Source organism: Chiroxiphia lanceolata, chromosome 6 (assembly GCF_009829145.1).
Source record: "Chiroxiphia lanceolata isolate bChiLan1 chromosome 6, bChiLan1.pri, whole genome shotgun sequence".
NCBI classification, from domain to species: Eukaryota; Metazoa; Chordata; class Aves; order Passeriformes; family Pipridae; genus Chiroxiphia; species Chiroxiphia lanceolata.
Window position 1 is genome coordinate 17,753,580 of NC_045642.1, and position 104,441 is coordinate 17,858,020.

Sequence of the window (104,441 nt, forward strand, 5' to 3'; positions counted from 1 at the left end):
GCTTTGTTCTGGCAGACAGAATCAACTTCTCTCCCACCTTAAACATTGAAATTTCAGTTTTTAGGGAGCCAGAAATAGACCCCCCCAAAAAATTTAGGATATATATCACTCAACCTCCATTAACTTGAAAAAGAACTTTTCTTCTCTTTTAAAACTCAGACTAATGAAAACAGTACGTAAATAACTACAGAAGCCATGTGTTTTTGAAATGTGCCTTTAATCATTCAGAGAAAATAAGCAGATTGCAAAAGGATCCAAAAGGCTGTGCACTTGGAAGAATACAAATTTGTGTTCTTATTTTGTCACAAATAAATAGAGCCCTGTTCAAATTAATCAGAGAACAAATAGGATACATTTACTGGGAAGAGCAATGTTCAAAAGTAGTCAAGAAAGCTAAGAATGGTACACAGGCCTTTCAGTCAAATGCTGCTAGTTTTTTTCTGTCTTCATTTTGATGTTAAGCTGATGGCCCTTGTCATTTTCTTGTCTGCAACTCACTGGATTGTGGGTTCTGGCATTGAGTGTCTTGACAGCTGCAGCTTTCCACATAGATGTACTTATGTGACATTGAGTGCCCACCAGGACACTTCAGTACCACATACTTCTCAGTAGTCTTTGATTCTCTGCAGCAGGAACAGCTGTGATCCATAGAATTGGCCTCAGCAGAGTATCTAATAAAATAGAAAATGGCAACGTTACTCAGTGCCAGAAGCCAACATACAGAAGGAAAGGGTGAAATCACATACAGAACTCCTGTGAGACGCTACAGTTGTGGCTAATGGAAGCGCTAAGCTCATCTAACAGAACAGTGATTATAATAATATGCTTTTAAAGTTCATTGCACTTGCTGAGATTTCTTTTTTTTTGGTAAAACCATTCATATCAAAGTCCTATAAAAAACCCTCAGCGAGTACAAGATCATCAGCTTCCTTAGATCCTTCTCATAATCCTAGCACTGATGGATGTTAAATACACCAGATCAACAGTTTAGGGGGAGAAAAAGCCTTAACCTGAATATGAAAACTGCATAGGCAAAGGGCTACAACGCCATATAGAATGGCATCACATCAATCGTCTACAAAAGCTACAATTGCATCATGGGAATAAAATGCATATCCCAGTCAGGGTGGTATTAACAGGAAAGGGAAGCAGCAGCTCTTTCTGTTTCTATCTCAAAGTATTTTTTGCAGTCTTTTGTTCATCAGCTTCCCAAGCACCATTCCTAACCTGCAGAATATGTCTATATCAGGCTATGAACTGCGTCAAGATCCACCTTTTTTTTTTGTATTTGTGTGCAGAAGCAACCACAGAAAGACCCTAGGATGATAAGGTATTTCAAAATACTAATAAACTCCCCAGCCAATCATAGTTTCATGTGATACTAAAAATCAGTTTTCTCCCATGTAAGGTACCCTGTGGCATACTCAGTGACAGGCAGCAAGTGACAGTTTCTTTGGGGAGTTAGAATTGCGTTTTTCCAGTGCTCACTACCAGGTGTCCTACTAGCCACTCCCTTATAGCCACTTTTTTGTATATTCTCTCATTTCAGAGAAAAATGTACAGTCAAAATACTCTACTAATACCATCCCTAAAGCAATAGTTTTCTAATTTATTTACTGTATAAAAATTGTAGGTTTGAATCTTCCTTTAAAAGATGTATGTGTATTTCATTTTAGATGTTAACTATTGAGAAGCAGCTTTTGAGCTTAAGAGTATCAAGTCTGGCTGCTCCCTGGGCTCATTCCTATTACAGGAAATTAACCATGTTCTTTCATGATGATTTTTAGCAAAGGTGGTCTGACACAAATGACAGACAAGGCAGCTGTTACTGGATGAATAGACCTTATCATATCTGTTTGAATCCCAAGGAAATTTAATACATTCTTCTGCTTTGCATTAAGACAAATCAACTGTTCAGTCACAGATTTCATGATTTTGTGTCTATGATTTGGGGAGCAGATAGTCCCAAGTCTTCTACCATTCTGTAGTCTGCCTATTTATTGTTCCTTTTATATAAACAAGCTCAGTGCCAGCAGAATTTCAATCTCATTGTCTGATAAGTTTACTTACAGCGAGACGGTTCCACATGTTCCTTCACACTCAGTCATGACAACTCTGTCCACGGAACGGCAGCCATTATAGACAATAAAGTCTTCTCTTTCACGGACAGAGCACGGTGTACTGCTATCCAGAGGTGCACCTATAGGCAAAGATCAGAAAATATGCACAGTGAAATACCTCCAGAAATTCCTTGCAGTTCAGCATTCCCTCGGCTTCACTAGTGCACTCAAAGAACTGTCTTAAGTGGTTTTTCTGCTTCAGCTTACACTTTTCCAGAGAGATTGGACAGTGAATGCTTGGAATAACAAACATAAATATAAAAATATCTATTTAAATAGAAATATATCAGCCTCTATTGCTGGAAAATGGTTCGATTAAAGAAGACAATTCAGTCTCTGTATTGTTGATTCAGATACACTGGGATACTTACAGGTTTTGCAACAACCATTAGGTAAGAATGAAATAGTTCCCTAAAAGAACAAAGAAAGAAAAAAAAATTATATTGTTTTATTTCTCAGTATTGAAAGAGGCTTTTAGGTCAATAACTAAAGAGAACAATTCGTCAGTCAATGGTTGGAAATGACCAGTGAACACTGCAGCATCAATCTGAATAGGTAAAGATAATGGTCTCTTCCAGACTTGATATCTATCAATTTAAAAAGGATTGTGAAAATAAAAATAACTCTTTGAAGGAAGTCTACAGTTAACATAATGTCATTTTTCCTCAGAAACTATTCCAATAAATGCTTTCTTTAAGTTTTCTGTATTTGAATGAGGAGTATGCACAGTGTTACTGAACAACTTCTGTTTCTGTAACATTCAAGAAAACATGGTTCCTGTTCAGACAGGACCCCAAAAAAAGGAATCAGCAAAGACTTAGTATCTCAGTGTTGACCAATATTTTGGCTACTGAGAGACAGTTACCAGTTATAAGCCTCAAATTCTCACCCAGATATTTTATACACTGTATAGGGCTGTGCATGGATGCATTAGAAACTTTTGCCCTTGTGACTGAGAAGCTATGGTGAAGGGTCATCAGAGCTTAATTTTACTTTTGTTCTTAGTTAGATGGCTGAACTAAACTGAAGTAATCTATATATGGAGTAGAGGGTAAATTTTCCATTTTTACTTACAGGTTTGCAGCTGTCCTCATTAAATGCTGGACAGGTAATCTCAGATGTGGAAGAAATAAGCTGGTTGTGGATCTCTACACAGCTATAAATGGTGCAGTTGTTGTTAGGATCATTTTTAAACTCTCCAGGCTGCAAGCAAAATGCAAAATGTAATAAGAAAAGCTGAAGGGAGCTCAGAGAGAAATTTTCTTGTCCTCTGACAATGACTTTCCTCTTGTTTCCCAGTAAATTATTTTTAACAGCCATTTCAGATACAGATTGTTACATGTACTGCAATGTGCCATACATGGAAAGAATCTTCAGTTTTACATGGGATTTTCCTTGAGAAAGAAAAATGCCTCTAAACTATGTAGAGTACCTTAACAAAATCATCCACACACAGCTAGACCATTACATGCTAATTAAGAACAACCCTAAACTTCCACCCTACAGGGGCAATACAATTGTTCCATATACAGACTTTACTAGTGTTCATACAGAAATCAAACAACATAGATAAGCCCAAGCTTCCAGACAACTGAAAGAAAATCCCTTCCGATGGTATTGGATTTGTCATTCCAAGAAGAGCCTTGCAGAAAATTTGATTTCATGAGACCTACCTTTGGGTCAAAATACTGTAGATAGGTTTTGCTTTAGATGAGTCTTTGATCTTTCAGGTGCAAACTTACACTAAGCCTTGTCTCTGGCAAGGAGATGTTCCCCTTCTGAAACAGGGAACTTTACATATTTGGCAGAGACACAGAACGTAGAGCATACTTACACTCAAGATGAGTTCATCATTGTTTGCATGTATAATACACTTGGTCTGCACACATCTTCCACAACATTCACCTTTCACTGGTTGAAGTTCATATCCCTAGATATTAAAATTAATTAAAAACAATAGCACTATAATAGATGAATTTTTGAGAAATAAATGAAAACATACCAATCCATTGATTGATTATACTTTGAAGTGCACTCTAGATTTGTGACTTTCTGTGTTCCAATCCAATAGAAGACAAATAATAAAAGCAGATTATAGATGGAATAAATTAAAGCACTGCAATGCAATAAATATGCCTAATAATTGAATATCCCTCCATTAAGTGCTCTACAGAAATTTCCCCGCTAATCTGGCCAATATGAACTGAATACTGTCAGTTATGAAGTCAAGCTGCATGCAGCAGATTCCTCAAAGGACAGTTGGCATCCACACTGAAGTTGGTCTCTGAATTTCAGCTCCCTGTTCTTTGCTTAATACCACTCATTGATCAGTGATATGGTATTTTGGTATTTTGTTTAAGTTTGTCACTTACCGGTTCACAATATGTATTGCATGGAACAGGTTCACATGAGATGATATTCAGTTGAGTGCTGACGTTAACTTCATTTGTGCAGAAACAATTCTGACACTTATCAACAAAGACTGAGGAGTTAGGCTAAAAATTTTAAGAAAAAAAAAGCATATGTAAATGGTATATGACATGTTTGACAGACATTTATTAATTTCAAAAAATCTGTAAATCAAGCAATGGAAAAGGAAAAAATCTTAAAGACAATTGGATAGCTATCTGGCTAGCCATTTATAAAGACAACATTTTAAACACTGAATATAATTTAATGTGTGTCTTTACTGAAGTCCTACATAGCAATGATAAACTCTGATATTAAAAGGACAGGTACAATTACTAGGCCCAAGAGAATTTATTAGAAGTCTAGGTTTGTTTAGAATAGCACTTATTCACATATCTTTTAATTTTTGAAAGCAGAGTCTTAAAACTGCAACAATGTACTGACAATAAATGGGGACTGACTTTTTAAAATGCAAGCACATTTAACCCAAATCTCTCTCCTGATACTGACATACAAGCAACTCTTCCATTTCTTTCATACACAACAACCTTTTCAGGAGAGATTTAGGTTTTGTGAAATTGATGACCTCCCGACAGAAATTGGAAAATTTCTAAAATACTGATTGTAATGGATAAACCTCTTCACAGTATTTGTGATCAAGTATACTAACTGGTCTTTTAGGCATTTTTAGAACTTACCAAGAACTCAGCACTCTCGTGAACACAGACCCCCTTGGGAACTGTTAATAAGCAAGAAGTTAGATGTTAACATAGGAAAAAAGAATAAAAAATGTCTTCACACCACTCTAGTCAAACTCATTTCTTCCACAATGAATTCAAATTCATTGGTTATTCCTCCATTCTGGTAGCAGACATGACATGTATAAAGTATAAGAACTAATACTGCATGTGCAAAAAGGGAAGATTTGTCCTAATATAAGCAGTCCAGTTCATAGCCAAGAATGTCCAGTTAATAGGTACCAAGTACTTCCTTCTTTCAATTACCAAGAACAAAGTAGTCTTTGTAAAGCTGTCTTCTACTGGGGATGCTTATAGGGACTTTTTGCTAGATTAAGCTGAGACCACAGTCACAGTTAATTCTATAGCTGATCTTACATGTATTTACAATCAGGAGAATTGAACTTGAGTCACCTGAGGTGTTTCTGATTTCCTAGTTGTCATAACTATAGCAGTAGTAACCAATGTTAATAGTAACTAATTTCTAGAATCTGACTGTGTTGAATATTTCCTTCAATAGGCTATTGCATACAGTCTTACTAAGTGTAATGATAAATTCTGTAATATATAATGCTAATCATTGTAATATATTTCCAAGGAACTTACCACATTGGTACACAGGACAGCACTGACCACTGGGAATATAAGAATGAATTTCAAATCCCAGTGTGCACTTGGGAGCTTTAGCTGTGCAGAGGCTTGTATTGCATTCTGAGGGAAAAAAAAAAAAAAAGAATAAGCCAAAAAGTACACTAAATCACAACTACTAGAAATAAGCATCTATCAAAGCATTTAGGATGAACTTTCCATAGGAAACAGATCAGATTCTCTTCAGATAAACAAACTGCAGAAAGGGAACATATTTCTCCTAGTAAATCTAGGCACTGATTTGGGGGTACTGCATTAGTTTATGAAACTTTTTCTACTAGGTAATTATCCTGTATTAATAAAGTATCCCAATTCTATGCAGAGAAGTAATGAACAGCTGTTACTCTCTCCAGTATTATAGGCAACTGCTACAAAATGAAAATCCACAGAGAGTTCTTGCTTGAATAAAACTCAAGAACTAGAAATTGAGTTGTGTTGAGTCTCATAACTGTAGATTCAGTTATCCTGAATCATTTCAATATTAAAATGCATTTTAATTGCTGATTTTAAAAGGCATGAGGAAAAATACTGTTTTGGGACTAACTGCTGCAGGTCTCTGGTGCTAAAGTAGTTCAGTCTCTTTCTGTTTCTAAGCAGTATAGAAAAACTAGAAACATAGTATAAACTCACTGCAGGTGACAAGAGGGCAGCAGGAGTCTTCAGGATTGACTTCAGTGACCTGATAGAAGCCTTCTCCATTACAAGTGACATGTTGTTCAGCACACTGATGAGGCTGGCATACAATGCCATATTCCCCTTCCAGGCAAACACAGTCCTGACAGTCTACTATAAACTTTTCCCCAAACTGTCATTAAAGAAAATAAAATCAGTGATTGCACAGTTACCAATTAAAAAGAACAGAAGTAAAATCAGGAATAAGAAGTTGGGAAACCACAAAACAAGCCTGCACCAGTGGAGACCGCTCTCTTCTCCCAACCCCCAACTTCTACTTTTAATCCAAAAGCATATGGCGTTGTACCTCTCTTGGGATCATATCCACTCCAACACAGCCTGTGAAAATATCAAAATAAATCTCCATTACCAGTTACATACCAGTAGGCATCTCTACTATATGTTGACTGCATACAGTCAGACCTGTGTTGCATACATAAGAAGGAAACAACAAAGAGGAAGCAAATATGCATCCAAGTGAAGTGGTAAAACTCACCACAGGTTTTCACGCAGACATCCACGCCAGAGTCATACAGCATTGTTCCATTGGGACAGAAACAGCCTTCCACTTGTTTAGTTGAAGTTTCATTTTGGTGACTATGAAACAAAATGTTCAGAGGAACACCATTACTGTCATAGGCACATAGAGGAGGATTATGCCAAATAACCTTTCACTGAAGATACAGTGCCAAATGATCTGCAGATTTGTGATTAGGGATTATCAGTGTTTGTGTTTGGTCTAGCTGAACAACATAAACAGTAGAGGCACCCAGACATAGGATCAACAGAACAGTGGTAACAAATTTGTCAGTTTAAGATATGAAAGGAGGTTGATTTTCCTCATTCACCTGTGCATTAGATATGAGTGAATAGTTGTGGAAGGTATAACTAACTAATTATTTACCTTGATTTGCAGGTTGGCTCTTTAATAGGACCACATGCTCTGAACTCTTTTCCTGAGGGGCATTCATGAGCTGGAATGGAAGAATAAAAAGGAGGAAGAGCTCAGTAACTGTCATATAAAAGCCTCATGACCTTATGCCAAGAACTTAAACAGTGTTTACTCATTTTCCTATGTATCTGTGACAACCCTGAGAAGCAAGGATAAAAAATCTCAGATATCAGACTCATGTCTCCGAATGAAATTATTTTATGCAATTTAGCCAGAGATAGGGAACCATCTTTACATTAATGTGATAAAGCCAAGAGTCTACATCTCGATTACAATTCTTTTTCATCATTTCAGTCTCTTTTGCACAAATTCTCAGAAGGGAGTGTATTCCTACTCTTTGTCGTCCTCTTACTACAACTGAAAAGTAATGCATATATCACTAAATAGAGTGATCTGCTGATGCTTACAAAACACAAAACTTTCTGTGTACATAAAAGGTGCACTGATACAGATGTTTCTGGCACAGTCAACAGATGTTTATTTTTGCAGGCTCATTTAAATTTCCATTGTTAAAAATGTTAACTGCAAAATTACTTAAGGAAAGCAGCTGGTGTGATTTATTGTTGTCTTCATTGCTCGGAAAGCAGTATGACATTACTATTGAAATGTTTCCATACAATCTTCCTTAATAATTCAAGATAAATGGCCAAATACTTACAGCATACACCATTGGTGTGACTTCTCCAGTCAAGGCATACACCTTGATCAGCACAGGTGGCAGCATAGATCTGCAGACTTGAGCATTCCAGGTCTAGGTTGGGAAGTACACAGCTATCAAAAATGCAGGCTGCATAGTATTTTTCAGGCCGCACAAACTCATGGCATGGCTTGAACACACTAGAAACAGAAATATTTATCATTATTAGTTATTGAATGATCCATAAATTTTTCAATGTGCTTAACCTGGTATGATGTGGCAACAGAAGATGTGGACATGGACTTTGGATGAGAGATTTTTACTGAGAGCACTTATCCAGATTGTAACCTTTCAACATATCTTAAAGTATTCTCCACTCACCTACAAAGCTCTCAGACACAAGTATTTTCAGGCCAGGAGCTACATGAATATTACTGAGTGCAACCATGTGCTCCCTCTTTAAAGACATTTTGTTTGGGTTTGGGGGTTTTTTAATTCTGACACGGTGTTTTCAAAATTAAGATCTTTGTTTTCAGTTGGACTCTGTTTTCTGCTAAGTGAATGTGGGAAAAGGCATAGGACAGAGGAGGGCAAAGACTGTAGAAGCACATGAGAACATCAATGAAGGTTAACATAGCAGTCAGCGGGTTGAAAGAAAACTGTCAGCAAAGAATAACAACTAGAAAAAGTAAAAGGAGTGGAAGCAACCCACAAAGCTACAAGAAATAAAAGGTAGAAACACTTTTCATTGACAAATTAATCCTAAAATTGCCAATTCAATTGAAGATACCAGGCTTGTAAACCCAAGAGGAATGTCTACCTTCCCAAAAGAAGCTCGCAGATGGAAGATTCTTTGCAAGGCTCTGCTGGAGTTGTGCTAGGTGAACTTGTAGGATTTAGGCCTGGAGAGCACTGTGGTTTGGAGGGATCAACAACCTGCCAGTGATCTGCCATGGTTTCACAGTTTTCTGCAATGTTTCCATTCGGCAACATGCAGTCATCTGCAGTGTTGTTATTGCAAGTACCTAAGATTGGTAAGGGGAGAAAGAATTCACTCACAGATTTGTTATCAAATTCTATTCATCTTTGTAGCAGGGCTGTCATTGTGGTTTTCTGAGAGTACAAATATTGCAAGAGCAAGCCTTACCGCACTGTCCCTGAGTGTTGTTGCCAAACAGGCTGTAGGGCATTCTGATAGAAAAGGACAAGCCATTGTAGGTCACATTCATTTTTAGCTCAGGAATTTCCACAACACGATTTATGCCTGACTCATAGATGCTCACGCCAAACTTTTTATAAGGCAAAGCCACTAACTGATTGTTTACTGTCACCTAATAAACAAAGGAAAATAGAAAAGAGGCATATATTTAGTTTGACTTTAGAAAACAATTGACTGTTCATTTGCATTGCAGAGAGAATGTAAAGGTAAATAATATCCTTTTCATTTGTATCAAGTGTCCCTGTGTTTCCTTTTATATTACTGGAAAGCCAAACTTTTCTTCTCTGAGCCAAAAAAAGCCTATCAACCTCTGTTAAATTAAGATAAAATTCAGGTTTTAAACTAGCTAAATCCTAACTTAACAGACTCATTAGAGAGACTATGGCATTGAGGACACCTTGTGAATGTGGAATATAAAATTCTCCTAAATTTATACTGTATAAAGTTTTAACTTTCTTGGAATAAAGGGAATATGCTTGTTGGAAAACTGAATGAAAGAAATAAGACTAAATCTGTATTATTTTTTTAAATACTGTAGCCAGGATATGATTCTGTGATTCTATGAACTAACACTACTACTTTTACTCAGCAATGGCAGATTTCTTTGCTTCAGAGAAAAAAAGAAGGTCTAAATGTTGCGAATTTTCAACAATATGCTGCAATCTGACATAATATTCTCACACAGTAATGTACAAAAATAAATGTACAAAAATAAACCAAATAAACAGCGTAAAGCTACAAACACTTCTCATCCAATTTTGAAGGTCCAAAGCCAGGACGTCATATTTATCAATGAAATAAACATGTAAGTGCTCTTATTCCAAAAGTTAAAAAGGTGAAACAAATCAAAGCTAGTAATGTAACTTTTTAAAAAGGCTTAAGGCTAGTACTCTATTGTTATGTCTACTTTACATTACCTCCTCCCATTCAACATTTATTGTTTCCTTTGTTACATTAACATTAATTATAAATCAACTTATTTTATATCCTTAACTCTTAGTAATTTGTCCACACTTGTGCATTTAGGAGAGACAGGGCACTGAAAATATTTGAGATTAAAAAGATAAGAATAATTTTTTCTCTCATGTTTAGTGTCAAAAAAGCAGTCCTTCAAATCAGTCCCATTTTATAATCTAAACTGTTATTGAATCTAAACCACAGACTACTTTTAATTTTTTTTCCAAACATTGTGAATATACTTATCATTTTGATGTGATATCAAAATCAATGGTAACATTCTCTCATACCTCTACTTCTACAGTATTTGGTTTCACCGTTGCTATCCTCACTTCCTGAGTTTCATGTCTCACAATGAGCGTTCGAGGACAGGAGACCACATCCCGTGAATCACAATGGTAGTTATCAATGTAGACACCAAAGTTGTCAACTTTCTTATTAATCTCTTCCACAAGCACATATGTACAATTCCCTTGGTAGCTGTAGTACAGTCCATCAAAAGTCATGTAATGTGGGTCTCCCCAGCCAGTGCAGTAGCCTAAAAAAGCATACAGCTAAGTCAGACTCTTATGGCAACATACAGAATCAGATCAGACTACAAACAAAATCTATAGATGTGAGAATCATCTCATCGAACTTTAAGCATTTAAGTTTTTTAAGTGTGTTTGTCAATGCAGGAGCTTGTTATGTAGGAGTCATCAATAAAAAAACAGGCTCTTTCAAGGCACAGTTCATCTGACATTACTGACAGACAACTGAGAATAGGATTAACTGTACCACAGATATATCTTTACCAATAGTCTGAACGAGCAATATATAGGCTTCTACCCTATAGTCTGCATCTGAACATTTAAATCTTGCTTTGGGAGACCATTTTATTCTACTAACCCAACAGTTATGTAGATATGATGGCAACTTAAGCAAACACTTCAGTTAGCAAAAAAGAATCAATGAAGCACTCCAAACAGACCCACATTAGAAGACTGAGGGTCACAGTCTTGTGCAATCTTGTCCCCTAATAAATATTGTTAGTCATGACAGTAGTATTGTTCCCACAGGAGATTAAATACTCAACAAAATATATACTTACAATCACACTCCCAATGCCAACAGCATCCATCCTCATCAATGACTGGCACAGGAGAAAGCCCATTGGCACAGGTAGGTTTAGGAGGTGGATTACAGATTATGGGAATCACCTGGACGATATTGTCTTCTATACATATTGCCTTAGTGCAGTTACAGAGCCACCATGACTCACCTTCCTGTGTTTGAAAAGAGGGGAAGGGGGAAGACAGAGAGAAACCTTATGAAGCAGTGAGTCTGATTATCTTTTGCAGATTTTTAAAACACCATATGTTTAATGACAACTTTTTCCCCAGCAGAAATCTGAAAAGCTGCTAAGTTAAAAGCGTTACTTGCAAAAGTCAAGGCACTAAACTGAAATGGGAATCACCTTTTCTAGTCTCAGCTATCTAAAAGTTACATGTTTGATCTAATCTCATCACCTGGACAGCTTCTCTAAGCAACAGTGAAAGACACTGACCAATATCAATGTTCCATATATGATCAATTCCCTTCCATGAATGTTTAGAACAGATTACCAGCTAAAGCTACAGTGAATGCCAGCTGTTCGAGAAGAAACGTCCAAGGTGATTATGTGCATGCATTGTGACTGTATGCATTTTTTCTATCTTCCACTGTTTTGTCAAACCATGTATAATTTTCATTCCTGCATATCTACTGAGCAAGTTGATAGGCATCTAAGCTGTGAGGAGGCTTTAGAATTGTACAAGACATTAATTTGTCTGTCAGAGGTGGAGGGTTCAAAAAAAAATCAGAACTCTCAGTCAAATTTGACGAGCATTTGAATCTGGTGATCTGTTTCATAGTCCTCTCCTGAAACCAGAATATGAACAAGTATGACTCTTTCAAAACTCAGACAAATTCAATGCTCTGGTTTCTTATTGGGCTGCACTGTAAACACACAATATTTTCCCACTTTGGACCTAGTCAAAAGCAGAAACAGAAAAGATAGTTTAGCACCACTTAGCTCTTGGTTACCTCTTCATTAAAGTTATCCTGCAATAAAGAGAAACACTGAACGGGGATCTAGCTCCTTGAAGAAAGCTTTTTAAAAACTATCCTTGAAGAATTAATAGCAATATATATCATCTGAATATCATTAGAAGTCTTGCTGATACCCAAGAAAACAGAAAGAAATAGAACAGGCTGAATCTTCCTTTTCTATCCAGTTCAATGCCTACTCTGTATGTTACTAACATTGAAGTTATGTGTCTAGTCTCCATCCAAATCAGAATGCTAAAAAAACCATGAGATCTACTCACCTCATAAGATTCATCAGGTAAAATAGAACATATTTTTTTAGGCGTAGTTGGTGTTAGACCTGTAGTTGAACTTGAGCCACTAACTGGAGTAACGGTAGTGTATGTAGAACTTCCTGTAGTGGTGACTGCAGTTGATGTTGCAGTTGGCCCAGATGTACTAGTTGAGCCAGGTGAAAGAGTTTCTAAGGTGGTGGAGGTGGTGGTTGCAGTGCTTATGGTAAAACTGCTAGAGGTGGTTCCTGAAGTGGTGGTAAAGGTTTTGGTTGGAGTAGTACCAGAGGTGGTGACTGGCACAGAGCTGGTTGATGCTGAAGACAGAGATACAGTACTGCTAGGAGTAGACCCCAGAGAGGATGGTCCTGAAGTTGTGGTGCTGACAGGGGCAGTATGTGATCCTGTTGGGGGGCTCGCGGTCCTGGTGGTAGTGGTCTCATGGCTAGGTGTTTCTGTTACTGGTGTGGTGCTGGTAGATCTTGAGGGTGTGGGACCTGAAGGGGTAGTTTTGGGGGTCGATCCTGTTTCAGGGACTTTAGAGGTGGTGACGGTCACTGGGCTTGTTGACACCGAGGATGTTGACTGCTGAATAGTGGTGCTTCTGGTAAACACTGTACTTCCTGTTTCTGTTGTTCTAGTTGTTGGCAGTGGAGTTGCTGAAGGAGTAACTGGAGTACTTGTCTTTGTCGGTGTCTCTGGTCCAGGTGTTGTACCCTCTTTATGACAGGGAGAAAACACAGTATTTTAGGTAGGGAAATTGCATTTTCTTCATAATTTCATCTCATTTTCTAATAAGCAAATGTAATTCAACAAATATAAGCATAGGGTTTTTAGATAAGAATAAAACAGAAACTGTTTTATTAATGGTTTTTGCATCACAGAGGGATTATTAATAAAATCTCCTACATCTTCTATAGGAGACATTGATATAAAAGCTTGATCAACAATCAGTCTCAGGTGGAAGAGCTTCTGTAATGTTAAAACTTGATACTGCAGAGAAGAGTTCAGCTGTCCTAAATCCAGGGGAATCCACTGAGCGATCAATACTCAGTGAACTCTTTGATTAATTCTGTATTGCCATCTTACTATATTCTATGGACAGACCATTACTCCCTGTGCTACTTCATGTGGCACGTTCATACCACCATTGATTATGCTCAGTCATTTGATTCTAACGAAACTGAGCAGTTGCTGGAGCCAGTATATGTTCTATATCTAACTCCCAGACCTTTAAGATTACTCACTCGTAAGATATTTTGGGATGTTAGGAACCCCAATTCACTTTCCTGGTTTTCCGTTTTCACATGGCCAGTTTTCATTACGGGTCATGCAGACTCCTTTAGAATAGTATTTAATCAGCATTTTAGAAAGTGTCCAGGGAACTCAGAGGCCAGTCTCAGAGCCATCTGTTTGTGCTTTTATAGCATCATGTGATACATGGTAGATAGAGCAGTACTGTGTACATAATAAGAGTGCAGTAATGATGCTGGAGGAAGTAAGGTACACTGTTTCTGCCCACACAGTCCACAGAGAGAGTCCTTCAACAAAAATTAATTTACATCTGGGTGAGAACAGGCAAACCCCTTCATGTACTTCATGTATTCTTACAGAGGAAGATTCCCAGGGATGGCAGAGGATATTGACATTGCTGCCAAAATGTTAGCTTTGTATGATTTTTTGGAAATATATATCAACCACACTCCTGCAGAGTATAAAAACTAAGACACATGGTAAGCGGCTAATAAATCCAAATTTCTCAAACCCACAAAGGAAAAGAAAGCCACAGAATTACCTAATGGTAATGTAGTTGGAGGTTGAGGGGTCCTGGTGACAATACTTATAGGAGGTGAGGTGGTTGTTGATGATCCAGGAACAGTTGTGGTTGTCCCTGGGGGGCTGCTGCTGGTGGTGCTGATGGGGGGCACCGTGGTGCTGGCAATGCTGGTGGAAGTCTCCCCTGGTCTTGCAGTGGGAGTGGTTGTTGATCCTGTTGAAGGGGATGCCGTGCTCGGTGTCGATGAACCTGGGCCTGTTAGGAACAGCAGGCACAGAGAAAACAAAAAGCACAAGATGCATGAGTGGGACCCAATACACACTGAACAGAAATAGCATATTATGCAGCTGACACAGACCTACAGCACTCAGGACAGTCTCAGCACAGGAAAGACCTCTATAACTAGCCCCAAGAAAGTAGACTCCTTGCAAATCATGGCTTTCCTTTCCCAGCAAAGAGATTACGGATGGTGCTGGAAGTTGCCTCTCACAAAACCAGAAAGAACTACCAGGAGGAGTAGTAATAATTTCGAGCTGCCTTGGGGTTTTCTATCTCTGCCTCATTAACTAAACACCTCACTAACTCATGGAGTAAGAGGTGAGAGTGCAAGCTGTGATCGGGGAAGGGACTATGCCCAGGAGTATGTTCCCACCTGACTGTCGTAGGATTTCCCTGCAGTGTAATGTCAGCCCAATTAAGGGCTTCCCAGAGCACTACTGGACGTCATCAGCCAAAGACCACAGTTCACACCAAGTGGCAGTCTGCAGAGTGAAACTATTCCCTAAAGCCTGCCAAGAGAATCCTTCCTTCCTGCTTCTATAACCACTGCCAACCTTTAGCACTGACTGGGAAAATAAAGAGGAGAAATGGAGGAAAGTCCACACAGCTGAGCTCACACAGTCCTAAAATACCAGTACCAAAAAACAAACCCCGCACCCCAACTATATACCATAGGTCCGTTGACTACATTCTGGACAGATGAAGGATGAGGTCCTACAGCAGCAAAAGTGAGGTTTCCCATCAGTTCAGCATCTCTCTAAGCTGGACATCAGGATGAAATACATCCCCGCAGCCCTGTCGAGCCAGGGAAGCCAAGATCTTCTCCCCAGAAACCCTCAATTGTTGTTCCTTCGAAATAAGCAGCCCAAGGGCCAGCTTTGGGCACAGGTCACTTTCAGAGGATAGCCAGCAGTTACATCTACATTATAGCCCATAGAGAGGCAAGAATAGCCCCCGAGATTAGCTCAGTTGCCTACAGCATGCTGCAAATAACACCAAGATTGTGGGTTTGATCCCTGTAAGAGCCATTCCATCTCAGAATATTCTTTCAAATCCTTCTGTGAAATAGAGGTGCTCATGAACTTCCATTACCCCCAAAGCAAGGGAACATATGAAAGCAAAAAATGCAGAAGTACCTGGAGGTGGTACGGTGGTGGTGTATGTTGGTGTGGGCGTGGATGTGCTTGAAGTAGTTGGGGTGGGTGTTGGTGATTCAATAGGAATTGTGGTTGTCCCCGGGGTGCTGCTGCTGGTGGTGCTGATGGGGGGCACTGTGGTGCTGGCAGTGCTGGTGGAAGTCTCCCCTGGTCTTGCAGTGGGAGTGGTTGTTGATCCTGTTGAAGGGGATGCCGTGCTTGGTGTCGATGAACCTGGGCCTGTTAGAAACAGCAGGCACAGAGAAAACAGACAGAGGCACAAGATGCGTGAGTGGGACTCCATATGCCCTAAACAGAAATTGCATGTTAGGCAGCTGCCACAGATGGAAAGAGGTCAGCCCACTCTTGGCACAGGAAAGGCCTCTATCATTAGCCCTTCATTTCTGCCCTTAGAAAGAAGATTCCTCGCAAATCCATTGGGTCATGGCCATCCTATCCTGGCAAAGAGACTAGGGATGGTGCTTCAGGGTGTCTCTCACAAAAAGAGAAAGACGTACAATAGGCAAGAGATGATGAGGAGTAACGCTTTTGATCTGGCTGAGGCTTTCTGTATCTGCCTCATTATCTAGAATATCTTTGTACCTCATGGAGTAAGGGCTGAGAGGAGAAGGTGTGATCAGGGAAAGAAGCACGCACAGGGATATGTTCCTGCCTGATTGTCATGTACTTGTCCTAATGTCACCCTCATGAATGGCTTCGCAGAGTACTAGAGGATGTTATCAGCCAAAGACAACAGTTCACACCAAGTGGTAGTCTGCAGAGTGAAACTGTTCCCAAAAGCCAGCTAGGGGAATCCTTCCTTCCTACATCTATAACCACTGCCAGCTGTTAGCACTGACAGAGCAAAGCAGGAGGAGAAAGTAAGGAAAGTTTGTACAGCTGTGCCCAAAGACTGCCCAAAATGGCAGTGTCAAAAAATCCAAGCACCACTTCAATTGCACAACATGGGTCCAAGAATAACATTCCCAAGAGCTGAAGGATGAGGTGCAACAGCAGCAAAAGCAAGATTTCCCGTCACTTCAATATCTGTGTAATATATGGCTACACTATGACATACCTCCCAGAAACCTGTTGAGTAAGGGAAGCCAAGACTTCCTCCCAAGGACCCCTAAATCCTCAACACATCTGAAATATCCAGACCAATGGCCGGCTTTGGGCACCGGTTATTTCAGGGAATGCCCAGCAGCTTACACCCATTCCCAATCACATACAGAGGTACAAATGGAGGTGCTCATTGAGTTCAATTGCTCTCAAAGAACAGGAACATATGAGAGCCCAGATCAGAGAAGTACCTGGAGGTGGTACCGTGGTGGTGTATGTTGGTGTGGGCGTGGATGTGCTTGAAGTAGTTGGGGTGGGTGTTGGTGATTCAATAGGAATTGTGGTTGTCCCCAGGGTGCTGCTGCTGGTGGTGCTGATGGGGGGCACCGTGGTGCTGGCAGTGCTGGTGGAAGTCTCCCCTGGTCTTGCAGTGGGAGTGGTTGTTGATCCTGTTGAAGGGGATGCCGTGCTTGGTGTCGATGAACCTGGGCCTGTTAGAAACAGCAGGCACAGAGAAAACAGACAAAGGCACAAGATGCATGAGTGGGACTCCATATGCCCTAAACAGAAATTGCATGTTACGCAGCTGCCACAGATGGAAAGGGGTCAGCCAACTCTTGGCACACGAAAGGCCTCTATCAGTAGCCCCTCCTTTCAAGCCCTGGGAAACAGACTCCTTGAAATCTTTGCACAGAAAGGGTCATGGCCCTCCTCTCCTAGCAAGAGATAAGGGATGGTGCTGGAAGGTACTTTTCAGAAAATCAGAAATATCTACCAAATGGTAAGAGATGGAGTGGAGTAATGCTTTTGATGTGGCTGGGGTTTTCTATCTCTGCCTCATTAACTAAACACCTCACTAACTCATGGAGTAAGAGGTGAGAGTGCAAGCTGTGATCGGGGAAGGGACTATGCCCAGGAGTATGTTCCCACCTGACTGTCGTAGGATTTCCCTGCAGTGTAATGTCAGCCCAATTAAGGGCTTCCCAGAGCACTACTGGACGTCATCAGCCAAAGACCACAGTTCACACCAAGTGGCAGTCTGCAGAGTGAAACTATTCCCTAAAGCCTGCTAGGGGAATCCTTCCTTTCTGCATCCATAACCACTGCCAACCTTTAGCACTGACTGGGAAAATAAAGAGGAGAAATGGAGGAAAGTCCGCACAGCTGAGCTCAAACAGTGCCTAAATTACCAGTACCAACAAACAAACCCCGCACTCCAACTATATACCATAGGTCCATTGACTACATTCTGGACAGATGAAGGATGAGGTCCTACAGCAGCAAAAGTGAGGTTTCCCATCAGTTCAGCATCTCTCTAAGCTGGACATCAGGATGAAATACATCCCCGCAGCCCTGTTGAGTCAGGGAAGCCAAGACCTTCTCCCCAGAAACCCTCAATTGTTGTTCCTTCGAAATAAGCAGCCCAAGGGCCAGCTTTGGGCACAGGCTGCCTCAGTGTGATGTCAGCCTGATGAAGGGCTTCCCAGAGCTCTAGTGGATGTCATTAGCCAAAGACCACAGTTCACATAGAGTGGCAGTCTGCAGAGTGAAACTGTTCCCAAAAGCCTGTGAGGGGAATCCTTCCTTTCTGCATCCATAAACAATGCCAACCCTTATCACTAACAGGGAAAGGGAGGAAGAGAAATTAAGGAAAGTCCCTACAGCTGTTGCCCAACAGCCCCTGAATTGGAAGTGTCAAAAAACTGAAGGCCTGATCCAACTGCACACTATGGGCACAATGACTACATTCTTGACAGCGGAAGGACAAGGTGCAAAAGCAAATTGTCCCATCAGCTGAGCATTTGTCTAAGCTGGTCACCAGGATGAAATACATCTGTGGAGCCCTGTTGAGACAGGGAATGCAAGACTTTCTATCCAGGATCCCTGAATTCCTGTTCCAGATGAAACAGCCAGCCCAAGAGCCAGCTTTCAACAGATGCCCAGCAGTTACACCCATCCCTGATCCCATACAGATGCACAAATGCAGGTGCTCTTAGGCCTTCATTACTCCCATAGCAATACAAAAAATGACAAAAGAGCCACAATCATTTGTTGGTTCTGCAGTTGGAGGCAGAGGGGTTCTGGTGGGAATTATTGGTATTGGGAACATACCTTCAGGAGTTGGAGAGGATGTCGATAATCCAGGAACAGTTGTGGTTGTCCCCAGGGTGCTGCTGCTGGTGGTGCTGAAGGGGGGCACCGTGGTGCTGGCAGTGCTGGTGGAAGTCTCCCCTGGTCTTGCAGTGGGAGTGGTTGTTGATTTTGTTGAAGGGGATGCCGTGCTCGGTGTCGATGAGCCTGGGCCTGTTAGAAACAGCAGGCACAGAGAAAAGAGACAAAGGCACAAGATGCGTGAGCGGGACTCCATATGCTCTGAACAGAAATAGCATGTTAGGCAGCTGCCACAAATGGAAAGAAATCAGCCCACTCTTGGCACATCAAAGGCCTCTATCAGTAGCCCTTCCTTTCTGGCCCCAGAAAGAAGACTCCTTCCAAATCTGTGCACAGACAGGGTCATGGCCCTTCTCTCCTAGCAAAGAGACTACAGATGATGCTGGAAGGTGTTTCTCACAAAATCAGAAAGACCAGCCAATATTCAAGAGATTGGCTAGAGTAGTGCTTTGGATCTTGATGGGGCTTTCTGTATCTGCCTCATTACATAAACATCTCGCTAAGTCACGGAGTAAGCACTGAGGAGAAGGTCTGGTCAGCAAAGGAACTATGCACAGGGATACGTTCCTGTCTGATTTTCATGGGATTTCCCTGTAGTCTGATGTCAGCCTGATGAAGGGCTTCCCAGAGCTCTGCTGGATGTCATCAGCCAAAGACCACAGTTCACGTCAAGCAGCAGTCTGCAGGGTGAAACTGTTCCCAAACGCCTGCCAGGAGAATCCTTCCTTTCTACATCTACAACCACTGCCAACCATTACTAGGGACAGGGAATGCATGAAGAGAAAGGAAAGAAATTCTGCACAGCTCTGTGAAAACACCAAAAATGCCAGTGCCAAAAAATGAAGCCCCGCTCCAATTGCACACCATGGGTCCACTGACTTAATCTTCTCCCCAGAAGCCCTGAATCCATGTTCCAAATGAAATAGCCAGCTGAAAGGCCAGCTTAAGGCACCAGTTATTTCACCAGATGCCCAACAATTACACCCATCCCTGATTCCACAGAGACACGCGAATGGAGATGCATCCACAGCTCCATTTCTCTCACAATAAGGAAACACACAAGAGCCCCGATCAGAGAAGTACCTGGAGGTGGCACGGTGGTGGTGTATGTTGGTGTTGGCACAGATGTGCTTGAAGTAGTTGAGATGGGTGTTGTTGATGAGCCAGGAACAGTTGTTGTCCGTGGGGTGCTGCTGCTGGTGGTGCTGATGGGGGGCACCGTGGTGCTGGCAGTGCTGGTGGAAGTCTCCCCTGGTCTTGCAGTGGGAGTGGTTGTTGATCCTGTTGAAGGGGATGCCGTGCTTGGTGTCGATGAACCTGGGCCTGTTAGAAACAGCAGGCACAGAGAAAACAGACAAAGGCACAAGATGCATGAGTGGGACTCCACACACACTGAACAGAAATTGCATGTTAGGCAGCTGCCACAAATGGAAAGAGGTCAGCCCACTCTTGGCACGTGAAAGGCCTCTATCAGTAGCCCTTCCATTCTGGCCCCAGGAAGCAGATTCCTTGCAAATCCATACACAGACAGGGTCATGGCCCTCCTCTCCTACCAAAGAGACTACAGATGATGCTGGAAGGCGCTTCTCACAAAAGCACAAAGACCTCTTGCCAATAGGCAAGAGATGAGGAGGAGTAACGCTTTGGATCTGGCTTGATCATTCTCTCTCGGCCACATCACCTACAACATCTCACTAACTCTAGGAGTAAGAGCAGAGAGGGGAAGGTGTGGTCAGAGAACCAAATATGCACAGGAATATGTTCCTGCCTAATTATCATGTGATATTCTTCTGGCTCATTGCCCCCCTGATGTAAGGCCTCCGAGAATTCTAATGGATCTCATCAGCCAAAGACTGCAGTTCACATCAAGTGGCAGTGTGCAGTGAAATTGTTCCCAAAAGCCTGCCAGGAGAATCCTTCCTTCCTACATCTAGAACCACTGCCAACCATTAGCAGTGACAGGACAAAGAGGGGGTAGGAAAGAAGGTCTGCAGAGTTGTTCCCCAAAAGCATCTGAAATGACAGTGCCACAAGAAAAAGTTCCACTCCAATTGCACACCACAGCTCCAGTGACTACATTCTCACCACTGAGGGATGACGTCTAACAGCAGGAAAAGCAAGATTTCCTTTGGGCATGGGCTGTTTCAGTGCATGCCCACCATCTATACCTATCCACAATCCCATACAGTGGCAAAATGGACGTGATTATGGACTTCCACTTTTCCAAAATCAATGGAATATTCAAGAGCACAGAATGCAGAAGTACCTGGAGTTGGTAGGGTGGTGGTGTATGGTGGTGTTGGCAGAGATGTGCTTGAAGTAGTTGAGATGGGTGTTGTTGATGAGCCAGGAACAGTTGTTGTCCGTGGGGTGCTGCTGCTGGTGGTGCTGATGGGGGGCACCGTGGTGCTGGCAGTGCTGGTGGAAGTCTCCCCTGGTCTTGCAGTGGGAGTGGTTGTTGATCCTGTTGAAGGGGATGCTGTGCTTGGTGTCGATGAACCTGGGCCTGTTAGAAACAGCAGGCACAGAGAAAACAGACAGAGGTACAAGATGCATGAGTGAGATTCAATATGCACTGAACAGAAATTGCATGTTAGACAGCTGCCACAGGTGGAATGAGGTCAGCTCACTCTTGTCACATGAAAGGCCTCTATCGGTAGCCCTTCCTTTCTAGCCCCAGAAAGAAGACTCCTTGAAAATCTGCACACAGACAAGGTCATGACCCTCCTTTCCTGGCAAAGAGGCTAGGGATGGTGCTGGAAGGTGCTTCTCACAAAATCAGAAAGATCTACCAATAGGTAGGAGATGGATGGAGTAATGCTTTTGATCTGGCTGAGGTTTTCTATCTCTTCGTCATTACCTAAACACCCCATTAAATCCTGCAGTAAGAGCTGAGAGTGGAAGCTGTGGCCAGGGAAGGAAATATGTTCCTGCCTGATTTTCATGGGATTTCTCTTAGAGTGATGTCACTCTGATGAAGGACCAGAGTACTAGTGGATCATATCAGCTAAAGACCACAGTTCACATCAAGTGGCAGTCTACAGAGTGAAACTATTCCCAGGGCAAACAATGAGGAGAAAGGAAGAAAATCTACACAGCTGTGCCCAAACAGTGTTGAAATTAGAGTGCCAAAATACCAAGCTCTGCTCCAATCTCACATCACGGGTACAATGACTATATTCTTGACAGCAGAAGGACAGGGTCCAACAGCAGCAAAAGCAAGATTTCCCACCAGTTCAGCATTTGTCTAAACGAGGCACCAGGATGAAATATCTCCTAGGAGCCCTGTACAATCAGGGAAGCCAAGACCTTCTATCCAGGACCCCTGAATCTTTGTACCTTCTCAAGCAGCCAGCCCAAGAGCCAGCTTTGGGCACAGGCTGTTTCAGCAGATGCCCAGTAATTACTTCCATCTCTGATACCATACAGGTTCACAAATGCAGGTGCTCTTAGGCCTTCATTACTCCCACAGCAATACAAAAAATGACAACAGAGCCACAGAATCATTTGTTGGTTCTGCAGTTGGAGGCAGAGGGGTTCTGGTGGGAATTATTGGCATTGGGAACATACCTTCAGGAGTTGGAAAGGATATTGTTGATCCAGGAACAGTTGTGGTTGTCCCTGGAGGGCTGCTGCTGGTGGTGCTGATGGGGGGCACCGTGGTGCTGGCAGTGCTGGTGGAAGTCTCCCCTGGTCTTGCAGTGGGAGTGGTTGTTGATTTTGTTGAAGGGGATGCCGTGCTTGGTGTCGATGAACCTGGGCCTGTTAGAAACAGCAGGCACAGAGAAAAGAGACAAAGGCACAGGATGCGTGAGTGGGACTCCACACACACTGAACAGAAATTGCATATGAGGCAGCTGCCACAGATGGAAAGCGGTCAGTCCACTCTTGGTACATGAAAGGCCTCTATCAGTAGCCCTTCCTTTCTGGCCCCAGAAAGAAGACTCCTTCCAAATCTGTGTACAAACAGAGTCATGGCCCTCCTCTCCTAGCAAAGAAACTACAGATGATGCTGGAAGGTGTTTCTCACAAAATCAGAAAGACCAGCCAATATTCAAGAGATTGGCTAGAGCAGTGCTTTGGATCTTGATGGGGCTTTCTGTATCTGCCTCATTACATAAACATCTCGCTAAGTCACGGAGTAAGCACTGAGGAGAAGGTCTGGTCAGCAAAGGAAGTATGCACAGGGATATGTTTCTGTCTGATTTTCATGGGATTTCCCTGTAGTCTGATGTCAGCCTGATGAAGGGCTTCCCAGAGCTCTGCTGGATGTCATCAGCCAAAGACCACAGTTCACGTCAAGCAGCAGTCTGCAGGGTGAAACTGTTCCCAAACGCCTGCCAGGAGAATCCTTCCTTTCTACATCTACAACCACTGCCAACCATTACTAGGGACAGGGAATGCATGAAGAGAAAGGAAAGAAATTCTGCACAGCTCTGTGAAAACACCAAAAATGCCAGTGCTAAAAAATGAAGCCCCGCTCCAATGGCACACCATGGGTCCACTGACTTAATTTTCTCCCCAGAAGCCCTGAATCCATGTTCCAAATGAAATAGCCAGCTGAAAGGCCAGCTTAAGGCACCAGTTATTTCACCAGATGCCCAACAGTTACACCCATCCCTGATCCCACGGAGAGGCACAAATGGAGATGCATCCACAGCTCCATTTCTCTCACAACAAGGAAACACACAAGAGCCCCGATCAGAGAAGTACCTGGAGGTGGTACGGTGGTGGTGAATGTTGGTGTGGGTGTGGACGTGCTTGAAGTAGTTGGGGTGGGTGTTGGTGATTCAATAGGAATTGTGGTTGTCCCCAGGGTGCTGCTGCTGGTGGTGCTGATGGGGGGCACCGTGGTGCTGGCAGTGCTGGTGGAAGTCTCCCCTGGTCTTGCAGTGGGAGTGGTTGTTGATCCTGTTGAAGGGGATGCCGTGCTTGGTGTCGATGAACCTGGGCCTGTTAGAAACAGCAGGCACAGAGAAAACAGACAAAGGCACAAGATGCATGAGTGGGACTCCACACACACTGAACAGAAATTGCATGTTAGGCAGCTGCCACAAATGGAAAGAGGTCAGCCCACTCTCGGCACGTGAAAGGCCTCTATCAGTAGCCCTTCCATTCTGGCCCCAGGAAGCAGATTCCTTGCAAATCCATACACAGACAGGGTCATGGCCCTCCTCTCCTACCAAAGAGACTACAGATGATGCTGGAAGGCGCTTCTCACAAAAGCACAAAGACCTCTTGCCAATAGGCAAGAGATGAGGAGGAGTAACGCTTTGGATCTGGCTTGATCATTCTCTCTCGGCCACATCACCTACAACATCTCACTAACTCTAGGAGTAAGAGCAGAGAGGGGAAGGTGTGGTCAGAGAACCAAATATGCACAGGAATATGTTCCTGCCTAATTATCATGTGATATTCTTCTGGCTCATTGCCCCCCTGATGTAAGGCCTCCGAGAATTCTAATGGATCTCATCAGCCAAAGACTGCAGTTCACATCAAGTGGCAGTGTGCAGTGAAATTGTTCCCAAAAGCCTGCCAGGAGAATCCTTCCTTCCTACATCTAGAACCACTGCCAACCATTAGCAGTGACAGGACAAAGAGGGGGTAGGAAAGAAGGTCTGCAGAGTTGTTCCCCAAAAGCATCTGAAATGACAGTGCCACAAGAAAAAGTTCCACTCCAATTGCACACCACAGCTCCAGTGACTACATTCTCACCACTGAGGGATGACGTCTAACAGCAGGAAAAGCAAGATTTCCTTTGGGCATGGGCTGTTTCAGTGCATGCCCACCATCTATACCTATCCACAATCCCATACAGTGGCAAAATGGACGTGATTATGGACTTCCACTTTTCCAAAATCAATGGAATATTCAAGAGCACAGAATGCAGAAGTACCTGGAGTTGGTAGGGTGGTGGTGTATGGTGGTGTTGGCAGAGATGTGCTTGAAGTAGTTGAGATGGGTGTTGTTGATGAGCCAGGAACAGTTGTTGTCCGTGGGGTGCTGCTGCTGGTGGTGCTGATGGGGGGCACCGTGGTGCTGGCAGTGCTGGTGGAAGTCTCCCCTGGTCTTGCAGTGGGAGTGGTTGTTGATCCTGTTGAAGGGGATGCCGTGCTTGGTGTCGATGAACCTGGGCCTGTTAGAAACAGCAGGCACAGAGAAAACAGACAGAGGTACAAGATGCATGAGTGAGATTCAATATGCACTGAACAGAAATTGCATGTTAGACAGCTGCCACAGGTGGAATGAGGTCAGCTCACTCTTGTCACATGAAAGGCCTCTATCGGTAGCCCTTCCTTTCTAGCCCCAGAAAGAAGACTCCTTGAAAATCTGCACACAGACAAGGTCATGACCCTCCTTTCCTGGCAAAGAGGCTAGGGATGGTGCTGGAAGGTGCTTCTCACAAAATCAGAAAGATCTACCAATAGGTAGGAGATGGATGGAGTAATGCTTTTGATCTGGCTGAGGTTTTCTATCTCTTCGTCATTACCTAAACACCCCATTAAATCCTGCAGTAAGAGCTGAGAGTGGAAGCTGTGGCCAGGGAAGGAAATATGTTCCTGCCTGATTTTCATGGGATTTCCCTGTAGAGTGATGTCACTCTGATGAAGGACCAGAGTACTAGTGGATCATATCAGCTAAAGACCACAGTTCACATCAAGTGGCAGCCTGCAGAGTGAAACTATTCCCAGGGCAAACAATGAGGAGAAAGGCAGAAAATCTACACAGCTGTGCCCAAACAGTGTTGAAATTAGAGTGCCACAATACCAAGCTCTGCTCCAATTGCACACTACGGGCACAATGACTATATTCTTGACAGCGGAAGCACAGGGTCCAACAGCAGCAAAAGGAAGTTTTCCCACCCGTTCAGCATTTGTCTAAGCTGGGCACCAGGATGAAATATCTCCTTGGAGCCCTGTACAATCAGGGAAGCCAAGACCTTCTATCCAGGACCCCTGAATCTTTGTACCTTCTCAAGCAGCCAGCCCAAGAGCCAGCTTTGGGTACAGGCTGTTCCAGCAGATGCCCAGCAATTACACCCATCCTTGATCCCATACAGATGCACAAATGCAGGTGCTCACTCAACACCATTTCTCCCATAAAAAGAAAAAAATGACAACAGAGCCACAGAATCATTTGTTGGTTCTGCAGTTGGAGGCAGAGGGATTTTGGTGGGAATTATTGGTATAGGGAACATACCTTCAGGAGTTGGAGAGGATGTCGATGATCCAGGAACAGTTGTGGTTGTCCCCAGGGTGCTGCTGCTGGTGGTGCTGATGGGGGGCACCGTGGTGCTGGCAGTGCTGGTGGAAGTCTCCCCTGGTCTTGCAGTGGGAGTGGTAGTTGATCCTGTTGAAGGGGATGCCGTACTTGGTGTCGATGAGCCTGGGCCTGTTAGAAACAGCAGGCACAGAGAAAACAGACAGAGGCACAAGATGCATGAGTGGGACTCCAAACACACTGAACAGAAATTGCATGTTAGGCAGCTGCCACAAATGGAAAGAGGTCAGCCCACTCTTGGCACATCAAAGGCCTCTATCAGTAGCCCTTCCTTTCTGGCCCCAGAAAGAAGACTCCTTCCAAATCTGTGCACAGACAGGGTCATGGCCCTTCTCTCCTAGCAAAGAGACTACAGATGATGCTGGAAGGTGTTTCTCACAAAATCAGAAAGACCAGCCAATATTCAAGAGATTGGCTAGAGCAGTGCTTTGGATCTTGATGGGGCTTTCTGTATCTGCCTCATTACATAAACATCTCGCTAAGTCACGGAGTAAGCACTGAGGAGAAGGTCTGGTCAGCAAAGGAAGTATGCACAGGGATACGTTCCTGTCTGATTTTCATGGGATTTCCCTGTAGTCTGATGTCAGCCTGATGAAGGGCTTCCCAGAGCTCTGCTGGATGTCATCAGCCAAAGACCACAGTTCACGTCAAGCAGCAGTCTGCAGGGTGAAACTGTTCCCAAACGCCTGCCAGGAGAATCCTTCCTTTCTACATCTACAACCACTGCCAACCATTACTAGGGACAGGGAATGCATGAAGAGAAAGGAAAGAAATTCTGCACAGCTCTGTGAAAACACCAAAAATGCCAGTGCCAAAAAATGAAGCCCCGCTCCAATGGCACACCATGGGTCCACTGACTTAATCTTCTCCCCAGAAGCCCTGAATCCATGTTCCAAATGAAATAGCCAGCTGAAAGGCCAGCTTAAGGCACCAGTTATTTCACCAGATGCCCAACAATTACACCCATCCCTGATCCCACGGAGAGGCACAAATGGAGATGCATCCACAGCTCCATTTCTCTCACAACAAGGAAACACACAAGAGCCCCGATCAGAGAAGTACCTGGAGGTGGTACGGTGGTGGTGAATGTTGGTGTGGGTGTGGACGTGCTTGAAGTAGTTGGGGTGGGTGTTGGTGATTCAATAGGAATTGTGGTTGTCCCCAGGGTGCTGCTGCTGGTGGTGCTGATGGGGGGCACCGTGGTGCTGGCAGTGCTGGTGGAAGTCTCCCCTGGTCTTGCAGTGGGAGTGGTTGTTGATCCTGTTGAAGGGGATGCCGTGCTTGGTGTCGATGAACCTGGGCCTGTTAGAAACAGCAGGCACAGAGAAAACAGACAAAGGCACAAGATGCATGAGTGGGACTCCACACACACTGAACAGAAATTGCATGTTAGGCAGCTGCCACAGATGGAAAGAGGTCAGCCCACTCTCGGCACGTGAAAGGCCTCTATCAGTAGCTCTTCCATTCTGGCCCCAGGAAGCAGACTCCTTGCAAATCCATACACTGACAGGGTCATGGCCCTCCTCTCCTACCAAAGAGACTACAGATGATGCTGGAAGGTGCTTCTCACAAAAGCACAAAGACCTCTTGCCAATAGGCAAGAGATGAGGAGGAGTAATGCTTTCAGTTTGGCTTGGGCATTCTACGTCTGCCTCATTACCTACGACATCTCACTAACTCATGAAATGAGAGCTAAGAGAGGAAGGTGTGGCCAAGGAAGGAACTCTGTACAGGAACGAGATGACAAATGTCCTGACAGGACGAGAGGACATAGTCTCAAGCTGAGCCACGGAAAGTTTAGGTTGAACATTAGTAGGTATTACTTCACAGAATGGGTGATTAGACATTGCAATGGTGACCCAAGGAAAGTGGTGGAGTCACCATCCCTGGTAGTGTTATGGAAAGACTGGATGTGGCACTTAGCGCCATGGCCAAATTGACACAGTGGTGTTGGGTCATAGGTTGGACTCAATGATCTCAGAGATCTTTTCCAACCTAACTGATTCTGTGAATATGTTCCTGCCTGATTGCCATGGGATTTCCCTGTCATTTAATGTCAGTCTGATGAAGGGCTTCCCAGAATTCTAGTGGATCTCTTCAGCCAAAGCATCAACCAAAAACCACAGTTCACAGCAAGTGGTAGTTTGCAGAGTGAAACAGTTCCTAAAAGCCTGCCAGGGGAATCCTTCCTTCCTATATCTATAACCACAGCCAGTCACTAGCACTGACACTGCAGAGCAGGAGGACAAAGGGAAGAAAGTCTGCGCAGCTCTGCACAAACAGCACGTGAAATGCCAGTGCCACAAAACGCAGCCATGCTCCAGTTGCACACTGTGGGTCCACTGACGTGTTCTCGCCAGCTGAACAACAATGTCCAACAGCAGCAACAGCAAGATTTCCCATCAGCTCAGCATTTCTCTAAGCTGAGCACCAGGATGAAACCCCTCCTCAGAGCCCTGGAAGCCAAGACCTTCTCCCCAGGACCCCTGAATCCTCAACACTTCTGAAGCAGCCAACCCGAGAGCCAGCTTTGGGCACAGGCTATTTCAAGGGGATGCACAGCAATTAATCCCATCTCCAATCCCACCCAGAAGCAAAAGTGGAGGTGCCCAGGGACCTTCATTTCTCCCATAGCATGGAAACACATGAGAGCCCCGATCAGAGAAGTACCTGGAGGTGGTACGGTGGTGGTGAATGTTGGTGTGGGCGTGGATGTGCTTGAAGTAGTTGGGGTGGGTGTTGAGGAGACAGGAACTGTTGTAGTTGTCCCTGGGGTGCTGCTGCTGGTGGTGCTGCTGGGGGGCACCGTGGTGCTGGTGATCGTGCTGGGAGTCTCTGTTGGCACTGATGTTGAAGCAGTTGTGGATATTGTTGAAGAGATTACGCTGCTCGTTGTAGATGTTGTCGTGCTTGGGGTATGAGGTGGAAGACACTCTGGTTTGTCGGGGGTGCAGCACACACTAATCTCGTAATTCAGGCAGACTGGCTGAGGTATTATACCTCCTATGTGCTGATCTCTATTGTTACAGATGAGTCCTGTGTTAACACTGCATTCCACGATCTGCCCTAAATCTGCAATGGGAACGTTGGGGAATTTCTCTGCTCTGCATGAAATATTCTCAACTTTTGCACAGACCCAGGAAGGGTTGACCTTGTGAATATTCTCCAGTGTTTCGTAGTCACCACTGTTTCTGTCAGAACTATCCGGGTAACTCACATCAATCCAGTCCGTCCAGATGCACTCACAGCCTGGGAGGCAACAACAAGATGAACAATTAGAAACAGACAGAACAGAGACAACAAGCTGGGAGCACCTGCTCACCCGTGGGTGGGGCTCTGGGCATCCACTGCACACAGCAGCACCCATCAGACACTGCCACAGCAGTCAGCCAGTCCTGGTCACAACAAAGCTCACTTGTGTGGGGAGGCCTACCCTTATGTGCCCTACAAACCACTCTGGGCACAAATCAGGACACAGGCACTGCCGAGCTATGGGTCTACCCCTCGCAGCTCGGTCAACATTGCTTCGTTTGGCCTCTCATGTGCAGGAGCCACTCACATAAGAGCCACTCATGAGGCAGAGCAGGACTAAGCAGGGACTAACACCACTCTCTCAGCTTCTTGTACCACGTGCACCACCTCCCTGTCTCAGGGAGAAAACAGACACTGGAATGGGTGTGAACTCAGGGAAAGGAGACGCAGGGCAGATGTTGCTGCTAAAACATCAGCTGCTGCCCAGCAGTGCACAGACAGCCAGAGACAAGCACTAATGGCACCACTGGGAGAACCCAGCGGCACAGAGCTTGTGTACATAGAAAGGGGCTACCTCCATACTGAAATCGTTTCCCCAGACCCTGAGGGGGAAAACCTTCAAAGTTTCCTATAGCCAGAACTGCAGGTAAGTGGGAGCAACGGCTACAGAGACAACATGGGCCAAAAACTGGAAGAAAGTCTACACGGCCTGTGCCCAAAGAGGGATGGAAATGACAGTGCCACACAGCCAAGCCCTGTTCCAATTACACACCATGGGTATAATGACTATTCTTGGCAGCAGAAGGACAGGGTCCAACAGCAGCAAAAGTAAGACTGCCCACCAGTTCAGCATCTGTCTAAACGAGGCACCAGGATGAAATATCTCCTAGGAGCCCTGTACAATCAGGGAAGCCAAGACCTTCTATCCAGGACCCCTGAATCTTTGTACCTTCTCAAGTAGCCAGCCCAAGAGCCAACTTTGGGCACAGGCTGTTTCAGCAGATGCCCAGCAATTACCTCCATCTCTGATACCATACAGATGCACAAATGCAGGTGCTCTTAGGCCTTCATTACTCCCACAGCAATACAAAAAATGACAACAGAGCCACAGAATCATTTGTTGGTTCTGCAGTTGGAGGCAGAAGGGTTTTGCTGGGAATTATTGGTATTGGGAACATACCTTCAGGAGTTGGAGAGGATGTTGTTGATCCAGGAACAGTTGTGGTTGTCCCTGGGGGGCTGCTGCTGGTGGTGCTGATGGGGGGCACCGTGGTGCTGGCAGTGCTGGTGGAAGTCTCCACTGGTCTTGCAGTGGGAGTGGTTGTTGATCCTGTTGAAGGGGATGCCGTGCTTGGTGTCGATGAGCCTGGGCCTGTTAGAAACAGCAGGCACAGAGAAAACAGACAAAGGCACAAGATGCATGAGTGGGACTCCATATGCTCTGAACAGAAATAGCATGTTAGGCAGCTGCCACAAATGGAAAGAAATCAGCCCACTCTTGGCACATCAAAGGCCTCTATCAGTAGCCCTTCCTTTCTGGCCCCAGAAAGAAGACTCCTTCCAAATCTGTGCACAGACAGGGTCATGGCCCTTCTCTCCTAGCAGAGATACTAGGGACGGTACTGGAAGGTGCTTCTCACAAAAGCAGAAAGACCAGCCAATATTCAAGAGCAGGGCTTTGGATCATGATGGGGCTTTCTGTATCTGCCTCATTACATAAACATCTCGCTAAGTCACGGAGTAAGCACTGAGGAGAAGGTCTGGTCAGCAAAGGAAGTATGCACAGGGATACGTTCCTGTCTGATTTTCATGGGATTTCCCTGTAGTCTGATGTCAGCCTGATGAAGGGCTTCCCAGAGCTCTGCGGGATGTCATCAGCCAAAGACCACAGTTCACGTCAAGCAGCAGTCTGCAGGGTGAAACTGTTCCCAAACGCCTGCCAGGAGAATCCTTCCTTTCTACATCTACAACCACTGCCAACCATTACTAGGGACAGGGAATGCATGAAGAGAAAGGAAAGAAATTCTGCACAGCTCTGTGAAAACACCAAAAATGCCAGTGCCAAAAAATGAAGCCCCGCTCCAATGGCACACCATGGGTCCACTGACTTAATCTTCTCCCCAGAAGCCCTGAATCCATGTTCCAAATGAAATAGCCAGCTGAAAGGCCAGCTTAAGGCACCAGTTATTTCACCAGATGCCCAACAGTTACACCCATCCCTGATCGCACGGAGAGGCACAAATGGAGATGCATCCACACCTCCATTTCTCTCACAACAAGGAAACACAAAAGAGCCCCGATCAGAGAAGTACCTGGAGGTGGCACGGTGGTGGTGTATGTTGGTGTTGGCACAGATGTGCTTGAAGTAGTTGGGGTGGGTGTTGGTGATTCAATAGGAATTGTGGTTGTCCCCAGGGTGCTGCTGCTGGTGGTGCTGATGGGGGGCACCGTGGTGCTGGCAGTGCTGGTGGAAGTCTCCCCTGGTCTTGCAGTGGGAGTGGTTGTTGATCCTGTTGAAGGGGATGCTGTGCTTGGTGTCGATGAACCTGGGCCTGTTAGAAACAGCAGGCACAGAGAAAACAGACAAAGGCACAAGATGCATGAGTGGGACTCCACACACACTGAACAGAAATTGCATATGAGGCAGCTGCCACAAATGGAAAGAGGTCAGCCCACTCTTGGCACGTGAAAGGCCTCTATCAGTAGCCCTTCCATTCTGGCCCCAGGAAGCAGATTCCTTGCAAATCCATACACAGACAGGGTCATGGCCCTCCTCTCCTACCAGAGAGACTACAGATGATACTGGAAGGCGCTTCTCACAAAAGCACAAAGACCTCTTGCCAATAGGCAAGAGATGAGGAGGAGTAACGCTTTGGATCTGGCTTGATCATTCTCTCTCGGCCACATCACCTACAACATCTCACTAACTCTAGGAGTAAGAGCAGAGAGGGGAAGGTGTGGCCAGAGAACCAAATATGCACAGGAATATGTTCCTGCCTAATTATCATGCGATATTCTTCTGGCTCATTGCCCCCCTGATGTAAGGCCTCCGAGAATTCTAATGGATCTCATCAGCCAAAGACTGCAGTTCACATCTAGTGGCAGTGTGCAGTGAAATTGTTCCCAAAAGCCTGCCAGGAGAATCCTTCCTTCCTACATCTAGAACCACTGCCAACCATTAGCAGTGACAGGACAAAGAGGGGGTAGGGAAGAAGGTCTGCAGAGTTGTTCCCCAAAAGCACCTGAAATGACAGTGCCACAAGAAAAAGTTCCACTCCAATTGCACACCACAGCTCCAGTGACTACATTCTCACCACTGAGGGATGACGTCTAACAGCAGGAAAAGCAAGATTTCCTTTGGGCATGGGCTGTTTCAGTGCATGCCCACCATCTATACCTATCCACAATCCCATACAGTGGCAAAATGGACGTGATTATGGACTTCCACTTTTCCAAAATCAATGGAATATTCAAGAGCACAGAATGCAGAAGTACCTGGAGTTGGTAGGGTGGTGGTGTATGGTGGTGTTGGCAGAGATGTGCTTGAAGTAGTTGAGATGGGTGTTGTTGATGAGCCAGGAACAGTTGTTGTCCGTGGGGTGCTGCTGCTGGTGGTGCTGGTGGGGGGCACCGTGGTGCTGGCAGTGCTGGTGGAAGTCTCCACTGGTCTTGCAGTGGGAGTGGTTGTTGATTTTGTTGAAGGGGATGCTGTGCTTGGTGTCGATGAGCCTGGGCCTGTTAGAAACAGCAGGCACAGAGAAAAGAGACAAAGGCACAAGATGCGTGAGCAGGACTCCATATGCTCTGAACAGAAATAGCATGTTAGGCAGCTGCCACAAATGGAAAGAGGTCAGCTCACTCTTGGCACATCAAAGGTCTCTATCAGTAGCCCTTCCTTTCTGGCCCCAGAAAGAAGACTCCTTCCAAATCTGTGCACAGACAGGGTCATGGCCCTCCTCTCCTAGCAGAGATACTAGGGACGGTACTGGAAGGTGCTTCTCACAAAAGCAGAAAGACCAGCCAATATTCAAGAGCAGGGCTTTGGATCTTGATGGGGCTTTCTGTATCTGCCTCATTACATAAACATCTCGCTAAGTCACGGAGTAAGCACTGAGGAGAAGGTCTGGTCAGCAAAGGAACTATGCACAGGGATATGTTCCTGTCTGATTTTCATGGGATTTCCCTGTAGTCTGATATCAGCCTGATGAAGGGCTTCCCAGAGCTCTGCTGGATGTCATCAGCCAAAGACCACAGTTCACGTCAAGCAGCAGTCTGCAGGGTGAAACTGTTCCCAAACGCCTGCCAGGAGAATCCTTCCTTTCTACATCTACAACCACTGCCAACCATTACTAGGGACAGGGAATGCATGAAGAGAAAGGAAAGAAATTCTGCACAGCTCTGTGAAAACACCAAAAATGCCAGTGCCAAAAAATGAAGCCCCGCTCCAATGGCACACCATGGGTCCACTGACTTAATTTTCTCCCCAGAAGCCCTGAATCCATGTTCCAAATGAAATAGCCAGCTGAAAGGCCAGCTTAAGGCACCAGTTATTTCACCAGATGCCCAACAGTTACACCCATCCCTGATCCCACGGAGAGGCACAAATGGAGATGCATCCACACCTCCATTTCTCTCACAACAAGGAAACACACAAGAGCCCCGATCAGAGAAGTACCTGGAGGTGGTACGGTGGTGGTGAATGTTGGTGTGGGTGTGGACGTGCTTGAAGTAGTTGGGGTGGGTGTTGGTGATTCAATAGGAATTGCAGTTGTCCCCAGGGTGCTGCTGCTGGTGGTGCTGATGGGGGGCACCGTGGTGCTGGCAGTGCTGGTGGAAGTCTCCCCTGGTCTTGCAGTGGGAGTGGTTGTTGATCCTGTTGAAGGGGATGCCGTGCTTGGTGTCGATGAACCTGGGCCTGTTAGAAACAGCAGGCACAGAGAAAACAGACAAAGGAACAAGATGCATGAGTGGGACTCCACACACACTGAACAGAAATTGCATATGAGGCAGCTGCCACAAATGGAAAGAGGTCAGCCCACTCTTGGCACGTGAAAGGCCTCTATCAGTAGCCCTTCCATTCTGGCCCCAGGAAGCAGATTCCTTGCAAATCCATACACAGACAGGGTCATGGCCCTCCTCTCCTACCAAAGAGACTACAGATGATGCTGGAAGGCGCTTCTCACAAAAGCACAAAGACCTCTTGCCAATAGGCAAGAGATGAGGAGGAGTAACGCTTTGGATCTGGCTTGATCATTCTCTCTCGGCCACATCACCTACAACATCTCACTAACTCTAGGAGTAAGAGCAGAGAGGGGAAGGTGTGGTCAGAGAACCAAATATGCACAGGAATATGTTCCTGCCTAATTATCATGTGATATTCTTCTGGCTCATTGCCCCCCTGATGTAAGGCCTCCAAGAATTCTAATGGATCTCATCAGCCAAAGACTGCAGTTCACATCAAGTGGCAGTGTGCAGTGAAATTGTTCCCAAAAGCCTGCCAGGAGAATCCTTCCTTCCTACATCTAGAACCACTGCCAACCATTAGCAGTGACAGGACAAAGAGGGGGTAGGAAAGAAGGTCTGCAGAGTTGTTCCCCAAAAGCATCTGAAATGACAGTGCCACAAGAAAAAGTTCCACTCCAATTGCACACCACAGCTCCAGTGACTACATTCTCACCACTGAGGGATGACGTCTAACAGCAGGAAAAGCAAGATTTCCTTTGGGCATGGGCTGTTTCAGTGCATGCCCACCATCTATACCTATCCACAATCCCATACAGTGGCAAAATGGACGTGATTATGGACTTCCACTTTTCCAAAATCAATGGAATATTCAAGAGCACAGAATGCAGAAGTACCTGGAGTTGGTAGGGTGGTGGTGTATGGTGGTGTTGGCAGAGATGTGCTTGAAGTAGTTGAGATGGGTGTTGTTGATGAGCCAGGAACAGTTGTTGTCCGTGGGGTCCTGCTGCTGGTGGTGCTGGTGGGGGGCACCGTGGTGCTGGCAGTGCTGGTGGAAGTCTCCACTGGTCTTGCAGTGGGAGTGGTTGTTGATTTTGTTGAAGGGGATGCTGTGCTTGGTGTCGATGAGCCTGGGCCTGTTAGAAACAGCAGGCACAGAGAAAAGAGACAAAGGCACAAGATGCGTGAGCAGGACTCCATATGCTCTGAACAGAAATAGCATGTTAGGCAGCTGCCACAAATGGAAAGAGGTCAGCTCACTCTTGGCACATCAAAGGTCTCTATCAGTAGCCCTTCCTTTCTGGCCCCAGAAAGAAGACTCCTTCCAAATCTGTGCACAGACAGGGTCATGGCCCTCCTCTCCTAGCAGAGATACTAGGGACGGTACTGGAAGGTGCTTCTCACAAAAGCAGAAAGACCAGCCAATATTCAAGAGCAGGGCTTTGGATCTTGATGGGGCTTTCTGTATCTGCCTCATTACATAAACATCTCGCTAAGTCACGGAGTAAGCACTGAGGAGAAGGTCTGGTCAGCAAAGGAACTATGCACAGGGATATGTTCCTGTCTGATTTTCATGGGATTTCCCTGTAGTCTGATATCAGCCTGATGAAGGGCTTCCCAGAGCTCTGCTGGATGTCATCAGCCAAAGACCACAGTTCACGTCAAGCAGCAGTCTGCAGGGTGAAACTGTTCCCAAACGCCTGCCAGGAGAATCCTTCCTTTCTACATCTACAACCACTGCCAACCATTACTAGGGACAGGGAATGCATGAAGAGAAAGGAAAGAAATTCTGCACAGCTCTGTGAAAACACCAAAAATGCCAGTGCCAAAAAATGAAGCCCCGCTCCAATGGCACACCATGGGTCCACTGACTTAATTTTCTCCCCAGAAGCCCTGAATCCATGTTCCAAATGAAATAGCCAGCTGAAAGGCCAGCTTAAGGCACCAGTTATTTCACCAGATGCCCAACAGTTACACCCATCCCTGATCCCACGGAGAGGCACAAATGGAGATGCATCCACACCTCCATTTCTCTCACAACAAGGAAACACACAAGAGCCCCGATCAGAGAAGTACCTGGAGGTGGTACGGTGGTGGTGAATGTTGGTGTGGGTGTGGACGTGCTTGAAGTAGTTGGGGTGGGTGTTGGTGATTCAATAGGAATTGCAGTTGTCCCCAGGGTGCTGCTGCTGGTGGTGCTGATGGGGGGCACCGTGGTGCTGGCAGTGCTGGTGGAAGTCTCCCCTGGTCTTGCAGTGGGAGTGGTTGTTGATCCTGTTGAAGGGGATGCTGTGCTTGGTGTCGATGAACCTGGGCCTGTTAGAAACAGCAGGCACAGAGAAAACAGACAGAGGTACAAGATGCATGAGTGAGATTCAATATGCACTGAACAGAAATTGCATGTTAGACAGCTGCCACAGGTGGAATGAGGTCAGCTCACTCTTGTCACATGAAAGGCCTCTATCGGTAGCCCTTCCTTTCTAGCCCCAGAAAGAAGACTCCTTGAAAATCTGCACACAGACAAGGTCATGACCCTCCTTTCCTGGCAAAGAGGCTAGGGATGGTGTTGGAAGGTGCTTCTCACAAAATCAGAAAGATCTACCAATAGGTAGGAGATGGATGGAGTAATGCTTTTGATCTGGCTGAGGTTTTCTATCTCTTCGTCATTACCTAAACACCCCATTAATCCTGCAGTAAGAGCTGAGAGTGGAAGCTGTGGCCAGGGAAGGAAATATGTTCCTGCCTGATTTTCATGGGATTTCCCTGTAGAGTGATGTCACTCTGATGAAGGACCAGAGTACTAGTGGATCATATCAGCTAAAGACCACAGTTCACATCAAGTGGCAGCCTGCAGAGTGAAACTATTCCCAGGGCAAACAATGAGGAGAAAGGCAGAAAATCTACACAGCTGTGCCCAAACAGTGTTGAAATTAGAGTGCCACAATACCAAGCTCTGCTCCAATTGCACACCACGGGCACAATGACTATATTCTTGACAGCGGAAGCACAGGGTCCAACAGCAGCAAAAGGAAGTTTTCCCACCCGTTCAGCATTTGTCTAAGCTGGGCACCAGGATGAAATATCTCCTTGGAGCCCTGTACAATCAGGGAAGCCAAGACCTTCTATCCAGGACCCCTGAATCTTTGTACCTTCTCAAGCAGCCAGCCCAAGAGCCAGCTTTGGGTACAGGCTGTTCCAGCAGATGCCCAGCAATTACACCCATCCTTGATCCCATACAGATGCACAAATGCAGGTGCTCACTCAACACCATTTCTCCCATAAAAAGAAAAAAATGACAACAGAGCCACAGAATCATTTGTTGGCTCTGCAGTTGGAGGCAGAGGTATTGTGGTGGGAATTATTGGTATAGGGAACATACCTTCAGGAGTTGGAGAGGATGTCGATGATCCAGGAACAGTTGTGGTTGTCCCCAGGGTGCTGCTGCTGGTGGTGCTGATGGGGGGCACCGTGGTGCTGGCAGTGCTGGTGGAAGTCTCCCCTGGTCTTGCAGTGGGAGTGGTTGTTGATCCTGTTGAAGGGGATGCCGTACTTGGTGTCGATGAGCCTGGGCCTGTTAGAAACAGCAGGCACAGAGAAAACAGACAGAGGTACAAGATGCATGAGTGGGACTCCAAACACACTGAACAGAAATTGCATGTTAGGCAGCTGCCACAAATGGAAAGAGGTCAGCCCACTCTTGGCACATCAAAGGCCTCTATCAGTAGCCCTTCCTTTCTGGCCCCAGAAAGAAGACTCCTTCCAAATCTGTGCACAGACAGGGTCATGGTCCTTCTCTCCTAGCAAAGAGACTACAGATGATGCTGGAAGGTGTTTCTCACAAAATCAGAAAGACCAGCCAATATTCAAGAGATTGGCTAGAGCAGTGCTTTGGATCTTGATGGGGCTTTCTGTATCTGCCTCATTACATAAACATCTCGCTAAGTCACGGAGTAAGCACTGAGGAGAAGGTCTGGTCAGCAAAGGAAGTATGCACAGGGATACGTTCCTGTCTGATTTTCATGGGATTTCCCTGTAGTCTGATGTCAGCCTGATGAAGGGCTTCCCAGAGCTCTGCTGGATGTCATCAGCCAAAGACCACAGTTCACGTCAAGCAGCAGTCTGCAGGGTGAAACTGTTCCCAAACGCCTGCCAGGAGAATCCTTCCTTTCTACATCTACAACCACTGCCAACCATTACTAGGGACAGGGAATGCATGAAGAGAAAGGAAAGAAATTCTGCACAGCTCTGTGAAAACACCAAAAATGCCAGTGCCAAAAAATGAAGCCCCGCTCCAATTGCACACCATGGGTCCACTGACTTAATCTTCTCCCCAGAAGCCCTGAATCCATGTTCCAAATGAAATAGCCAGCTGAAAGGCCAGCTTAAGGCACCAGTTATTTCACCAGATGCCCAACAATTACACCCATCCCTGATCCCACGGAGAGGCACAAATGGAGATGCATCCACAGCTCCATTTCTCTCACAACAAGGAAACACACAAGAGCCCCGATCAGAGAAGTACCTGGAGGTGGTACGGTGGTGGTGAATGTTGGTGTGGGTGTGGACGTGCTTGAAGTAGTTGGGGTGGGTGTTGGTGATTCAATAGGAATTGTGGTTGTCCCCAGGGTGCTGCTGCTGGTGGTGCTGATGGGGGGCACCGTGGTGCTGGCAGTGCTGGTGGAAGTCTCCCCTGGTCTTGCAGTGGGAGTGGTTGTTGATCCTGTTGAAGGGGATGCCGTGCTTGGTGTCGATGAACCTGGGCCTGTTAGAAACAGCAGGCACAGAGAAAACAGACAAAGGCACAAGATGCATGAGTGGGACTCCACACACACTGAACAGAAATTGCATGTTAGGCAGCTGCCACAGATGGAAAGAGGTCAGCCCACTCTCGGCACATGAAAGGCCTCTATCAGTAGCTCTTCCATTCTGGCCCCAGGAAGCAGACTCCTTGCAAATCCATACACTGACAGGGTCATGGCCCTCCTCTCCTACCAAAGAGACTACAGATGATGCTGGAAGGTGCTTCTCACAAAAGCACAAAGACCTCTTGCCAATAGGCAAGAGATGAGGAGGAGTAATGCTTTCAGTTTGGCTTGGGCATTCTACGTCTGCCTCATTACCTACGACATCTCACTAACTCATGAAATGAGAGCTAAGAGAGGAAGGTGTGGCCAAGGAAGGAACTCTGTACAGGAACGAGATGACAAATGTCCTGACAGGACGAGAGGACATAGTCTCAAGCTGAGCCACGGAAAGCTTAGATTGAACATTAGTAGGTATTACTTCACAGAATGGGTGATTAGACATTGCAATGGCGACCCAAGGAAAGTGGTGGAGTCACCATCCCTGGTAGTGTTATGGAAAGACTGGATGTGGCACTTAGCGCCATGGCCAAATTGACACAGTGGTGTTGGGTCATAGGTTGGACTCAATGATCTCAGAGATCTTTTCCAACCTAACTGATTCTGTGAATATGTTCCTGCCTGATTGCCATGGGATTTCCCTGTCATTTAATGTCAGTCTGATGAAGGGCTTCCCAGAATTCTAGTGGATCTCTTCAGCCAAAGCATCAACCAAAAACCACAGTTCACAGCAAGTGGTAGTTTGCAGAGTGAAACAGTTCCTAAAAGCCTGCCAGGGGAATCCTTCCTTCCTATATCTATAACCACAGCCAGTCACTAGCACTGACACTGCAGAGCAGGAGGACAAAGGGAAGAAAGTCTGCGCAGCTCTGCACAAACAGCACGTGAAATGCCAGTGCCACAAAACGCAGCCATGCTCCAGTTGCACACTGTGGGTCCACTGACGTGTTCTCGCCAGCTGAACAACAATGTCCAACAGCAGCAACAGCAAGATTTCCCATCAGCTCAGCATTTCTCTAAGCTGAGCACCAGGATGAAACCCCTCCTCAGAGCCCTGGAAGCCAAGACCTTCTCCCCAGGACCCCTGAATCCTCAACACTTCTGAAGCAGCCAACCCGAGAGCCAGCTTTGGGCACAGGCTATTTCAAGGGGATGCACAGCAATTAATCCCATCTCCAATCCCACCCAGAAGCAAAAGTGGAGGTGCCCAGGGACCTTCATTTCTCCCATAGCATGGAAACACATGAGAGCCCCGATCAGAGAAGTACCTGGAGGTGGTACGGTGGTGGTGAATGTTGGTGTGGGCGTGGATGTGCTTGAAGTAGTTGGGGTGGGTGTTGAGGAGACAGGAACTGTTGTAGTTGTCCCTGGGGTGCTGCTGCTGGTGGTGCTGCTGGGGGGCACCGTGGTGCTGGTGATCGTGCTGGGAGTCTCTGTTGGCACTGATGTTGAAGCAGTTGTGGATATTGTTGAAGAGATTACGCTGCTCGTTGTAGATGTTGTCGTGCTTGGGGTATGAGGTGGAAGACACTCTGGTTTGTCGGGGGTGCAGCACACACTAATCTCGTAATTCAGGCAGACTGGCTGAGGTATTATACCTCCTATGTGCTGATCTCTATTGTTACAGATGAGTCCTGTGTTAACACTGCATTCCACGATCTGCCCTAAATCTGCAATGGGAACGTTGGGGAATTTCTCTGCTCTGCATGAAATATTCTCAACTTTTGCACAGACCCAGGAAGGGTTGACCTTGTGAATATTCTCCAGTGTTTCGTAGTCACCACTGTTTCTGTCAGAACTATCCGGGTAACTCACATCAATCCAGTCCGTCCAGATGCACTCACAGCCTGGGAGGCAACAACAAGATGAACAATTAGAAACAGACAGAACAGAGACAACAAGCTGGGAGCACCTGCTCACCCATGGGTGGGGCTCTGGGCATCCACTGCACACAGCAGCACCCATCAGACACTGCCACAGCAGTCAGCCAGTCCTGGTCACAACAAAGCTCACTTGTGTGGGGAGGCCTACCCTTATGTGCCCTACAAACCACTCTGGGCACAAATCAGGACACAGGCACTGCCGAGCTATGGGTCTACCCCTCGCAGCTCGGTCAACATTGCTTCGTTTGGCCTCTCATGTGCAGGAGCCACTCACATAAGAGCCACTCATGAGGCAGAGCAGGACTAAGCAGGGACTAACACCACTCTCTCAGCTTCTTGTACCACGTGCACCACCTCCCTGTCTCAGGGAGAAAACAGACACTGGAATGGGTGTGAACTCAGGGAAAGGAGACGCAGGGCAGATGTTGCTGCTAAAACATCAGCTGCTGCCCAGCAGTGCACAGACAGCCAGAGACAAGCACTAATGGCACCACTGGGAGAACCCAGCGGCACAGAGCTTGTGTACATAGAAAGGGGCTACCTCCATACTGAAATCGTTTCCCCAGACCCTGAGGGGGAAAACCTTCAAAGTTTCCTATAGCCAGAACTGCAGGTAAGTGGGAGCAACGGCTACAGAGACAACATGGGCCAAAAACTGGAAGAAAGTCTACACGGCCTGTGCCCAAAGAGGGATGGAAATGACAGTGCCACACAGCCAAGCCCTGTTCCAATTACACACCATGGGTATAATGACTATTCTTGGCAGCAGAAGGACAGGGTCCAACAGCAGCAAAAGTAAGACTGCCCACCAGTTCAGCATCTGTCTAAACGAGGCACCAGGATGAAATATCTCCTAGGAGCCCTGTACAATCAGGGAAGCCAAGACCTTCTATCCAGGACCCCTGAATCTTTGTACCTTCTCAAGTAGCCAGCCCAAGAGCCAACTTTGGGCACAGGCTGTTTCAGCAGATGCCCAGCAATTACCTCCATCTCTGATACCATACAGATGCACAAATGCAGGTGCTCTTAGGCCTTCATTACTCCCACAGCAATACAAAAAATGACAACAGAGCCACAGAATCATTTGTTGGTTCTGCAGTTGGAGGCAGAAGGGTTTTGCTGGGAATTATTGGTATTGGGAACATACCTTCAGGAGTTGGAGAGGATGTTGTTGATCCAGGAACAGTTGTGGTTGTCCCTGGGGGGCTGCTGCTGGTGGTGCTGAAGGGGGGCACCGTGGTGCTGGCAGTGCTGGTGGAAGTCTCCACTGGTCTTGCAGTGGGAGTGGTTGTTGATCCTGTTGAAGGGGATGCCGTGCTTGGTGTCGATGAGCCTGGGCCTGTTAGAAACAGCAGGCACAGAGAAAACAGACAAAGGCACAAGATGCATGAGTGGGACTCCATATGCTCTGAACAGAAATAGCATGTTAGGCAGCTGCCACAAATGGAAAGAAATCAGCCCACTCTTGGCACATCAAAGGCCTCTATCAGTAGCCCTTCCTTTCTGGCCCCAGAAAGAAGACTCCTTCCAAATCTGTGCACAGACAGGGTCATGGCCCTTCTCTCCTAGCAGAGATACTAGGGACGGTACTGGAAGGTGCTTCTCACAAAAGCAGAAAGACCAGCCAATATTCAAGAGCAGGGCTTTGGATCATGATGGGGCTTTCTGTATCTGCCTCATTACATAAACATCTCGCTAAGTCACGGAGTAAGCACTGAGGAGAAGGTCTGGTCAGCAAAGGAACTATGCACAGGGATACGTTCCTGTCTGATTTTCATGGGATTTCCCTGTAGTCTGATGTCAGCCTGATGAAGGGCTTCCCAGAGCTCTGCTGGATGTCATCAGCCAAAGACCACAGTTCACGTCAAGCAGCAGTCTGCAGGGTGAAACTGTTCCCAAACGCCTGCCAGGAGAATCCTTCCTTTCTACATCTACAACCACTGCCAACCATTACTAGGGACAGGGAATGCATGAAGAGAAAGGAAAGAAATTCTGCACAGCTCTGTGAAAACACCAAAAATGCCAGTGCCAAAAAATGAAGCCCCGCTCCAATTGCACACCATGGGTCCACTGACTTAATCTTCTCCCCAGAAGCCCTGAATCCATGTTCCAAATGAAATAGCCAGCTGAAAGGCCAGCTTAAGGCACCAGTTATTTCACCAGATGCCCAACAGTTACACACATCCCTGATCCCACGGAGAGGCACAAATGGAGATGCATCCACACCTCCATTTCTCTCACAACAAGGAAACACACAAGAGCCCCGATCAGAGAAGTACCTGGAGGTGGCACGGTGGTGGTGTATGTTGGTGTTGGCACAGATGTGCTTGAAGTAGTTGAGATGGGTGTTGTTGATGAGCCAGGAACAGTTGTTGTCCTTGGGGTCCTGCTGCTGGTGGTGCTGATGGGGGGCACCGTGGTGCTGGCAGTGCTGGTGGAAGTCTCCCCTGGTCTTGCAGTGGGAGTGGTTGTTGATCCTGTTGAAGGGGATGCCGTGCTTGGTGTCGATGAACCTGGGCCTGTTAGAAACAGCAGGCACAGAGAAAACAGACAAAGGCACAAGATGCATGAGTGGGACTCCACACACACTGAACAGAAATTGCATATGAGGCAGCTGCCACAAATGGAAAGAGGTCAGCCCACTCTTGGCACGTGAAAGGCCTCTATCAGTAGCCCTTCCATTCTGGCCCCAGGAAGCAGACTCCTTGCAAATCCATACACAGACAGGGTCATGGCCCTCCTCTCCTACCAGAGAGACTACAGATGATACTGGAAGGCGCTTCTCACAAAAGCACAAAGACCTCTTGCCAATAGGCAAGAGATGAGGAGGAGTAACGCTTTGGATCTGGCTTGATCATTCTCTCTCGGCCACATCACCTACAACATCTCACTAACTCTAGGAGTAAGAGCAGAGAGGGGAAGGTGTGGCCAGAGAACCAAATATGCACAGGAATATGTTCCTGCCTAATTATCATGCGATATTCTTCTGGCTCATTGCCCCCCTGATGTAAGGCCTCCGAGAATTCTAATGGATCTCATCAGCCAAAGACTGCAGTTCACATCTAGTGGCAGTGTGCAGTGAAATTGTTCCCAAAAGCCTGCCAGGAGAATCCTTCCTTCCTACATCTAGAACCACTGCCAACCATTAGCAGTGACAGGACAAAGAGGGGGTAGGGAAGAAGGTCTGCAGAGTTGTTCCCCAAAAGCACCTGAAATGACAGTGCCACAAGAAAAAGTTCCACTCCAATTGCACACCACAGCTCCAGTGACTACATTCTCACCACTGAGGGATGACGTCTAACAGCAGGAAAAGCAAGATTTCCTTTGGGCATGGGCTGTTTCAGTGCATGCCCACCATCTATACCTATCCACAATCCCATACAGTGGCAAAATGGACGTGATTATGGACTTCCACTTTTCCAAAATCAATGGAATATTCAAGAGCACAGAATGCAGAAGTACCTGGAGTTGGTAGGGTGGTGGTGTATGGTGGTGTTGGCAGAGATGTGCTTGAAGTAGTTGAGATGGGTGTTGTTGATGAGCCAGGAACAGTTGTTGTCCGTGGGGTGCTGCTGCTGGTGGTGCTGGTGGGGGGCACCGTGGTGCTGGCAGTGCTGGTGGAAGTCTCCACTGGTCTTGCAGTGGGAGTGGTTGTTGATTTTGTTGAAGGGGATGCTGTGCTTGGTGTCGATGAGCCTGGGCCTGTTAGAAACAGCAGGCACAGAGAAAAGAGACAAAGGCACAAGATGCGTGAGCAGGACTCCATATGCTCTGAACAGAAATAGCATGTTAGGCAGCTGCCACAAATGGAAAGAGGTCAGCTCACTCTTGGCACATCAAAGGTCTCTATCAGTAGCCCTTCCTTTCTGGCCCCAGAAAGAAGACTCCTTCCAAATCTGTGCACAGACAGGGTCATGGCCCTCCTCTCCTAGCAGAGATACTAGGGACGGTACTGGAAGGTGCTTCTCACAAAAGCAGAAAGACCAGCCAATATTCAAGAGCAGGGCTTTGGATCATGATGGGGCTTTCTGTATCTGCCTCATTACATAAACATCTCGCTAAGTCACGGAGTAAGCACTGAGGAGAAGGTCTGGTCAGCAAAGGAACTATGCACAGGGATATGTTCCTGTCTGATTTTCATGGGATTTCCCTGTAGTCTGATGTCAGCCTGATGAAGGGCTTCCCAGAGCTCTGCTGGATGTCATCAGCCAAAGACCACAGTTCACGTCAAGCAGCAGTCTGCAGGGTGAAACTGTTCCCAAACGCCTGCCAGGAGAATCCTTCCTTTCTACATCTACAACCACTGCCAACCATTACTAGGGACAGGGAATGCATGAAGAGAAAGGAAAGAAATTCTGCACAGCTCTGTGAAAACACCAAAAATGCCAGTGCCAAAAAATGAAGCCCCGCTCCAATTGCACACCATGGGTCCACTGACTTAATTTTCTCCCCAGAAGCCCTGAATCCATGTTCCAAATGAAATAGCCAGCTGAAAGGCCAGCTTAAGGCACCAGTTATTTCACCAGATGCCCAACAGTTACACCCATCCCTGATCCCACGGAGAGGCACAAATGGAGATGCATCCACACCTCCATTTCTCTCACAACAAGGAAACACACAAGAGCCCCGATCAGAGAAGTACCTGGAGGTGGTACGGTGGTGGTGAATGTTGGTGTGGGTGTGGACGTGCTTGAAGTAGTTGGGGTGGGTGTTGGTGATTCAATAGGAATTGCAGTTGTCCCCAGGGTGCTGCTGCTGGTGGTGCTGATGGGGGGCACCGTGGTGCTGGCAGTGCTGGTGGAAGTCTCCCCTGGTCTTGCAGTGGGAGTGGTTGTTGATCCTGTTGAAGGGGATGCCGTGCTCGGTGTCGATGAGCCTGGGCCTGTTAGAAACAGCAGGCACAGAGAAAACAGACAGAGGTACAAGATGCATGAGTGAGATTCAATATGCACTGAACAGAAATTGCATGTTAGACAGCTGCCACAGGTGGAATGAGGTCAGCTCACTCTTGTCACATGAAAGGCCTCTATCGGTAGCCCTTCCTTTCTAGCCCCAGAAAGAAGACTCCTTGAAAATCTGCACACAGACAAGGTCATGACCCTCCTTTCCTGGCAAAGAGGCTAGGGATGGTGCTGGAAGGTGCTTCTCACAAAATCAGAAAGATCTACCAATAGGTAGGAGATGGATGGAGTAATGCTTTTGATCTGGCTGAGGTTTTCTATCTCTTCGTCATTACCTAAACACCCCATTAAATCCTGCAGTAAGAGCTGAGAGTGGAAGCTTTGGCCAGGGAAGGAAATATGTTCCTGCCTGATTTTCATGGGATTTCCCTGTAGAGTGATGTCACTCTGATGAAGGACCAGAGTACTAGTGGATCATATCAGCTAAAGACCACAGTTCACATCAAGTGGCAGCCTGCAGAGTGAAACTATTCCCAGGGCAAACAATGAGGAGAAAGGCAGAAAATCTACACAGCTGTGCCCAAACAGTGTTGAAATTAGAGTGCCACAATACCAAGCTCTGCTCCAATTGCACACCACGGGCACAATGACTATATTCTTGACAGCGGAAGCACAGGGTCCAACAGCAGCAAAAGGAAGTTTTCCCACCCGTTCAGCATTTGTCTAAGCTGGGCACCAGGATGAAATATCTCCTTGGAGCCCTGTACAATCAGGGAAGCCAAGACCTTCTATCCAGGACCCCTGAATCTTTGTACCTTCTCAAGCAGCCAGCCCAAGAGCCAGCTTTGGGTACAGGCTGTTCCAGCAGATGCCCAGCAATTACACCCATCCTTGATCCCATACAGATGCACAAATGCAGGTGCTCACTCAACACCATTTCTCCCATAAAAAGAAAAAAATGACAACAGAGCCACAGAATCATTTGTTGGTTCTGCAGTTGGAGGCAGAGGGATTTTGGTGGGAATTATTGGTATAGGGAACATACCTTCAGGAGTTGGAGAGGATGTCGATGATCCAGGAACAGTTGTGGTTGTCCCCAGGGTGCTGCTGCTGGTGGTGCTGATGGGGGGCACCGTGGTGCTGGCAGTGCTGGTGGAAGTCTCCCCTGGTCTTGCAGTGGGAGTGGTTGTTGATCCTGTTGAAGGGGATGCCGTACTTGGTGTCGATGAGCCTGGGCCTGTTAGAAACAGCAGGCACAGAGAAAACAGACAGAGGCACAAGATGTGTGAGCAGGACTCCATATACTCTGAACAGAAATTACATATGAGGCAGCTGCCACAAATGGAAAGAGGTCAGCCCACTCTTGGCACATCAAAGGCCTCTATCAGTAGCCCTTCCTTTCTGGCCCCAGGAAGCAGATTCCTTGAAATCTGTGCACAGACAGGGTCATGGCCCTTCTCTCCTAGCAAAGAGACTACAGATGATGCTGGAAGGTGTTTCTCACAAAATCAGAAAGACCAGCCAATATTCAAGAGATTGGCTAGAGCAGTGCTTTGGATCTTGATGGGGCTTTCTGTATCTGCCTCATTACATAAACATCTCGCTAAGTCACGGAGTAAGCACTGAGGAGAAGGTCTGGTCAGCAAAGGAAGTATGCACAGGGATACGTTCCTGTCTGATTTTCATGGGATTTCCCTGTAGTCTGATGTCAGCCTGATGAAGGGCTTCCCAGAGCTCTGCTGGATGTCATCAGCCAAAGACCACAGTTCACGTCAAGCAGCAGTCTGCAGGGTGAAACTGTTCCCAAACGCCTGCCAGGAGAATCCTTCCTTTCTACATCTACAACCACTGCCAACCATTACTAGGGACAGGGAATGCATGAAGAGAAAGGAAAGAAATTCTGCACAGCTCTGTGAAAACACCAAAAATGCCAGTGCCAAAAAATGAAGCCCCGCTCCAATTGCACACCATGGGTCCACTGACTTAATCTTCTCCCCAGAAGCCCTGAATCCATGTTCCAAATGAAATAGCCAGCTGAAAGGCCAGCTTAAGGCACCAGTTATTTCACCAGATGCCCAACAGTTACACCCATCCCTGATCCCACGGAGAGGCACAAATGGAGATGCATCCACACCTCCATTTCTCTCACAACAAGGAAACACACAAGAGCCCCGATCAGAGAAGTACCTGGAGGTGGTACGGTGGTGGTGAATGTTGGTGTGGGTGTGGACGTGCTTGAAGTAGTTGGGGTGGGTGTTGGTGATTCAATAGGAATTGTGGTTGTCCTTGGGGTCCTGCTGCTGGTGGTGCTGATGGGGGGCACCGTGGTGCTGGCAGTGCTGGTGGAAGTCTCCCCTGGTCTTGCAGTGGGAGTGGTTGTTGATCCTGTTGAAGGGGATGCCGTGCTTGGTGTCGATGAACCTGGGCCTGTTAGAAACAGCAGGCACAGAGAAAACAGACAAAGGCACAAGATGCATGAGTGGGACTCCACACACACTGAACAGAAATTGCATGTTAGGCAGCTGCCACAGATGGAAAGAGGTCAGCCCACTCTCGGCACATGAAAGGCCTCTATCAGTAGCTCTTCCATTCTGGCCCCAGGAAGTAGACTCCTTGCAAATCCATACACTGACAGGGTCATGGCCCTCCTCTCCTACCAAAGAGACTACAGATGATGCTGGAAGGTGCTTCTCACAAAAGCACAAAGACCTCTTGCCAATAGGCAAGAGATGAGGAGGAGTAATGCTTTCAGTTTGGCTTGGGCATTCTACGTCTGCCTCATTACCTACGACATCTCACTAACTCATGAAATGAGAGCTAAGAGAGGAAGGTGTGGCCAAGGAAGGAACTCTGTACAGGAACGAGATGACAAATGTCCTGACAGGACGAGAGGACATAGTCTCAAGCTGAGCCACGGAAAGCTTAGATTGAACATTAGTAGGTATTACTTCACAGAATGGGTGATTAGACATTGCAATGGCGACCCAAGGAAAGTGGTGGAGTCACCATCCCTGGTAGTGTTATGGAAAGACTGGATGTGGCACTTAGCGCCATGGCCAAATTGACACAGTGGTGTTGGGTCATAGGTTGGACTCAATGATCTCAGAGATCTTTTCCAATCTAACTGATTCTGTGAATATGTTCCTGCCTGATTGCCATGGGATTTCCCTGTCATTTAATGTCAGTCTGATGAAGGGCTTCCCAGAATTCTAGTGGATCTCTTCAGCCAAAGCATCAACCAAAAACCACAGTTCACAGCAAGTGGTAGTTTGCAGAGTGAAACAGTTCCTAAAAGCCTGCCAGGGGAATCCTTCCTTCCTATATCTATAACCACAGCCAGTCACTAGCACTGACACTGCAGAGCAGGAGGACAAAGGGAAGAAAGTCTGCGCAGCTCTGCACAAACAGCACGTGAAATGCCAGTGCCACAAAACGCAGCCATGCTCCAGTTGCACACTGTGGGTCCACTGACGTGTTCTCGCCAGCTGAACAACAATGTCCAACAGCAGCAACAGCAAGATTTCCCATCAGCTCAGCATTTCTCTAAGCTGAGCACCAGGATGAAACCCCTCCTCAGAGCCCTGGAAGCCAAGACCTTCTCCCCAGGACCCCTGAATCCTCAACACTTCTGAAGCAGCCAACCCGAGAGCCAGCTTTGGGCACAGGCTATTTCAAGGGGATGCACAGCAATTAATCCCATCTCCAATCCCACCCAGAAGCAAAAGTGGAGGTGCCCAGGGACCTTCATTTCTCCCATAGCATGGAAACACATGAGAGCCCCGATCAGAGAAGTACCTGGAGGTGGTACGGTGGTGGTGAATGTTGGTGTGGGCGTGGATGTGCTTGAAGTAGTTGGGGTGGGTGTTGAGGAGACAGGAACTGTTGTAGTTGTCCCTGGGGTGCTGCTGCTGGTGGTGCTGCTGGGGGGCACCGTGGTGCTGGTGATCGTGCTGGGAGTCTCTGTTGGCACTGATGTTGAAGCAGTTGTGGATATTGTTGAAGAGATTACGCTGCTCGTTGTAGATGTTGTCGTGCTTGGGGTATGAGGTGGAAGACACTCTGGTTTGTCGGGGGTGCAGCACACACTAATCTCATAATTCAGGCAGACTGGCTGAGGTATTATGCCTCCTATGTGCTGATCTCTATTGTTACAGATGAGTCCTGTGTTAACACTGCATTCCACGATCTGCCCTAAATCTGCAATGGGAACGTTGGGGAATTTCTCTGCTCTGCATGAAATATTCTCAACTTTTGCACAGACCCAGGAAGGGTTGACCTTGTGAATATTCTCCAGTGTTTCGTAGTCACCACTGTTTCTGTCAGAACTATCCGGGTAACTCACATCAATCCAGTCCGTCCAGATGCACTCACAGCCTGGGAGGCAACAACAAGATGAACAATTAGAAACAGACAGAACAGAGACAACAAGCTGGGAGCACCTGCTCACCCGTGGGTGGGGCTCTGGGCATCCACTGCACACAGCAGCACCCATCAGACACTGCCACAGCAGTCAGCCAGTCCTGGTCACAACAAAGCTCACTTGTGTGGGGAGGCCTACCCTTATGTGCCCTACAAACCACTCTGGGCACAAATCAGGACACAGGCACTGCCGAGCTATGGGTCTACCCCTCGCAGCTCGGTCAACATTGCTTCGTTTGGCCTCTCATGTGCAGGAGCCACTCACATAAGAGCCACTCATGAGGCAGAGCAGGACTAAGCAGGGACTAACACCACTCTCTCAGCTTCTTGTACCACGTGCACCACCTCCCTGTCTCAGGGAGAAAACAGACACTGGAATGGGTGTGAACTCAGGGAAAGGAGACGCAGGGCAGATGTTGCTGCTAAAACATCAGCTGCTGCCCAGCAGTGCACAGACAGCCAGAGACAAGCACTAATGGCACCACTGGGAGAACCCAGCGGCACAGAGCTTGTGTACATAGAAAGGGGCTACCTCCATACTGAAATCGTTTCCCCAGACCCTGAGGGGGAAAACCTTCAAAGTTTCCTATAGCCAGAACTGCAGGTAAGTGGGAGCAACGGCTACAGAGACAACATGGGCCAAAAACTGGAAGAAAGTCTACACGGCCTGTGCCCAAAGAGGGACGGAAATGACAGTGCCACACAGCCAAGCCCTGTACCATGGGTACAACGACTATATTCTTGACAGAGGAAGCACAGGGTCCAACAGCAGTAAAAGCAAGATTTCCCACCTGTTCAGCATTTGTCTAAGCTGGGCACCAGGATGAAATGCATCTGTGTAGCCCTGTACAATGAGGGAAGCCAAGACCTTCTATCCAGGACCCCTGAATTCTTGTACCTTCTCAAGCAGCCAGCCCAAGAGCCAGCTTTGGGTACAGGCTGTTCCAGCAGATGCCCAGCAATTACACTCATCCCTGATCCCATACAGATGCACAAATGCAGGTGCTCACTCAACACCATTTCTCCCATAAAAAGAAAAAAATGACAACAGGGTTACAGAATCATTTGTTGGTTCTGTAGTTGAAGGCAGAGGGGTTTTGGTGGGAATTACTGGTATTGGGAACATACCTTCAGGAGTTGGAGAGGATGTTGTTGATCCAGGAACAGTTGTGGTTGTCCCTGGGGGGCTGCTGCTGGTGGTGCTGAAGGGGGGCACCGTGGTGCTGGCAGTGCTGGTGGAAGTCTCCCCTGGTCTTGCAGTGGGAGTGGTTGTTGATCCTGTTGAAGGGGATGCCGTGCTTGGTGTCGATGAGCCTGGGCCTGTTAGAAACAGCAGGCACAGAGAAAAGAGACAAAGGTACAAGATGCATGAGTGGGACTCCATATGCTCTGAACAGAAATAGCATGTTAGGCAGCTGCCACAGACCTATAGCAGTCAGCCTACACTTGGCACATGAAAGGCCTCTATCACCTGCCTTTCCTTTCTGGCCCCAGAAAGTAGATTCCTTGCAAATTCATGCATGGATAGGGTCATGGTTGTGCTTTATTAGCAAAGAGATTAGAATCGTGCTGGAAGGTGTTTCTCAGAAAATCAGAAAGACCAGCCAATAAGTGACGAGGAGCTATAATGATTTCAGTCTGCCTTGGGAATTTTATCTCTGCCTCATTGCCTAGAACACCTTCCCATCAGATGGAGTAAGAGTTGAGAGTAGAAGCTGTGGTCAAGGAAGGAAATATGCACAGGAATATCTTCGTGCCTGAATGTCATTTGATTTTCCTGTGGTGTGATGTCAAACTGATGAATGACTTCCCAGACTAATAGTGGATCTCATCAACCAAAGACTGCAGTTCACATCAAGTGACAGTGTTCAGAGTGAAACGTTCCCAAAAGCCTGCCAGGAGAATCCTTCCTTCCTACCTCTATAACTATTTCCAAGCCTTAGCACTTACAGGGAAAAGGAGTAGGAGAATGAGTAGAAAGTCCGCACAGCGGTTGCCAAAACAATGCCTGAATTTACACTGCCACAAAACGAAGCCCCACTCCACTTGCACAACACAAGTATAAGGACTAAATTCTTAGCAGCCTCCAGAATGAGGTCTAACAGCAGCAAAAGCAAGATTTCCCACCAGTTCAGCATTTGTCTAAGCTGGGCACCAGGATGAAATACCTCCTCAAAACCCTGTACAATCAGGGAAGCCAAGACCTTCTATCTCAAGGACCCCTGAATCCTCAATACTTCTGAAGCAGCCGGTCCAAGGGTCAGCTTTGGGCACAGGATGTTTCAGGAGATACCCAGCAGTTACACCCATCTCTGATCCCATATGGATGCACAAATGCAAGGATCTCCATTATTCCCAAGCTAAAGGAACATACAAGAGCCCCGATCAGAGAAGTACCTGGAGGTGGTACAGTGGTGGTGAATGTTGGTGTAGGCGTGGATGTGCTTGAAGTAGTAGAGATGGGTGTTGTTGATCCAGGAGCAGTTGTGGTTGTCCCCGGGGTGCTGCTGCTGGTGGTGCTGATGGGGGGCACCGTGGTGCTGGCAGTGCTGGTGGAAGTCTCCCCTGGTCTTGCAGTGGGAGTGGTTGTTGATCCTGTTGAAGGGGATGCCGTGCTTGGCGTTGATGAACCTGGGCCTGTTAGAAACAGCAGGCACAGAGAAAACAGACAGAGGCACAAGATGCGTGAGTGGGACTCCACACACACTGAACAGAAATTACACATTAGAGAGCTGCTATAGCAATCAGCCCACTCTTGGCACGTGAAAGGCCTCTATCAGTAGCCCTTCCTTTCTGGCCCCAGGAAGCAGATTCCTTGAAATCTATGCACAGACAGAGTCATGGCCCTTCTCCTCCTAGCAAAGAGACTAGGGATGGTCCTGGAAGATAATTCTCACAAAATCAGAAAGACCAGCCAATATTCAAGAGATTGGGTAGAGCAGTGCTTTTGATCTTGATAGGGCTTTCTGTATCTGCCTCATTTCATAAAGACCTTACTAACTCATGGAGTAAGAGGTGAGAAGGGCAGCTGTGGTTAGGGAAGGAAGTATACCCAGGAATATGTTCCTGCCTGGTTATCATGGCATTTCCCTGTGGTGTGATGTCAGCCTGATGAAGCAATTCTACACAGCCCTACACAGATAATGCCTCTAGTGATGGCAGTCTGAAGCATGGCCTCCTCTTATCTCACACCGGTCATTCCAGGAATGTTGTCTCCAGCAGAAATATAGAACCCCCAAACCTGCATAAGACTTCCTTGCAGTACAACATGTGCTATAAAGGTTACATGCCTTTAGTAGTCAACAGGCCTTTATTTCTCCAATGGCAAGGTAAAATCAGAGAGTATTTTTCTGTTAAATACCTGGAGATGTTGAAGTTACTGGAGTGGAGACTGATGGTATTAGTTCACTTGTGGTTGAAGCGATGTGTGTGGGCGAGGTGGTAATTTCTGTGGGAATCCTGGATGTAGTGGTGAGAGGTACTGTTGTCTTGGTGGTGGTTGAAGTTGCAGTTTGTGGTGTACTAGGTGTAGGTGTAATCTCACAGGGAATTTCTTGCCACTCACAACAGTTTACCCTGATTTCATAATTGTAGCAAAGTTGCCACATAGTTACATCTTGCTCCTCATTTTTACATATTAGTCCATACGAAACATTACACTGCACTTTCTGACCAAGTTCCTCTAAGCTCACATCAGGTTTATCCTCTGCCCTGCATTCAATTTTTTCAGGAGCTTCACATATTTTGTATCCATGTTTTCTTATTTCATCATATGTTTCATAGTCACCACCATCTTTTTCAGGATTACTAACATCAAACCACTCAGTCCAATCACAGATTAATCCAAAACATGGAGCTGCAAGAGAAGACAGAGATTTCACATCTGAGTTTACAGAGACTATTCTGAGAAGATCAATTTTTTATTTTTTTCCATTAAGGACTAGAGGAATGCATTGCAATTTGTTATCTTTCCAAAGAAAAGAGTTTTAAAATTGGTTCTATATTACCAGGGTTTTAAACTGGAAGTTTTGCATCAAAATAAAATCACCAAACTGACACATTTAAAGGTTCTTCTTCTGTCTATACAATAACACTTTTGGAATTATAAAAAATTATTTATTTTTGTTTTAAATATATTTTTCTGTAGTGATTGTCTTTATTGTACTCTTCCTTTAAATATTTCTTTGACATTTTTTAACTTTGATATTTTAAAACTTACTTGTAGTCACTGGATGGCTTGTAGTGGTAACTGAAACAGAACAAAAAGAGATTATCCATAAGTTTCAAGCTTTCAAAAAATACAATAGTATGTTTAAATATCCTAATTATAATTCTTTGCTGACACTACTGAGAAAATTTCTACTACCCCATTAGGATATTGAGATGCTAACATTTTTGTCAGAATTAGGAAGGCACCCTGTACATTTATAGTTACAATTTCTTCTATAAGAAATAAATAAACTCAAAATGTTAAAATCTTTCTTACCGTAGTGTGATAAAATTGTGTTGCTCTGTCTGTGTCATAAGCATTGCTCTGTGTCATCTATAATCCCATATACTTATACATTCAATATTTAAAACACTTTTCTTTAAGAAAACAATTTTTAAATCACATCTCTGTTGAAGATTTACCTGTGGTGGTAAGAGTACTGGTAGGAAATGAGGTTGAAAGGACTGTAGGTGAAGAAGATGTTGGACAAGGGTAGATTTTATCTGGAACCACAGAACCATTTTCTGCACAAATGTATGTTATACATATGTCACCATCCTGTACTTGTGCCACAGTCTGACCCACTTGATAACTCGTTCCATTGATGACACAAGGACACCCTGCAAGAAAGAGCTTTACTGTGTAATTTTTCTACTACCGGGTAAGAGGTAAAGGCAAAATACTTATGGAAAAGAGACCATTTACATGAGTTATGCATGTTTTTTCAGAGCTGCACCTGGAGCTTAGATCTAATATATTGTGCTAATTTATCTTTACATTTAAAGCAACATGAGAACATATTTAATCAAGTCCTGCATAAAACATTTGGAGGAACCAACTTAGAAACTAAGTTTCAAGGTGTTCTGAGAAAAATAATAATTGTAATTTACTATCTGACAGTTTTCCATAATAAGTAGTGAAATCCATTAGTTTAAATACAGGACATGGGGAGAAAAAATGAAGGAACATGAGATAAAGGTTGAACAAGAAGTACTAGCAGCAAGATTCAACAAAAGTGTTACCCGATTTTCTTTGTTCAGAACTTTCACTGGCACTGGAGAGAATTATTCTAAATCAATACTAACTCTTTTGCGGAGTTAGACCTAGCAGTTCTCTGCATTTTTAAATTATTGTTTGTAGAAAACCCCAAACATTATTTACCTGGAACTGGTTTACATTGTATGGATCCTGAGGGGCCACAGACACTAAAAGAAAAATTTTAAAAAATTAAAATGTTGCTGATGTTTTATGACAGCTGTTAGCAGAGCCAAGAGCACGGAAATGCAGAAATTTGTTGCTTTATCTTCATTCACACTACTGTGTATTTTTCCGGATACAATATTCTCTAGTATTGTCTATCATTGTTTCATTCAAACTACATCATCACTTTCATTCTTTAAGTACAACACATTGTGTTGCAAGTTGCAACAGTACAATAACAACTGTTTTTCAGAGCAGTGAACTTACAGCCAGATAAGGGTCACCATGTAGAGCCAGCGGTACAAGTGCTATCATTAGCAAGGCTCTATGACTGAGCTGTTAGGACTCAAGTATCTCTTTCAGGGCTAGTATAGAGTATTTCAGATTATAGTGATTTCAGAAGTCCAGTTTTAAGTGAGAATGAAAAGCAGAGTAGTCCCTCTCTTCCCAGAGCCAGGAAGAATCAAAAGGTTGTTCTAGAGACTCAGCCAGGTTTCATGCCATTATGACATTTATATCACTTCAAAGAGTATAAATAATGAATTTGGTAACACACTTATTATAGCAAGGCTACCAACCAGAAATCTGAATGGTTATGGAAAATTATGAAATGCAAGAATATACCAGCTCTTCAGCTGAAGTTTCATCTCTATTTGCTTGAAGCCCAGTAAAGTGAATGAGGGGCTTAGCATACATAAATTATTTCCTGAATTACTGCAAGAGGTTTTGTAATTTTTATATACCATATTGTGCAGTTTTCTTCTGTGGGTATTTCATGCCCAGGGGGAACTTGAATTCCATCGATGTAACACCAGCACTGATCTTCAGGCACACATTCTTTTGTCTCTTCATTATAAATAGGCTTGTCCTTAGGACATCTGGGGTAGCAGCCTGTTGATGACAAGTAAAACAGTATACAAGAAGAAGAAAAAGTGTAAGTTAACTCAGTGATAGGCTACCTTTTGAAGGTAAATGATTCTCACTGAATCAAGCATAGTGAAAGAAATCAAAAACGATTCAAATCAATACTTCAACAATTAGTCTTTCCAAAAGACTTAAACAGTTTTCATTGAAAATACTGGGGTGAGGAGGATTGAGCCAGGGTTTTGTAATGAAAACTAGGGAAGCTATTTTTTCCTACCTATTTCAACATCTTGGAGAAACCCGTAATTTATATTCATTTCTATGGGCAGCTAGTAAGTTTAAGACAAAGAAACATCCCAGTTTTTCTACAGATCACTATATCAACAATACTTTTGTGAGGAATATGGAAGCAAATTCACCAACAAACAAGTTTTTTAATACATTTATTGGAACATTAGCACTTGTTTACGTGCCTGTAACAGACCAGGTATCTCCACCTCAAACTGATAATTTATCTGCACTTTTCCATACCCTTGGTCAGTAATCCAAACTCCACTGCAAGGGATTAATTGACTGTCAATTCTCATTGCATTTTTCATATAAATACACTTTAAAAATTATTTAATGTGTCCTGCCTCCAAATAAACTCTTATGAAATCCTCTTTATACTACACTGGAGTTCTACATAGCCTTTAAACTGAAGTACTGTGTAATTAACTGATACTTAAAGTCACATTACACTGCCAGACTGTAATAAAGATGTCCTAACAAAAGTAGGACATGCTCTACATTTCTATTGAAGATAAACAACAAAAATAATTTAGAAAGATAATTGGCTATATAATAATCTGCCTTCTGACACTTTCCAAATCTTTCTAATAATCTAAGACAATCTATTTTAAAACATAGAGGTTTGCTGATTTTTAAAAAATATTTTGGTTAGGAATTTTGGGGTTTTTTTTTGTTTGTTTTTTTTCCCTTGGGTTTTGTTTTGTGGCTTTTTTTCTTTTCATTTTTTTACTAGCAGTTCAAAGCAAAGTCAAGCTTGAGATAAGTGCTTCCAGTCCAGACCAAAAGACTGTGTAGCCAAAAATGTGACTGTTTTCTCCAGCTTTACCATGTGGTAAAACAGAAGACATTTGTAAAGTCATTCACATTCTTGGATCATTGCAGTCACTATAACATGAAATTCCTTTTCAGTTGTCAAGCACAAGAACTTTCATCTACTAATATGGCATCTACAAATGAAATAGAATCTACAATAAGAATCCAATACACAGCAGCATCTGTGTGTCTGATATCAAAGATATTTTCCAGGGTAAAGGTAGGAGAATGCTGCACATTAATCCAGTAAAATCAAGATGATCTGATGCATAAATAAGGTTATAAGCTGATGCATATATAAGGTTAAAAAACCCCAATTATCAGTAACTTGCTTCTTTGCCATATAAAAGATTTTTCCTTCCCTGAAATTCCTTAAGAAGGGAAAAAATAACCATGGTGTAATAATCTCGCATGTATGAGGATATTACCCAAGTAGAGACCCAGTTTTATGGCTGACAGTATTTTAACTATCACCCACTGATGTTAATAAGTAATAAATTCCATGATAGGAAACATTTATGTAAGACTGGAGACAAATTCAACATAGCAGATTTAGGAACATCTCATCAAGCTGACTGATTATTCCATACTCATTAAAAGGTACACAAAGTTATACAAAACAGAATACAAAAATGGCAAGGAATTTATTACCTTCCAGGTATGGTACTGTAAAGTTGGTGCTGACATTATTAATCATCCTGCAGGTTGTGATGTTACTGCCACAAGGCTCATAGTGCCACTCACACTCATCACGAGGGTTGTAGTAGTCACAAAATATTGCTGATGGGAAAAAAGAGAAGCTGATTAAAAACACGGTTGTCCAAATGCAGTTCTGATCAGGTCTTTAAAGGCACAAGATAAATAAATTTACATGTTAAGCCAGCAAAATTTCTCTTGAGGTATAGGACCTGGACCTTCTGCTACCACGCTTAAACTTAGGGTACAGCAAAACTCTGGTGCCCAAGATTTCTACTAGTAAACTCCTAAAAATTTTTGCAGTATATACAAAATAGTTCTATCTTGCTGTATCACATAGGCTGTGAGTCACCTGCAGCAGGTCAAGAGCAAGCATATGAATAATTATGGATGCAGCTTAAATTCAGCTTAGATGACTATGGACAAAGGAGCTTTTACTAACTTATATATCAGAGTTGACTGAAACTTATAATTTTTTTTCACTGACTTCTTACACTGAAAAACAACAATTAGCCCCAATTCTGAAACAGAATGAATTTTTAAGATTAAAAAATGTTATATTTCTGCCATTCTCAAAATTTTGATTTGAGTACTTTTTGGGTAATAAAATTAATTTAAGTATTATCTTACATTGTTCACAACATTAATTAGGTTCATCTACACAGGAGTGTTACATGCTTTTTGCTAAAATCAAATTCTGTATAATTTGAAGAAATGAGAAAGGAAAAAGATAATGGGAGTTGCAGTTCACCAACTATCAACTGGAAGGATGACTTTAAACAGAAAGGAAAACCAAAAAGAGAAAAGTGGAAAAGGGAGAAAGGGGAAAGGGGAAAAAGTGAAAACGGGAAAAGGGGAAAAACAAAGAAGCCAGGTTGAATAAAAGACAATTGAAATATACAAATTTACTATTCCTGTTTGTTCCCTGATATGCTGTGAAAATAAATTTCATTGTGTAGGCAGCATGACCTTGCAGCAATAGTATTAATGATTTATTTGACTGACTTTCTGACAGCAGCTAGAAAGATACATTTGTATTTAACTGTTACTCACGGCATATATCAGGAGTTCTCCAGAAAACACAGGCCTCAACCTTGGTACATTCTTGGGCATAAGCAGCAACTGCAGAACAGAAGCACTCACAATCTCCACCACTGTCACAAGAGCAGGCATCATGAACACAAGCATCATAGAAAGGAACTGGGTCCACCTGTTGGGGAAAGAAATGATGCCCCAGTTCATCTCCAAATTAGTTTTCAAATAAGTTTGAGAACTCTTGAGACATGGGAATTCAGCTGAGTAGAAATGAGACTGTTTCTAAGAATTACCAAATCACAAACAAACATTTACAGGCTGCTCAATATATTTTGGGTAATAATAGACCTAAAAAATACAGCACCTGCATAATTTCCTATGACTGAAAAAAATAAGAGTCCTTGACAGTGCCCACATTTTCTAACAGAGTTCCATTTTAGTGCTCTCAAATCCGAGTTGAATTGATGCCAGTGAATTCTTATCTTCCAGCAATCTTTGCCAACCAAGTGGTGAGCAATGTCAGAAAGGCTGCTCTACACAGCAAACATGAAGCAGATAATTTTGTGCTTGTCAGTATTTAGACTTTATCTAATGACAAATTAGCAAGGCATTTTTTTGCTTGGGACTGCAAGAGGAGAAACTTAGACTGGATTTTAGCTGCTGAAGTAGAAACATATAATAAGTTAAATAAATTGACAATTATTTGTGACTTTTCTACTATGAGTTAAGAACAAACTGTGTATGCTATGGCCATTTGGAGGCACAGTACCAGCAGCTGCCTGTCTAAGTGTATGATGTCAGTGGTCTCCAAGGAGATCCTTTCTGTGGATTGAATACTACAAGAAACAGTAGACTCTTCACCTGCACCCTTTCAAGTACAGTATGCATTTCTGTCAGGAGATGGGTCTGATGACTGTAAGGTCTTTCAGAACTTATAATACTGACTGTCTCTCAACAAGAGGTGGTGCAACTGCAGCAAACATGACGTAGACAGGGTAGATTTATGAAGCTGACTTGCAAAGCAATAGCAGTGAAACTGTGGTGATGAATATGGGTTTGTACAGCTGGGGCTGCCACCACTACTGACACAGTCCCACTGCCACAGAGGCTCAGCCTACTTTAACTAAGGCTAGGTGAAATGTGCTAACACCTGTAGCTGTACTGAAGACTATTCATTACGGCTATTCATTAATTCATAATAACCATCTCTTCATTAATTTCTCATGGTCTCTCTGCTGCTGCAGTAACAGAAATGCACTGTGCTGTCCCACCATCTACTTCCTTCTACAAACCTTGGAGTGACAAATTTTGAAGACTTCGCTCAGGATGATGCTGCATTCTTTCTCTGCCCAGGACTTCCGATGTGGTTTCAAATCACAAGGTTTAATCTCTTGTGTGACATCTGGGCACATGGGAGACTGTTTCCAGGAATTCCCGAACTTCAGAGCATTGGTCTCCTGCAGTCCGCTCCTTGTTACAAAGTCATTGTTTGACTTGTCATCGAAGTTGCCACACAGACCACACACTTTGCCCTTGAAAAGAAAATTGACATATCCACAGTTTTTTAATATACCATGGAAGTGAGAAACAGGTTCTGGTAAAGTAAGAGCAAAACACTGACATTAAAAATTAGAGCTGACTGTCTGTATAAATGATGACTTTCATCTTTACTCCTAAATCATTTGTACAGAAAATAAATTTTTATTTGTCTGTGTACTCAGCAAACTATTCAGCTGCCGTGTCTTCCCTCCTTGAAACCAATTATATCTAGTGTATACATTCCATATCTCTGTCTCCATATCCACTTAAAACACTAAAGAGTGGCCAAGCCTTTTTCAGCTAAGAAGAATTAATTTATTTTCCATTTTTCTCAATTTATCATAGCTCAGCTATTAATATAAGTCTGAGGTAATTCAATTCAGCTCAAAACTTTTTTTAAAAATCTTCTAACATAACGAGCACTATTTCATCATCCATGGAAAAGAAATTACAGGGACCCCTTTTACTTGAAAGAAAGCACTTCACAATCTACCCTCAGTAGCGAATTTTTGGTAGTGCTATTTAAGGTCCATCAGCCTCTCAAGATATAGTACATCCCTGTTTATACAATGCCTCAATACTCTCCAATTCAGCATGCTGATTTTCAGAAACCAGAACCATCTCCATACAATGCACAGGGAGTTTGGTTTTAATACAGGGTTGAGATCACGTGTAGGTTTCCAAGTGCTTGTCCTGTCAGTTTGCATCCCTAAATTACTTTAGATGGTTGGCTATCAAGGTTCACAAACTCAGAGTGTGTTAGGTGTTTAGCTCTACTGCAATAATATCCTATGCATTCTCTGCAATGCATTGTGATAGACTGTAAGAAACCCCAGTAGCACCTCTGCAAGCTGTGGTAGTAATAATGCAAGCTAATCAATGTGAAGAGGATATAGAAACTAAACAGGGAGTCAGAATAAAAGAATATTAATGTTTCCTTATCTATTCATAATACTACTTCAGAAAAAGACAGACAGGTCCTAACTTTGTAATCGGGGCTCAGCTTGACGAAAACAGTAGTCTTCTTATCCCAGATAAGCATCACACCATTGCTAGCCTCAATAACGAGGTAGAGGCCTACTGTCCTGTTCCAATAAAGCACATCATCACCAACATCTCGCTGAATTTCTTTGTACTCTTTGTTCTCCAATTTCAGTTCAGTTTTCTGAAAGATAAAAGGAGAAATATTGTACCAGTAACTTTTATGATGAGAGAAAATATTAGACACTCCTAACAATACAATTCATTCTGACACTAATAGCTCAGAGTCTGGGATGACTTTCCAAGATGACGACTGGTGTAGCACTTGTGTTTGTGAGAGGTTTAATCACCTGAGAATCTACACCTTTACAGATTAATTTGATATGGCCTCTAACACTGGTTACAGTTGCTTTTAGGGATGTGGTTTTGGAGCATTACTTTTTTGGTAATACTTGAATACTGATATATACTCACTGAGTGTCGTTACTCACCCCTAGAAACATTTTGATAGCTTTTGAGCAGGTGACTCCTGTAGTTCCACAAGGGACATTCTCTGTGATGATGCTGAATGAGCCGCTGGAATTTTTGTCACCACAAAAATCCTATTGAAAAAGAAAAAAATAAGCACAAGAAAATTAGGTAGAATACTTCATTTTAGTTCAATGTCATAATAATTACAATCATTTAAGTCTTCACAATGTACAAATCATTACTGCTCCTTCAAATGTGAGATCCTACATACACATATTTCTCTGCATACATATAAACAGTGTCTTGGCCTGGGAAAGCAAGTAGGACAATAAAACAAACTGACAAATATATTTTTAAATATAAGTATCTTTGGTTCCTAAACTTAGAATTTGGATTTATTTTGCAACTGATAATGAGCTGTTAGCTCTCACTAAAAAACAGTTCTGTTACATATAGTTTATGACCACTATATGAGACTAAAAAGTGAGATTCACACAACCTGCCTGCACTGGAAATACACAATTTCTCCCAGAAGAATGTGCTAACACCTCAGGAAAAGTGATGGCAGACAATAAAGAATGACAAAACCAAAGAGGAAAGCAGATCTTCAAGGCAATCAAATGCCATTTCAGCCCTCCTGATGAGCATTACCTGAATAGCCACGTATTCACAATTCCCATCAAAGTCATAGAATTTTCCATCAAAAGTGATATAATGGCCACTTCCATATATCATACAAGTCCCATAGCACGCATTGGCAGTGCAGCTCCAAACCCCTTTTTGGCAAGTACTAGAAAAGAGCAGAGAAGTTGAATTTTTAGGTATCACCAAGAGTGCGCCATTTGGAAAACTGCAAAACAAACCAAGCACCTGCCTAATACAATATGACAATGTGCAAAATATCCAAGTCTCAATTTCAACAGTTTTGCCTGGTTTTAAGCTTATAACGTGATTTTTAACTCTGGTCAGCTAAAGATCTTTAGATCTTTAGATAGCATTTATATTTAAAAAATGGGTGCATTTTCCCAACACCAGATGCCTACTGAAAACAGAGGTAGCTACTGCCCCAGTATTTTCAGCAGAATCTGTGTTTCCTCAGATAGCAATAAATATTCCTGAAAATAAAAGATGATAGTTGTAGTTTTCGCAGCCACTGTAATACATAAGCCTAGACATGACTATTAATACATGGCATAGAATATATTCTAGAAGAGAGTTCAATATTATAATTTACCAGGTGTTGCAGTCCACTGTTATCTTCTGTCCAGAAGAATACCACTCGTTGTTATGAATGCATGGGCAGTCCTTCTCCTCAACACAGCCTCCTCTGCCATCATCAAATAGACCTTCAGGACACACACAGCCTGAGACACACTCTGTCTGGAACTAAAGAATATAAGGAGAAACGGTTACCTTATGACAATGTACTGCATTTTAATTCCACTTCTTCACAAGCACACTTTAAAAACTGCATTTATAACCAAACAGCCTAATATTTATTAGTTTTATAAGGTTCTTCTTTCTAGGTTGGTAATGTTTTTCTTTTCTATTTTGGTTGTCTAAGAACCCAAATCCTATTTCCCTTGGGAGTTACAACTCTACTGAAGACACAGTAAAAAGAAAGAGGAGAGGGAAACTATAAGGGAATTCATCATGAAAATGGCAACAGATTAACATCACTGGGGAGAAAAAACGGAAGATTAAACCAAAGAGAAATAAACTGTTAGTCACAGTTGTATTTTCTATGTAGCACTCTGTCATTTAGAGAATACAGAATAAAGGAAACATGACCTGAAGAAAACTTGAATACATACATGATTTGTTTGAGGGGTATGACAGCTAAGTTGTACAGGTGTTTGTGAAGTCCATTTTGAGGATGCATCGCAGTCAAAGAATGTCTTGTTAGAAGAACATTCTTCTACACCTGAAAGGTATATTGTTGGCTTAGATCAGTCAAGAAAAGGTAAAAGAAATGTGTGTGAAATATGGTAGTTACTGAGACAGAAATCTGAGCACATGCTCTATCCTTCTGAAAAAAAGAGGCTCAGTGAACAGAGAACAAAGTGAAAATGTGTAACGTTCTACATAGAAAAAAACATACAAAACAAGTAAGTGGAGAATTCAAAAGGAAAGTAGTTTGGTTTTGAAGGTTGGTTATGGTTTTTATTTTATTTTACTTTATAGAATGTCACTTACTTTTCATTCTTATTTTCACTGAAGTACACTGGACCTTTGCATTTCGGCAAACACTAAAAAAGTGAAGTAAGTAGAAATTAAAAAAAAAAACAAACAAGCTCAGTGTCTTCAACTTAAGTCTAAGGATTGTTTTATATAAATTTGAGAGTATTTATCAAAGATGTTCTGCATAATTTCTACTGATATTTCAAGTCAATTCTATTGAAACACAGTCATGAATTTTCACTTGGAGAAAAAGTGTAGCAAGATTTTAGGTCTAATGCACAGAAAGGTTATGTTTTAAGGAGCGATTGCCACTTTATTAATCCTTAATATTGCAGGTTTTGATGGCTCAGGAAATAGATAATAATGAAACAGATAAAAATGAGAACTTAAATCAAAGACTTCATTTGGATACACAGTGTATTTTCATGCCTATTCAAGTCATATGCTGCAAATTTGTTGGCCTGTATGCTTCTTCTCCTGGGCGAGAGAAGGTAACAACAGTTTGCACCAATGACTGAGGCAGCAAACAATTGCCAAGGTTCGTGGCAAAATACAACAGAATCGTGAAAGTTGCTTTCAAAAGCCTATGCTATACTAAATACATATCAAGGGGATCTTCCTCCCACAGAAAACACAAGTAATCTGTCTTTGCCAGAAAAGGAAACAGCAACATAACATATAGTTGGCCTTTTTTCTTCTTTTCACACCTCTGCTTAACAAAGCCCTATTAACAGTGCAGCTTCAAAGTAATGTTTATCTGTGAAGGCCAGTACTCACACCTCCAAAGCAAACTGCACTTCTCAATTATTGATAAATTAAATTGCAAAAGCATAATACTTTGCTTGGCATGAAGATATTGTGAAATGTATTCCAAATGTTCATTAAGTACCAAAAAAGCTAAGAGCCTTACACTTAATAAGCAATTTTTTTAAAGCCTTTTATCCCAACAAACAAGAAGCCACAATAAAACATACCAGCGGTCTCCATCTTTTGTAAAATATTCCCCAGGTTCCAGGTATGATCCCTTGTAATAACATGGGCACTCAGAGACGGGCACACAGTTATCCTGTTTATCCAGGTATGTATCAGATGGGCAGCCACAGCCATCCACAGGAGCAAAGTCTTGCAAGCAATACTTTTCACCATCAGCAAGGGAACGACAGGTTTGCTGGCACCTTGTAATGTTGTAAAGGAAGACTTGATTTCCTTGACAGGCAGACACTTCACTGCCTGGAGGGAAAATAAACAAATTGATAGATAAGAGATGCAGGATGGACAATTCAGCCTTGACATTTCCATTTTGGTTTCCTTGGTTGTGCAGTAGGTAAAGATAAAAACATTCCCTTAGATTTTATTAAAGTACAAAAATATCAGAAGTGACAAGTAACACTAACCTAACTTTACCAGTCAAAGACTTATTTTTAACTGTTACTAACAGTTTCTGTCATACCTCTATTTATTTCACATACTGATAATCAGAGAGAGAGAGCACAATATAATAAGCTCATAATAAGCTCCTAGTCTCAACAATACCACGCTGTTGATGAAAAGTTAGCATGATGATAAAAAAAGACACTGATAAACAAAGGCAACATAAAAGCCCTAATGGCTGGGATTCCATTAATCAAAGAAATGACATTACTTGAACTAGAGAAAGAAGGTGAAAGTGAAAAATAATGCTTTCTACTTTTAAATATGTCATGAACAAATTACAGCTAAAGAATATAACATGCATCAGTAAACATTATAAGCGTTGTCTCTTTTAGGTCCATTAGACATTTCTAAGATACTCCAAATCCCTTAACATTGAGATCACTAACAACCAAATTCAGAGATCCTGCTTGTTTCTCATGGCTAATTAATTCCACAGGGATTACAGTTCCACTACTTACTGCAGACACTGTCTCTCCAGCCTTCCAGTATGATTCCTTTGAAAGCACAGGCTCTCGAATAAGAGGACAGGGCAGCACACAAGCATTCTTCATTATCTTCACAGAGGCATGTGTCATATTTACATTTCTGAAAAAAAGAACGAAAGGGTCAGTAAGCTCACAGGGAACCAATGGGCAATTGCAACTGGGTTGCTACAAAATATCTTGTGTATTTTTCCTGATGTTGTTTATTAATTCCCATGACCAGAGAACAATGGAAGGAATGGACAAAGACCAGAGACTGAAAGTGTTGCTTCATTTCATACACAATGAAAATGTTTGGATGCTTACTCTAATCTAAGCCAAGCCTCTTGAACTTTTAAAAAATATCCAGCCTCCTGACAACACCTTTTTCAAAGGATATTGATACTGTTCTTTCTCAGTTACAAATTAGAAATGCAGAGATCCACAAAAATTAGAAATCATAATGGTAAAATATTAACCAGATCTTTGAAGATCTTCACAACATTTGAGCTCAGACTGAGTTCCAAGTATAAGAAATAACTTAGGTATTTCTTCTTTTTCCTCAGGTAAGCCTCACTTATGCTCAACACTGACAAGCACAGGGGAAAAAAAATCATGGAGATTCTGGCATGAAAATGATTTGGTGTTACATTCCAACCAATATATAGGAAACTTTTTTTCATGACTTTATAGCAGCTAATGTTTAAGGGTAGTCAGTGCACATTTGCATCTCTTGAATCTTCTTTTCAGTTCAAATATCCAATCCAATAAAAATGTTAAATGTCTACAGTTAACCATCTGAAATAAGGCAGTACTAAAAAGCATGCAAGATTATAATACCTTATAGTATTCTGAAGGATCAATGACTAAGTGACATGTTGCAAAAGGACCTTCTGGGTTTTTCAGCAAAGAACACCAATGCTCAGCATAATTTGCTGAAAAAAAAAGAGATATTCATCACATTTCCTTATCTTGCTTGTGCCACGTCTAGTTACGCTGACAGATAAATGCAGTGCAACAATACAAATTAGAAAACTGTGCATTTTGGGGAGTGAAGAAACTACATGCAATCATTGCACATACATTTCTGTTCTTTGATTCAGAAACATGTAATAATAAAATCAAAACCTGTATCCCGCTGCTGTAACTGGTTTACATAGATTTGTGACAGCCCTTTCCATTTGAGTACCCTGAAGCTAAGTTAAACATAAGGATAAACAATACTAGGAAATACAAGCACCTTTACAAATAATATAAATTAACGATCTTGCTTCCCAATCTTCCGGTTCAGGACCCTTCTACAATCACCCCTTAAACTTTCACTTCAGTTTGATGGGAAATGAGTGCTTGTATGTGAACATACGTGCAGATATTAATCTAAAAAATCTTCAACGCCACACTACAACTTTTACACCCCTGTTGCAGTAATATCCAGCAAACACTGCTCATTCTGGCAAAAGCCAACCATCTGACTTATTCATCTACTTACCACTTTCAATGCTGAGACTGCAGGGGTCTTCCAGCTTTTCCACCTGGTCTGTACAGATGGACTGAGCTTTCCAGGTGTTAGCAAAGGCAGATCCTGTAGCTTCTACCAGCCCACTGGTTGTTTTAAAATCATCACCTTCCATTGCATTAAAGTTTCCACAAAGACCTATTGGAAAATAAGGTAAAAATTTTACATAATCATTACTCACTCTCATATTAAAAGGTCAAAGAAAAGGGACAACTGGTCACAAACACTAGAAACAGAAGTTCATACAGCTGATTATTCCACCTCAATATTGATGTAAATGACAAATACTGAAGTTTTAGGAGGCCTATTTTAAATCTTCAACCTCTTGAAAAGAATAGTCTTCATGAAGATATCTCTGCCTCAGGAGATTACCATCTCAACCTGTAATTTTACGCTTTCTGATGATATTGAAAACACAAAAGGCATCAAAAACCTGTTTTTGTGTATAGTTAAAAATTAAACTGAATATAGAAGTAAGGAATATTCTAATAAATATCTGTGTACTGGCACCAGAGTGATAGATCATTTCAATGTGAAAAACTAAAAACACATTTCTAGTTTGCTTGAGTCCATTTGCTTTCAATGATTTGGTTTCTGCTTTCAGTTTCCTCTTCTTGAATCAACAAGTACCATGAGTTATCTCTCATGCAAAGAGTACATGAATCTTCAGCTGTGGAACAGCATGACTTTGCTTCCTCTTTGAATAGACACTTGCCTTGAATTTTCCCTTCAGCTGATTGATCCACAGTCACAAACAGTTGCATGACTGGAAGCAGCTGGATCTGCACCTGAAGCTCGAAAGGTGTTTGTACAACAAGGTAGTTGGAAGATGGCTGGAATACTGAGAAGCTGGCTGAAAAACAAAACATGAACTGTGCAGTAAATACACACACAAGCTACCAGAAGAAATACTTTTTATTAGATGCTAAGGTATCACCTGTCATGAAAACTCTGAGACCAGGAACAAATTAATATTTTTTTTTCCTTTAAAAATCACTGGCCTACTAGATATGATGATGGTCCTCACTAATTTAAAAAGCTGATTACCTGTAGTGACTCTTCTCTGGTATCAGAACCAAATGGCATACCCACACCATGTAGCCAAATTTGGAAAGTGCTAAATACCTCTCTTCACAGGCAAGGTAAATTATCTGCTTTAACTTTCCGTCATGGCAATTCCTCTTTCCCAAGCTACGTGCCAAAGTATATTCAAGAGGTACGAAAAAAGTGAAAGGACATTTTTTTCAGTCATCCACTCTACAGAGAGTCAGTGATCCCATTAAATTCTCAGATGTCTATTAAATCACATTCATCCCCAAATTGTTACCAAATCTGAATAAATTTCCTATGCCGCTCTTCCACTTTTGCCTAGGAAAAAACCCATTCCTACCTGAGAAGTCAGGTGTGGCTGGACACACAAGGCTGTGTCACTTACCTGACACATGAGGCAAATTCACTGTCATCTCATTCAGTAGCACACTGCCATCGGATCTGAAAACCACCACCTGCACAACGGCAAATAGAATCAATGAGGTTCCAAGTACTGAGAGGAAAAGGAACTAATAAAAGGGAAATTAACAAGAAAGGCCTTTTGCACATTTAGGCTGTGACTAGAACTTTAAATTTTTGAAAAGAAGAAGCCATCTGAAAATTTAAATGGCAGCAGACCTGTAGGATACAAGTACGGTTTTGTCTTGCTATTCAGTGTTTTGCTCACATCTGCATACAACAGTAATGAAATATAAAACTCATTTATATTGGGCACTTTGGTTTCAACAAGTAAAAGAAAATATTAGGTCTTCAGGATCTGTAGCAAGTTCCTATTCCTTATAAAAGCATGTGCCACAGCTTCAGTGAAATGGTTTAGTATGATTCTGGTATGGTCAGAAAACAGTTTATTAAACTTCCTCATAAAATGCTAGTCTGTACACACAGAAACATAAAATTATTGGTTTCTGATTCAGTTTTCTTTTGTTCTAGTTATGCTGGCAAAGACATGGAAGTCCAGAAATACATGAGGAAAATTATGTGCACATGTGTGTAAAATTATGTATAAATATAATCTATATATTACCACAACCAAACAGAATACTAATTTGAGAAATTTGCATTGTATCAACATTCAAAGATAGGATTTCTTCTGAAAAATATCTATAAAACTATATCTGAACAAAGTAGAATACTGTGAGGGGAAGAAGAATGGGATTCTTGCTTCCAGATATCTGGAATACTGTGAGAATAATCATATAGCACAGAGCAGAGGAGTGAAGAGGGGAAAATGTCAGCTGTTTTGAATTTCACCTTTTGTTAAGTTTAGGTCTATTTTGGATTCTCGAGGCAGAAACTTGAATTGTTCTTTAGCCTGTCTGAGGTGCCTTATCTATCCACAATAACAACTCCAGAAGAATTAACTGTTTCTCCACAATAAGGGAAATATGCTGATTTTCAACATATCTAGCAGAACCCATAGAACAAAACTTACATTTTTTTTGTTATCCACTAACAGCACAACAGTCTTCAAGCAGGTCTGCCTGTCTGTGGAGCCACAGGGAGCCAGCTCTGCCAGGAGAGCATAACTGTCATTTGCAGTATCCTACAATCACAGGGAAATAAATGTCCATTAGTCCAATCAAAAAATCTCACAAGATGACTTCCAAACAAAAACTAAATTTATCTGCCACAATAACTTTGCTACAGACCATAGCTATCAAGACCACCATGTCAGCACTAGCTCTTACAGCTGAACACTCTTTCAAACAAATTCAGAGGCATGGTTTCTAGTTCAACAAGATTTTTGCCATTCTCTAGAAGAACAGGCACTAGACATTTTGAGGACAGACGAATGAAATAGCTGCCTACCTCATTTCCCTAGCTGACTTCAACACTCAGACAGAGAAACAGCTATTACAGAACTGACTGAAAATTTCTGATCCTGAGATCTGCCAATTTTTGCAGTTTACCTGTCCATGCAGCCAGAGTGACTTTTTGATACACAAAGAACTCCACTGGATAATGACAGCATAGCTATCTGACTGAGTTAATCACCCACTGCAATAAGTCCCCAGCTTCCCCCTAGGGCTATTGAACTTCTTGAACTTTCTAGTACAACTTTGAGCATTTCTGCTTCCCTTACCCCCATGAAACAAAACAATAACTCACAGTTGTTACATATCAGCCCACAGACACTTGTATATACTCTACAAGAGAACAGCCCTACAGTACACAGTACCTTGGCCAATACATAGTAACAGTCTCCATGGAAGGTGTATTTCTTCCCATCAAAGGTCCTAATATGGGAACCTCCTTCCACTGAACATGTGCCTGGACAAGGTAAATCTTTGCACGTCCATCTGCCTGAATTACAGGTGCTATAAACAGAGAAATAATAATAAAAAAAATGCTCATAGGTATTACAGGAGCAGAGAGCACTGAAAGCATCAGTATACGTAGCAAACAGCAAGATATCCCCAGGTTATTTAAAACTGTATTTTGACCATTTCCTTAAGATTTGCCCTGGTATATTCCATAGATTCAAGAAAACTTTTCAGAAATTTGGTTCTACAGACATGCAACATAAACATCAGGTTCAGAATGTTTTCAGGACGTCTCTTATGATCAAGTGGAAATTTGAAGAACACAGACCCACTTACAATCATTCAAAGAAAAGCGTATTCACAACCAGGATCCTTACCATTCTTCACATTCATTGGAAATGTTTTCTCCAGGTGCATACTGCTTTCCAAGGAGTTTGCAGTGGCATTGGCTAACAGGCACGCAGCCTTTTGAAGTAATATCATCATACACGGTTCCTATAAAACACAACATTAACTATTCCACCTCTTTATGAAACAAGCAGTTTCCACAGAGGAGAAACTCTCAACTTGCCACACACTGAGTTTATCAAAACTGTGAAGAATAGTGTTTCTACTTTTTGTAATGTAAGACACATGAAAAACACTTTTATCCATCTTTGAAAATCCAAATCTATTCATTTATAGAACTATACACAAATAAAAAAGCTTACTGTAAGTATACAGGAACAATCTCAGGAATGTTATATGTTTAGATTTTCAGTCCTTCTGGCATATTCTGAAGACTATCATCATAATCTTTCCCAAGGCTGACAGTAAATCTGAGAATTTCAATCTCAGTCCCTAATTGACACTGGTAAATTATGTCCTTTGTCTCAGAACTATTCAATCTAAAAAGGCTGATTTTCTATATATTATCAGAAGTTCACCTGTTGAGAATTAATTGATTAATTAATCAATTATGACTGCCTCAAAAAAATCTTACGGTTATGTTCCCCTAGAGGGGAAAATAAGGAGAGCAGTACTCATTTTTAAGATATAATTTGACTATATTTAATATTTTAGCTATGATCCTCTTTGCCAGAGCTCTCGTTTTTTTTTCCACACACAATAGGTAGAATAACACTTGCCTTCAGGGCAGAAACAACCATCCATGTAGTGTTCCTCACAAAGGCTGCTGATGTCCAAGTGTGAGCAAGTATCCATGCAGGGTGAGCTGCTTTCTCTGTAGACCATGGTATCAGGACAGGTCTTGGCTGAAAGAATAAGAAAGACACCAGGAGTTATTTGAGTGGAAAATCCATAATCCCTCAGAAACCACAGATCATATACCCTATTCCTCTCAAGCCGGTGATGTCTCAAGCCAGACTCCACCTGGCAAAGCATGTTCATCTATTTCTGAAGTGCTTTCCCTGTTTCATACATTTATTTCTTTTGGTTTCAAACAGATCAAATTATCTCGGTCATCAGCATCATCAGCCCTCTCAGTCTTACAATGGGAACTGAATTTCTACTTGCTGAAAAAGATTTCTTAATAACAAGAGTAATAGAAGAAAAAAAAGAGGGAGAACACATTATGTAATTTATTGTACTCCTGGAATGAAATTTATAATATACACCAATGGTTTTGTAAAGAAGTAATGAATTTAAATGTTTGTGGTTCGACATCCATGAAATATTTGGGTCTTTGTAAAATTTGTAGCGTTGCTTACGGCAAAAGTTCTGCGTCCTCCATTCACCGGGCCGGCCACCGGCGTGCGAACACTGGCGAGAATACTCAGAGATGGTGCTGCAGATGCAGAAGGAGTCCTCATTGCCGTTACAGGCACACTTGTCTTGCATGCAGGCTTGGATGTACGTTTCCAAATTAAGACGGAACCGACAATCGGCAAATGCAGAGGAAGTCAGCAGCCTCTCACACTCGTCACGCTAAGGAGGAAGAGTAATAACGTTTGAGAGATTTGTAAACATCTGAGCTTCTGGTCACTTCCTATCTTGTATAAAAACTGTTGTCTTCTGAACAGTTATTCAGGAAAGGAAAAGTAATCATTTGCCCTGGAATGGACAGTCTTCCAAGCTCCTTGCAACTAACTCCCCGCAGCACAAGGATGTGTCCATGCAAGTGAAGTTCACCAGTAGGAATACTCACATGCTCGTTACAGCTTGGAAGAGCCTGAGTTTCATCTGGATCTTCACATTTGGCATTGGGTTTGCTGATCTTCTGCAAATTCCCATATGTAATTGAATTGTAGCTTGCATCTATGAGAAAAAAATTTGGAGAACTTGCTGAGCCCCAAAAATTGACCACAAGGAGCATCTGATTCATGGGATTCTTCTGATCGAGGAAAACAATTACTATGGTGTCAAACACACGTCAGACACAAGTATCTGCTCTGAATTGTGTTTAACCATGCTTGAAAATGTAAAGGGGAAGAAAGAAAAGAAGGCTAGTCAAGAAAAGAACGATAAGATTCACCTGGAATAAAATAACCTTAGACCAGTAATGCAGCACTGGAACATGATGCTTAGTCTGGAGCAATCACAGAAATCTCTCAAGTGAAATTTGCTCTCCTGTGATGCTTCTGTGTACAGTGCTTGTCACCCTGTGTTCTGTGACAACTGTCAGTATAGCAGAATGACTCACCTCCCTTGATAAACTCATTGTAGATTGGAATTCCATTGTAATCCCCACAGAGGCCACAGGTTAGGTTATTAAATTTGTTGTCCAGCTCCACCTAAGTAATGGAAAGAAAGAGGAAAAACATAAAAGAATTCTCTTTTTTTTTCCTCCTTTTTTTTCCCCTACTGGGTTAGAGAAATATCCCAGGAAATACCAATAAAAAGTACTTTGATTAAACATACCATCAGTGCATCCTGCTGATTCCACATCAGAACCATGCCTAATTTGGCATAAATTTTGGTGTAAATGTCATTGCTCTCAATGAGCAGACCAGAGCTGTAGTAAGGTGTCTTCACACTAGGAAGAAAATTAGAGATTTTACATTAGTTCAGAAACATAAGGCTTGACATGAATGTCTGTAATAAGCCAAATACCCTAAGGAACAGAGAAACCAGTCTCTGGCTACCTCATCCTGGCTGCACAGGATGCCTTGTTTTAATGAGGCATAAAATATCTCTCTCCAACACTTGGGACAATAACTCATTGCCTTTAAAAGGTAAAGCTATTTCAGAGGCAAAGCTTAGCCAAGGGTACAGGTCCTTTGATAAAAAACCAAAATGTCAGATGTCTTCAACTTAATCAAAGGAAAATCCATCATCACTGTGCTATTAACAGAGATTATTCAAACTCACTAAAAATTTACTTCCATGAAGGAAGCTACAACATAAATGAAAGTTTTTCTTTACCAAAAGGTCTGATAACCCTTTCAGAGAGAATGATTGTTCCTTTGGAAAGAACTTCCTCCTCAAAAGAGTTCAAAAAGCACAGGCAGATACAGGGATTGTCAACAAAATTTTGAAAACGAAGGAGTATTTTAAGAGGAATTGAGTAGTTATTTCAGTAGTTAGTTTTTGGTTGACAGAACGGTGACAGAACATACTTTGCAGAGAGTTGAGCATAGATATTTTTGTGTGATAAAGAATCAATTCACCAGATCTCTCTCCTGATTTTGTATGTCTGTCTTACAAATCAAACTGAAGTGCTGAATTTCATTCAGCAATAAAGGGATTATGGCAAGTAGCCTCATCCTACAAAACCTAGAGAACTAGAGTCTGTTCAAACAGAAGTAGTGTAAAGTGAAATCCAGTCAAAATAACTGGTTCATTTTCTACAGATTTGTCAATATAATTGCTATCCATCGGGATTCATGCATGTGTATGCACATCTCCTTTTAACTAGTCTCTTGACTGGGAGAGCTTTATCTTCTGAATTCCTGTCACTGGGATTTTTCCAACTACTTACCTCACACATTTTTAACATGGTCAAATGACTTACACATCTAAATACCAGGTGCAAACACAGAAACCATTATTTCTACTTTTGAATGCATTGTTCATCCTCTGGGCAATGAATTCTTGAGAGATTACATTTTTCAAGAGGGATCAAAAAACATTGGGCATCTTTTCACCTTTCAGCTACCACTGCATGGAATATTTATCTTTTTTTTCTAATTCTAGCACATTCACTCAATCAGTGGATCAGGTACCATAAGGCAAATTCATACATTTTTCTACTTTACACTTTTCATTTTAGTACTGTGAAATGCTATTTTACAGGATAATGGATAATGTATCATTTAAAGATCAATATGCAAAATTCGGTTTTAAAAAAACTAAATTCCCCAGGCAGCAAAAACCTGTTCAGAAGTGAACCATTGTTTTACGAACACTATCTAAGACAAAAAGAGGCTTAAAAGAAACAATTTTTAAAGGATTTCTAAACTTGCTTTTTATTGAGTTCAAGACCCAAGTACTCAATAAAAAGCTTTTTTAAGTTGGGGAAACAATGTATTTTTTAAATATTTCTGTCATTTTTTTATGCATTCTGATATGATCTTTGGAAAACTGGGTGCTATTTTCAACCTTTGAACATATTTTCATTGTAGTGGCTTCCAAACTTTAGAGCAAAAGTTGAAATCTCGGCTAAACCAAGTCGTACAATGACAATAAAGTAGATTCTTTTTTTTTTTTAAACTATGCTAAAACATACTAATAGCCAGTTTCTTCAGAATCTTCAGACCTATTTCCTAACTTATGAGTTGCCTCACTTGTTTCAGTGAGTATATATACACACACTGAAAGATTAGGCTAATGATAGGAAAGACTAGGTTAAGACAGTACTTGGCATCAGTAATGGTGTCGGACTAGTTTCTTGTGTAGCCATGTTACAGAAGGAGAAAAACACTGTTGCCTACTGTGAAAAAGCATATACTGCCACATATAAATTAGTGTAAATTTTGACCTGTGTTATATCTGTTAAAATCCCTTGAGAAATGGCCATTGGATCTCAAAGAATTATTTATGAAGATCAGAAAAAAACCGCCACTCTACTGTCACAAAACAAGAGGAAAAGAGCCCAGAGAAATGCATCTCTTTTTTCATTATTTGCTAGACCATCTGCTAAAGTAAATTCAGGGTGATGCCACAAAACAAATGAAGCTATGTCATTTTATGCCAGTGAAAGATCTGGTTCATGACCTGCATTGTTTCCTGCACAACTGGAAGAACAATTCACTCAAACACCTCTTCCTTACTTTCATTTAAATAATCCCTTGTGCAAGTGTAGGAATGACGATTAACACTAAAGCACCGCCCCAAAACAATTTTTATGCTGGATTTCAAAAGGCTTTTTTTTTTTTTGATTGTGGAAATGCTTTGTAGAAGTTACCATAATGGTACACAGACAACTGTGTAAACAATCAATCCTGTTTTTATCTTCCCAGCACATTTTTCTGAAATACTTACATTCGCCCATCCACCACAACCAGTTTTGGTTTGAGGTACACCGTGATATCCTTGATTTTTAGCAGAATATACTGGATTTCAGGGTGGTTATCGCTGTTCAGAGCACGCTGGATGTGGACAGAGAACTCTGCGTAAGAATCGCTGCAGTCAGAAACAAAATTATACTCGCAAATGCCAGGGAATTGGTAGATGTCTCCGTCAAAGGTTTTGAAATGGTCATTTCCCCAAGTGCTGCAGACATAGTGGCCGTGGTTTCTTGTCCTTCCTGTTAAGTGATGAAAAGAAACAGACATGAAAAAAGTGCACTAAACAAGCTAATGTAAGAAAATGTAAGTGTTCCATTTTACAGCAGAAATCACTTGCAATTATGTGCACAGTGATTCCACAGATTTCAAGCCTGATCAAGTATCTGATCAACATGTACTAGAAAAAAACCAGTTAGGAAACCAAGAAAGTACCACCTACTCTAAAAGGCAAATAATTTAAGTATTATGAAAGGACTTGTGCACAACAGGAGATTTAGGAAATTATTTCTTTTCCTAAAAGCAGTAGTGATTTCTATTACTACAGAACAGAAATTCTTCAGAAGATATAACCATGATAGGAAGAAAAATAAAGTTTTTGCAATAGCCAAAACTAAAGATGATTTATTCCCTTCCCAGCCATCTATACTGACTAATAATACAAGTTAACACAATATCTAATAGATCTCCAGGTACTGTAGATTAGGGGTGAATCATAAAAGCTAAGTATCCACGGGAAACTTGACATGTCTCATTTTTACAAGATTTTCTTGCACTGTTTACTATGAGAAAGCAAAACTGCTAACACAACCTCTAGGTTACTGTGCTTTGATGGTATCAATCATGCCAGATACGTCCAGACAAGCTGCTATCCTTCTCTCCCCAGATGGAAGGCTGCACAGAGATTCTTCTGGAGCTCACAGCTGGGATACCAAATGCAAGGTAATGCTTTCCTCTCATTGCTGATTTCAAGACACAGTAGACCAAGCTCAATACCCCAAACCTGACCACTGGACAAAATTCATCACCTATTCCACTAAAAAACAATTTTTGGTTTTCAGTGTGTTTCACTTTAACACTTCAAAGTTGATAACGAATAAAGTTAGAGCTTTTACAGCAGGATTATTAATGTTCTAAATGGCAAAATTAGCTTTGTCCAATGTTACTACATTCCCTTTTGAAGAAAGAATTTATGTTGTTACAAGTAACAGAAGGCACAATCATCCACCTCCCTCATTGTTGTAACAATGAACCTCTCAAACTTCTACAGTTGCTTTCTTCAAAGTAGTTGCCAAACCTAGGAAAGACTCAACACATGGAAAGAAAAGTAACATGGAAAATATTTTCCAAGCACATCAAACTAGATATAAACGCAGTAGATATAGGAACTAATGTTTCCAAAGAAAGAAAGCCAACCTATGTTGGCTGAGTCATGTTGCCTCAGTATTTGAAAGCTGAAGAAATTTAAAGCATCCTAAAACTGGATTATTTAAGTGCATTATTTAAATGCACTGCCTCCTTCTACCTCTGCAGTGGTATTTTAATTCTCTCCCTCTTTTCCAGGAGGCAGTCTGCTACTATTTCATTTCTAGAGCTTACCTTTTCTTATTTCATGGGCGTAGGAAAGAGCCAGCCAGAGCATGAAAAGGCTGGCCACTCTTAGCCCCATGGTGGCTAAGGTGGGTGAATGGGCAACTCCACTGAAAACTCTTCTTTATATATTATCCACTGATGCAATTGATTCTGTCACAGGGGAGGAGATACAGAGGGAGGAGGAAAGAGGAGGGGTGAAAAAACAGGTGTGATATTTACTGAAGATAAGAAGTAAACAGATGCATTTTTCACCATAAATGAAGGAATTCAGCATACAGGAAATGGTATAATATTGATTCAGTAACCATGTCGGTTTTTATTGCTCTATTTCATCTACAGGATGCTGTGCTTTTAAATCCTTCAAATGCTCACGCCGAGTTTAACCTTCAGTAACTCCTATAGCAAATAATGAATTTTGAGGTGGCTGAACAAAGAAATCCCTTGACAAAATTTTAGGGTGAGACCTTCAAACAGTGGCTTCAAAACCAAGGAATTTTTCATTTTCCACCATCACATAGAATGATTTCTGTAAAAATTAAATCATTCATGTGAAGCTCCTTGTAGTTAACGGTAACCCTTACAAATAAAAATGGTATATCATAGATTGTAAAATTATTCTGCTGGCAATTGTTTGATTTCTTTAATTTGTAAAGCTCTGGGGAACATCTAAACCAAAATACAGCCCATACTGTATATTGTGCCCAAGACATAACTGAGATAGGGTAACAAGGTAAGTTCAAGGAATTCACAGTAAAAGAGGTCCTCTTTTGAACATTGTCAAGGTGCAACAGAAAGTTCATCAAAAAGATTGTAGAGACTCTCCCATCATATTAAGCTTTAGGGAAAAAAGAAGGGGGAAAAAAAAAAAGGAAAAATGGGAAAACATTACTGTCCATAATCCCCCTAAATATTCTTGCTCATTCTTGCCTACCTTCTCCATGAATGATAAATTTATAGTCTGCTGTCCCACATCAGATCCAACACAAGCTATAGGGTCAGCTTTGCTTTGTGCAGAAAAAGATGAAGAGGGTCCTTGGGAGAAGAAGAAAGCAGAAAACAGAACCAGGAACCAGGTCAGAATGCTGTTTCAGAAATACAAGATTTCCATGTGCACCTTATTTTGTGCTGTAAAGTTCCTTTGAGAAGGTGTTTCTGCAACTCTCTTCAGAAGACAAAATACAGGCTCCTTGAGGTAAAGCACACTTACTTCAACAGATCTTCTAACACATCTGCTTCATAGCACTAATAAGGTTTACTTCTTAAAGCTCCTATATTTCCTCATCAAAAGATTTTCAACACAGTGTCTAGAAATCTCTAATCCTCTTAATCATCAAGTGTTCCTTAACTTCACTGTTCATATTACAAGTAGAGCTTTTATATTTTTCAAAACACCAAGGAAACATTTTACTTAGCCCTTTTGACTGCTCTAGTCAACAAGAAACATCCTTTTATCATAAAAGTATGTTCTGTAGCTCTGTTTTCTTTTATTTAATAATTTTATCTCAACTATAGCCTAGCCTCTACACAAATATCTTCCTGTTTTCCTTTAATACATGTCAAAAGGTTTTAGACTTTCTGCTCCTGCTTGAAAATACAGAATTGAACTTCTCTCATGCTTACATAGGGTATCATTCCCTCAACAATCCTGACTGAAATTAAGTACTAGCCCTTTTCTCCTTTATGAGCCTATTCACTACTAGAATATAATTTTATTTTCCTTCTTGGAAAATAAAAATAAACCCAGTAATAACCAGTTAGAAAAAATAATTTAGAAAAAAAAAAAAGAAGAAACACTGTCTTCAGAGACATTTCCTTGATGGTTACTTTAGCAGATCTAACTTCTTATGACACCTCAGAGACATATCCCAACCTGGAATTTTCTGTCTTTTCTGCTACCAAAACTCTTAGTTCAGAAATATGATTCCCAAGGGGTTTGAGATTTTCTTTTCCTCCTTGTGTTTTTCTAGCTAGTCTCCTGGCTGGAACTACCATTGCCTCAGAAAAAAAAAAGTCTCCATGATTTAATTCATACACAGACTTTGCAAACTGTAACAGCAACTTCATGTACACAGCAAACCTGTGTGACCCCTTTTTAGATTAAATTAGATGTGTATGTTCAGAGGTGTAAGTTGGAAAGTTGCATATTTTCCATTCAGCTTTCTTTGCCACAAAAGTTCCAGATCTGGAACCAGTCTCATTCATTTGCTGGGACTGGGAAAGGTAATCATCCTTCACCTAAGGTTGCACCATCCCTCAGTTCCATATGCTGGCATTTTTCTTCTGTGCAGGTGAAGAGCTACTCTTGATCAAGCACCTCTAAATTTTGGTGACTGATTTTCTCTTCCCCACCTTTGTCCTGGCTGCGCAGGGAGCCTGATTACTTCTTGAGATATGAAATTAAAACAGGACTATTTTCCTTCTCCAGTCTTTGCTTCTCAGAGTGACCAGCAATTTCTCATTGTTTCTTCCTCTGACATGTATGTGGCTTGCTGTGACATCCCAAACTGGAGAATAGGGAAATCAACATGCCTTTAAGCACTGAGACCATTCTTACAGAATCCGCACTCAAGCTTACACGGCTGTGATGATCTGAACAGAAGCAAATACAGATCCTTATCTTCAAAATTCCTAGGCATGTACTTTTGCTAGCATTAGAAAATGTCCTAAACTGCACTGTCTCTGTTTCCTTATTGCCAGAAGGGTAATGATCCTGTCTACCAGCTGCTTTATATGCCTGTCAGAAATAATCAATCTTTGAGGTAGACATCATAGCCTGCTTTATTTCTTGCTCAGCTACCTTACGGCTTTTTGGGTTATGCATTTTAATCCAAAAGAATCCTACTGTTAATGCACAGATAACATCCACATGTATGCGTTAATTTATTCACTATAAATTGTTGGACAGCCTGAAGTAATCAATCATTTTGCAACAAAGCTAATTCTGCTTTAGCATTAGCATCTTTGTTTTAAGCTTACATCAGTTATCTATATCTGAGTCGACCTGTCTGTGGAACTTCATGCCACTCCTTGTTTCCAGTCATCTCGTCTCCAGTATCAGGTGTTCATGTGCCTTTATTGCCAATGATTCTCCATGCTATCACTGTGCAAGCAGCATCAACAGAACAATTGACAAGAAGGGGTATTTTCATATTTAGTTTCCACAGTTGGGTATTAGCAGAGATGTGGGTTTTTTTGAAGTTCCCCAAGTCAATGAATAGAAATACAGCTTCCCACAATCTTTCACTGTATGCCTGACCCAGGAACCCCAAAACCAGTGCTACGACAGTCATTGCTAAAATTCAAAGCTTAAGAAATAAAAGCTGATTGCATGGCAGGCATGTTTGTTATAGCAGCAGATGCAGAAGGACAGATAAAAAATATGTTTTGAGTCATAGCTGTGTCAATGCACTGTCTCCCTACACTCAAACTTTTATGAGACTATTTTTAATCATTCCATCAGTGTAACTAACTTTTAACATTCATTTAGTTACAGTGTAAATTTACTTTGCAGTAAAACTTCTTGTTAAAAACACAATCTGCGTGGAAGATTATCTTCATTCTGAATCACACTGCAGAAGAAAATGGCCTATATGAAAAAAATTATATAACGTTATGATAAAATTTAGCAGAGACCTGACTGGGCTTATTTAGGAAGAATAAATAATTTTTCAAGAATGTGGGGTGTATTTCTATCTGTTAACAACAAGAGGAAATCTCATTGCAGTCACAGCAATCCCAGGATGACCACTGTACAAATACCTCAGAAAGTGTGATTACACCAGGTGACTGAGGTTTTTTCCTTATCCTTTTGTATTCCTGACTTGCTGATCACAGGCTGTCTAACCAATAAGTAATGTTCTATCATTGATGTTGCTCTGCAGAAATAGCCATGGGATTTTGTTCTACTACTCTTCCATCTGCCAACATTTCACCAGAGCACACAAAGCCTTACACATGACCACACAACTTCACAATATACACATCACTCCTTTTGTCTCAAGCACAGAGATGGTTTGTCTGAACTGCCTTGGCACCATTCTAAAACAGGTCTGGCAAAATCTAGCCAGATTATGAATTAAGAGATGTATGATGATACACAACCACAGCACTTCCTTTACTAAGACTCCAGTAAGCCCTCTATAAAGTCAAAAACTTAAGAAAGCACAGAGATAAGCAGCAGGAGGGTGAACAGTGCATGAAAGAGTGTTAAAGTAATGACACAGAAGTAAGGGGGATGAATTTCATTTTGATATGCATGCTGTCAACATATTAACCTAAAATTATCACTACAGAAGGAGACAGTATTTAGACAGACATAAAACTGGTATAAAATTACTGAAATTATTAATTTATGATTTTTATGTTATTAAAGAATTAGAAACAAGTGGCAAAAAGCATCCCTATAATGAATTTATTGCTCTCCCAAACCTTCTAATGGGGTGTCACTACCAGCTAGTTTTATGGAAAGAACTTTAATACACAGAATGTCCATTTAAATGTATTCAACAGTCAAGCTTTTATTTAACGTAATGTTACAAAATCCCACATACTTTTGATTGCTTCTAGGTCACTTCTGGAATCAGGCTAATATCATGTAATTAATTATCCTATCATTTTACCCTAAGGTATTGATTTTCCAATTGGACTAATCTCAGCTCTACCACTAATTTCATCCCTGTGATCTTGAGCAGTCTTTGGGTTATTGGCATTATTTTTCATTCAAACAAATACAGTAGTGTAAGGTATCTGCTGATGCTATCTGGAGTATAACATTCTCACATGGTCTTCTTTAATTGGTTTGGCATAGAAATTTTAAGATTAGCATCCATGTTCCATTCCTAGTACTTCCTTCTTTGGAATTTGGTAGCTCATACTCTGAGACTAAAGCTGAAAAACATTTCCTTCTCTTCCAGTTAAGTACAAATGGGGATAAACATGTGACATAAAATGACTGAAGATTAGGAAGGGGTGTAGTAAGTAATAAGTTCAATTAGTAAGCTTTCCTACTAACACAGCTTCTATAAAAGTTATGTCTGCAAAAAGCCTCAGCACAACAGCTTCTACATTAACACACAAGGAAAAATATTTGATGATTCAAAACAAAATTAGAACAGTTCCCCTTTCTCAAGCATCTATGGGATTTATACCAGGGAAATGGACTGAGCCAAGAAGAGATGACATAGAAAAGGCATCAAGGGACTTACACTCCACATACCTTTCAGTCTGGTAATTTCACCCAAGGAAAGTAGGATTTTCCAAATATTTTATTTTCTCTGTAGGAAATAGTGGAAAGAAAAGTACTGGCAAAATGTACATTTTTTTTTCCTCTGCCCTCTGAAGAAGATTTTTTCTGAAAAACCAGATCATTAAGATGCTGGGAAATATTCTAGACAAAGCTTGAGTACGTAAACCTGTGCTCTCTCAATGAAGTTCACGTATCAAGGAGATGTTAGAGTTTGAACAAGAAACAAAGTGAGCATATTTGTTTTAATTGCAAATTTCCTCTACTAATATTTTCTACCATCTCCTTGTGTCAAAATTCCTATTGACACCAAAGGTGGAACTGAAGTAAATTTGCATTTACTTAATATTTTCATATGGGAAATCAGACTCACTGTCACAAACAAAATTAGAGAGGAAACCCTTTACTCTTTCTTCCCCCTTTGCAGCAGCATATTCATACTGTCTCCAAGTCAACATTTGCTATGAGATATTTTTTAGCTTTCAAAACAAGAATTTTTGAAAAACAGTGCAAAAATTATACTGAATGTCTGCTCAAAACAGTATATATTATTCTATTTTTCAACATGGCCAGTCTAGTCATATGACTGATAAATCAAACTTTTCATAATTTTGTCATCTCTTAATGGAACGGCTTAGTTTAAGGCACATAGTCAACAGCTCTACTGAACTGACAGAATTACATAATTTTAAGACTTAATATCAATTAGCTGAGATAAACAATATTCAGATCCATGATATAACTATGGTGATGGTTCCACAGGACACTTATGGAAACACGAGATCATTTGCATGAAGTAAGAATTGCTACGAATCTTTAGTCTTCCCCTTCTTACCACCAAATATTATGATCCTACTGGTACAATTTGCTAGACCTGCAAAAGTATAACAAACTTGCCACATTTATGGTGAACATTAACTTTTTTCTGTTATGTAAGTCAGCAGTTACGTAGTTAATAACGCCTTCTGTATTGTGGGAGGGGGAAAAACTACGTCACATGCAAGAATACATCTGTCTCGTATCCAAGTCTTCCAGCTGCCACGCACATTTCCCAAGAACATTACTTTATAACCAACGTTTGAATCATCAAAAAGACAATATTGTCAATACAGAGCATTTTATCACAGCAACATCATGAACACAACAGTGCACACTGAAGAACACTTCGAGAGCTGCTACCTCCCACGGCAAAAGAGAGGGAAGGATAAATTAGATAACCTGAGAAATATCTTCCTTCACACAATTCCACTATATTTTGCAGTATTTGTGTTTATTTGTCATGCATTTTCAAAATTTGAATATGATCACTTGTTAAGGTGTTTTTTGAAAGGGAGGAAAAAAAACCCCGAAAAATAAAAAACACTTTTGAGCATTCCTTCATGCTTCTCCTTTTCAGTTGCTACTTTTTAAAATGTCAGTTCTCAGAAGCCAATCATCTGCACTATAAAATGCCAGTAGTGAGACTGACAGTCTATGCCATCCAGTCACGTATTGCATCTATTAGGTCTACCTACACTAAAATTTTGGGAAGGCTGGATCGAAAACATTTGGGGAAAAAAATGATAACTTCAAATTTTAGGTAATTAAAGTTCAGCAGAACTGTTACCCAGAGTATCAGAATATCTCAGAGTTTTGATGTATGTGTCTCCACAAAACTCTTGTCCCTATATTTCTAAATTGCTGAATTGAATACACAGTCGGACATACAGAACCATTAAAGTATTTAGGCAATATACAGCAAGGGCTCAAAGGGAGAGGTACACACCCAGCATTCTGAACAAGGAGCTGCCTGGACCAGGCAAGAGGAAAATCTAAAAAAAAAAAGAGTATGTCTAAATTTTAATTCTCTTCTGTAGATCATGACTAATTCCTTCATAGACATGACTCTCTTCATGAACATGGGTGCTTCGTGCCTTTCAAAAACAGACCCTTTTCTTTAAATGATGTCAGAGGAGGATTCTTCTTTTCACTCTACAGCTCACTAAGTACTACATTCAGTGACAGCTGACATATCTAAATCTGTCTTGGGGACTCGCATTCACATCTTCATCCAGCTCTGGGGCCCCCAAAAGAAGTTGAACAGGGACCTGTTGGAGTGAGTCCTAGCGAGGGTCATGATGATGATCAGAGGGCTGCAGCACCTCTCCTGTGAGGAAAGACTGAGAGGGCTGGGGTTGTTGATTCTGGAGAAAAGAAGGCTCTGGGGAGACCTTCTAGCAGCCTTCCAGTACTTAAAGGGGGGTCTACAAGAAAGATGGAGAGGGACTTTTTACAAGGGCATATAGTGATAGGACAAGGAGGAATGACTTTAAGCTGAAGGAGGGTAGATTTAGATTAGATATATGGAAGAAATTCTATACTATGACAGTGGTGAGATACTGGGACAAGTTACCCAGAGAAATTGTGTGTTCTCTATCTCTTTATATGTTCAAGTTGCCTGGTTGAATGGCAAGCTTTCAGCAACCTGGTCTAGTGGAAGTTGTCCCTGGGAGTTGCAACTAGATGATCTTTAAGGTCCCTTCCAACCTAAACTGTTCTATAATTCTATAATTTCCTGTGAGAATACAGTTGGACTAGATGTTTGTCGTAGGTCTCTTACAACCAATCAATTCTATTTTAATACCTGAACCCCTGCGATCTAAGGCTCTCTCCTTGAAACACTTCAATTTTGCACAGAATACTTAAGAGTTTCATTTTTCCAAAGACCAGGAAAGCAGGAGTGAAGATAACTCTACAATGAAGAAATCAGAGGGAATTACTGATGAGAAGAGGGCAAAGCGGTACGATCTCCAAATCCAAACTTATAATATAGCTCATGTGAACAGAAAATTTGGTATGGACATAAGCCCAAATTGTTTAAGGTTACCCACAAAAATGTTTCTGGGATTATGTAAAGAGAAAGATTATTAAAAAAAAAAAAAAAGCTGAATTCTTATCTTGACTTGGAAAGTAAGACTTAACAGAACATACCACAACAGAACACTGCTGATGTGTAAGAGCATGTAGAATGTGGATAACAGAATATAATCATCTTTCTCTGCCCAGTCTGAAGAACAGTTATTTTTTTGGCAATGCTTACGTATGTTAGAACCATTATAGAGGAAAAAGTATTTCATAACAACTCTGTAAGAGATGTTTGCTGTAAGCAAATAGCCTAATGAAAACGCTAAATTGAAAGCAGGTCCAGCAGGTAAGTGATAATATCTTCTCTGTACTTTCCCAAGGCAGAGACTGGAGTAAAGTTTCCAGTTCAGAACAGTACTTCACCAATACTGCATTAAGTGCTGCTGTAGTGAAGTAAACCTGTAATTAGATAAAAAGATTCTTTATTTTTTTTGCTGTGATGGGTTAAGCTGGCTGCGAACCCTCACCCAGCAGCTCTGTTCCTCTCCCTACTTGACAGGACGTTTATTCTTCCCTCCTCTCTAACTGCTACCCAGCATTCTACCCTTTCTTAAATATATTTCCAAATATATATTTCCAAGCCACCAATTTGGCTGATGGGCTCAGCTGTGTGCTGTGGTAGGTCTTCTGGAGCCAGCTGGCAGCATCTGTCTGGCACGGGGCTGTCCAAGTCTCTTCCTACAGAAGCCTCCCTGCAGCTCCCCTGCTACCAAAATCTTGCCATGTAAACCCACACACCTATACATAAATTATTATGTAAGAAATTATTATGAATTATTATTCATAAATTATTATGAAACATCTCTTTACCATCTCAGAGAGTCATTCGATTAAAAAAAGATCTTTTTCTAGTATTTTAGACCAGATCGAACATGTTTGTCTGTAAACTAACAATGCAATTAATTATTTACTCTAAAGGTATTGAATTCAAGTGCTAGCACTGTCTAACAATTGGGACACGTCCTGTAAATTACTCATCACTCAGAAAAGGTGTTTAAAACAAGCAAAATTATAAAAAATGGTCAGACTTTAATGCAGATTTATTACAAAATGCTCAAGGTATGGAAAGACTTGAGACAGGCACATGAGCCCTCGAAGACTATTACAATAAAACAAAATATAAATCATACTTTTAGTCATCACCTGAAAAATTATTATAGTCTGTTAGTGTTATATGCATTTGGGAGTTAACTTTTCCCTTTCTTTGCAAGGAATTTATGGGAATACAGATATTTCAAAGAAAAACCTGTTTTTCAACTCTTTCATCTCTTCTTCTAAATTTGTTTTTTCATTTTGTCATCACAGGAGTGTTTTCAGATTGCATCATTTGAATCAAAGCAAAAAATCCCCCTGAACTGACTGATGATGTGTGAGATTTTAATTTGCCACTACTTATACAAATGACAGTATTTATGATACACAAACCTATATCCAACATGCAGAATATGAATGGAAACACAGATTACAAAACATGGATTATCTGAGTTCTGATAGGAGCTACTTTGCAGAAAAAAAACTTCTTTTGATGAAACTACCATTTGCATGTCGTGACCCTGAACTTGACAGGTCTCTCTCATGTAAGCTAGTATGTGGAACATAGCCAAAATAAACTGCAAACACAAAAACCCACCCAATTTTTAACTGAGGGGACAACACAGTTTAAAAGCAATTCACCTCATCCTAATTTGGGATGCCTAGGTGATATTTGCATGAAAGGTGAAGGCAGTAATTCAGTAATTTTGAACTAACAGAATTTGGGTTTACGAAGTTAAAGAATATTTATATAATGTTATCTTGACTCTTCTTATATAAATAATGTTAAAATAAGATAGCAAACAAAGCACACCTGAATGAACTTGGAAGTGATTGATGCTTAACTTATGGCATTTACCTTCATAATAAGCTCTCTAATTTACTAAGAAGGTGTATCCTCTTTGTGTGATTACTGAGAAAGTACCATACAGTCTGGCAACTCCCATTTCACAAAGCAAATGTAAAACATATAAAAAGAATCTGATGTGAACAGAAGATTAGTGTATGCTCCTGAGTCACTGAGCATAAGTTAGGTAAGAGTACATGCACAGTCTACATGTGTTCTTAGGAAAAAGCTTTCTTATTTGATTAGCTGGAAGAGAGCAAAATAGAGGCAAGGATACACAGTGAAAATTTAAAGAATAGAAGACTTCAGTTTCTAACTATCCACACAATCCATATCAGATATTTGCATTCAATCCAAGACTGGTATGTCAGAATAACAAATGCCTAAATATTGTCATTTGGGTTAAAAAAAAATGCACTTCATATCTTTCATTGGTACTATTCATATTCTCATTTATTATTACCCTATGAAGTATCAAATGCATCTCACAAAAGCTACTTTCTGCCTGGAACTGCTTCAATAAAAAAAATCACTAAGCAAGAGGAGTAAAAATTTGCAAAAGGAAAGCAGGACTATATGACTTGTAATGGTTTCTTGGAAAGATAAAATGTCATCACTTCAAGTGTGTCACTCCCTTTCTCCTTCTTCTCCCAGCTTTATATTGTTGAGCATGAAGCCACATGGTCTGGAATATCCCTTTGGTCACTGGGGGTCAGCTGTCCAGGCTGTGGCTTATCCTTGTGGGATGTAGATTGTTCAGTTACTAAAACAGCAGTTGTTTTGGGTCAAGGAGGCACTTTTTCCTACGTAATCAACATGTGGTTTTGCAGGTGACTTTTTTTTTGTTGGGTAGGTTCTCAATTTCTACAGCAATACATTTATAATATTGTTCGTTTATTTTTCTTTAATTGCTAGCGGGCGAGACTTTTTGGGGAGATTTTTCGTTTTGTTTTTCTTGCCCATGTACATTAGCTAAGAACAAGATTTTCAATAAGGCAGATTTACAGTGCTACTGTGTTAGAAATCTGAGTATCAAGCAGAGAGAGAACCAGGTTTGCCACGTGTTTTTGTGGGGACTTCTCTGCTATAGGTAGGAATGAAGACATGAGATGCTATTATAATGCTTTAATGTACATAATTCAACACCTATAAGAGTAATGAAGCCATTAATAGCAGATTAATATTTAACTTTAAAAATAGGAAATGTCTATGAACAAACCTAACAGTCAAAATAGGGAGTCACCTGGTCACTGCTTGAAGGCATCATATTAGAGGCTCAATTATGAGAATAGCATGAATCAAAACAGGCCCCAAAAAACTAGGAATGAGATTAAAAAACGTCATGGTCAAACATTGCAGTAACAGAGGCAAAATAACAGATTAGTACAAACAAACAAAAGGAGACTTTAGAATAAATTGATAAACTGAATAGTAAACAAACTACCAGGACTGGATGGCATCCCTTACGTGTTCTAAAGAAGCTCAGGTACCAAAACTGCTAAAGTTCAACAACAGTTGAAGAACAAGCTCCCAGAGGTGGTCACCTCCTGGATTACTAATTTTTCCAGATATTTAAACAAGCTGTAGGAAAATCAGTTGACACAACAGACAGAAACAACTGATGGGTCCTGTCAAGCCATATTCTGTGTCAAATGATCATATCAGTCAAAGACTACAGACATACAGATCTGTACAAAGTAGTTTGTCACCACCAATCAAGAAGAAATAAAAATTTCAAGGGGACTTGACAACAAAGTCTCCTGTCCTCTGCTTTGCACACCTACAATCCTGGCCAAACCTGGTAAAACTTTGTAACCCAAGCTTGATGCTTGAAGATATGTGGGTGTGAAAGGGTAATTGAGTAAAACTCAGGAGAGAAGAAATGAAGAGGATAAATTAAATTAATTTAGAAGTTTTATAAATAAGAATCACTTTCCTGTCCCATAAGATCCCACATTTAATTTTATTACAAAAGTTTTCTTATGGAGGGATATGTTACTGATTACAAACTAATTGGGCAGGGCGAGGGAGGGCATGAGTTATAAAGATAATTTTTATACTTGTGATACAGAAACAGAAAGAGAAGAACAATTGTGCACATCCATCATATTCTTTGCTCACTACCTAAGCTAAACTATACCTTCAGTTTCATTTTTGAGTTCCTTATGCTTACGCTGTTTTTCTCATGCTTGAAATATGCTTCCTAGAATAAACATTTGACTCCTGACTAAAGGTGCTAAAGAAGAAACTAAGTAAGGCACCATTGAAGAGGACAAGGCCATAGTTCACTTTGGGCCTGACTTAAAATCTGGAAAAAATCAATATTGTCTTTCACTTCTGTTTAAGAGTTTATAAATAAAGTCCAATTTACCTTACTTACTGGCAGCTCTGACTTACATGAGAGACAAACATAGAGTTAATGACTGACTATCAGGAGAAGGAAGAAATCAAGCAGTTTCATGCCTGGTAAATCTAGCTGTTCATATGCTACTGACCATCCACGGAACGTACAACCAGCAACATATGCATGGAAAAGTTACTTTTTATTATGAACGATGTATACATTCTTCTTGTCCCTGTTACATAATCCCTTCCTTTTGCCCTGGCCATGGTGCTGAACACAAACTCGAGCTTGGGCAAATCATAGACTCAAAGAATGCGTGGGTTGAAGAGACCTTAAAGATTACCTAGTTCCAATCCCCCTGCTGTTGGCAGGGACACCTTTTACTAGATCAGGTTATTCAGAGTCTCATCCAGCCTGGTCTTAAACACCTCCAGGGATGGGGGATCCACAACTTCTCTGAGTAACCTGTTCCAGTGACTTACCACACTCACAGTAAAGAAAAGTGAAAAAGTTCCACTTTCTGAGGAACTTTTTTCACTTCTTGTACCAAGTCCACTACAGCCTGTACTGGCAGGCTGCTATAAGATGTGTGCAGTACAGTCTGACTGGCTTGAGAATTCAGAGACTAGATGAATACCCTCCAGAAAGAATGTTTAGTCAGAAATCCATTTTTCCAAACTACCTTTTTGGTTTTCAAACCACCAAGATTTCTGGGGTTTGGGGTGGTGGTGGCTTTTTTTTCCCCAGATGTATGTTTTAAGAGTCCACCTCACTATCTTTGAAAAAGAATCATGAGAAAAAACCAGTACCAGTTCTTTCAAGCATCTCAGTGTTCTGCGTGTACACTACTAAGCAGACACATACTCTGTTCCCTCAGTCTTATCTGCTTCCTCTCCTACTCCTGACTCCTTCCTCCACTTCTGACTCTTCCTATGTTACATGAACAATCAAAAGTGCATTGATATACTCCTTACATGTAATCAACATCTTCCCTAAAGTAGGATAGGATTTTGTGTCTATGGCTAGTACAGTGATTTGTTAGTACAATGATTTCTCCTCAGTTGTAGACACCGTTCAGTGCAGAAATAAAAATCTGAATTCCTCTTTGGGATTTTCAGAAAAAATGTATTTTTTAGGAAGGGGAAAATACAACAATATTCACCACTTTCTGCCAAGATTGGACTTGTGAAATAAAAGCCCCAGTTTGCCCACAATTAGAAGACTCACTAATCCTCTCTCTCTGAAGGCTTGACTGCTTATTACTATCTCTTCCTATCAGTTTTGCAGTGAACTCTTACGTAATACATGGGTACTCAGTAGACTTCTTTTACAGGGTTCATTTCTTAGGCAAGACTTGTCCTCTTACCGCTATTTACCTACTTTATTTAAATGCATCCTTTTTACAAACTAAACTGCTTCTGTACACAGTAGTTTTATAGACATTAGTGTCAGTTCCTTCTTACATCATAAAAGTTATTTCAAACTATTAAAAAAAAAAAAAGGACTGGGAAAAAAAAGCCACATTAAGAAAGAGTGAATATAAAACCATATTTGATCAATCAAGTATATTTTGGGTTTTCCTGTCAAAGAGTACAGATGAATGTGACTGAAAGATAATCCCTAATTTATGTGAATGCAGAGGCACACAGTTCTTTTTATTGTCTCTGCTCTTTGCAGATATGCTTGCTTTCTGGAGTATATATTTTATTTTCTTAAATCTAGCTGTAAATTACTCAAATGATGGCAATTCCAGGTGCTTCCACTGCATACTCTCCTTCTCTTATTTTTTAACTCCAGAGATAATTTGTATTCCACTTCTTGACATCTATAGGCTTTGACTAAGTGTGAGTAAGTGTTAAATTTCCCCTGGTAACTATCTACAATTGTAATTTTTCCTTATTCATGAGTTAATCATGGTGGTACAACAAAGAGTTACGCCCCTCTTAAATGTGTGGCCATCTTTAGTGTGTAATAAACATACACATTTTGACACTAGCAAAACTAACATATATTGTCAATATCTGCACTGCAATACTTGTCGGGGACAATCTAATATTCTCCATCTAAAGGAGAAGGAAATATGTTGATGACTGAACTACAACAGGAAAATTATTATTAGCAAAAAACCACCCCCATACATTACATATAGAGTGACCCTCCCTTCACATTTGGGACCATTAGTACCAGATGTCTGCTAGCACTTTGCACTGATCTCAGTTTTTTAAAGCAACAAGTGAAAAGCAGAGGTTAAGAGATAATAAATAATAGTACGTCATTACAGTTTAGTCTTTTCCTTTTATATGCCATCTTAAACTCACACTAAAGTCACCACACACCCAGTTTGAAAAGCAACCTTCACAAGTACAGCAGCTTTTCTAGTGACACACAAAATTAAGAATGACTGGAAAAGGGTAAAAGATAAATACTGAGAAAGGCTGCCCATGAGAAGCAAAAGCATGAAGTCTGAAAGAGGTATCATGATTTGCATAGTACTGTACATTTTAGACCACGGGATTTAGAGCATTTTTATATCTTGGCCAAAAATTGAAAATCAACTGAGGTAATGGTAGTCGCATTAAACCACTAGAGCTTTAGCAGCACATATATGAAAGTACTGCTTTCTTTCTAGTGACTGCTGGCAGGCATTCATCTGACTCAAATTATAATCAAAGGTATCAATAATTCACATATTTTTCATTAGTGCCAGTGGTCACTCTGCATCAGCAAAGCTGTGATGAGACAGGGTGGAGATATACAAAATGGCACTGACTGTGTCATATCAATATATTGGTTATATTAAATACTTTATACCCCCAGGTCTAGACATTTATTCTATCCCTAAAGTACTGAAGTATATTTTGAAATAAATAATGCATACTCCACACCATGTTTCAGTGCATACATTTATTTTCAGAACAGTGAAAATTAGAAAATAATTATCAGCTCTGTGCACTGCGTGTTCTTTCAACCTGACAAATACAGCCCGCTGCTTGTGCAACTATCTCACCAAACACCATAAGTCTATCCTAAACAAAGAATTTCTGCCTTTCAGAACTGTATTGTAACAAGCTGCACTAACATTCAGCTCAAGTGAATGATATTTCATTCATCACAACACAGATATGCCCTTTCAGTTTATTGCACGTAACAAGCTTATTTTTCATTAACTGGATTCTCAATCAAAAGATAAGGTCATTAATAGTCATTGCTCCTTGTAGAGAAAAGCATCTCTAAAATTGAATCACTTTGGTACAGAGAAAACTCAGACCAGCTTTGGGGATGAACAGTGAAGAGAAGCTGATGGGTTTGAAGTAGTTTTAAATTCTCAAAAGACGGTAGTAATCCTGAGATTCTGCAAATGAAAACTCTTTTTACAACAGAGAAAGAACAGCACTTTCATTGAAGTAGCTGCCTGGCTCAAGATAAACACCCAGTAAGAACAGTCATTATTTAATCTCCACCCAGTTTCCAAAAGGAACAAGCAATACATGTTACAGGAGGAGCTGAAGAATTAACAACAGCTGCTTGCCACAGCTGATAAAAAAATAGGGTATGAGAGTGCATATATGTGGAGTTTGCACCCATCTTTATGTCTGTGATGACTTATGGCAAGTTCCTGGTTCAAGGAAAGGAAGTTCCGGTTTTGTAAACAAATGTCCTGCTTAAAACCGTATGAATATCGGGTTCTACTAACCATTTCCTAAAGCAGTTAGCCTCTTCCTGTAACATATAGAGACAGTCCTCATACATGACAACATGTCATGCTTGTATGCAGCAGAGCAGATCAACGAATTTTGACTGTGACCATAGGTAAAATGCCACACATTCTGGTGCATGGTGTACTTTGTTACGCCATCATACTGAAATGAAGTGACTGGTAAAGCATCTGGATTGTAAACTGGGCTACAAACACAACACAGAGGAACAAGGAACAAACTCCTGCCAAAAGCTGAAGCATGTAGCCTAGCTTTGCTAGCATTGGCGTGAGATGTAAGATAAAATACAGGGAAATACGTAACGTGATTTAACTGTCGTTCACTCATATTAAGACATTTTGGTTGGTTTCCACAAGAGTTTTCCTTTACAGAAGATTAACATGGGGAATTAGCTGAATTTGTTGTTCTCAACCTCGCTGATGTTACTGTAATAAATACTACCACTGCTAACTATTGGTAAGAACTGGTTTACATACACATTAGACTTCACATTAAGGTCACATATCCTTCAGTAAATTAACAGTAAATGTCTCTCAAAGTTTAACTTTGCTTGATTGGGTAAGCAAACTGAGAAAACCTGAGTGAAAGGCACTAATCTATAACAGCTGTATCTCCAGCTGGGTCACTGAGAAAATAAGAGTAAACATAAAGTAACCACCAGAAAATAGGAGTATTGGCTACCAGGATTTCAATTGCAGTATCAATTCACAGAGGTACATGGTATTGTCAGTCTGACCTATAGAAAACACAAATCACAGAAAGTTAGCGTTTTTAATAACTCATTGGTCTATCTTCATTTTTTCCAAGTCCCCAGTACTCAAACTTAACATGGCAGAACAAATGACCCTTCAAAACATGGAGAAATAAGGGGATTTGTAATTTAATAAAAGAGCACTTAAAATTAGGGTAAAGGAAGTAACCAAGGTTATAGAAAATTCTGCCCTAGAACTCAGGGCATCGAGCTTCCTGTTATTTCCCTACTTCTCATCTCCAAAGTTATAGTTCATTACCTTTCTGCTTACCTTACCCCACTCCTTCATTCCCCCAAATTCACAATACATACTTTAGCTTCCTGCTTCAACTCTGATGCACACTCTCCTCCAACCTCAAACACCCACCACCTTCCTCCAGGGCCCAGGTATGAAACAGCAGGAGACAGCTTTGTCCCTCAACTACATCCAGGGAGCCTCCTCTTCCCCTTTACCTTCCTGCTGTTACAAAACTGAGTGTACGAAGAAGCAATGGGAATTCTGATCCAGTTTCAACCAGGTAGGGAGAATTAGCTTTAATTTTTTGCATTAATCCTCTTTTCTTCTACAGGGGGTATGACAAATACTTTCTCTCCAGTATACACTTGTCTAAAGATTAGTCTGTTCATTAGAAGAATGTCAGAAATGCTCTGTCATCTGCAGCAACCCTAACTGGTTGTTTCTCTTGGCAGATAAGGAAGGAGGAAAGCTTTCAAATCAAACAATGCGGGCAAGTCATACAACCACTGAGATCTGAGATCTCAAGATCTGTCAACACTGGCATCACCATAGGCCTAAACTAGAGAGTGTTCTTTGCAAACTCTTACCATGTTTCCTTCCTCATCCTTCCTTGAACTTAAGCAGAGTTTACTCAACTTGGCCTTTAATTGCCAAAACCAGGAATTCAGAATTATTTCTGTCTAGACACCTGTGCTATTCACATTTACCATCCTGTAAGACAACCTTATCATAGAGGTGAGATTTCTATGTTATGAAAAGCAACTGCTTCCTCTAGTCCACAGCATTTGATATCCAACAACAAATAACACACTTAATAGTCTTAGCATGGGACATAAAATTTGTTTGCACAGAGAAAAAATTTATAACATTCCATTTCCAAACAAAATGCACCTTGCATCCTGCAGTTGGTGAAGATGATCAGCAGCAGAAATACTGTTCTATTTCAGGGAGAATGGTGTAGCATTACAAACCCTTCAGAGCCCCTCCGTGGTTACTCTCAAAAAAGCATTCCCATAGCCTTCAAAAGGCCTGTGCTTTCAACCACCAGCATCCTGTGACATACATGAAGTCTGCAAAATTAAGCAAGGTCAAAACAGGAAACTTCCTCCATCTGTCTCCTCAGGATCATCAGTTTTCTGAAGAGAAGAAACCCAGGATCATTTATTTTGTGTTCAGAAGACAGAAAGCAACGAAGTCAAATGGGACTATAATAAAGCAAAATATATTTCAGATAAGGAGAAAAGGTTGTTTGATCTAATTAATCCTTTTCTTTTTAATATAACCATTATAAATTTTCCTTTCGATGTTTACCAGCTTCAGCTGGCTCACATCTGTGAGTACAGCAGTATGAACAGAATTTCAGATATCCTCAGATGACATGCTTCTCTGATGCATTCACAGTTGCTGGATTTTTTTGTTTGGTTGTTTTTTCTTTTGGGGGCGGGGGGTGGTACTTTTCCTGCATTTCCAGGAGCTGTACTGAGATAATAGCAATATCTGGGGAAATAAGCAAACTGGGGTTACAAAATGAATCCAGGTTTACAATAAGGAAATGACTTGGAGTCATTTTGCAAAGGGGTAGTTGCTTGAGAGAAAAGATTTAAAATCTGACAGTGTCTGAAAACTAGTGAAGCCACTCTCACAAAGTTTCCCTCAAACAAAGAAAAGAAATGAGAGCTGCCCTTCCAAACTAAACTAAGTCCAAAGAATAACCTGCCAGATGTTGTATCAGACTATTTAAAGTGTCAGAGAGACAATAATGTTTTATCTGCGTCTTTCTAGATACTGAATCAGTATACTGTTCTGGTATGCCCACCCTTGCAAAGCAGCAACATAGTCCAATATTGTGGACTATTAGTCCACAACATTCATTCGTGGACTAAGCATTAAAAGACAGATGAGCAGGGTCTTCCTGTTGGCTCTACTGCTGAGACCTCTAACTGAGGTTAGATGGCCTGAAATTTTTGTTTACTATCTAGGTGGCAATGAAAACGACCTCCTGGCTTTAGGCATAAATTTATTCTATTTTTCATAGGAAAAAACTGTATTACCATCGTTTTACCTATTAATTAAATTAAAATGACTATCACACTAATAATGCTTTGTTAAACTCCTGTATTAAAAAAAGGCCAATGGGTACTTGAAAAGAAAATTTCCTATGTACATGGTTTTCTGACTCAAACCTTCCTAAATAACTCATGGACCTCACACAGAAATAATTGCCTTGGTGGGGTATATATGCCCAAGAGCAATGAATCAAATGTGAGGGGGGGAGGAAAGGATTTGTAACTTGCAAACTTTATGAAGAAAGCACCAGGCCCCAGAAGAGGCCTGTTCTCTGCCAGCAGATGGCATCATTACTTCTTGTTAGGAAAAGAGATCAAGGGAAAACATCTGTGTCATCAACAAAAGCTGTGGCCACTGCATAGATATTTTTGCTCTTTTATTTTCACATAAAATAGAATGTTTTGCCTAAGGTGCCGTTTTTGTATTCCAGTGGACAGTGATAGACAAAAGCAACAATCTGACCACACCAGGAGGCTGAAAGATACAGAAAATAGTGAATCTCACTGTAATGGCACACTACAGATCTGGTATCTGTGCCTGGGAAAAAGGCGTACAGAAGAATTTAGAGAGAGTTCTGAATGTAATTTAAACCCCAGACAGATTTCTACATACTGAATACTTATTTATGATGTTTTCACATGAAAAACTATTTTGAATACTTTTTCCTTTTAATCCTCCCATGCAGATGGACTTAGAATTTGAATCCACTAAAGAAAAAAAACCACACCTTCCTTTGCTCATATGTCCACAAATTTTGCATCCAGATTTTGAAATCCAATGTCTCAACTGCTTTATGTATTTTCAGCAACTATCACATCTACAGACCATCAGCAGACATTTTTTTCCTGAGATCCTTAGATTTTCAATGTTTTATCCTGTATCTCAGTAGCAACAACATAGGATGACCAAGTCAAACACTGGGAATAACTGATGTCTTGCTAAAGATGTAGCCTCACACTGTCACTGCAATATTCAGATGATGTTCCACAGCATTGCTTAAATACCAAACATACATTTCTGCTTCTTAGCTCCCTCCATTTCCAAGAACAGAACCCAGTGAGATCAACACACATTTTACTAACTTATGTTTAGTTTTTCTCTATCATAGACTGATCAGAGAAATTACTGGAACCAAGCCTGTGAAAATATCCAAAGCCATCCTAAAATGACTGTTTGATAACATTGTTCTGATCTTGTTCAAATACTTTGCTAAGAGGTGTTATGATCTCAGCTTTCTAAATTCTCTGAAAGACAGAATAAAAGCAAACCAGTAAGGCAGCCTGAACAAAAATGAGGTGGGAGAACTATCCTTTTATGTCACACTTTTCAAAAAAATTTTATAATAAAACTTGCATTAAATTTGATCTGATACAAACTACCAGAGAGCTCCCTGTTTTTCAGCACTGAAATAATTTCCCAACTGTACAATAAAGTAACATTCATGCATTGCAGGTGAAGTATTGCGTTTCCAAAGCTGGATGCACACAGCTGCAATGAAGCTTTTTGTTTACTATGTCTCAGCATTGGGTGGGGCTACTATTAAGCCAATACAAGGGATATCATATGTCTTCTTTTTTTAGATTAGTTTCTTGATTTTTTTTTTACTTTAAAAGTGTGTATGTGTATGTATATATACACATATTCCTGTAGAGGTGTTCAATTTGCATACTTTTATCCACATATCTGCAATTTGTCCAATAATACTATAGCCACTACTTTTGCTTTGAAATATTAGGATAACTATCACAAAGGGAGACAGAAAACATTTTAGAAAGTATACTTCTTGCTAGGAATGATTCTTGTATTCTAAAATTGTTATTTAGCCATCACTGAAACACAGTTACACCTGGTATGAAGCGTAGAAGCCATTTAAGGAACAATACAAACCAGTTCTGGCAGTAATACGAAAACATACAGTTGCCAGCAGCATTGGCCTGACTGAAGCGCCCCAGAAGGCAGAACCACATTAGGCCTGTTTTTCACTACACTGGACACGAATTCACTGCTCAGATAGAAAACATGTTATTTGTGATGTTTAAAGATCATTCCGGGCCAAAGGTCCTTGAGCAATCAGTTCCATCTGTGTCCGCATACCAGACCGGGAGTATCCACAGCTCCTCCACGGCCTCCTGGCTGCAGCACAGAGCCATTCACAGGGACAGATCTTCACACCCACCCAGACCCGCAGACTGAGCTCCCCTGGAGCCACCCCGGCTTCTCCCTACAAACTCAGAGGAGCCACTGCGCCGGGGTGCAAGAGCTGGGGCTTCCAGTTCTGCTGAGTAAGAACTACAAATCTCTCAAAGGCTGCGGCTGAGTGAAGGGATGTTCCCGCGTAGTCCATCAGCGGGGTGATTCACTGTGATTAGCTGTGCTGGGTTCACTGACTCACTGCGGCACCGTGTTTGCTGCAGCAACTGCTTCCAGCTTCTCACTGCGACAGTGTTCACTCCACAGGCAGCTTTTCAGTCACGACTTCTCCACTGTGCTCTTCCACCTCTCCCCCCCACGCGACCAGCAAAGCACAGATGCCAGATGACAGGATAAATTGAATTAGTGAAGCCGCAGTAGCTGAATGATGGAAAGGGCCGGTAAAACACAGTAACTTATAGAGTATTACACTTTATACAGTAAATTCTAGTTTAAGCTAATCTGTTTTATATTGCATTGCCTCAAACTGGGAACATGGTTTTCAAAGATCAGCTGATGTGGGCAAATGCACTGAATTGCTGAAATTATAATCTTAGTTCTAAACAGTAAAATTAAGAAGGAGGTAGTTTTTCTTCCAAGGTTGGCACCCACTCTCCAAGAACCCAGGTCAAGCAGCAGTGTCACCTAATGCACTGCAGGACTGATATCGGGCAGATACCTACTCTGCTTTAGACATTACTCATCTCAATAGGTATGAAGAAAGTGAGCACATGGAGTAAATGAAGATGCATAAAAAGGTTGTCTGGAAGAAGACAAATACCTGAAGCACTAGCAGAGGATTAGCTATTTCAGCCATCTGGGGATGAAGTCAATTAGTGGGGAGAGGAGGAGCTTGAAATGGTTATTCTAAGTGACTGATCAGAATACTTCCACTTTTCTAAAGAAAAGAGAAATTCCTTTCCTACAGGAACCATTTGTAGAGACAGTTTAGTACAGAGCTTGCTCTCTCTCTAGCAGTAATGCCAAAAAACTTTGTAATCATGGATGAGTCACTTCTCCATTTTCTGCTCTAGCAGAACTAACACCATTTGCCACCTCAGCCTTGAGAGAAATTGCAAGCAGCAGACAGCCTTTACACTGTGTTCCAAAGATGAAAGTATTTGAATAAACATTAAGCAGTAGTATGTTGTCAAAATTCACTGGCAACATATGGTGGGGCTGAAAAAATAGAGACATTGCACAGGAAATGGAAAATGATGGGAAGGACCTTCCTCTGGTAAGAATTCATTGACCAGAGAAATGGGGAAAGGACAGGAAGCCTGCAAACAGTAACACCAGTCTCTCTTCATCACCATGTTTGCTCCCTTTATTCCTGGTCAATCCCAAAGAATGCAGACCCACACTTGTTCCCACAGGAGGGTGATAGTTGCCAGTCTCATGCCCTGTGTGACCTCTAATTAGATCCTCTGTCAGCCAACTGTGCTGTCCAAATTCCAGAATACAGGAAAAAAAAAAGGCAATAAAACAGTCTGTGACCTCTGAAAGTTTGCTATTTACTTTTCTGCATTAATGTGCTCTTCTACATGAGCTGCTGGTTTCCCACTGGCTTTTCACCGCATATATTCTAACATACTTCAAAGTGGGCACTCCAAACAAGACACAGAGAACTATTTCATTGTAAAGCATGCACCACGATCCAGGTCACTTACAATAAACCAACCTGAGGGCATTGTAACTTATTAACCAACTTTCTCTCCTGGCATTGTTCACAGTTCTACAGCCACAGAACTGCCGGGAGCCTGTTGCAATCACCAGCAACCAGCCTGTCTCAGGAAGTTACTCCGGGCTATAACCAGGAGGAAAAGCTGGTTTATGAAGAGTTCTTTGAAATAAGAATAACAGGATAGGTTCAAATATTGCCTATTATGGATCCAAAATTAAGCTCTTTGGACATTTCCCCATGATTTATCTTTCAGATTCAGCGCTGTGAAACACTTCATTGATGTTCATTGAGAATTCATGATCTAATTTGCATTTTTGCCCCAGATATGTGGAAGAATAATGGTGATTGGAAGACTTTAAATTTCTCTTTCTACTTGCCACAGTAGGCAGAAATATAAAAAGGAGTCATCAAACTTTAAAAGCAAATAACCCTGGTTGTGAAAATCATGTGATGTTACCATCCCGGTTAAAGATGAGACTGACTGTGCTCCAAAACAGGAAAGAACTCCTACTCCCAGAGGGAAGTGAGCACAGTGTTTACGTTCTGGAATCATGACATGCCCGTAACAGAAACACAATGACAATTCCAAAAGGGCAGGAACTCTACTTCCAGCCAATGAAGTTATAATTAATACCCACAAGAAAATTAGAAGCAATGTGAACACACAAAACTAGCCCAGAGAGTGAGCTGTAGAAGGAAGCAACACAGCTGATCTTGAATGAACATCGAAAGAAAATGACATGAAGACAATTTGCTATCACACTTTCACGTGTGCTGCTTGTCCTGGCATGTAAAGGGAGAAGTCAAAGATATTGCAACTATTTAAGTAACACAGAACCAGGTAATGTATTACACACAACTATTTGGAATCAGTTTTCCCTTTCTTTTTGTCAGCCAGTGAAATTTGCCAAAACAGAAAAATCACCAAGATAACTGCACTGATTTGATTACATGAGCCATTTCTTAAAACATAGCCCTCACAAATTCCTGAAATTCCACTTTTCTGAGGTAAGGATTGGTGGGAAACAGGAATGCACACAGAAGTAAACACTGCCTCCATTTAGAATAGTCCACAACAGAAAAAAAATGTCTGTAAACACATCTTTCAAGCTACTGGCTTCAGGTTTTAACACTCAAATCTGTGAGCATTTAGTACTTCTGTTTTTGCAAAAGTCTGTAACAACACAGCATTACAGCCATGAACTTCCCTAGTCTAGTGATATGCAAAGTCCACCAGGACATACAATCTAATCCTTTTTAAACTGCAAACCAAGTATGTGCGAAATTATAATAATGCTGGTGGTGACAGTGTAACACAGGTACAAATTCCAGAATTACTCCTGGGTTCAATTGACAGCATAACATAAAATTACTGAGCTAGAGTTTTGCAGGGCCTAATATAGAGGTACTTCTACCTCCCAAGCAGGTGCCTTATCCCAGGATTCTAGAGGCCTGTGCTCCTTTTCAACTGTTTTATTTCTCTTCCCATGTATCTTGCTGTACTGTGTCACAGCATCAATAAGGCCATAAAAAGGAGTATTGATGCAAAGAATAGGAGGCAGTCTAATGGTGCTCAGTGCACCCTTGTGAAAGTTAAGAGATATGGATTTGTACTCCCACAGACTGAGGAGGGAAGAGAACCCTCTGATTAGCTTCTTAGAGAAGACAGGAGTTCTTCAGATTTGTTTTCAGCCACAAATCATTTGGTAGACAGCAAATATTCAAGAAGCGTACTGAGAATTTATCTAATGCCAACATATGTACAGTCTGGCAATTGCAAATGACAAATGTTCCCATCAGTAAAAAACAACAAAGAGTTATTCCATGCCCCAGAACAGATTGTCTGGTATTGCTTGACACTGTGAACAGTCATTCTGCTCATCTAGTAAGGGTAATTATAGTGACTGGATAAAATAATCTTTTCTGTCTTTTCCTGATTTTTTTCATCATTCCTAAACTGCCATCACATAGAAAATAAGATATGGTGTAGATTACTGACTCTGTTAAGCAACAAACAGGAATAGCAGAATATGGTTGCTTTTGTTATTTAGAATTAAAATCATCATTAACTGAGGTGAAGTTAACATCAAAATGGTTTCTAATCAATAGGTAATAGCACAGTTCTTAGTAGCTGACAGAAGTCTACAGCCTACACTTCCCAGAAGCTGTAAAGTAACTTTTTAAAAAATGCTAAGAATGCAGGGCATCTTGCTTGGTTCAGACTAAGCTTTCCCCACATGCTGCCAAAGGAGAAAAGTGTTAACACACATTTGTGATCTGTCTTCTAGGTGCAGTAAGATTGCTCATTGGCCTGCATTTGGGAGTTTCTTGTTGTGCATTCCTTCACCTGCATTCCCAGCTCTGATAAATGGGCAGGTTATTTGTTGATCTGCTGTATTGCTTGGCAGGGAAGAGCCATTCCCTTTTTCCACAAAAGCGTGCCACATAGAGAATGCTCACTCAAACTACATACACAGCCAGAGTTTATCCATAAAACTTTATCACTATGAAAACAAATCCAGTTCTTATATTTCCTTTTTATTTTTTTCTGTACATTACACTAGATTTTGTGGGCTAAATGGCCTGGCTGCTGAGGGAAAATTACAGAATCTTATCACATCGGACTTGAAGATTACAGAACATTTGCTAACTGTTAAAGCAACAGAAATAAACAGATGGGGAAGAGGTTAAACCCCTATCTCAATAT

The 104,441-nt window shown here is 41.9% G+C and overlaps 1 protein-coding gene across 1 annotated transcript; it reads right to left on the reverse strand.

Moving 5' to 3' along the window:
* Positions 1–475: 475 nt before the first annotated feature.
* On the reverse strand, positions 476–78,795 carry MUC2 (mucin 2, oligomeric mucus/gel-forming). The gene is made up of 76 exons (XM_032690376.1): positions 78,726–78,795; positions 77,104–77,368; positions 74,542–74,656; positions 74,324–74,414; positions 73,829–73,938; positions 73,392–73,608; positions 72,810–72,935; positions 72,060–72,177; positions 71,598–71,736; positions 70,851–70,961; positions 69,804–69,873; positions 69,084–69,221; positions 68,342–68,506; positions 67,693–67,787; positions 66,850–66,976; positions 65,932–66,187; positions 64,973–65,025; positions 64,591–64,700; positions 64,011–64,162; positions 63,428–63,566; positions 62,797–62,907; positions 62,310–62,489; positions 61,078–61,317; positions 59,804–59,960; positions 58,706–58,834; positions 56,830–56,977; positions 56,048–56,091; positions 55,309–55,506; positions 54,896–54,925; positions 54,038–54,532; positions 53,074–53,313; positions 51,805–51,996; positions 50,053–50,631; positions 48,445–48,684; positions 44,819–45,058; positions 43,636–43,875; positions 42,504–42,695; positions 40,742–41,320; positions 39,134–39,373; positions 37,991–38,182; positions 36,688–36,927; positions 35,508–35,747; positions 34,325–34,564; positions 33,145–33,384; positions 31,962–32,201; positions 30,830–31,021; positions 29,068–29,646; positions 27,460–27,699; positions 26,317–26,508; positions 25,013–25,252; positions 23,830–24,069; positions 22,687–22,878; positions 21,383–21,622; positions 20,200–20,439; positions 19,057–19,248; positions 17,196–17,435; positions 15,883–16,122; positions 14,486–14,722; positions 12,700–13,409; positions 11,442–11,616; positions 10,642–10,889; positions 9,323–9,506; positions 8,996–9,200; positions 8,197–8,375; positions 7,491–7,560; positions 7,083–7,183; positions 6,894–6,925; positions 6,545–6,719; positions 5,873–5,977; positions 5,228–5,268; positions 4,493–4,615; positions 3,955–4,050; positions 3,195–3,323; positions 2,492–2,531; positions 2,071–2,200; positions 476–671 (listed from the first exon to the last, which is right to left on the reverse strand). Exons 1-76 carry the CDS (start codon positions 78,793–78,795, stop codon positions 476–478), a joined length of 14,736 nt encoding a protein of 4,911 aa, XP_032546267.1.
* Positions 78,796–104,441: the final 25,646 nt, after the last annotated feature.

Excerpts from the sequence above, each read along its gene's own strand:
- MUC2 (XM_032690376.1), bottom strand. The coding sequence starts at position 78,795 with ATGGGGCTAAGAGTGGCCAGCCTTTTCATGCTCTGGCTGGCTCTTTCC. Across the intron at positions 70,962-71,597 it reads GTTACTATGTATTGGCCAAG|GATACTGCAAATGACAGTTA; the intron begins GTACTGTGTACT and ends CTGTGATTGTAG. Across the intron at positions 58,835-59,803 it reads GAGAACTCCTGATATATGCC|CAATATTTTGTGACTACTAC; the intron begins GTGAGTAACAGT and ends TTTTCCCATCAG.